Source organism: Pteropus medius, unplaced genomic scaffold (genome assembly GCF_902729225.1).
Source record: "Pteropus medius unplaced genomic scaffold, Ma_sr-lr_union100, whole genome shotgun sequence".
Taxonomy (NCBI): Eukaryota; Metazoa; Chordata; class Mammalia; order Chiroptera; family Pteropodidae; genus Pteropus; species Pteropus medius.
The window spans coordinates 7,611,217-7,754,741 of NW_024349803.1; the positions used below are offsets into that span (position 1 = coordinate 7,611,217).

At 43.5% G+C, this 143,525-nt stretch overlaps 3 protein-coding genes, 1 long non-coding RNA gene and 2 pseudogenes across 24 annotated transcripts; 4 read left to right on the forward strand and 2 right to left on the reverse strand.

Moving 5' to 3' along the window:
- Positions 1–3,658: 3,658 nt before the first annotated feature.
- Positions 3,659–10,618, reverse strand: ANAPC13 (anaphase promoting complex subunit 13). 4 transcript variants are annotated; one of them, XR_005647461.1, is made up of 4 exons: positions 10,306–10,392; positions 8,701–8,793; positions 7,746–7,871; positions 3,659–3,841 (listed from the first exon to the last, which is right to left on the reverse strand). XR_005647461.1 is itself a non-coding variant. In XM_039837210.1 (4 exons), the coding sequence occupies exons 3-4, from the start codon at positions 7,842–7,844 to the stop codon at positions 3,716–3,718; spliced, it is 225 nt and encodes a 74-aa protein (XP_039693144.1). In that variant the 5' UTR covers positions 7,845–7,871; positions 8,701–8,766; positions 10,480–10,616; the 3' UTR covers positions 3,659–3,715. The 4 variants fall into 4 exon arrangements, 3 of the variants coding, with proteins under 3 accessions (XP_039693144.1, XP_039693143.1, XP_039693142.1); XM_039837210.1 differs by lacking the exon at positions 10,306–10,392 and adding an exon at positions 10,480–10,616 and having other exon boundaries at positions 8,701–8,766; XM_039837209.1 differs by lacking the exons at positions 8,701–8,793; positions 10,306–10,392 and adding an exon at positions 10,480–10,618.
- CEP63 (centrosomal protein 63) lies at positions 10,289–52,831 on the forward strand. 17 transcript variants are annotated; one of them, XM_039837195.1, is made up of 15 exons: positions 10,289–10,400; positions 18,301–18,365; positions 19,307–19,484; positions 25,592–25,687; positions 26,506–26,628; positions 29,159–29,272; positions 38,383–38,616; positions 38,860–38,999; positions 39,823–39,960; positions 43,498–43,612; positions 44,515–44,712; positions 46,142–46,228; positions 49,328–49,533; positions 50,331–50,610; positions 52,443–52,831. In XM_039837195.1, the coding sequence occupies exons 1-15, from the start codon at positions 10,395–10,397 to the stop codon at positions 52,599–52,601; spliced, it is 2,139 nt and encodes a 712-aa protein (XP_039693129.1). In that variant the 5' UTR covers positions 10,289–10,394; the 3' UTR covers positions 52,602–52,831. The 17 variants fall into 17 exon arrangements, with proteins under 17 accessions (XP_039693129.1, XP_039693131.1, XP_039693127.1 ...); XM_039837197.1 differs by having other exon boundaries at positions 10,295–10,400; positions 18,301–18,369; XM_039837193.1 differs by having other exon boundaries at positions 10,361–10,430.
- On the forward strand, positions 19,901–20,019 carry LOC120582609 (uncharacterized; annotated as a pseudogene).
- Positions 29,292–32,093, forward strand: LOC120582106 (uncharacterized). The gene is made up of 2 exons (XR_005647462.1): positions 29,292–30,254; positions 30,285–32,093. It is a non-coding gene; the product is annotated as an uncharacterized LOC120582106 (long non-coding RNA).
- A 12,144-nt stretch (positions 52,832–64,975) lies between the features above and the next one.
- KY (kyphoscoliosis peptidase) lies at positions 64,976–111,726 on the reverse strand. Of its 2 annotated transcripts, XM_039837211.1 has the most exons (11): positions 111,132–111,726; positions 107,993–108,055; positions 104,133–104,195; positions 93,293–93,361; positions 91,472–91,534; positions 88,495–88,577; positions 84,597–84,705; positions 82,917–83,034; positions 74,720–74,908; positions 73,212–73,402; positions 64,976–69,334 (listed from the first exon to the last, which is right to left on the reverse strand). In XM_039837211.1, exons 1-11 carry the CDS (start codon positions 111,265–111,267, stop codon positions 68,439–68,441), a joined length of 1,980 nt encoding a protein of 659 aa, XP_039693145.1. In that variant the 5' UTR covers positions 111,268–111,726; the 3' UTR covers positions 64,976–68,438. The 2 variants fall into 2 exon arrangements, with proteins under 2 accessions (XP_039693145.1, XP_039693147.1); XM_039837213.1 differs by lacking the exon at positions 107,993–108,055 and having other exon boundaries at positions 64,977–69,334; positions 111,132–111,725.
- A 16,174-nt stretch (positions 111,727–127,900) lies between these two features.
- Positions 127,901–128,343, forward strand: LOC120581948 (60S ribosomal protein L27-like; annotated as a pseudogene).
- Positions 128,344–143,525: the final 15,182 nt, after the last annotated feature.

The following is a 143,525-nucleotide window of genomic DNA, read 5'->3' on the forward strand; positions in this document are numbered from 1 at the left end:
TCAAAGACCAAGGTTATCATCTGGAGCCAAGAGGGTCACAAGATATGAAGCCTCCTCAAAAGACCACCAATTTGCCCTTCCATGCCAGCCCATAACCCCCAACTACTTTTCACAGGTGCTTACTGATGGCCTACATGTGTCATGGCAAGGAACTGGACATGGAATGTGGCAAAGAATTTAACTGCGAGTAAAACAGGGCCAAATCAAGGAAGCAAGCTTTGGAAAACAGTCATTACAGGGTGATGCCTAAATTATCCAAATGATTAACACAAAAAGCTGGGGGAAATCTTCATGAAAGAGTCCCCAGGCCTAAGAGTATAAGCTGGGGTCACAGGTAGGCAAAGTTCTGAACCACCCTCACCTTTTGTGTGCCTTCACTTGGCCTTCTGCGAAGCACAAGTGAGGAGCTCACTAGGCGAGCTGCCCAGTCCAAGCATGGCTGGCCAGAATCCCAGGGATTCACATATGCAGAATAACTTTCAAGCAAAATAGCATTTATTCATTATCTTCAGTTTCAAGTTAGTAAAAGAGCTGCTTGTGATTTGGACTTTCTCAAAGGAATTGCGCGCCCTCTGCTGGGTACTAAGTAGCATTGCTACTAAGCGGTCCACTCTCAATGCACCAGAATCAGAAGATACAGGGCAGCGTGGCCCACAACCATTTGGCACCAGGGACCAGTGCTCCTATGAGAATCTAATGCCTGATGATTCGAGGTGGAGCTGAGGGGCGATGCTAGTGCTGAGGAGCGGCTGCAAATACAAATGAAGCTTCGCTTGCTCGCCTGCTTACCTTCTGCTCTGCGGCCCGGTTCCTAACAGGCCACAGACCCGTACCGGTTTGCGACCCAGGGTTTGGGGACCCCTGCTTTAGGGATTTAACCTTGTATAAAAACCAGTGACAACAATAACCTCTGCTGCTAAAGTTATGAATTATATGCGTTAAATATGGATTTGGTAATAGGTTTAATTTTTAAATGTTTCATGACTCTTGGGTTCCTAATAAAAATTATTCACTCAGTTCTTTATCTTAGAGAAGCAAGCTAAACATTGAAGTTCTGAGTGTTCCAATAGGATTTTTCTCCTCATTTAAGAATAAAATGGTCACAGAAACTTTTACAGTGAAGGGCACGTGGTCCAGGGAGAAGACAAGGGTTTGGAGATCAGACAACCTATATTGGAATCTGCTTACTATTTGAACAACTTGGAATAAGTCCTTTAACTTGGAACACATCATTTAATTTTAAGTCATCATCTCCTGATCAATGAGGACAATAATGTTCACCTTCAAAGTGGACATGAGGGCTAGAGATCATGTGTCTAAAGCATACAGAAGCACTCAGCTGTGACGGCTGTCGTTACTGTTACTATATTATTAAGAAGTGGATCTAAGTTGGGCTTCAAAAGATAGGCAGCTCCTGGAACCAGATTCTGTTTCCAGAGGACAGAGGCTACATCTGGAGTCCTGTGTCTAGTTCAGAGAATTCACCCCTGGGTCACAAAGGCAGTGTTCATGCTGGGCCCTCAAGTCTCTTTAGAACCAAACACCATCCGGGGTGCTGTCTTCATGAAGTATACCTCTTGCCAGGCACATCTGAACAATTCTACCTCTAAGAGATATTCCAAGTCCTATTTCCATCACCATCTTGCTACTCTTGTCACCGTTCTCTCTCATTTGAGCCAATGCAAAGCTCTTGTCTTTCCACTTCTATTCTTGCCTGATCAAACCCAGAGTGACTTATGCTTAAAAATACAAAATATAATCTGATCAGGCCAGTCCCCTCTCTTCTTACCTGCCTGCCCACCTTGTTTGTAATTTCAGTTCCACCTCCCAGCTCTATGTAATTTGCTCTCTCTACAATCAGTCTTCAACCCCCAATTCTTCCTCTGGCTACTCCTACCCATCCTTCAGGTGCTGGCTCACAAACTCAAGGAGGGTGTAAGAAATGTCATATTTTATTATTTTCTTCAAAGCAAGTTGAATGTTTTTGGCCTCACTGTGCTGGAGCGCACTACACACGCTTTGACCCGGAAAGCCGCAGGAATCAAGGCACTGTAGAGCCTCTCACCTCCCTCTGCAGACACTTTCCTCCTTGGGTGTTTTGATACGTTTGTAAACCACCCTACAACATCAACCTCAAATTTCTTGTGCTCACCGTCCTCAAGCCAGTCCTAGATGACCAGATTCGAGAGCCCCAGCTGATAATTTGGCCTAGGTTTGGTCACCTAGCTTCTGTTTCCATGAGCTATGGCTCTGGCACCATCTCACAGGTCACAAACTTGGACAGTTCTCAAATGAGGGTCACAAGCCAAGCAGATAAACCAACAGCTGTATGTCATACTGATTCAGTTAACAACTTTCATATTTTACTGGTCTACCAATATTCCTGGGAAAGGCTGGGCCTATAAGCAAGGCTGGATTAATATGAACATCTACTAAGCCCCTAGGTGTGTCTTAGATATTATATGCCACAAAGTTGTAGAAAAACCCTCATTTAATTAGAATATGGAAGAACATTATAGGTACTTTAATTTTTTGAAAAGCTTTGTTTTCTCTTGGTATAAAAATTTTTTCTAAACATAATTCTCTTTTCTATTGGGTTGTTTTTCTTTGGTTATTTGAGGGACTAGTGCCTTGGGATCTTTATTCTGAGATGACTTTGAGGCAGGACACTGAATCGCAGGAAAATTAGCCTGGATGCGTCTGGATTATAGGAGAGTTGCAACAACCATGTTTCTGATGAAAACCCTACAAGCAGCTCACTTGTGATATACTTTCTCCTAAAAGATGGGTACATAGAAAGATCCAGTAAAAAAGAGATGAGAAGTTTCAATTATTCAGTATTTTCAGTATTTCAATGAGTAGAGAAGTATAAGCCAGGGTCTCTTTCCACAGAATTTACAGTCTGGATAGAGAACAAGACAGACATCTCTTAATGGAGGCAAATAACTCCAGGAGATATATCTACGTGAACATAGTTTGCAAAATACAAATTCTCATAGAAATGTATAACTAAATATTGACTCCATGGTGTTTTGAGTTACATCTCAAAGGGTTTTAAGAAAATAAATCCCATTACTGGATAAAACTAGTGTCCATCTAGCCCAAGAGCCTTTCCCAAGGCACCTAAAGAAGTGGTAGGGAGAGCAGAGGGACATGCCAAATGTCCTTTTAATTTGTAAACGTGTCCAAAGTTTGAAAAGCCCTTGGAGAATCCTAGGAATCCCGCAGTCAGTGAATGGGTTTCTAAATATCCATTGCATCTGCAGGCATCATAGACATCCACTCAGACTGCTTCTCTGAGTGGGCGTATATGAGAAGTTAGTAATTCACCTTATGTCAGCTTCCTTTTTAGCCTTTTTCTCTCATAGCTTCAATATCCTGTCACAGGACAAATATAAGTAGTTGGGAAGTATTAAACTTTGATAGTAAAGTAAAATTAGAGTTAACGGCAAATGTTTAACCAAACATGTTTAAACACAAGCTAATGAATGAAGAACTTTAGGTTCAAAAAGCCAAATATTCTGCATTCCTGAGAAATCTCAATCTGTTTTTCATTCTGGTGAGTATTTCCACATTGAACTTTGCTGCCACAAACTAAGTGGGTGTACATTTCTGAGTGCTGATCTATCATTAAAAGATATGAATTAGGAGACTGAAAGAAACAATTTGTATCTATGTATTTAAAAAAATCCGTCCATGAAAAAGGAGCCAGGTGTCAGTTTCCTATGGGGGGAACGTTCTCATGGAGGTACTGTAAGGCCAAGTCGGTCCACTTCATTTCTTGTTCTTTAACAGATTCTGTGGTGCCACCGTTGTCCTGTTCAGGTTCAGGAAGCTCATTCTGAAAAGGTACAATGGACACTCAGAACGATGGAATACCGTATATCAACAAACCCTTTAAAACTCAAAGTGCACCGAGACTTAAAACCTGGGAGTACCCAGAAACAGGAAGCATAGTTGATAGAAATATATCCTAAAGAAAGAGCTAGAACAAAAAGACTCGAGGTCAAGTATTAGCAATATCACTCAGGGCCTCTCCAGCAAGGCATGATGTCCTTATGGCTCTAGCACTTGTGCAGGAGGCAGTGTGGCAGAAGGCTAAGGGCACAAGTTTCTGGAAGCCACGGGGATCCAAGCCCACGACTTCACTGCTGGGTTACTCAAGCAAGGTATTCGAATCCTTGGTGCCTTGGTTTCCTCTTTGAAAATGAGAGAAAAAAAAGAAGCCGCCGTTGATTACCTCAGAGGATCTCTGTGAGGCCTGAATGTGGTAATTTAGATCAAGTTTGTGGCACTGTGCAGGGCACCCGGTGCTCACAGTACACTTGCTATTATTTTAGTGGCTGGGAAAACTGAAAAGAGCCAATATTAAGTATTTTCTGGGGCAGGCTGCCTTAAAAAAATACCACGTTTGCTGGTATATTCCTTAAGCACAAGAAATGTATTCAAAAACTATGCTGCGCCCAACACGCCTATATGATAGTGGAGGTGAGTAGGAGCTCTGAAAATGTAACACGAGACCTCCCCCTAGTGGTGGAGCAAGGCATAAAACGTGGCCAAAGCCTACTTCATATCCTGCCAGCATTTCCTTTAAGTGATAAGCAAGGGGGTCACACTTAAGAGTAGAATCTGGGATAGTTTTGTTATATATTTTTTTCCCCAGATTTACTGAGATTTAATTTACATATAACACTGTGTAACTGTAAAGTGTACAACATGATTTGATATACGTATAAACTGGGAAATGATCACCACGATAAGGTTGGTTAACACATCACCTCACAGTTCCCATTGCGTGTATATTGTGAGAACTTTTAAAATTGCTTCCTTATACTTTAAATTTATTACTACCAGGTCTCTGCTTTGTATCAGAGTTCACTGATACCAATATATTTGTTTTTAATTATCTAAATTTATACTTTTTTTTTAGGCTTAGCAAAGTGTTACTCAATATCCAGACTTATGATTTCCCACTGGATTCCAATATGCGGCATAGAAATATAATGTTTTCCTCATTTAGAATTATATTCAATGTATATAAAATGATTTACTTATAATATGACAAGTATATATGAATCACATACATCTTGCTCTAAATATTAAGACTGCAATTCAAACACACTTATATGAATTGAAAAGAACTATCATTTATTGTAAAGCAATAAAATGTTCAAATTTAAAGAGAAAATTTGATTCCAATAATTACTCATAGTTGACAAAGCATAATAAACAAATCCTTGCTTAATTATTTAATTCAGAGGCAGGCAATTTTGCTCAATTTCATCCCATCTGTGGTATGCGTTCTAAAATAATGTCTTTCATTTGGTCACTATTATCTCCTGGCAGTGAATGCTAACAAACAAAATTGCATATGTGCTTAGAAAACAAACAGAATACCATAAATGCAATAATCTATTATGGTATATTGTAAAAATGGCTAAAATTCTTTGCAGCTACTCCTGTGAAAAGGCAGAGGCTATTTCCCTAGTCTTAGATTGGGACTGGCCAGGTGACTTCCTCTGGCCAATGTAAAGCAGCTGCAGTACCAGTGAGCCAGCTCTTGGCTTAAGTTCCATGAAGACTGCAGTTTCTTCTCGTGCTGCTCTTGGAACCCTGAGATGGCCATGTGAAGTCTGGGCTAGTCTGCTGGATAATGACAGACAGTGCCCTAGTCACCTCACCATCCCAGCTCACAGTATGCTTAACTAACTGCCAGACATGAGAAAGTGTCCTCAATTACTCAGCTTCCAACTAGCCTGCTGGCTCTCTGCAGAACACAGGCAAGTCCAGCAGGGATCAGCCAAGCTGGTGAAGACCAGAAGACCCTCTCAGCTGAGCTAAAAAATCATGAGATAAGTTGCTATTGTTTTAAGCCACTATGTTTTAGTGACTTGTTAGGCAGCACCAAAAGCTAACTGATACACACAATGCCTTAGAATCTCAAGACATGGGAAAAGACATGGATTAGCAACTGGGCTAGGCTACAACCTGGAAATTTCCCTCTCTTACCCCCTACCACACAAATGATCCTCAAATCCAAACATAAGCATATCCAGAATTTGGCAATCCCCCTCCATTTTCTTGCCATTGTTCAGGCCCTCTCCCCTTACCTAGACCAATGCAGTAGCTTCCTAACTGGTCTCTCTGCCCTGTCACTTCCCTCATTCTCTATGGCAGACATTCCTTGACAATGCTGCTGAACTGATTTTCCAAAACTTAAATTTGAGCATGGCAGACTTCTATTTTGAAGACCACTCATTCCTTGATATCCTCAGGATAAGGTCTAAGCATGGTATCAAACATCCCTCTCAAAATGTAGTCCAAGCCCAACTTCTCTGCCTACCTTATATGACAAACATATTTTCTGTCCACACTCTCTTTCAGACTCTTTCAAAGCTCTGAGTCTCTGCACATCTGCCTCCTCTGATGGAGTACCCTTGTCTACCCCTGCTAAACTTCTGATCCTCCCTTAAGAGCAGCTGAAACATTATATTCCCTCTGAGCCACTTCATACACTATAAGCTGTTATGACCCCTACTTAGAACCTATATAAGTATTTATTTATGTACGTTACACCTCTAGATTCCCAGGGGCAGAAACTAGCTTATGTTCACATAGTCTATGGCACAAAGAAGGCCTCAAAGAAATGCTTGTGGGATGAAAGAAACAAAAGTTTACAGGACAGAATCTAGAGCCTCACAGAGCTACGTGTGAAGTCCACCTTATCAGCTACCCCACCCTGGGTAAGTTCCCCTTTCTGATCCTATTTCCTTTCTGTAAAGGAAAAACACCCTTATAAGGTTGTTTTAAGGATTAGAGATAATGTATGTCAAATTTCAACCTTGGTCCATGGCATAAAACTGCTATTAAATAAGTGGCAGCTATAATTCTCATTATGCTCTTTTGACTATTTTTCTAAACTTGAACTAAGCTATGACTTATTATGTGATAATGTGTGTTATTCATTATCATCTCCTATTCTTAAATGAAAATGTGGGTGAGCTGAATTTTCTCTCTGTAAACAGCAGCTGTATTCTACTTATAAGCTGTATTTTATTGATGGCTCTTCTCAGGGTAGTCAGCATGCACTGAAGAAAAATAGTCCCCAGGCCCTGATCTTTATCCTTTGTTAGGCCTCTATGACATAAAAAGGATATTTAATAAGCATTTATACAAGCAAAACTTTTAGATCATTTATTATACAAGGTTTAACAAACTCCTTACAGAGCGGTTTCTCAGAGATCAGGAAAGAGTATTCTAGGAGCTTGATGGTCTAAATGCAAAACAAGAAAAGCCAGATGTCTTCTGAATATTTCCAGGGAACCTAGGATAGGCATGTGTTCCAAGAATGTGAATTTTTAAATATGTCAACAGACTGACAATCACAGGCTGAGAAGTAAGACATATTGTTAGTTTATATGCCACTGCTTCTTGTTCTTCCCCATCTTACACATTAGACTCTTAACTGGTTTATTGGCTTTTGTGTGGTCAATAGAAAATGGCTCAGAAGACCTGTGTTCCAGTCCTGGCGTGACTCCTAACTGCGCTGGTCACACCAGCTCTCTGAACCACACTTCCCTTCAAATAAAAAGTCTAGATGCTTTCCAGAAGCTTCTAGAATTAGAGGACTCTCAGCTTTGACTTCTTTGCCCTACTACTTTATTTTTCTGTTGACATTCTACCTCTACTAGAGCCCACCAGATCATATCTTTAACCTAACATTCTGAGCACAAAGTGGAGCCTACCAGTGGTATTGCAACATCCTCATAAGGCAGCTTATCTTCTCGCCAAGCATCGTCAATCAAATCCAAGATCCTTCCATCTCTCTGTACCTCACTGTCCATTCTCCTGAAGCTTTGATCTTGTCAAACCTGTAAGCCAAAGAGGTTATTTCTTAAACACGAAGACTGAGGAGCTGATGTAATCCAGCACTGGGATTCCCCGGGCTTTTTTTTTTTTAGTTTAGATGTGTCTTTTGGCATAATATCACCTTGAGAAAGATCCATCTTCTCATCTGAGTCAGGTGGCAACTTATTTATAAGATCACAGTCCCTTCCCTCTTCCCCCGCCCGCCTTCAACCTTGGCTGATGGATTCTTCATAGTGTACACTAAACAGATATCAGACATAGCCCAGTTGACAGCCCAGTGTCATAGTATGACAGGAAGGCAATATATTTGAAGGCCTCCTTTATGAGGCCACAGCACAGCAAGAATGTAGCTTTTCTCTCCTAACTTGCACCTTCACCTTTCCCTGCTCAGGATGCCTTTGGTGAATCCCTGACTCATAACCAAGTCTCTCTGGCCCCTCTAGCCTTTCCCGAACCATTTTTTACAAGTCTCCACCTGCCTTGGCTCTAATCTTGGCACTCTCAGGCACAAGAGCTAAATGAACATACCAAGATTAATCCTGAACTGGGTTATACAAAGTGACCAACCACAGACCTGAAAGAAATCCTCATCCGAACTTGTAAAGGAGATGGCCTTTCCCAAGAGGGCACCCAGGCTGAGCCCTGAAAGGAGCACCTCCAGGTGAACAGTAGTGGTAGGATCCCATGTTGCTTATTTCTTCTTCCTCTGATTCTTAATGCTGTACCCCCTTTAATGCCTGGCCCAAGTGGTCAAGATGCTTGCTTAGCTCCTTGACCATGACCAATTACCCAATTTTTTTTCTAAACAACTGTAGCCAGCTTAGAAGATACCTCTGGGTTCCTTTTTCCAAGTTTGGGCTCTGCTTCTTCATCACAGGTATCACTCTGTTGTGCTCCCTGCTACAAAGCAGCCATCCTGATGCCCTGGAAGTCAATGGCACCAAAGGTACTCTCAGTCACCTGAGACTGAAGACTCATACAAGAAACGATCTGGGGGTGGAATCCAACTCCTTCATTTAGGCCTGTGTTGTCCCCAAAAGTATTACAAGATAGCCCTAATACTTGGGTAATGATTATATAGGTTAGTATGGAGGATTTTTACCCCTATGATAAGGACCCAGGCCAAACTGACGCAAAAGGTACCCAGCTACTTCTGCCAACAGTGAAACAGATGAGGTCTTAATGTTCACACAAGAATTAATACAGTACTATCTAGTGAATGACTCAAGGGGTTCTTCCCCTCAGTTCCAGTTATATTTTTGGAGTTCCCTGTTCTACAAGAGCCCTCCTTTTTTTTCTGCTGCCGCTCCTTTGTCCTTGATGCTCTGGCCTCTGGGATAGCCTCCTCCCTTTTCTCTGCTGATTTTCCCAAGTCCGCACACTTTTTTCATAAAGTATTCTCACATCACTCTAGCTTCAGCAGGCAGCCTGCCCTGAATACCTTCTTGTCCTCACGATCCACTAAGTTAGGTCGCCTTTGTGACAGATTGCTCAGGTACTATCATTTCCAATTGTTATGTGTAAATTTTATTATCAGCGACAACACGTTCCCCCTATTTGGCCTCAATCTTTTTTCACCTGTCCCTCTTCCAAACATCTCTAACCCAATCGTACATTCCACTCTTTGCACTTAAAAGCAAGCCTCTTTCCCCGTTACTAACGCGTGCTCTTCCTTCCAAACTCAACGTGGGCATCACATCATCAGAGTCAACATCCTATTTCCGGAGTTAAACGCTAAAGTGTCTTCACTCTTAAGGGGCTGGAAGAGTGGAAAGCATTAAGAGAGGCAATTTCCAGGACACGGCCATTGTCCCAAACACCTGCTACATTTGACAGAATTAACTGCTACCAGTTTCCTGAATACATTTTTGTTATACGTGTAATACTCCCCATGCCTGGATGCTTTTCCCTCTTCCTTTTTTCTCGCAGCTAATCTGCCTTGAACTAAAAAACTTGGTTCCCAGGTCACTTCCTGCAGGTGGCTCCGCAGGTCCCTTAGTTCCCTGGGCATAGTGAATGATCTCGATTGGGAGCTTGTCACCTTGTCCGTTTCATGCTCTTCCCAGACACGTGGTGCGTGTGTTCCCTGGGGCAGGGGTACATTTTATCCATGCCTGCACTTTAGAGCTTTGTAAACACGTAAGTACATGATCAAAGCAGGAAGATCTTGTTCCTCGCTAAAAATGACCCTCACAGACCACCACCATTCATACAGGTGTGTGAGGCCGACCCACAGCCCCGACTTCCCGCCGGGGGCTGGATATGTCAAAAGTGGAAACGGGGGACGTCCAGGCCCGGCCAGCGGAGAGGAGAGTGATGAGGAGGGTGAAGTGAAGACATCAGCCTCGGCTGAAGGGAGTGGGGGAAGTGCGACGCTGAGGAACGAACGTAATCTCGCTCTCCGAAACCTAGGCGGAGGGCGCGGGAAACTCTTACCGGAAACAGAGCCAGCGAAGAAGCCGCGGCCGCCGGCGCCCACCCTCTGCCCCACGTGACACACTCGCCCTTTCCCGCCTGAGACCCGGATGTGGGTGAGCCCAATTCGCTTCCGCGGAGGGGAGGTCAGGAATTCTATTAAAAGTGAGGGGGCAGGGGGCGGAACGAACGTACCGACGACGGGGGCTGGACGTCAGGTTGGCGGTGACGCGCGCGCCCCCGGCAGGAGGTAACGGCGGGAAGGCTCGGGGGCGCGCGCGCGGCAGCCCCCTAACCGCATGTGCGCACGGAGGACGGGCGAGGGGCCGGCGTGCCCTAGTCCGGAGGCAGTCTTGGCTGCAGTGGCCGGGGCGCCGCCGTCCGCGCGGCCGAATGGCCCGGGGCTGGCTTCCGCAGCAGCCAGCAGGCCGCCAGGCCCGCCCCCGCTGGCCCAGATCCGCCCCGGCGCCCTGCCCTTCCGCCTCGCCGCGTACGCCCTGCGGGCCCGCGAAGGCCGCTATGGCGTTGGAGGGCGTGCGGTCCAGGCCAGCCAGGTGGTCAGCACGTCCCTGAGGTCGGGCCTGCAGGAGGGCGGCAGGGTGGGTGAACTTCTCCCGAGTCCTTAGCTCTCCCGGTGGAGCCAGCTGGGCCAGTCTCCTCTTCCGGGGAGGGAACCCACGGCACAACCCTTCCGCCTATCTTGTATCTAGTTAGCTTGCTAGCATTCTTGCGACGTAGGTCGTCCACAGCAGGTGATGCCAGTTCATTTATGATGGGAAGTTTAGCAATTTTTAAAAAGTGAGTTGGTTTAAAAACGTTGATGTTAGTACAGGAGATACAGAAATGTGGCAGAAATCATGAAGGACTGAAGTTAGGGAACCCTGAACTTATGGGTTGTTCCATACAAATCACGATGGCAACTAAATGATAGAGTGAGGGTTTAAAAGGTATGGTTCCTTAGGAATATTTTAATCATGAAGATATTTGAAGACACTATATATAGGCTCATGTGTTTTTTCTTATGTCCCTTTACAACATCAGAGTGCAGATGAGTCTGTTGTCAGTGACTAGTGTTCATTTATTGTTACAGTACTGTTATTTGTACAAAGTAATTTTCCTTGAGCCTTACATCTGATTTCTTAAATCTTAAAAAAGTTATTCTGTTAATAAAGCAGTATTGTAGGGTAGATACCCTGTAATTATACAGTTCCCCACATGCTTGATTTTTTTATAGATAAGAAATCGTAATAAAGAATATCAACATGTTACCTTCAAACATTTACATTTAGATTTATAATAGCTGTAGCTTAATGATAAAGTATTATTTGGAATGCAGTATCATCTTTAGATTGGTCATCTAAGTTTCCCTTTGACTATATCACTATCCGTGATCAATATAGTAAAAACGACAAAGTAAAATGTGTTAGAGATTTATAAACATTCAGTCACACTGCCCTTTAAAATTTGTGTAGATTCAGGTCTTAAAAATTATTTATAGTAATCGTGTTTATTAATTGTACTGATGCCATTTTCCTTCCATTAAAAGAAGACTTGATCCTTCTACCAAACTTTTTCCTGTTCTCATTTATGTGGTGCAGGTGGCCCGTGGTGACATCATTAGTAGTCCACTCTGTCATAGTTTTCTACTTAAAAAAAAAAGTTTGATTTGAAATTCACCTGAAGCCAACATTGATACAGGTTTTAGGAACTGAATTTTTTATTTTTATGTTATTTTTTTTTTCTTCAAGAGCTGAGTTCATTTTTTCAGCTTTACGAAACCACCTATGAAAAAGTAAAAATTTTATAATGTCAGTGTTTAGTCGGAGTTCAGATTTCTCAAACTGTCCCTTAATATCTTTTTACAAAGTTTGTTTGGATCAAAATCCTGTAGAGATCTGCATGTTGCATTTGGCTGATACACCTTTAAATATTAAATATAACAGCTCCCTTGCCTCCCCTCTCTCTCAACATTCTAGATTTAGCTGATTTTATCTGCATGGTATACTTTAACTTTAACATGTACCTCTATTTCCTTTAAACCAGTAGTTAGATCTGGAAGTGCACTGTCTACCATAGTAGCACCATGTGGCTATTTAAATGAATTAAAATGAAATAAAACTAAAAATTCAGTTTCCTGGTTGCATTAGCCATGTTTCAAGTGCTCATTAGTCACAGGTGCCTCATGGCTGCCGTTTTGACTAGTGTAGATATAAAATATTTCCATAATTGCAGAAAGTTCTGTTGAACAGTACTGATCTAGAAGCATGATCAGGTTCAACCTTGATTTTTTTTTTTTTTTTTTTTGGTAGAGGGGCAAAAATATTTGCTAGGTGGTGCAGTACACTTCCTTTTGCATTATTAGAGAGACATAATGTTTGAATTCTCTTTTTTTGTAATACTAAGATTGAGCAGCGTAGTGGGTTCAAGTGTCGTCAGCCCAATCTATCCATCCATCATGAAATTCCCCATGAACCTTTCACTTACTGGTGAAATCTTTTCATGGATTTGGATTGTCTATATCTGTTATTGCATTAGGAGTCTCATATGGTGATTTTCTAATTCTCCTATTTAGTATTTATTGGCTGGAAATCTTTCATGAAGAACTTTCTCTCGCCAGCTATTTGACTACCATCAGTTATTTGAAATGCAGTTTGTACAGGAGATAAATGCCTAATTCTTTCCCTCCATTTTTAGACTACAGTAATGAGTTGGTGGCCTAACAACCTCCAAAGGTAACCATGAGAGTTTTTGCCTTTTTTTAAAATCATCATGAATTTATAGACTCGAATATATTTAAATTATTTCAACTTATTGCAGTTCTTTTTTTTTTTCTTTTTTTAGATACTCAAATTGTCCTGTCTTTGGCCAGTGGCAGCCCCTTTAAGTTGATATGATCAGTGGTCTTTGATAATGTCCTCATGTTCCGTAAAATATGTCTCTTTATACAGTTCTGGCCACCAAGAACCTGGTTCCTTTGAGTGGGAGATGGTATTTAGAGACCACAGTCTAGGTACTGTGCTGTTGGTGCTAGATTTGTCATTAGATCTAGACTTTATAGTGGCCAGAGTTAGGAAATAACATTTTTTTCAGTCATTTATTATCATTATCAAGTATATATACTATAAGGAAATACATTTTTTAAGAGAAATATACAGAATTCACAATGGTATTTCCAATTTAATTTTAATTTTATAGTTTTTTGCCTATTTGATTTTATATTTGTTAATTTTTTCTCTTGCTGGAAATATTAGTACTTAATGTCGTTAACATAGTTAATTTTTTCTTATCTTGTATCATATATAATTGTTTCAAATTAACAATACTAATTTTATTATTAACAATATGATTCCTGAATAGTGTTTAGAATTTCTTTGTAGTTCTTTTTTATCACTATTATATACTCTATTTAGGATATATACAGTACCATTATTTTATTTTAAAGGCATATAAAACCATTATATGGTTGAGCTGCCAACTTGATGTCTAGTTGGTAGCTGGTTTATTTCATTTCGTTTCCAGTTTTTTAATACTGCTTTTTTTCTCATTTGGATTTGTATTATATGTAAAGAATTAGCATAGTTTCTACAAAACAAGTACCTGTGAAACAAAGTACATCCAGACAAGTTGAGCTTTCATCCCTGTTTTCTCTACCCTATTTCCTTTCTTATAGGTATCATATTTACTAGTTTTGGGTTCATTTTTCCATTAAAACATGCTATATATGTATGTATATGTGTGTGTGTGTGTATTCATCCCCACCCTTTCTTAGGTAGAAGGTGGTATTCGCACATAGTGTTTTGTATCTTGCTTTTTTCACTTAAAAATATATGCCCTGTAGATCCTTCTATAGAAGTATGTAGAGATCGTTATCCCTTTTTTGGCTTCATATTATTCCATTGGTGAATGAATATTCAGCTAGTCCTCTGTTGATAAGTTTTTTTTAACCCTGCTATTGCAAATAGTCTTGCAATGTATATCCTCGTGCATATGTGATTTTGTATTTTTGCCAGTGTATCTTTGGGAGAGTTTCCTAGAAGTGATATTTTTGGATCAAAGGGTAACAAATGCATATATATCAGTTGCTAGGTATTATCAAAATCTCCTCTATAGTAGTTGTACCATTTTGCATTCCGCCTGCAATGTATGTGAGTGCCTGTCTTCTCATGCCTTATCATTAAAATATATTGTCAAATTTTTAATTTTTGATTAATACAGAAAAGAGGGTAACTCTTAAATTTGGTGAGCAAGGTCGAGCATCTTTTCATATTTAAGGTCATTCGCATTTCTTTTTCTGTCAGCTAATTATTCATGTCTTCTGCCCATTCTATAGATTTCTTTTTCCCTTCAATTTTTAGGTTCTCTATATATTTGGATAATTAACCCTTTGTGATAAAACTTTCAAATACTGTTGTCATTTGTCTTTTAACTTTGCTTATGGCATTTTTCCCATATAAAAGTGTATTTTTTATCTACTCAGAGTTCTCAGTCTCCTTATTCTTTCTGGATTTTGAATCATAGTTTAGACAGTGTTTTAAAATTTTATTTTATTTTGGAAAATTTCTTTGATACTTTATCTGCTGATTTTTTTCCTCCTTAAGTTTAAGTAGGGACCTTTCTGAGCAATGGTAAAGTATATGGATTGTTTATTGGAGCAGCCATAGTATATCTGACACAGCCATAGATCTTTGTAATCATAGTAACACCTAAGCAGATGAGGGATAGTGCATCGTTATCCTCCTTCAAATGAGACTTGATGGAGGCATATCCCTTCTATTAGTATGCATTTATTCGTAATTCTATCCAGAGTTTTTACTTTCTTCCTGTGTCCTATTTTATGAGTAATTTGATCTTGGGCATGTAGTCCTGATCTGTAAAATGAAGAAGTTAATCTTCAGTTTCTTTCTAGCTCCTAATTTCCAGCATGTTAATGAATTTCAAAGATTTTCCCATTATCAAATATCCTGGATTCTTTTGTCCGTAAGATTTAAAGTGTGTTTTCCCTACTTCCTAGACTTGGTGAAAAAGCTTTCATTTCCTTTAATCATCCTGTTTCGGATTTCACTGATTTAAAACAGCTTTCATTCCAAAGGAGAGTTATAATCAATAACTTTTACTTGTCAATGTCTTGGTCTAACTGCAGAGGGAACTAAGATTGTCCTTTAACAGTTGTAGAGCTACACTTTCCATTTAATCACATTAGCATTCTATGTTAGCGATCGGGAGTAGCAGATTATCAAACAGTAATTACTAAAATTTGTATTTAATATTATGAACAAAGAATATCTAACTTTACATAGTTATCACATGGCACAGGCAAAGAAGAAAGCAAAGTGATATAGTGCATAGAGTTGAACGACGGTCAGGTTGATAAGGAAAGAGATTAATGATTGTAGCTATGGGGAACTCAGATGAGAAAAGTCCACAGAAAATCTGAGTCATAAGGAGTAAGAACTGATGGTGTTTGGCAGCTAGTCAAGCCAACGGTGAAGGCATTGTTAAAGAAATGCATTACATGTTAGTAAGATTATTTTACACAGAGAATGAAGCTGATCTCTCCCCACTCCTTACCCTCCACGCTCCATCCCCCTTTCAAAACAGATCTCTGTCTTAGACCATTATTTTGATTTCTGAAAAGGCAGTTTTCCCTTATTTGGAATATTTTCACTATTGTGCTATTCCTATTTTTTCCTGTATCCAGACTTTTTGACTTGGTTTGATTTTGCTTTTCTCCAAGAAGACACTATTAAACCAAAAGAAGATATTAAGGTATTTTAAGATCTGGAACTGTAAAACATAATGGTTGCCCCATTGGTTGAGACTCACACTGCCTGGCTTTGAATCCTAGGACTGTAATTTGTACTTTACCACAGTCAAATTATTTAATCTTCTAAGCCTCAGTTTCCTCAAAAGTAGTAGTGTCTATCTTTTGTGAATGTTGTGAAGAATGAATTAGACAATATATACAAGGCAGAACATTTGAGCATCCAATGACTTTTAGCTTCTACTGTAAATATTGCTAATTATTAAATGTCATTCAGAAAATATATCAATGCATTACATATTACTAATATATATTACTAAATATGTTCATGTTCATTTTAAATAATGACTTAAGTATAATTTTACTAGTGATAATTTTGAATAACTGTAGTAGCACCACTCTTAGAATAGCACTTTCCTACATATTAATAAACATGTATAGCTGTCAAGAGCAGGCTAGTTATGGTGGACGTTTAATAGGCTATTAGAATTATGCAAAAAATGAGAAAGAAATCTTAGAGATTATAGTTCATATACAGATGCAGATACTGAAGTCCAAGAACACAAAGCTGGTGGACACAAAGCTGGTTAGTTGCAGAGCAGGACTGTATCCTGGATCTCCATCTACATGGTACTGTGTGAACTTTGTACTGCCTCCCAGTTTCCTAGGTTGGACCAAAGCACAGAATCTAGGTTGTGTTATAATTGACCATATCGTGGTTTGAAAGAAAGTAGAGTAGAATATGAAAACCTTTTTCTTTAGATTTTTATTTTGTCTAATGTTGGTATAATATGAAGGATAAGCCAACAGGAAAAAAACCCTCTTGTCCATATCCGTGCACGAATAATCCTGTTTAATAATCTTGTTAGTAACTTTAGAAATAGATGCAAATAACACTCAGTGGTTGTATTTTCCAGTTTTCTCATTCTACTCTGTGTTTCCAGGAGAATGCCTTTGTCACTACATTTTTCACTTGGGAGAATATTTTTGGTTATTTTTTCTTTCTCATACTGGACTATTAATTCTTTGAAAATGGCCCTGTCTTTCATCATTGTGTACTGGTGGTTAATACAACACTGAATTCTTTGTTGAATGAAAGAATACCCTCACAGCAATGTAGTTTTTAGATGAGACATTAGGACAAAGGAGCAGAGCCTCCACACCACAGTATTTGGGAATTACCTAAAAGGCTAATTCAGGATTGAACCTTTGAAGGTTTAAGGAAAAAAACAAAAAAAACCCAGAAAAACAAAAACTGTTTCTCAGGAGTGGGAAGTGGTTTGACATTGATTAATGTTTTGAAGATTTGTGATAAATGGTGAGAAATCTACAGTAGATATGGATGGTCTTTCCTCACCTTCCTTTCTTTATGGTTTGTCTTTCCCTTTCTGTGCAGTCTCTTCTGTCTCCCTTCCTTTCTTTCTCTACTACACTCTTCTCTGTAGTTCTCCAGCTGTGACCAGTTTGCATAGGGGGATAGGTGAAAGGGAGGGGAATTGATATGAGTTCAGCCAAAAGCATCCAACACATGCCATGTTGAAATGCTACACTAAGCTCTGGAGCTGCGGGGATGAATAAAATTGGTTTTCTGCCCTTGAGGGTTGGATAGTAAGGAAAAAGGATGTGCAGAAAACATAGTCCACTGTGGTGTAACTCCTGTGAAACCTGTTAAGGACTAGGAACAATGAAGCATAGAGGAGGGAGGGCCCATGTAGCTGCCTTTCAGGGGAGGGAGGGTGTTCTAGGAAACATCACAGGCTTGTTATCTCAAGGATGAGTAGGAACTCCTGGTTGGACCAAGGAGTTCAAGCTCAGGGCATTTAACCTATTTGCGATATCTATTTTTTTTATTTTTATTTTTAAAGCACCACTTTTCCTCTGACATGTGACCCCTAATTTCTTCCTCTCATTTTGTAAGGGGTTTGTGTCAGTGTCTCTCTGCTTCTAGCACCCACCTCCATCCCTGCCCACCCCCCCCTTAGATTAGGAAGTTGGGATATAGCAATGAAATATTTGATTTCAGTCATCTGAAAGAGTGTCAACAGCAGTTCAGATCATTTTAAGTTATTTTAGTCTGAAATGTATTTGGTCCTAATATTTTTTGAAGTGATAATTCCTTGACTGCTCCTACAGTCATCTTAAAAAATGCTGCATTTTCTCATTTGTGTGCTTTCATTCACATTCTTAAGTTTGTCAGTTGGAACGTTAGACCTTAAAAATAAATTTTCTCCTTACTGATCTTTTTGCTTTCTCAGTTGCCAAAACAAAGGGGATTTGGCGATGGAGGCTTTGTTGGAAGGAATACAAAATCGGGGACATGGTGGGTAAGTTTGCTTTTGACCTTGAGCTTCTCACTTGACTTTATAAAACGTTTGAGCTATGCCTCTGACTCTCTTGTGCTCTGGGTACAGAAGCAAAAGTGTTCAGCAAAAGCTAAGCTGATTCATGTCATTTTTGGACAGTATCTCTCTCTGGGTTTTTGCCTTTTCTCAGCAGTATGAATCTGGATACTTGCTTTTATCCCTCTTTAAATTTTCTACTTGTAAAAAGCAAAAGAAGAAGTACAAAGGTTATGTGACACTAAGAACAAGTGCTTTTTAAAAAAAAGTGCTTAAGTGTTAGTAGTTACAGCTCTGTGACCATTCCTGGAAACCTCTTTGCATTTAGTACATCTGTGTCCACTTCTGTTCCCAACTCTGCATCTCCTGAAACTGTGAAGGACACCAGTAAGTTTACAATAATCACATAGGTTGAAATAAGTTTCTAATAATAAGGTGTGAAAAAATAATTGAAATAAATATGACTCAAGGATGAATTTGTTGAAATAGCTCTTAAAATTGTATTATCATTTTCCCAATAGCCTACTTGCTTCCAAGGCTTTTTATTTTGGCTAGCTGAGAATGTGACCTAAGTTGGCTTGGATTCTTCCTGAATGCTTTCCTAAAATATTACGTAAGTGCTAGTTGTTAGTTGTGGAAGTCTCACTCACAAGCAAGACTTAAAACATCAATCTTGCATTTGATCAAACGGCTTAGGCTTTAGGTTGGGTGTTAGAGGAAGACAGAATATTCTGTGGAATAAGTAATCACCTTAAATTGAACATTAAAAGGAAAAGCTCAGATATCCTATTCTTTGCTTCTGCTTATTTATTGACATGTTCCACTTCAGGTAGGTTTATGTCTGTTATATTTTTACATCTGAAAGATGAAAAGCCACTTTGACATATGTTCTATGTTCTTAAGGATCTTTTCTTATTTATAGGGGATTTTTGACATCTTGTGAAGCAGAATTACAGGAGCTCATGAAGCAGATTGACATAATGGTGGCTCATAAAAAATCTGAATGGGAAGGACAGACGCATGCTCTAGAAACCTGCTTGGACATCCGTGAACAAGAGCTTAAGACTCTTAGGAGCCAGTTGGATATGAAACATAAAGAGGTAAAACAGTTGATTCAGTCCTCTCTTTGATATTTTGACCGTTTAAATATGTTTCTTAAATATTTGTTGAAGAAAGTGTTTTTGTGACAAGTTAGTGTTTCTGTGTTGTCTTTTATTTCTGATGGTTTTTTTAGAAGAAAAATTTATTGTGAAAATGTTTAAGTATATTTCAGGGATCATGTTACCTTGGTCACATACAATAGATAAATAACTTCTTTATGAAAATGTAAAGGTTGTCACAGAATCCCTTCAACCTATTACATGTCTGTGTTAACATTCATTGAGTTTCGTGAACATCGTTTTTGGCCTATTTCTATGTCTAGTATAAAAAGTTAAGCCCAAAATTCAATAATTTGCCTATTTTGGTTAGATGTAAAAAAAAATTTAGAAAACCCTTTTTAAAAAATTTATATTTGGTCTATGGCCATGCCACCCTGAACGTGCCCAATCTCGTCTGATCTCTGAAGCTAAGCCGGGTCAGGCCTGGTTAGTACTTGAATGGGAGACCACTTAGGAATACCAGGTACTGTAAGCGTTTAAAAAAAAAAACATTATTTTGCCCTTGTTTGAAATTAGGGGAAAAGAAAGAAAAGCAAAAAGTAAAAATGACTTGCAATTCTACCACTCATGGTTATTGGTGATTTGAGGGGGAAAGCTTAATAATATTCGCTGATTGATTTCTCATAATTTAGCTGGTACAGTAAAAAGTACACTGAATATTTGAAGGGAAGCATAAAGCATTTAGAAGCACAAGAATTGCCTCTAAATTTCTGGCATGAACGTCAGTCTTTGAAGAATTGAAAGAGTTGTAGGGAAACACTGGGCTCAAGCCTCACTCTGATGGACTTTTCTGCCAGTAGGATCACCGCTCACTAGTGCTGTTATTCAACTTGTTCAGGTACACTTCTGTGAGTGGGGCACACTGAGATTGTGATTTTGTTGATGATACTTATTAAGAGTATTTTAGATGTAACAAGGAGAGAGTTAGACTTGATAAAAGTGTTTTTATGCTTGTCAAGAGACTCATTAGTTGGCCGTTTGCACTTTGGGTCAAAGTAGTACATAGTAACATTGGCTGTGTCAAATTCAGTTTTCTGTGAATGCCATTGGCTAAACTGGAATTCATTTTAAAATTTGGATAGAACTTTGAGAGTATATTTTAAAATTACACCTTATGCAAAAAAGTACATGGAATCATATTTGATTTTTTAAAAACTATAATTCGGGTAGGGTCAATGTACCTTGTCTGGTAAGCTGCTTTAGCTACCACTACTTCATTTCTCTGAGGGCAAAACAAAAGTAGTTCTGTTTGGTAAGTTAAAGCGATAGTGATGTCCTAGACACGAAAAACACTGTATGTAGATATCGGAGTCATTTATTTTGTTAGAAACCTGTTAAAGAAATTTCTGTGTGTGTGATTATGAGAATATTTAGTCATTCTGAGGCTGTTTGAACTTATTTTTGTAGCTTAATTTGGATGTCATAAGGCATTATTGCTATTACTTGATACCTTAAAGAGAAATTATAGATTCCATGTTACGGATTTAAAGATTACAGGTTTGGCCTGGGACATAAAAGAAATTTAGAATTGTAGCTGTCTGGTCAATTTGCTGCTTCATTGAATGGTCTGCTGAAATTTGATTCAGTTTCTAGAAATAAAGTGCTTTTACCAGACACTAGTAATGGGAATCATCTATTCTGTAGAGTTTGTCTGTGAAATTGTGTTGATAATACCACATTCATAATCTACTTTGAACAGTAAATGACATAAGAACAAGATTTTAGAGCTTTAAGTTTTTGTCATTCTTAAATAAGAATGGCAGCCTAGAAGCAGTTAGTCCTATGGCGTAAACCAGTGCTGCTCAAATGACAGGTCCACAGTGAGATAAAAAGCTTGTAAATCAGTATATTGCATCTTTCACTTCATAGAAAGTTTTGCTATATAAAAATGTCAGTTGCATTAACAGTGTGTTTCATGACAGTCGATTTACATTGTGCTTCAAGCACCCCGATATCGTGCTGGTTTGCTGTTGTGACCAGCTCCAGCTGACCTGCAGATCATACTTGAAGAAGTACTAGTATAAACAATTCATTTCGTAAGTGAATAAATACTTTATGTGTTTCTGATTACACTGTTGCGATTGGGTTGGTTTTAATGGATATTTCCGCTTCTGTTACCTTCTCACCCCCTACAGAGCAGGTAGACAATGAAATGAGTAAGGAATTTGGAGTCCTGGCTCTGCCTCTTTTCAGTTGAATGGCCTTAAATAATTTAACCTCTCTGAACCTGTTTCATCATGTGTAAAATTAGGATTAAAAACCCTATGTCCCAGTGTTGTAAAGATTGAGTTACTGTTTAAGAAAGCACTTTGAAAACTATAAATTGTATCTAAAATCAGTTAGTTCAGCCCTTCTGTCATTCCTACTGACGGTTTCAAGCCTTGGCTCCCATTTCTTTACCTAATGCAGTCCATCACCCTATTTTTCAACTTCTTTTTTTTCTCCTTTAAGAAATTTAAATATTTTCATTGCTCATTATGAACTAGACTCTGGTACATAAATAAAATTAAATAATCTACATTTAATATTTATGCTTGCCACATATAATAAATACAAAGAAAAATGTTTCTACAAGGCTCATAAGGAAGAACAGTAATTATATGCCCCATCCCTCTGAACCTAGGAAACCTGCTCCTCTGGAGCAGTCATTTCAAAGCCTTTAACTCTTTCTTTTGGTATTCTCCCCATGTTTTTAAGTAACATTTTATACTGACATATCCTAATTTTCAGTCTTAGCTATTTATCTGATGACTTGCAACCATGAAAATTAAGGGTTTTGCTCTCTTCATACAATTTCCATTTCATCATCCTGCCAGGATTACATATCTTAATTTTTGGTTAAATCATTACTCAGTATTTACGTCGTTAGGCTACAGGTCCAGGAAGGTGTCCCCAGGGTTTGGGGAAATTAATAGCTGAAATTAGAAAAGGCAGCTGAGAGGATAGAGATTGAATGAGGTTTTTGGTAATTCTAAGGCATTAAGACAGTAAAGGATTTGGTGTCCAAGGTGGCTCTGAACCCCGCTCACTTCGGGTTGGGACCCATAAAGGCAGCACCTAGAAGTAAGGATGGGCCAGATATACAACAGGCCCTCTTCACATTGCCATTCAGCTGCAGGCATTTAAATCTCCAAGGTAAGTTTAAGAAGATCCTAGAGTGCTGCTGTCCCCAGGCATCTTCAAAGTGCTAGGGCTTCCTGAAACTTGGAAAAAGCAAACCTGTATTTTCTCCCAAGGAAAAATAATACCATTCTGAGTCTTTAATTATTTCTTTAAATAATTTTTGCAAATATAATGCTTGATAACCATTGAGCAAGTAACCTCAGACACACACAAGAAGACAACAAAAATGAAAAAAAGCCGAGGCAATGGAAGATAGAAACAGACCCAAGGCAAATCTACATATTGGCACTATCATGCTCAGATTTTACAATAGCTTTGTTTACTGTGTTCAAAGAGATAAAAGATAAGATTGAGCACTTCAAGAAAGAATTGGAAACTATAAACAAACCTAAAGTGAGTAGAAATTAAAATATTGAAAAATACAATAATTGATATTAAGGCCTTAAAGATTGAGGTAATTAATAAACTGGAAGATAGCACAGAAGAAAATGTTTAGAATAAAGCATAGACAAAATAATAGCAAATATAGAAGAGAAGATAAGAGGAAGAGGATACAATGAGAGGGTCTAATGTGAGTGAAATCCCTGGAGGAGAAAAAAGAGTGAGAATGGGCAGAAGCAATATTTAAAGATAAATTGCCTGAGATTTTGCCAAAAGTGAGGAATGTCATATATTTAAAAAGTCCAAGAATCTCAAGCAAGATATATAAAAAGAAATATTTACTTAGATTGGAAACTAAAAACAAAGAGGAAATCTGAAAAGCAATCAAAGAAAATAAAAAACATTATTTACCAAGGTAAAAAGACATTATCTACAAACAGTTCCTAAAAGCTGACTTGTCAGCTAAACAGCGAAAACCAGAAGATAGTAGAATGATATCTACAAACAAAGAAATGACTTTTTTTCTTCTGCCAAACCAGGAATCTGTACCCACAATAAAGGTGAAACAAAGATGTTTTCATATCAACAAAAATTGAGAGAATTTGTCATTAATAGACCTGCACCAAAGAAATATTAAAAAATGTTCTTCAGGCAGAAAGAAAGCGATCCCAGGTGGAAGCTTAAGTGATTAAGGAAGAAATGAAAGGCAACAGTAAATATGTGGGTAAATTTAAATGAATATTGACTATATATAACAACAGTAGCCTTTTTAGTTTAATATATACAGGATTATGATGGCGTTTAAATCAGATTGGGGCAGATGGAATTAAAGTATTCCTATAGTCCTTGGGTTGCCTGGGAAGTGGTAAAACTACTAATTAACATTAGCTTGTTCAGTCACAGATCCATGTTTTAATCTTGACAGAACTATTAGAAGTATATATTAACATTAATAGAGTATATGTTTTCCAAGCTAACAGAAGAAAAATGAAATGGTAAATTATCAGTTCCAAAGAAGGCAAGAGAGAAAAAGGAACGTAGAGCTTATTAAATGTAAATGGCATTTAATAAGATGATAGATTTAAGTCCAGGTAGGTTCATTCAATGTAAATGCACTAAATGGCCCAGTTAAAACATAAAAATTGTCCAACAGGGTAAAAATAATTAAACTGAATTATTATGTAAAGATATGGCAAAGTTGAAAGTAAAGGTAAAATAAAAATATATACCATTTAAACACTTTGAAAAGAAATTTTGTATAAGTATATCCATATTAGAAAAAGTACACTTCAAGCACAAGCCGTGAACATTACTAAAGGTGAAGAGAAATACTATATCAAAGGATTTTTACTTTTTAGGTATCTTTTTCTAACTTGTTTCCCAATGTTCAGAGAACACACTATGGTATCAAGCCTTTGTATTATGTCAAGGTTTACTTTCTGGCCCTGCTTCCTGAGATCACCTCTAATTACCTGCCTTGAAGCCCATGTCTCAGGCTGTTCTTTTGTGAGAACGCAAACTAAGACAAAAAAAATCTAAATTCATAAGTATCTAAAAAAATAGTCTTAAATTTCTCTCTCGCTTGTCCTTATCTGTATGCAAGAACTACAAGGAGAAATAGATGAAGCCACAATTATAACTGGGAATTTTAACACACTTTTCTTAGTAACTAATGGAACAAGAGACAAACATCAGTAAGGCTTTAGAATTGCGCATCATGATCAACAAACTTTACCTAATTTATACGTATAGAACATTGCACAAAGAGCACTGCAGAGTACACATTAACATCTATCATCACACGTAGTTATAATTTTTTTGCCTAGTAATGAGCACTTTTAAGATCTGGGGTTTTTTTGTTTTGTTTTAAAGTTATCATTCTGTATTGTGATTGAAATTACTACCTTCTATTTCCCGTTATCCCTCTCCCTCCTAACTTGTTAATAGATGAAATTCTAACTGATTGTTGAGAGATGTAGAGAAATACTGGTGGAAATTTCTGGAGGTGATGGCTGAGCATGAACTGGTTGTGGCTGGTTTCAAATTATTGAAAAATGGGTTAGGATAACATCCTTACCCTGGTTGGTGGAATTGATTTCTCTAAAGTGAGATAAATAGTAAAGCAGGTACAAGTCTCCTACTGTCTTTCTATCTGACATTACTATTTTGCAGTTTGATTTATAGAACTTATTCTCGACGTCTCCTAGATTTTTGTTGAATAGTCTTAGTTTTCAAGGTTCTTACAACTTTATATCTCTTGTTTTTTCATGAGTTTTTTTTTTTTTTTGATAAAAAGGGTGAGAATAAATCAGAGCAAGTTTTCATTTAAACTAGAAATTCTAGAACAGTCATTTTCCATTTTTTGGCAGTGTTATGGACCATTAAATAATTAGATATTTCACTTACTGAGGAGTAGGGTATTACCATACACAGTTGAGAACTTATGTTTACAGATAAGTACAAAGATTGTTTCCTATTTTTATGTTTCATGGATATTGTTTCAATGCTAATAATGAAAAATACTATGACCTATATGCTTCTAGGTTGGAATGTTGCGTCAGCAAGTAGAAGAACATGAAAAAGTCAAGCAAGAGATGGCCATGGACTATAAGCAGGAGTTAAAGAAACTTCATGAAGAAGTGAGATTTTCTTTCTATTCTGTGTTGTCTAATTTTGTCTCTTTAACTCTTGAGACCTTTGTTAATGAGGTAGTCTTTACTTTTAAAATGGGAAGTATATATTTTATGGGAGGTAGAGAGGTGGAAATCTATTTCTGTGTTCTTAAATCCAGGCAAAGAATCTTGCCTAATTCTGTATTTAACACGACCTAGAACAGGGATGTTAAAATGTGTTTCTTGATTGAGTACCTGAAAGAAATAGAGCTATTTTTGTATAATACTGTAAAATATTGATACCAAAAACATATTAAATATTAATTTCAGAGTTAAATGACTAACTAGATTTTAAATAATGGAAGATCCAAAGGTTTCAGAAGCATTTTGGGTGAGAAAATTCTATTAACTCAGTCTTATTTTTCAGATTGGGAAATAACTGCTTTTATTTAACTCAATCTTCTCCTTACTCTGAATATCAGTTTTCCACAGGAGAATGGTTCAAGAACCATAGACCTAGAGAAAAGAAAGAATTTTAGTTTGCTGCTTTATTGGGGGTGAGGATGAGTTATGGAGCCCTTAAGTGAAGGCTATTGTAGTAAAAATTAAAGTTTTGTTTAAAAAATATTTTTCCCTTTATTTTTTCTTTGACAAGGTATTTATTTTCTAGTGTTTATTTTTATATGAGTTTGAGTTTTATATTTTAATTTACAAATCTAACATGCTCTTCATCTATTTTCAGTAGTACCTTTTAGCTCTGCTCTTGCTTTCGTAATACCAATTTGTTCCATCACCACTGTTTACAAATTCTTAAATTTTAAGTCTAGAAATAACTGTGTCTACAGTTAGACAGACTGAAAAGAAGCTATGAAAAACTACAGAAAAAGCAAATAAGAGACTTCAGAGGAAACGCCAAAAATCACAGGGAAGATCGGTCTGAAATTGAGAGGTTAACCGGAAAAATAGAGGTATGTTCATAGTAATATTTTCTTCATAGTGATTGTTAGCCCTCATGTAGGAAACTGCTGTTTCTAATAGTGCTAGTTCCTGAAATCAATTTTCTGCCATCTCTAGGACTGCCGCCAAGCTATCTCAAAGGTCGAAGGTGATCTTCTGTGTATCTAGTCATCTGGTTCCATGTGGTTGATTGGGTTACTGGCTATCAGTAATTCTCAATGGAGCAGTACCACCCTTTGAGGGCATTCGGAAATGTATGGAGACATTGTTTTGGTTGTCAAAATGAGAGTGAAAACTGATGTTTAGGAGACAAGAACACTAAACATACTGAGGAATGTTCTACACAGGAAGGATTATTGTACCCAAAATGCCAATATTGAGAAACAGTGGCCACCAGTTGCTAGCACTCCTCCATGGGCAGTGTTCTTATCTTATCACCTAATAGAATAGGGGCTTAGTAAATGTTGAAAGTACATGGCTTTTCTGTACAGAGTACTCTCCATGTCAGATTGTTTATCCTCAGTTCACATTAGATATGGTAAGCCATTTACTTCCCTCTTTGCTGACTTCGTTTTTATTAAGATTGGGTAACCCCATGATTATTGTATACTATATTGATTCTCTGGAGGACTTAAAGGAGGTGACGAGTTAACACTGCCAAGAGCGAATGAAGGAGCAGCACAGGGCTGTCACTCTTTTCCCCTTGGATCGGCCACTCCCCTCCTTTGTGTATGCTGTTGGTTCTCCAGTGCACCTAGGAATAGCCCAGGGCCCTCTTTAGGTTCTCAGAGATTCTGATCCAGTAGTATGGCATGAGACCTAGACATCTGCATTTTATCCAGCTCCCCTAGCTGATTGTAATTTGAGGAACATCTCAAATTATTTGTTCAACATCTTTTTATGATTACTTAAAATGTTTTTACTCAGAGAAACCTGTCACCCCCAAGTGCCAGTACATATTACTACCTAGAATTATAATTTCTGTGTTTAATATTTTTTTGCATCTCAATATTTTATACATTTGAAGAGCTTAGAATCAGAGGGCTGCACAGATACTGCTTCCTCTCCAGTTCTCTTCAGTAATAACTGGGTACCCCCACCCCAGACTTCTCATTACCACTTCTTGCTCCTCATTACCGCTTCATGACCATTCTCTTTCCTTTCTACCCGCTATCTTTGATTTTCTTGTCATCAGCCTATATCGCCAGCCAATGTACATACAACCAAGGTAGTCATCTTCTGATCCCTAGTTTACTCCCTTGGTTCAAAGATTTCAGCTCCCAGTTCACTGTCACTCCAACATTACTCTTATCATAATTCTTGAGGCTTTCAGTATCCACAGGGTTGATGTTTATAATACTCTGGTCTTTGAGTTCCTTGCTGTTCTTTTCCTCCATAGTTGTTTTTGATCTCCTTCCTATCTCCTTAATTCCCATTGCCATTCCTTAAGTGTTGTCCTTACTAATACTTAACGCTTCCTAGAATCACATATTCAGCATCTCATTCTCTGACTACCATCCCTGTCTTTTCAGCTCACTCCCTTTAATGCCTTGCTCTCAATAATCACTTGACCCCATCCTTTTAAAGTGATTGAATTCTGCTACCTTTTCATTGCTCCTCATGTCCTCACTTATCAATCCTTACCCAGCTTAATTCCATAGTTACGTTCCTTACACTCCCCTTCATTAGCTGTGCCCCTCTCTTGCTTCATATTTGCTTGGCAAAACCTTAAATCTGATTAAATCTAGCTTTCTGTTCACTCTCTACGTGCTATGTGTGGCAGAACCTGACTGGAGAAAAACATAATCATACTGACTGGTCTCAATTTAAATTTGTAGTCACTTGCCTCAATTGGGTACTAACGCTGCCCTGTTTTCATAAATATTGGGCCCGTTTTCTGATTATGCAACTTCAAGTTCCTATGGATCCATCATTAATTTTGAACTTTTTGGCTTTGGGTTACAAATATCTATTCAAATTGAGTGCAGATTTCCCTTGTTATTTAAGTCTTTGCAGTTCTTCTGTTAAGATAGTAAAATTTGTATACCAAAGGATATTGTGTCATCTGAATCTATTTGAATTTTAAATACTGAGAAGTAAGAATTGGGCCAAAAGACTTAGCTGAAAATTTATCTGAATCTGTTCAATTCCTGGGTTTGTATATCAAGAATTGGGTAGAGTGGGATACTCATAATTATATTCTGAAATTTTAGTTATCTTAGCATCAGTTTTCTGAAAAATCACTAAAAAATTATAACAACCCTTAGGTGGCAGCAAATCTATGAAAATCATCATGAACCCAGTGTTTCATACCCTTCACCATTAGGGTGTTAAATTTAGAAAGACAGATATCCAGAAGCACAGTATGTAAGAAATTTGGTATTACTCTACAGTTCTGTCAGCTAAGTGAGTAATGGGGCTCCTGCTGTGAGAAAGGTGCATGTGTACCCGGGGATGTGGGGAAAAATTAAAAGTGAATCTGGGAAGTAGTGACAGCAAGGGGAAGCACTTAGAACTTAAGTACCTTAATTGCCTCTTCAGGAATTTCGTCAGAAATCACTGGACTGGGAGAAGCAACGCTTGATTTATCAGCAACAGGTATCTTCTCTGGAGGCACAAAGGAAAGCTCTGGCTGAACAATCAGAGATAATTCAGGTAGGTTTAAGATATTTTAAAAGAATGAGAGACAGAGAGGTTTTGATTAAATTTGAACTAGCTTAATGCAATGATAAGTGTGTGCTTACTCATATCCACTCATATCCACATGCCTGGTTGTTCCTTTGCTCGCTTGCCTCCCTGGCTTCCTTACTCCCTCACTCAGGTGCTCTTTCTTGCTCTCTCGCTCTGTCAGTGTCTTACATCCTCTTGCCTGCTCTACACTCATTTCACGTTCACTCTCCTAAATTTGTTCTCTCTCCCTCTCTCCACTTCCCTCTCTTTCTAACTCTGTTCTCTCTCCATTGCCTTCGTTTCTTTGTGTTTCTGTTGTTGGATCTCTGGCTTACTCGTTTGGCTGTTTTTGGCTTTTGCCTTAGCTCTACTTCTGTCTGTGTCTTGCTCTGTCTCTGTGGTAGCTGGGTTACTCTGGCTGAGTTATCTCAGCCAGGGAGCTTCAGCTAGTCTGCCTGTCTGGACACAAATGCTGAGAGAGTCACACTGCATTGGCATGCGCACTAATTAAAAGCAGTGTCTTGGTGGCAATAGAAACACATTTAAAACACTAGTAGAAACTTTTTTTTTAAAATGAACTAATGGCTTAGGCAAAATCAAAAAATAGCCACTTATTTTAGGAATTTTTCTTTTTAGGACGCGTTTGCTTTTTCAGTGAAAAGCCAAGAATGTAAAGGGAAGTGAACGTAGAAGGAAATGAATATTTGTGACCATGTTTTATGTGCTAGACACTGTCTTGATGCTTCTGGATGCAGTTCTTTATATACAGTTATGTGTTATCTGTTTAATATGATCTGTTAAGGTTGATAGTTATCTCAGTTTTATGGAAGGAGGGAATGGACTGGATAGATAAGTTAAGAGAACTGGAGGGAATTTTTTTTAACAATCTGCATTATTTTCTGCTTTAAGTCTCAGTAACGTATTGGCTTTTGACCCCTGAAACATCAGCTGGCTGATAAACTGAATGGTTCTGCTGTGAGTCCACTCACAATGGCAGGGGGTACCCACAGCAACCACAATGAAGAAAATTATTTTCAAAGCTGCAGCAAACTATACAGTCAGAATGGACCAATTAAATCTTAGATTTCTAGACCTGAGCTTTTGACCTGAACTAAAGCACTAAACAAACATAAGTATCTATAAGATATTGTTGTATTCTAATTACAGCCTTCTGATAGGCAAAAAGAAAATTGAGTTTTAAATTTTAATTCTAATTATTCATCTATGAAGTTTACTTAGTATTGATTGCAGATCCTTTTTTTCAAATTACTATGTGATTATTCTGCATAATTAAAACTTTATTGTTAGTAAAAATGAGATTTTTATTTGCCATAATTCAGCTAGGACTAAAATAATAAGCCTTTAAAAAGCCAACATTTGTTTTCCCTTCTAAGAGTATTTGAATTATTCTTCTGACAGCTTTGTTTAAAATGGAACTGCTCTATTTGACACACAAAAAATGTTACTTACATTTCTTTCTCCCTTAGCAAACCAAACAAAATTAAATCTTTCTGTGATTCAGTATGTAGCAGTACTTATCATTCTCATTAAAAAAAAACAAAAAAAACAAAAAACTTTTAAATGAACTTTTGTATACCCATTACCAAGCATTAATAGTTATCATAATTTTGCCAGTTTGATTTTGCATGGTAAAAACATATTAAAATTTGCCGTCTTAACTTTTTTAAAGAGTGTAGTATAGTAATGTTAACTATATACAGATCATCAGATCTCTAGAACTTTTTCAACTTGCAAAACTAAGCCTCTATACCCATTGAAAAACAACTCATTTGCCAATCTTTTTTCATCCTTCCCTACTTTTTATTTTTGGATGGAATATTATAAAGCATGTAGCAGACATTGTCTTATTTCTCAACAATAAGGACTTAAACACAATTACAGTATACCAGTATCACATTAGCAGAATAAATAACTTCTTAATATAATTCAATATCCATTATGTTCACATTTCCCCATTTAGACATTGTCTAAAATAATGTCTTTTTACAGTTGAATGCTCAGATCAGAATCCAGTAAAGGTTGACACATTGAATTTTGTTTATATGTGGGTCATCATTGAACAATAAAGGTAGAAAATCTGGGAGATTAAATAAATGGATATCAACATCCATACTTCCCCTCAATTTTTAAAAATTCTTAATATAAACTTTTTTCTTATATATTTTTTAACTTCTAAAGTGAAGCTCAGAATAACTTCTCTCTCTTGGAGTTATGTATTTGCTTGAGTTTTTTTCTTTTAGTTAGCTATTGAAATTACATAATGCATATTCATTTTAGAAAAATAAGAAAATGTAGATGAAATGAGAATTAAATAACATCACCCATAATTCCATCCTTTAGAGAATTACCATTATTGACATTTTAGTGTAAATTTCTTTTGACCTTTCCTATGCTTATATGCAATGTACATTGCATTCATATACATTTATTTGGTAGAAAAACACTATATGTGTGTGTATATGAGAAGGGAGGGATAGTTGCAAACTTTAAAAATTACCAAAAATGGCAAAATGTTGATAATTGTTGAAGCTAGGTGATGAATATATAGGGGTTCATCACCGTTTCCTCTCTGTATTTGTGTATGTTTAAAATTTTCTATAAAACATAACTTTAAAATGTAGACTACTTACTCTGACAAGCTATATGCTAAGCATTTTATAATACAATATTTAATTATCATAAATTGAAATTTTTTTTAAATATGATAATGTCAACAGATTTGTAGTCATAATGATTGCATAGAAGTTCGATCTACCATTAAATGTACCACATTTTATGTAACTAATACCTTATTGTAGCACATTTAGTGTTTTTGCTTTTTCACCCTGTACATAGTACTTGGGAGGACATCCTTTTATAAACATTTAGGAGTATATGTTTATTTATTTTCTTAGGAAATGGCCCTAGAAGCGACATTGCTGCATCAGTGTAGTTGTACATTCTTAAAGACTTTAGTATATATTGTCAAAGTACTCTCCAAAGATGTATTGATACAGAGTTTCACCAGCAATATTTGAGAATGTTCAGCTCCTCACACTTCCCCATTATTGAGCATTATTATTTCTTTTAATTTTCCCTACTTTTATTTTTAGCCTTGTCTCTGCCAGTCTAATAGGTGGGAAAAAGCGGTAATTGTTTTATAAACAATTATTTACAATTGCTTAATTGTTTTTTTTTTTTCTTTAGGATTCTATCTTGGATGTCATACTATAAAGCCTTAACTAAGCCAAGATTTCTTCTAATGCTTTATAGTTTCTTTTTAAAATATTTGATCTGAAATTTATTTGGGGGTATTTGATAAGGTACTAAATTTGTTTTTTTCCCCAAATGGATATCCACACAATTTATTGACTGTTACATTTTGAGAACTTGAGAGAATGATCCAAAATTCATATGGAAGAATAAATGAGGGGTACTAGGCAACATTTTTTAAAAGAAAGAGTAAGGGGATGTTTGTTCTATTAAATATTAAAATGTATTATATTAAAAAGTACAGTTGTTAAATAATGTGACATTTTTAGATCCAACAACAGAATGATGGTTTTATAAGCATGAGAAAAGGATGTGTATAGTGTCTAAGACATCAAGTCATTTCTGTGTAGAAAATAAGGAATCACCTGAAAAGCTTTATTATAACCAATGAAGAAAAGATGATCCTAACTCAAATGTTAATACATTGTCTTGGTAGAATTATCACAGAGTTAACTGAATTGGCTCAGACCTACTGTCAAAAGGTTTATGATGACATAAATACAACAGTGATAAAATCTTATTCAGAGCCATTTTCTTAATGGGCTCTTCAAGCTGCTACCTAATGGAGAGGCTGCAAGGCTGTGGCCTGCACAGACACATTTGGAGTTGACACTGATGGGCAGCTTGATAGAGATTGATGCCTTCAGTGGCCATAGCTTCATACAGGGATCCTTTGGGAGATAAAAAACACTTGTTACTTTGTATTCCTTTGTTCTCAGTAATCTCACTATCTGGTAAAGTCATTTCCTTGAAGCACCAGGATTATATACCATAAAGCCAGAAGAAGATTTGACTTTACCCCAATCTCCAGCCCCTTCCCTTCTCTCACATTTTAATTGCTCACCCTTAGCTTTTGTTTCCATCTCCGTGATGTAAATTGCCTTCTTAATTATTTCTTTACTTTGAACCACCTCTGCTGTCATTTGTATTGTTGATACAATTCTACCTACTCCAATGGAGTAGTTAAGACTGCTACATGTTAGATTAATAAGAAGTTTCTGGTTCAAAAAATTAGTGACAGTGCTTAACGCAAAAAAGAGTATAAAAACATTAGCCTTAAAATATTTCTAACACCAGATATTTAAGGGAAAATAATCATTATTTTATTTTATAAGTTGTTTATATGATTATATCTGACTTTCTTAGTATTGGAAGAGGTGTTCTTGAGATATTCTAGTGCAGCTCTGTGTAATAGAAATAAAAGGTGAGTCATATATGTAATTTAACATTTTGTAGCCATCATGTTAAAAAAGTAAAAAGAAACAGGCGAAATTAGTATGTTTTATTTAACCCAGTATATGAAAAATATTATCATTACATTTACAATCTTTTTTTTTAACTGAGTCTTTGAAATCTAGTGTGTATTTTACACTTTGAGTACATCTCAGTTTGAACTAGCCACAGTTCAGATGCCCAGTAGTCACATGTGGTTAATGACTGCCATACTGAACAACAACAAGCCTAATGTATTAATCTTAGTTAATGAAAATTTAGAATTTGTACTTGGGATAATGTACTTCTTACTGTGCTTAAAAACACTATTTCTGTGTGACTAAAATAGTGAATCAATAAAAGTAGGCTATGTTCTTGATTCTTCAAAACTAAGAAGTAGGTTAGTTTTTAAGTATGAAATCTAGATTCAGTGGTTAAACTATGGCTTAAACTGTAACTTCAATATTGAGTTTACTTTAAGATTACAGATTTATACTGGCTAGTATCAAGTAGCTATTGCAGTATTAAAAAGACAATACTAGTGTTTTGCAATTATGTATTGTCTCTCATCCTGAATGTCCATTTGGGCAGTGGTTTTCTAGGTGTGTTTTGCCAAGCCCAGGGCTGCTGTACAGGTTAAGGTAGAGTTGGGGAGGTTTAGCAAGCTGAGCTCCAGCCATTTTCTTCTCACCTGCACCCAGTCTTTTCATTTATTCTGTACAGGATTCTGTATAAGATTTGGGGGAAAAAAAGTTTATATTGTATTTTCAAAATTTAGAGACAGTTGCATGCTTGGCAGTTATTCTTGTGGATCTAAACATATTTGATGTTCTTCTTTCATACTATTATAGCAATCTGGTTAAAAAAAATTTGCTTCTTTACACTGGAATCCTGACCTGTAATTTATACAAACACTATTTGTCTGTTTCTTTGCCTTTCTCCTCCCACCCTCTCTTTGGTTTATGGGCATTATAGAGCATCTACTTTATGTGCCCATGGTGTAGGATTTTGGCCCTGTTCTGTGTACAGTAAAAATTTTTAAACAGTAGATAGATTTTCCAGAGATATTTCCACTTATGTTTCTAAAATAAAATTGAGTACCTTTACCTTTTAAAAATATTTAGAATAAAGGAAGTTTTACTTACATAGATAATTTATATCTATCTTCAGTGTATAGATGAAGTACCTGACTGGATACTGGATTAAAACTTGTGAAAACTAGAAAGTTCAGAGCTAAAAACCAGTTTAGATGGGATACATAGCCTAAAAATTATCTAAGTCTGCAGGAACTATGTACTACAGGTCTCTATTTTAGTTGTGTGTACCTGAGTATATATATATCTTTGAAAGAAACTAATCTGAGATGCACTGTATTTGGTTAAATCTTCTAATTTAGGGAATGTCCAAAAACTGAGGACAGAACCAATCCCTCCTCCCCTCCAAGTACCTTTTTCTTTCTTTAATTATTTTTTTTAGAGAATTTTCAAGAGTTTATTTGCATCAAACTGATGACATATGCCAGGGAGTAAGATCTCACATGCTCCCCAAGACCCTTTTCTTTAAGGAACAAAATTCCACAGTTCTTCCCCGCCTTACCAATTTAAACATTTTGTGGTCTTTTCGAATCATCTGAATATGGTGTTTAGTCTACAGCCATACCACCCTGAATGCGCCTGATCTCGTCTGAATATGGTGTTTGTAACATATCTGAAAATCTGAAAACAGAATAATTAACTACATGCAACACGTTCTAGGGTGGGGAGAGAGGAAAATTTGACCTGCAAATTTAAGGTTAGTGATTCAAAAAAAATTAATTTCTGAATATCCATAAGAAATATAGCAACACATTACAGTTCCTATTTCCTATGTTTGAAGTAGGAGATAAATCTAGTTTTTCTATATGATGACTCATGGATGCAGTTAAACTTCTGCATAAGTAGGTAGAATAATGCAACTGTCTTTTTATTAGGTGGGCAGGATCTCTTCCAAGGAATCCCTTTACTTTATCAATTCTTTCTTACCCCTTCTTCTCAAGATATTATATCTCTGCTTTTAAAAATAAGACTTTAATTTTTTTTAGAGCAGTTTTATGTTTACAACAAAATTGAGAGGGAGTTACAGAGATTTCCTGTATATGCCCACACATGCATAGCCTCTTCATTATCAGTATCACTCACCCAGAGTGGTATCGTACATTTGTTACCAAGGATGAACCTGCATTGACACATCACTATCACCTAAAGTCCATAACTTACCTTAGGATTCACTCTTGGTGTTGTACAGTACGGTCTGTGGGTTTGGACAAATATATGTTACATACCTATCATTACAGCATCATACAGAGTGTTTTCCCTGCCCTAAAATTCCTCTGTATTCTGCCGATTCATCTCTCCCCTGCCCTCCTTATAATCACTGATCTTTTCATTTCTCTATAGTTTTGCCTTTTCTAGAGTGTCTTATAAATTGGAATCATATAGTATTTAGCCTTTTTAGATTGGCTTCTTTCACTTAATAATTGCATTTAAAGTTCCTTCATGTCTTCTTATGGCTTGATAGCTCATTTCTTTTTAGTACTGAATAATATTCCATTGTCCAAATGTACCACAGTTTATTTATATATTCACCTACTGAAGGACATCTTGGTTGCTTCCAAGTTTGGCAAATATGAATAAAACTACTATAAACATCCAGTGTGCAGGTTTTTGAAAACATATGTTTTCAACTCCTTTGGGTAAATACCGAGAAGACAATTGTTGTATCGTATGGTAAGAATATGTTAAGTTCTGTAAAAAACTAAAATGTCTTCCAAAATGGCTGTACCCTTTTGAATTCCCACCACCAATGAGTGAGAGGTGTCCTGTAGCTCCACATCCTCACTAGCATTTGATATTGCCAGTGCTTCAGATTTTCACGATTCTAGTAAGTATATAATTGTTTTAATTTGCATTTCCCAGATATAGATATTCTTTTCTTATGTTTATTTACCATCTGTATATCTTCTTTGATAAGATCCCTGTTCAGGTCTTTGGCTCATTTTTGAATGGGGTTGTTCATTTTCATGTAGTTGAGTTTTAAGAGTTATTTTTTACATTTTGTATAAGATCTTTATCAGATGTGTCTTTTGCAAATATTTTCTCAGTCTGAGGCTTGTCTCCTTCTTCTCTTGACATTGTCTTTGCAGAGCAGAAGTTTTAATTTTAATGAAGTTCAGTTTATCAATTATTTTGGGGGGGACTGTGTCTTTGGTGTATTTAGAAAGGCATCCCCATTCCCTGTCATCTAGGTTTTCTCTTATGTAATCTTCTAGGAGTTTTATAGTTTTGCATTTTACATTTAGGTTTACGAACCATTTTTAGTTAATTTTTGTGAAGAGTATAAAGTTTTCGTCTAGATTTATTTTTATGCATATAAATGTCCAGTCGTTTCAGCACCATTTTTTGAAGAAACTGTCTTCGCTTCATTGTATTGCCTTTGTTCTTTTATCAATAGAGTTTAGATGACTGTATTTATAGGGCTCTATTTCTTGGCTCTTTGTTCTGTCCCATTAATCTATTTGTTTACTCTTGGCTAGTGCCACACTATTTTGATTACTTTAGCTTTGTATTAAATCTTGAGGTCAGGCAGCTTCAGTCATCCATCTTTGTTCTCCTTCAGTATTACATTGGCAGTTCTGAGTCTTCTGCCTTTCCATATAAACTTTAGTATAAGTTTGTTGATATTCATAAAATAACTTGCTGGGATTTCGATTGGTATTGTATTGAATTTATAGTTCACATTGGGAAGAACTGACATATTGACAATATTGAGACTACCTATTCATGAATATGGACTGTCTCCCCATTTATTTGATTTCATTCATCAGAGTTTTGTAGACTGGTTAATGATCACAATGCATCGTAAAACCTTCAGAAGGAAAGAAGAATGTTTTGCGGACCATTTGGTTTTTTGTATGTTACCCTCATATAGATCTCATACATATTTTGTTAGATTTATACTTAAGTATTTAATTTTTTAGGTGTTAATGTAAATGGTATATTTTTAATTTAAATTTTACATGTTCATTGTTGGTATATAGGAAAGCGATTGACTTTTTTTGTATGTTAACCTTGTATCCTGCAACCTTACTATAACCGCTTATTAATTTCAGGAGCTCTTTTTGTTTGATTCTTTCATATTTTCTACATAGGTGGTCATGTTATCTGTGAATAAAGACAGTCTTCCTTCCCAATCTGCATGCCTTTTATTTCCTTTTCTTGCCTTATCGCATTAGCAAAGACACCCAGTGTGATGTTGAAAAGGAGTGGTGAGAGGGGACAATTTTTCCTTGTACCTGATCTTAGTGGGAAAGCTTCAAGTTTTTCACCATTAAGTATAATGTTAGTTAGCTGTACAGTTTTTGTAGGTAGTCTTTATCAAGTTTAGAAAGTTCTCTATTTCTATTTTTTATCATGAGTTTTTTTTTCTAACCATGAATGGGTTATTATATAATTTTTATGAGCTAATGCTTTATGTTTTTATGGAAGTAAAACTCAATTTCATTTTAGTTTTCCTCATTTACTAACTATTCTTTTATCATTTCGCTTTTACCTATTGGTAATCTGTATTTTTAGGCTCAGCTTGCCAATCGGAAACAGAAATTAGAATCCGTGGAACTGTCCAGCCAGTCAGAAATTCAGCACCTGAGCAGTAAGCTGGAGCGGGCCAATGACACCATCTGTGCCAATGAGTTGGAAATAGAGCGCCTCACCATGAGAGTCAATGACTTGGTTGGAACCAATATGACTGTTATGCAAGAGCAGCAGCAAAAAGATGAAAAATTGAGGGAATCCGAAAAACTGTTAGAGGTGTGTTTTAAAATTACTATGATTGGGGAAAGGTGTGTATGCATATTTCAAGAGAGAATAATTAACTTAGAACTAGGTTCCAAAATCTATGGTTTCTTTCCTACTGTGTAGCCAATGGATCATATATTGATAGCTTTATTAATGTGCCTGTTATATAACTTTAGTCTGATTCATTGGCTTCTTTTTCTCTTGAAATAGAATAATTGGAATAACATCGGACTTTTTTTTCTGAGTATTTTGCAGGTCCTGCAGGAAGAAAAGAAACAACTGAAGGCAACTCTTCATTCTCAAGAATATTTCATTCATGAGGCAAAAATGAGAAAGGAGAAGCTACAATCAAAATTAAAGGCAGTCAACAGTCAACATACAGTAGAGGCCCTGAGGTATATTTAACCTTAAATATTATTAATCTTAGCCACTTGGTGTTTTGACATTAAGTACCAGTTTTAATATTGCATATTTATAATTTTGTATTTGATCATATTATGGGTTTTTAACTAGTTTTAATTCCTGAGTTAAATGTTTTATAATGTTATAAAAATTTCTGTGGTTAGTTTTTTCTGCCCCCAGTTTAGGTCTCTAATCAAGAAACTGATGTTTTGAAAGTTATAAACCTCTCGGTCAGTCTATACCTTCAGTGAAATTCTGAATGTCAAACGAATTGTAGTCCACATCTCTGGAAGGCCCCCCTTCCTTGGTAGAATAGGTCATGGTTTTTAGCTGTTTATCATCATTATCAATAAGCCAGCTATTGAGATGGCCCTTTAAAAATGTTCCTAAAACTGATTTTAGTTCTGTGTACAGTTTACTGAGGTTTGTAAAGGAAAGAAATAGAAGGAGCTATGTTCCTTTTGCTTAATTTAAGTTTTGTGCACATTTCTATTCTTGGCAGAACGCTCCTATAATTTTCCAGTTTCTTTGACTCGAATCAAGTGTCAACAAAGTGATTTTTTGGTCATTTTTGTTTTTTCCCCTTGAAAAACAAGCCAAATTCCAGTTAGGGAAGGAGTAAACCACTGCTGACTTTTTTGAGAAGCATCATCTCTTGGCTCTTTATTCTCCTATTCTTTTTGTAAAGTAGGAGACAAACTGAAGAGTTCCAGAGAGTTTTGTTATCAAGAACAGTTGGTACATTTTAATAGGTTGCATGTCGTTTTTGTTTGCAAAGAGAAAAGCCTTTGATAGTCCTCTTGTATCCTTTCATAGGTCACTGGAGGAGTCTCAGACAGAAAGGAGGTACACCTCTCAAGAGCAGGGGGACTTAGACAATGTGCTGTCTCAACTGGATCTTACCCACAGTAGTGAAGAACTTCTGCAGGCAGAGGTGACTCGTCTGGAAGGCAGGTAGATAATTATATACACATTTTAAAAATGTTCAAGTTGTTAAAATTGATTTTTGATCATCATATTAATAAAATAAACTAATATAATAGTCTTAGTGAAAAAATAAGTTCTTTTCTTTAACATCCACAAATGGCCTAACTTCTTATTTCATTGAGAAAACAGAAGCAATTAAAGGAGAACTTCCTAATCTTTCTGCCATCAAATCTACCAGTCTGCGTGCATCTGTGCCCATGTTCTGTTACAGTGAATTAATTGAAGGATAACATGTGTGTGCTCCTAAAACTTTACTTGCGTTAACTGTTTCTGCAGTTTTTTCTTTTCTCTTATACATCATAAAGTTCTCGGTTAAATCATTCCACTGGTGTAAAATATGCTTTAATATTTCCCATCTTGGGGAAAAAAAATTTAAAACCCTTCTTTAATCCTATATCCTCATCAGGTTACTTCCAAATTTCTCTGCCTTTGAAAACCAAATTCTTCAGAAGAGTTGTTTGTACTGACTGTACTTCTCACCTGTGTAGAACCCTTTCAGTTTGCTTTCCTCTCTGCCAGCCACCTCATTGGAACTGCTCTTGACCAGATCACACTGGATACAAGGCGCAATGTCCTGTTTTGAAGTGCTGTTGGTATTTCCTTGGGTGGTAATTTAATCCTGACTTAAGCTATACTATGCCTAGCTCACTTGAATTATTGTCATACTTGTGAATTGTTTTGTTTGTCATACTTCTAAAATTAAAAAAAAAAACCAGATTTGCAAAAACTATTTGTTACACTATGCACAAACCTTTTATACTAAGTACATATCAAACTATATTTTTCCGAAAGATATTTCTGGTATTTCTTAGGCCTAAACTTTTCGACTGGGAAGAATTTGATATATTTTTTTAAATGTGAATCATGGTCACTTGTCCACTAACATTTTCTGTATCTAAAATAAAATATATAAACTATTAGCCTTTAGGCAAACAACCAAAAAATTGCTGTTTTACTCTTTTAAGTTTATCTTTAATACATTTTTTTGTATTTAATTTTATTTCTATTTTTGAAAACCACTAAGTATTTTCTTTACATACTAAATATACATGCCTACATGCACATGTACAGTTTTTGCTTGCTTTCTTTTTTGCCTTAGAATACTTAAGATAGTCCTGGTTATCATTGCTGAGGTATAGGTATGCACCTTAGATTGAATAAAATAAAGCTTATTATTCTTTCTTATGATGTAACTGATTTTACATTTTTATCATAGATTTTATGTAGATTGGCTTTTGAGTAATCTTTTACATGTACATATGTTTTACTATGCTCTCATCAGGCTTTGAAGACTTGTCTCTTGTTTCTGACTTGCAGTGTAACCTGGGACACCTAGTCTCTTTAGACTCCAATTTTCTCACCTGTAGGTAGGACAAGGTTATTTCTGATTTTTGTAACTCAGTGTTTGACACATTGTAACCACATGTTAAATACTAAATAAATGAACATTCTAGGATTTTTAGAAATAGATGAAATTGGAATAAATGGATATAGACACTAGTGTTCGGTACTAAAACAAGGGCTTAAATTTTTTTTTTTTTGTATTGAAAGGCAGCTAGAAAAAAACTTTTAGACAATTTATTTGTGTTTAGTTTGAACAAAACATTCTTTAAAACAGGAACTGGAGGAATTTAAGTAATTATTTTTGTGCTGTATTACAAAGGTGGTATTTTTGAAGGATGGCTTATCTGGTAAGTTGGCTATGTTGATGAAACAGTCTAGGTGATTATTAAGCATTTATCGAACAGTCCAGAACTAAATGATCCAGGGGCTGAGGTGATGGTGGGCAAAGCTGGAGGGAAATAAGAAGTAAAAGACATTATTTTAATCATAGAATTTGTAGTTCAGGAGACAAAGTATACATGTTAAAAGACCTGAGAGCAATTTAAAGTAGATTTAAGGTAGAAAATTATAGAAAATTTCTATAGCTATAGAAATTGAAAATAAACTATATTCCTTTATTTTATTTTATATTAGTTTTAGGTATACAGTACAATTGTTCGACATTTATATAATTTACAAAGTGATCCCCCCATTACATCTAATAACCACCTGGCACTATCTGTACATAGCCATTACAGTAATATTAGCTATATTCCCTATGCTGTATTCTACATTCCCATAACTATTTTGTAACAACTGATTTGTACTTATTCATCCCTTCACCTTTTTTCACCCAGCCTCCCCAACCCATCTCGCCATTGGCAATCACCAGTTTGTTCTTTGTATTCGTGAGTCTGTTTTTGTTTAGTTTGTTTGTTTCTTTTGTTCCTTAGATTCCACATATAAGTGAAATCATGTGGTATTCGTCTTTCTCTGTCTGACTTATTTCACTCAGCATAATACCCGCTAGGTCCATCCATGTAGTTGCAAATGGTAAGATTTCATTTTTTTATGGCTGAGTAATATTCTGTTGTATACATGTACCATAACTTCTTTATCCAATCATCTATTAATGGGCACTTATATTGCTTCCATATCTTGGCTATTGTGAATAACACTTCAGTGAACGTAGGGGTGCCTAGATTTTTACAAATTAGTGTTTTGGTTTTCTTTGGATAAATACCCAGAAGTGCAATTACTGGGTCAAAAGGTAGTTTCTGTTTTTAAGAAAATAAACTGTATTTCAATTGGTAGTTACAAAATAGTCACAGGGATATAAAGTACAGCATAGGGAATATTGTCAGTAATATCGAGTAGCTATGAATGGTGCCAAATGGATACTAGACTTATTGGAGGGATTATTTCACAAATTATGCAAATATCTAACCACTATACTGTATACCTGACACTAATAAAATATTGCATGTCAACTGAAATTGAAAACTAAAAAAGAAAAAAACTGAGTAAGGTGGTTAGGAGAATGAGGGTTGGGGTATCTCTATTATGTAAATGCTGATCTGATTCTTGAAAGACTGTTGACCATCTATTGCCAGGTGGGAGGGGAAGGTGCTTTGTGGTCAAGGGGCTGGTGTATGAAGAGACAAAAAGTCAGGCATAGCAAATAGCACATGGCAGACAGTAAAGCCTACTGATTTAGAAGGAGAAAGATTTTATTAGTAGAAATGAGCAGTGAGATAAGACAGGTATGGTGCCCCTGAGGTTCTTATCTGATTAAGGGGTTGATTTTTGGAAACTCTTTAAAGAAGATAATTCAGGCAGCTGTGTGTAGGATGGAATCGTAATTAGTATAGTGAAGGTTTAGATTATGATGGCAGCTCTCCTGTACAACTAAAGAGAAAAAATTAGCTAAATTGCTGTAATCTTTAGAGTTTTGTAAGTAGTTAAATTTTAAGCAGAAGGAAAGATTAAGGGAAACACAAAATGTATGGATTGGATTTAGCTGCTTCTGGCGATAAGGAAATTGGAAATGAGTTTTAACTTGAGATAGGAGGTGATGTGTAAGATCTGTCTTGGACATCAAAAAGGTAAGTTAGATAATTCAGTTCGTGGTTTTCAGGGTTTTTGTTGTTTTAAATATGTGATCTTATTTTTGTCATACAGCTTGGAATCTGTGAGTACAACATGTAAACAGCTGAGCCAAGAACTAATGCAAAAATATGAAGAATTGAAGAAGATGGAACTACATAACAATGAGTACAGGGCAGAGATTAAAAAGGTAAAAATCTGCATGCTTGGGGTTGCTAAGTTATTTGTATTTTTGGGCCAAGCTGTGGGTTGAAAGGTTATAGGGAATATTTTTAATGAGAGAAAAATATAGTCCCAAGGGCCACTTGATATTCAGGAGTAGATGAGCACCTGGAATATGCTTGGAAGCACCTGGAATGCACCTGGAAGATGTCTTTCTTTGTCATCTTCAGGGATGCCATACAGATATTTTCAAGATAATTGAAGCCTTCCCCCTTTGAACTCTAAAACTTTATTTTAAATATGTTTTTTTGAAAATATTTCTAAAATATATACACTTTCTTATTTGCAAAAAAGATATTATATAAGCTAGCATTTAATATTTTCTTATTGGCTAAAGAGGGTTATGGATGCGTGTTCTCTTCTGCACTGTGTGGCATAGTTAATGTTCTTATTGGCTACTGAGGTATGCAGATCTGTCTCCACATTAATGGGCCCTGTCCTGTTTGTTGATTCATATTTTTTATTACTTCTTTGAGATTACTTCCAGCTCCTTTCTTGTCTTTCTATTACCTTCTGCTGGCCAGGAAACCAAATAAGCAAAAATTTTTAGATTTGCAATTAAAAAAAGAATGAAGGTCCCAGGTGCTGTCCTCTAAATAATGTATGCATGGACTTTGATACTGGTTGTTCAGGATTTGAATAACTCATTTCCCTGTTTTGAGATCTAATAAATGATTGTGGGTATAACTAGCTGACCTTTAGTATAACTGTACAACTTGATAAATTGTTAATTTTGGGCAGATTTAATTTAGGAAATATTTATGTCTTGAGGTTAGGAAAAAATTGCCTTATTATTTTAACTATTAATGTATTTTTCTATGTACATGCTTTCTCTTAATTTTTCATGCTTTCCTTTCTGTTTCTTTGTAGTTGAAAGAACAGATTTTACAGGCTGAGCAAAGTTATGGTTCTGCACTAGAAGGAATGAAGATAGAAATCTCCCAGCTAACTCGGGAGTTACATCAGCGAGATATCACTATTGCTTCTGCCAAAAGTTCTTCTTCTAACATGGAAAAGCAACTCAAAGCAGAGATACAAAAGGCAGAAGAAAAAGCAGTAGAGCACAAGGTGATGCTTGAACAAAACCTCTTTTTATTTGAAGCTTGCTTTTGAAGATTGAATTTATTAAAGATATAACTTCCATAGTATTTAATCCAGTAAATTTTTATTAGACCCCTGCTTTGAGCTGACAGTATGCTGGGTAACAAGCATTCTAGTGAGGATTGGTGGAGAGGCAAGCGTAGACGCAGACAAGTAAAAAGATTATTTCTGTGGCATGTGGTGAGAGTGTGACATGTTCACTGTGACAAACTAGAGGACAAGTGGGGAAAGTGACAAGGGATGAGACTGCAAGGCAAGGACTAGCTCCTGAAGGGCCCTGTCAGCCATATTAAGGAGTTTGAGTGTTACCTTGAGTGCTGTCAGTAAGGAATGGCTGTTAGCAGGATAAAAGGTCTCTATGGTCATCATATAAGGAAGAAGCAAGGAGGCAAAGAGACCACTCAGATGCTGTCATAACAGTAAGGTGGTAGCCTGAGCAATGAGCCACAGAGGTAGAGGGAAATGGATGAATTCTGGAGATATTTGGCTGGTAAAATCGACAGGACTTTGTATTTGGTTGGACAGGGAGGGTGAGTTAGGCAGTTAAGGAAAGATGTCACTCTGTTCCAGTCGGGCAGCTGAGTGGAAAGCGATGCTCTTTAGTGAAGCAGAGAAAAGGTAGGAAGCAGGCTTTGGAAGGATAATGAATTTGTATGAAAGGTATACAAAATAGGGAAACTGGCAGAATGGACATTGGTGTGGCACGTTTGGCTTGAGATAAAGGCCAGACTTTCATATGGAAATATCTAATAGTCAATTCTAAAGAAAGGCTGGAGTTCAAGATTAAAATCAGGTAAGACATTTAGCTGTGGAATTCTTTGCATGAAGTTGGCATTTTAAACTCCCTGAGAGACTTGAGATTATAATGAGAAAGCATGGTGTATGAAGAGCAGAGGCTTGAATCAAACTTAGCATAATACTCATTTAGGGTGAAAAAAGGTGTTGGTGTGGAGCTAAAAAAAAAGTAGTAGCAACAAGGAAGGAAACCAGATAGTTTTCACTAAGGAGGCAGGAAGCCAAGGAAGGCAGGACTTTTTGCAAGTGGGAATGGTCAAGCAGAATGGCTATAGAGAAGGAGGACCGAAGATACTATTTCGTGAAAGGAGTGCAGTTCACATGACGTTGGAGGTAGAAGCCAAAGCGGAGGAGGCTAGCGCAGGAGAGTGGGTAGAGATTCGCCAGTGAACTAATTCATCTTCTTAGAATAATATTTTAATTACATGTATGTTAATTCATCTTGAAATACTTTAAAAAAATCTTTTTAGAAAAACATATATATATATATATAAATGAAGAATGTAACTTTGCCTAATGAAAATTACATATGGAAAAATTTTGTAAGATGTATTTGGTTTGTTATTTTCATTTATTTCTTTTTCTGCTTTTCCCTTCTCAGGAGATTTTGGACCAGCTGGAGTCACTCAAGTTAGAAAATCGTCATCTTTCTGAAATGGTGATGAAATTGGAATTGGGTTTACATGAGGTACATAAATAGAAACTTAAGTTTTTCTACTTTTCAAGCCTTTAAAGAAATCACTTTGTAAATATTGGTATTGTAAAGAGACAGTTAAGGTAAAACATGAAATGATCCTTCTGCAGAAACTTTTTCACATAAAAAGAACTCAAGATAGTGATGGAAGTGAGCAAAATATGACTCTCCACTCCAGCAATTTGGAAGATATTTTTTACATTATGTATGTGAGAAAATACATGTGCAGTCTGTGTTCTTAATAGGGAAAATGTATATAAAGGGCTTAGCATAGTGCCTGGCATTTAGTAAGTACACAATTAGTGTTAGATTATTATTGTAATTGTTTTGTTTACCATATCTTTCAGTATAAGGTATATCATCTTTTAAATAGTTTAATTATATTTCTACAAGACAAAATTAATCAAATATTTTAGAATCTTATGTTCAGAGCATTTTAGTAGATGACATAATGGACATAGAATGAATAAGGTTGGATTCTTGCCTTTAAGAGATTGAAAATAATTGAGTAGGGAGGATAAGAAATGTCTCCAAGCCCCTGTGAAACTAAAAGAAAATATGGGGGACTGTTTTTATAATCCTTAGGAAGGTTCTGATTCTCTTAGCATCATGAAACCATAAAGAATTTTACAAGATAAAGAATTTTACAACATAAAAATGTAAAATTTATGGATGGCTAAAGATCCCTTAAAAAAAGACTAATAGGCTGGAGGAAAACAATCTATAAACAGACAAAAGGTTAATATCAAATATTAATATATAAGGATTTCCTACAAAGATAGTAAAAGATAATCCAGTAGAAAAATGGTCAGGGGGCATAAATAGATAATTTATAGAAGTAATATAAAAAATCCAGTAAACAAGGAAAGCTGTTCAATGTACTTAATGATCAAAACAAAATAAATATTCTTTTGCTAATTAGATTGACAATGTTTTTAAAAACTAATAGAGCCATTGTTGGCAAAAATATAGAGAAATAGGCTCTCATGCTTTGTTAATGAGAAAGTGAATTCATAGAGTCTTTCTTGGGGACAATTTAGCAATATTCATCAAAGTTGTAAATATAGATAGCCATAAACTCCTGAGTCATGTGCATTTCTGATTTTGATAGTCATTGCTTAGTAATTCTCCAGAAAGGTCATATCAATTTGCATTCCCAAAGAACCCATTCTATAGGAGCAAATGTGCAGAAATGGTCATTTCAGTGTTGTTCATAATATCCAGAATTTTAAAATAAACTAAATGTTAATCTATAGAGGATGGTTAATTTGTGGCTTTCTATACTATGAAATATTATGCTGTTATTTAAGGCAGCTAATGAAAATACGCATCCAATCTTACTCCCTCCCCCAAGCCTTCTAAAACTACAATAAAAAGATTTTTTTTTTTAAGCACAAACCTATAAGAATGGAAAAATAGGAGAGGAGGCAATAGCTAAACATTTTGTAAAGGAGAAGATTGGATGGATGGGTGGACGGATGGATGGACGGATGGATGGATGGATGGATGAATGGAAAATGACTTTATCTGCCCTAATAAAGCCAATACTAAGCTAATAGTGGAGAAAGCCAAGAACTAACCTGGTTTACAACACAGAATCTTTAAAAGGCCCAGGATTTGGAAATACCTGATTGAAAGAATCTTCTCTTACGCAATGATTGCCTGTTCATATGAGTTGGGAACTCTCAGAGGCACTTAAGCCAGACTATGACCAGATATTGTGTTTAGCTTTATTCCTCCTCAAACCTTCAACTAACAGTGGTAGTACTGACCTTTCTTTACACGTCCAGGTGTGTATTTGCTACACAGTTTTTATATTACCTTTCACATTCATTTATCTGTAATCGTTGTTAATAAAATAATAAATTTGAGAAAATGTAAAGATGACAGCAAAGGCAAACATTATCTTTTTTAAAAAGTATATATAATGATGTCAGACATCAGAGTCTGACTAGTGAAAATCTTGTCAGCAGTTTAAACTTCTTCTGGTTTTGAAGTTACACACAGTGGAAACATGTACATATTGAGAATAGTTATAAGAATGTGTCTTTTTGCATTTTACTACCTTGGAAGGTGGAATTGCTTCTACAAATGAATGGGTTAAATAGCTATTTTAATAAATTATTTATCTTAATAATGGAAACAATAGCTCTGATAAATTATTTACCACTTAAAAATTGACAGTAGTTTGCAGTTTAACTTATATGTTCTGCAAAAAAACTTCTTTGAGATTTTAACTGGCATTGACAACTTATTGAAAGATTTTGTAACTTACTGTCACTACTGGTACAGAGACAGTTAAAAGATAGTATTTTAAAGTTTATGTTTTTCTTAGGTAAATTCTGTTTGTCAAACCACTGTTAACCAGCTTATTTTCAGAAAATTCTTTACTGAATAGACCGAGCTAAACATAGTATTAAACTTCAAAGAAGATTATCATAATTTTTCAGAATGCTAATGAAAATATTTCATCATTAGAAAAAATGACCCAGACTACTTTTTTTTTTTTCAGGTACTGTATTATCAGGGAACACCTAGAATTGAAGAGCAATAAAATTTATGATCACAGAACTCAGGCCAATCAGTAGTAATTCTCACATTATACTTAAATACTGCTTTATCATGTCCACATTTATTTCACAAGAATAGGTACCAATATTATATAAAAGTATTTCAGGCCAAAGAGTATTTATTTAAAAGCTGCCCCTTCCAGCCAGAATTCTTTTTCGGAACCTTCTGTTCAGTTTCTTTCTTTGAACTAAGTCTCTTGATTTTCTTCCACAGGTGTTCTGGGGCTATTCAACCTTCTCTTTCTTGAAGAATCCATAGCCACTATCTTTCTTTTTCTGTTTCTGATTCTTATAGCTTTCCTCCTTGCTAGTTCCAAGCCTTTCTCCTGCTCATTTACTATAAGAAACAGAACCCCTTGTCTCTCTGTCTTCGAGGGCCAAAAACAAATCTTCACTATTTCCATGGTAAAGCCATAGATGAACTAGTTAAAACTAAAAAAAAAATGTAATTTTCTATCAGCAGTATCACAGATGACAAGTATTCTTATACAAATTAAGTGACTGTAGTATTCTTTTTTATTAGGCAAAAGAGATTTCACTAGCAGACCTCCAGGAGAATTATATTGAGGCATTAAATAAATTAGTATCTGAAAATCAACAACTACAGAAAGATTTGATGGATACCAAATCTAAACTGGAGATTTCTACTCAGATGTGCAAAAAAAACTATGACAGGATCTTTAAACCAACACACAGCAGAGCACCTGAGTTCAAGAATACAGAGTTCAAGTAAAATTTCTTCACAGTTTATTTAAAATATATATCATTGTAATATAATTCTCATTTCTTTGAGAATAGTTTCTGACTTATAGATATTAAATCTCCATCAAAGTACTGTGTGTTTAATTCTCAAATACAATGTGTACAAGGAATGCTCAGGTTAAAAAATGGAAGGGGTTACATAACATTTTCATTCAAGCTTTTGTTTTAGACACTTTAGATGTAGGTATAAACAACATTCTTACTCCCCTGAGCCTTTTCATACTGCCTACCACCTCCCATACCCACTTGGCCCATAAGAGGTTGTCTTTTTATAAAAAGCTTCCTTTGTATTTTTGGTCAGTTAATTATAGGCTGTTCGCATAAAAAGTCAGCATTCAATGAAAAACCACCTGGCTTTTTAGCTCTCACTATATGGCTTGCATATTTTTCTACCAAAAGCCTTTTATTGACACATTCACCCACACTCTCACCTCCACCCCCAGATGAGGTTAGATGCCCTTCTTTTGAGCACAGTACTTCCCCTTATCTTAGTACTCACCACACTGTATTACTCTGGCAGCGTGTCTGTCTGACTTGCTATATTGTAAGTATGTGAGGGCAGAACCCTGGCAGTAGGGATTGGATACTTGGAACCCGAATGAATGAAAGAACACAGGTCTGAGTGGGCTGCTCATTTTGTAAATTACAGCCTTACTAGTCAGCCTTTTCATTTATTTTTAAGTGAACTTCCTATAACATTTCTGTTTTAAAAGAGAAAACTTGCTACAATTTTCATTTGTTTTGTTTCCTAATCTGCTATCCAGGCCAACCCATGGCCAGCACAGACATGAAGGAATAAAGACTGAACACTACAAAACAGGTCTTCATTCTTCAAGAGAACACACGTCGGATAGTATAGAGCCTGTGTCCAGTGTCCTCAGCCCCCCAAGTCCTCAAATCAGCCTTTGCAGCTCCACCACCTCTTCGCCTTCTAACTTTCTGTATAAAACTCACTCTTTGCCTTCAGTGCTAGATACAAATGAAACCATTTTTTCTGACACTGTCTCTGAGAGTATAAATGACCAAGAAGAGTTTATGTCTTCGGTACGGAAACTTTCTGATTTTACTATTTGTTAAGTTTTAGTTTATTTTATCCTTTATTTTAAGGGTAAGGCACATGATAAATTCTCATTTTATTTGATTTCTTGCTCGTTCTCTGTCTTAAGTGTGCTTTTTTATTCTCATGTATTTCTGTCATGGTTTTGCTTGTGAAGACACGTTCAGCCATGAGTACTTTTCAAAATATGTCTTAGTTCTAAATATCACATCAGTTACAGGTATTCATTTGTTTTTAACCCTTAATTGGAAATTCCCTTTCTTTTTTAGAGAGGGTCAATTTTGTATTGGAATGTTCAAGGATTATCTCTGGATGCCAAGATAGTTCTGAGGCATAGCCAGCGAAGAAGGAAAAGAGGAACTGATGGAAAGGGAGAAAGGTGGAGGTAGAGGAAGGAATTGCATCTGACATGTCCAGAACATGGATTCGGTGCCACACACTGGTGACCCTGATGACAGAGAGCTGCCTTTTGCCACCGTGCTGGCCCCCTGTTTCTACAGTTGTCGTGCAGACTCCACCATCTTTTTTGCCTTCAGTACTGAAGTGCTTGGTCGGGCCATTCATTCCTATCACCAGTTTCAAAATGAGTCCCCACTACACGTGTATGTAATTCTGAAATCCAAAAAAATCCTGAAATCCAACTTTCTTCCCAAGTTTGGCAGCAAAACTTATTTGGCACTAAAACCTGACCTGAACTGACGTGATAGTATGTGTAGACTTTATCTGCACCACTTAACATTTTACTAGCGATATCTGTTACCTCCGACTACTAGGGTAACACAGTCGATCCTCATTAGTCGTGGATCCTGTATTGTGAGTTCACCTACTTGCTAAACTGTTTGTAACCCCAGTCAGTACTTGCAGCACTGCCATGGTCAATTGTGCATGGCGCAGAGCTGCAGAACCTTTCAGTCACCAGTCTTACACATGCCCAGCTGAGGTCGGCCAAGAGGGCTCTACCCTCTTGTTCCAGCTCTCGTACGCAGATGGCCAGAGTCCAGAGCTAGTAGGGGCAGCGCAGAGTGCAAGAAGCTCGGATTCTGGGGCCCCTGGAACAGGATTTGAATATCAACTCTGGCAGCCCTTAGTGGGGCAGCCTCAGGCAAGTCTCTAACCACTTCTCAACCTCATTTTCTCTTTTGTAAAATAAAATCTCCTGAGATGAGTGTTTTTAGGATGATAATCTATATGAGATGTGTGTGCATTTCTCTTAGGAGCTGTGAATCCGTATTCATTAATTCAGTGTTTGAGGTGACTTGAGAGAAAATAAGTGCTGCAGATGAGGATGGACTATATTTGGCTTATGTCCTGTGTTACCTTTCTAAAGCCTGAACTCTGGAATACCACTACCTGAAAGGTTTCGGATCAGGGACCGCAGACTGAGATTTCGGAGGAGGGAAAATAATTGATTTTAACTGGTGTCTAATATGTTCTACGTAGAGTTTGTGTCCTTTGACGTGAAAGTAACACATTCAGATTTTAAAAGCAAGTTTGAATAACAGATATCAAGTATATTCTCATCTGGGGTATAGAAGGATGTACAAGTCTAAAATGAGATTTTCTTTAAATCAGTAATTAATATCTTACATTTATATGACACTTTACATTTATACAACTTGAGTCAGAAAGGGAGAGATCTATGTTAATTTTTACAGAACTTTTTAAAAAGTATTATTGTCATTAGGACAAAGCATCCCTTTTGAGGAAAAAAAATTTTAAAAATCATCTTTTAATATTGCTAGTTAGGAAATATAATGCATAATGTGTTTTAGAAACATACTATTTCACTTACATATGTCAAAATTTGTTTCTCTTCTAGTGTCCCATGCCTATGTCTCCCCTCGGTTCAATAGCTACAAGATTTTTGGAAGAGGAGGAAATGAGGTCTCATCATATTCTAGAGCGCCTGGATGCCCACATTGAAGAACTAAAGAGAGAGAGTGAAAAGACTGTAAAACAGTTCACAGCTCTAAAGTAGCCTCTTAGAAAAATCACAGACTTGGAAATAAAAACAAACATTGAAGAGTTACTGTCATCTGAATAGCAGCTCTTTAAAAACATGAACATATAAAAATTGTAAAGGTGAGGCATACTAAAGCTATGAAGAAATCTGAAAAACTGGTACTTCTCTAAGGCATTTTCACTGCACTAGTTTGTTTGAAGGACTTTTTCCAGCAATAACTTGTAAGAATAAACCACTTTGCTAGACTTCTTTCTCATTAGTATTTATTATAAACCGATTCTTTCTCTTGCTGTCTTAAATGTGAATAGCTATAGACTAAAATAAAGATTTTGTGGTACATGTTGAAAATAAAGTAACTACAGGCACTTTAAGGGAAGTGTTTAGAAGTATGGGTTCAGAGTCAAACGGATCTGGGTTGGCAACTAGTTTTGCTGTTTACTAGCCAGTTGGGCTGGTAATATGCAGTCAGGCTGGTAGTATATAAAGGGGCCAAAGAACTTTGACAGGAAACCTCCTTGCTCAAAGCCCAAATATGAGAGGGTTGTTGTTTTTTTTTTTAAACGGAACCTCAATTCCACATGCCTCTCTGTTGCTCCATGTATTTTGCTCCGCTTGACCCAGACGTTTCTGCGGTGACTGTTTACACTTCCTCACTTCCCACTCTTTGCTTAACTCTCTCTAGCCCCTTTCAGTCCCCACCATAAAACTGCTGTCTTGCTTTTGAGGTCACCAGTGACCCATTTAGTCCCTGAGCATCATTTTGCACTTCCTCTTTTGGCTTCTATGCTCTGACACTCCTGGCTTCCCTCCTACTTCGCTGGCCACTCCATCTCATTGTCCTTATATGGCTTTTCCTTTCCTACCCTCCCCAGGGCTTTGAAATGGGTTTCTCACTCAGTATACTCCCCTGGGATATTTTCATTTGATTCTGAAGCTTTCAATACTGTCTACAGGCCAACGACCCTTACATTCAAAACTAATCTTGGTCTCTTCCCAGAGCTACTGTCTTAGAAACCTAACCGCTTATGGAATATCTTCACAGCATCTTATGTTGAACATTTCCAAGAGAGAACTCAGTTCTCCCTCTTGCTAAGAGTCCATGTCAGGACAGCATCATGTTTGCCAATTGCTAGGAGCTGTCCTTTACTCCTTCCTTATCCACACCTCCAAATCCAAACCATTGGGAGGTCCTGCCCGTTCGGCCTCCAAAATCTCTCTCAGATCCAACCATCTCTCCTCCACTGCCATCCCCCTGGTCCAGACTAACCCAATGTCTCACTTAGACTCTGTCAGTAGCCTCCTAACTGGTATCACTCCTACTCCTGACCCCAGTAACTCATTCTCATTGGTGCCTTAAGTGTTATCTTTTAGGAATGTAAATGAACGGTGTCACCACTGCCTCTCTAAAAACCTTTCAAAGGCTTCTTATTGTGCTCACAATAAATCCGAGTTGCTTACCATCATCTCCAAGGCCCTCAGCAATCTCGGCCTGCCTCCATCGCCCACCTGTGCTGTCTTTCTTTTCACTGTGCTCCAGCCTCACTGGCCTCCCTTATTGTTTTGTGACAATAAAGCCAGCTTTAACCTGTTTATAGCATCTCTTTCTCTCCCTTCACCCGTGATTGGCGTTTCCTCCTCTCTCAGGTCTGCACTCCATCGTCTGCTCTTGAGAAAGCCTTCCCTGACCGCTGCATCCAAAACCCACGTCTCCCGGATTCTCTAGCTCACCGCCCTGTTATTTCCGTCATTGTACTTACCACTCGCTGAAATTACATTGTTACTTGGTTTATGTTTTTATTGTTTATTCCTTCCTTTAGAACTAAGCTCCTTGAGGGCAAGGGCTTTGCCTGTGTCGTACATGGTGGGGTCCTTATCAGCACAAGCCCAACACCTCAGAAGGGTGAATGTCCTTTCTCAGATGTGCCGCATTTTCCTGGCGTGCCTTCGTATATGCTGACCTTTGGGTCTGCTTCCTCTTCCCACACACTTTTATGTGCCCCTATTATCTTGCTTGGCAAAGCTTTCCCACATCCCCCGACCAGACTCAGGGAGTGTTCCTCCTGTGTGTGCCCCTCTCAAAACACTAACTATACTGTGCTGTTTATTTAAATTCCATCTCTCCACTAAATTGAAAACTTACAAGCAGGGCCCAAGTCCTGCCTAGATCCTCAGTCAGCCTGCTGCCTAACACAAGGCACTAAGTAAATACTGGATGGATGAAAATCACTACCATTCCGGGCTTCATTGTACTTACCTGTAAAATGGGGATAATACCTCATGGCAATGAGAGGATTTACTGAAAATATACTTCTGACAGGGCTTTGCAGACTCTGAAAATACCATACCCATGTGGATTGGTATGAGGGGATTTCTGAGTTTCAGACTGTCCCAAGCTTACTCTTAAAAGGAAGAACCCCTGCTTCTGAAATTGTCACAGGATGTTGACTAGGAGGAAAAATGACAGACTCTAGTCACTGGAAATACTTAAGGAATCATGAGGTACTATGTACTTCCTTAAATTTATACAGTGTTGTTTAAAGTTGAAATAGTCAACTAGTTAACTAATTCTCTAAATTTGTCAGAAAAATTCGATTTTAATTTAATCTCAGCTTCACTTTTCAAAAAGATGCCAAATATTGAAAAGTGTCAAAACAAAATTTGAGTTAGTATCTTAATACACATTTTACAAAACCTCTTAGTGATCAGGGTACCCAAATGAGTTGAAAATGAGGGTGCTGTAGTCTACTTTTGATGTTCACAGATGTTTTGTTGGGTGAGTTATTCTGCCTCGATTCCCAGTGAAGTTTTTTCTGTATTTCTATGCAGTCAAAGAGGACAAAGTTGAGTTCCTATTGTGGGTTGGACACTGCCTTTCCATGGAGCCTCATTTGATCTCAACAAGTCTGGGAGGCAGTGGATATCATTGTTCCGACAGGGAACAGGGAGTTGACAGGATTTCAGTGGCTTGCCCAGGGTCCCAACGCCCAGGCTCTTTCTAGCAGAGCCTAAGGGTGGGTAGTATGGACTGCAGGCAGGAGACCCTGTTCCTAATCCTAGCTCTGTCATTCATGAGCTGTGTGACCTTGGGGAAGTTAATTAACCTCTCTATGTCTCAATGTTATCATCTGTAAAGTGGGAGAAATAAAAATTGTATCTACCTCATAGGGTTTTCGCGCAGATTAAATTAAAGTGCAAAGCAATTAGATCAGTGCATGGCTCAGTAAGTGCTATGCAAGTATCCTGTTGAATAGAGAAAATACAACACTGTGTTCCTGTTATGTCTATTTAATTCCAAAAAATCCTGCCTTGCTCCTTATACACAGATATGTAACACCTGGTAAACTACGGGTGCTGGTTATCTGTTTGCAAAACCCCCTTGAGTCTAGTGCCTAAAAGTTACAGGTGAGAAAAATAACTCAAATAAGCTCCGTCATTGAGAATATACATTAAGCTAACAGTTGTCATGAGTTGCCTTCAAGTGCAGAATGACAAGGTTAGAAAGAGAAATCTGTTGACTTGTTCTAGAAGCAGTTTGAGATAGCAATACAAAAATGCATCGAAAAGGAACAAATGGTGGAATCAGGACAAAGGGGAAATGAGGGCTGTAAATGTTGATTCACAAACGACCATCTAGTCTAGTCCAGCTGCCAGAGGCAGGCAAAAAAATTACCTCTGAGCTTCTTAAGGGCAAAAGCAGAGAGGAAAACATTATGACTTAAAAGCTTTATGGTGCCCACAAGATGAAAACAGACCATGGGTTCAGGGGAAGCACATCTTTTTCTGAGTGTGTATAAGCGTTAGGAGAGGCCCTAAAACATTTTCGTAACTGATGATAATCAGAGAATTACAGCTTCCTTGTGGCGTGCTTCAATATGGGCTGATGGTAAAAGGCTGAAGTGCAATTTAGAGAACCCAGTTCTGAGAGGATCCCAAGCACGGTGCTGGGAAGGTCCTGTGGCCTGGCTTGATCAAAGGGGGAAATTTAGAAAAATGATGGACTGCAGGCCTTTAAAGCAATCTTCTATGAAAGCTATTTCTCTATAGTGCAATTTCGATAATTTAAATAACATAGTTCACTCTTTTTTTTCTCAGTGGGAATCTAGAATTTAGGAATTTTACGTTGTCCATTATGGCCACATTCAAATGATTTGATGACTCAATCAGAAGTAAGTTTATACTGCTCTTATGAAAAGGAAGAACGCAATCAAGGCAATGCTTGAATGGTGTTAGGTCCAGGAACTTCCTGATATTAAATGCAAAATGTATAAGTCTGCACACATACATCTTTCAGAGGGAGAGAGTCCACAGTTTGCATATGACTCTCCAAGATATCTGTGAGCCAAAGAGAGATTAAGACCCACAAGTTTGAGACTGGAACTCCCCCAGCATGGTGTTCTGTTTCCTGGGGGACATAGAAACTGGAGGAGCCCATCCAACTCCTGTTGGGCCTGAGCTTTACGGTGCAGTTGAATTCTCAAGAAAGGGCGAAGGCGGTGACAACCAAGGGTGCAGGGCTGCCTTCTGGGTGTACGAAAATGCCCCAGAATCGACTGTGGTGATGGTTGCACAACTCTGAATATAACACAACTAAAAACTATTCAATTGTACACTTTAAATGGGTAAATTGCATGGTAGATGAATTATATCTGCAAGCTGTTAGGAAAAAAAAAAGACTGATGGGTAGCAATGCCTAAAAAATTCAAGTTTATACTCAGAAAACATCACAACATACATAGCACACGCTCTTCTAAAATTTCACATTTTCCACTCTCAATTCACATTTAGGAGTAACAGTGGTGGCCTTCTTTAGAGAGCGGTGATCGAGCTCTGAATAACTGCTGTGGGTGGGGCAGTTCTGCGCCCTGGAATACTGTGGGCAGGGGCTTTGCCAAGGGCCCTCACGCTGCTGGGCTACGGCTCTCTCTCCAGTGGAGCGCGGTCTTGGGCTGCCTCCGAGGGGAGCAGTTTGCAAGATTACTGAGCGTTCTGGCAGCAAAGTCTGTAATAATCAGCCAGCAGAGCTTCTTGGCTAACTGTATTATACGTAAGGGCTGCAGGAATGCTCAGCACTAACCTTAGTGTTTAGAGGAGGAGTGTTTACAAAATGTTTTAGAGAGGGTTATAGACCACTGATGGGGAAATATGGGAATATGAGACTGTGCCCTAAGATGGCTTGGCAAGTCCCCCAATATCTCTACAAGCATGACTGGGCAAAACAGAGAAAGAGAAGCCAGGTATGTTACATAAGCCTGCTCACGTCTTCAGCTCTGGAAAACAGATCTGCTGAGACGAGTTTAACACTAGTTTGCCCAGGGCTTTTATGGAACAGTCACTCCCTTGAGAGGCTTCCAGTGTGGATGAGCTCATCCCCAGTTCCCAGAGCTGTCCTGATGCCCTTGGCATTGGCTTTGGAAAGCAATGAGGGCCTCTCGGCAGGCCGTCTCTTGACTTAGTCTTGCCTCTAATATATAGCATAAACTAAAACAACTCTCCAGTGCTTGGATCTTTCTGCATTCTAGGGCATGTATCTCAGATCCTCAGCCTAAAATTAAATGCCACAAACAATGCAAGAAATGTTTTCTACCAATTAGTCCCTTCGGCCATGATCGAGCACAGCCTTTGCTCCCAGCAGGAGCATGTCCTCCAAATGTGCAGGTCCCTGTGTAACCCGGTGGTGCGCGGTGGCTGGGGCAAGAGCCCAGGGGCTTCTCCAGTGACTCTCTCCTGGCTGACAGGCCCTTCAGCCCATTGTGGAACCCTAACAGCAGCCTGTTCATATATTAATAAGTACTAGACCATGAGCAAAGGATGGGAAAGTTCTAGATCGCTCATATGTTCAATCCGCTGCCTCTCATATGAGCGTTTATAGACTAAGAAGGCAAGGTTCCATCTCTTTATTTTGTTCTGAAAAGGTTTAACACTAACACATTTTTGAACAACACCAAGCAATTCTGGTATCTTCCCAGGCTAAGTCACTTCTTAAATCCACATTTCTCAAACTGTCTTCCAGAGATCCCCAATTTTTCAGTGTGTTAATAAAATGTCCCTTTCAAATATGCCAAAGCAGAATGGCGACGCCGCATAGGTCCAGGAATTGGGAGGCCTGCCTCTCTTCCTCCCACTAGCCAGACCCTCCCTTATTGCTTCCCAAATCACTGGGAGCTGGTAGCCTTAGGCACTTAGTGGTTCTTAACCTTTCATGTGCCAGAGACTTCTTTGGCAGAGTGGTGGAGCCTATGGACCCCTCGGAATAATGACTAAGTGCATAAAATAAAATGATGTTAGGAAGAAAACCAATTATATTGACATTCGGTTATCAAAAACCTAAGAAAAAAGAAATATGTGATATTATATGTGCCTCTTTATTAACTCATTAAATAACAAGTCCAAGTGGCAGTTCTATTGCCTACTATGCTTTTGAAGCAGTGATGCATGAAAGTAATATTTTGAGATGTCTGCAACACTGTAATGAAATATGAAAATATCTGTGATTTCCATGGGAAGAAAGCCCCCAAGTCCTGCTAGCACTGCTGTGGCTTATGGCCTACGTTCCTAATGGAATAAAAACTCAATGTCAGTGAGTGCTTACTGAGAATAATATCCAAGTTCATGGCATACTCAGTTCTATCCTCGGACCCCAAGGTAGGGAGTCTGTGGACTCCAGGTTAAGAACTTAGAGTCTTCGAGCTTACTTAAGCTTTACCTCGTATCTGGTCAGTCTGTTTCTCTGTGAGCATTCACTTGTGTAGAGGGGGCAGTATTTGTGCTTAGCATCACCTGTGACTCTAAGAACTTAGTCTTTAAATGCACGTGACCACAGACCAACTTACACACTTATTATGCATGGTGTATCTTTGGTCATCTTGGAGAACTAGTGTTGCACATTTAACAGGTCAGAACATTCCACCTGAGTTATCGGGGGATCCGGGGTCTTGGAAGCCCTTGCATTTGGGGCAGCTAGGTCCTAGAGCCCAGGATGATTAGAGCCTCTGGCCTGGGGCTCCCTGGAGGAGAGCCAGGTTTGGTTAAGCAGTCCACAGTCTCTATACAGTACAAGTCTAGTGAATGGCACGTGGCATCTTGGGCTTGCTGCATGTGACCAAGGAGAAGCTGGACCACTCGTACATCTCCTTTGACAGATCTGCAGAGGGTGTCACTGTCCACTGTGGACAAGGAACAGGGGTCCATGACATGCTGGAGGAGCTGGTACTCTGTGCCCCCAAGAAAACTTTCAGCCCCAAAATAGCCACCTGGGGACTGTGGGGCAAGAGACGGGTGGGCGTGAGTGGGTGTGGGGAGGCAGGTGGAGTTCCTGTGAGTGCAACTCTAGATGGCAGTCCAAACCTGTCTTCACAAAATATTCAATAGGCTGAATCTTTCTGGAATCTCAAGTCATGTATTTTGGATCCTTGACCTAAAATTAAATACTACAAACAAGGCAAAAGTATTATCCAGCAATGCTGGTATAACCTGCTGCCTCTCACCCCAAGCCAGCTACAGGGTGACTGATTGCTCCAACAAGAAACAGAAGTTGTCCAAATTAGTGTTTTGCGTTATTTAATATTAGGTCTGAAAATGTTTCATTGGATTCAAAATCTACTCATAATATTACTAGAAACTTCAACAATAAATTTGTCAATTAAAGAAGAGGATTTAAAATTTAAGTCTGAAGATACAATTTGTATTGTTGTAATTTTCAAATCAAGAAACGACTACCTGCGAAGTTTCTCATTAAAGCAAACCATGAATAATTTAAGACATTGTTAATTAAAAATATCCTGATCAAGGATTGTGTGTAACAATTTCAAGCATAGAATCCTGATATAAAAAGTTAAGGTCATGAAAGTGAGCTCAGCGTTTTCATAAAACTGGAATTTTCATGTAAATTCAAGGTCTTTCCTAATACTTGCATTTTACTTTTATCATCATAATTAAATATTTCAGTTTACCCCAGAGGGCGGCCCGAATATTGTCTCTGCTTTTCAGGGCAGTCCTCTCTTCAATATTCAGCCCTGAGATGAGAAGACCTCCATGGTGAGGGCCTGGCATGAGTTCTGGCACGTTATAGACCAGCCCTTCCTTCTCTTTATGCTCAGCTAAAACATTTCTGCAGCTAAAATCTATTCTGATTAATGGCTAAACATATGTGGGCTACTCAGATGACAGTTCATCCATTTATTAATTCATTCGTCAAACATTTAATCGAGCAAATCCCTGATCTTAGAAGACTGAGCTCCTGCTATTCCCTGAAGATACCACACAGACCCCAGCTCACTTTATGCTCCCAAAACCTCTGACAAGTATGCAAGGCCGCTTAGCAACACACCTGTGCCCTTAGCCATTTGCATCACCAATGCTTGAAGACTGTCTCAGCTCTCAGGGCAATGGGACCCAGTGAAATGAGTCTGAGATTGGAGAGAGAAAGGGTCCTCAAAGCCAGCTCTCTGCTCAGCAGCTGTATGCCCTTGGGCAGTTTCTTCATATGCAGAATGTGGACTCTGATTCTCCCTGAGCAAGACGGCCACCAGACCTGGAAAGAGAATCGAAGAGCTGTAGATGGAGCTTCGCAGGTAATTTCAGTCATAGAAGAGGGTGGCTGGAAGAAAGCAAGCTCAGGGGCAGGCGGCTGACCTGGCCTGGGAGACAGGGTCTGGGAGACAATCAGAGGGGCAGACACAAGGTTGCCCTGTTCGGCCATCCCATCCAAAGGGAACACTGCAGCTTAGCAACTGACTTATTTGTCCTGAGGGTGGGATGATCACAAAGGAAGTGGGAGGCAGGGGGTGGGGGGGAGAGGGGACAGCCTCCAAAGGCCCCCGGCATCCTGGCTACACTTAATTTTTTATAATATAATAAAACATTAATTTTTAGATACCCTTGTTATTTACATACATACAAATACATATACAGGTCAGCAAAGTGTTCATTGGGAAATTTGAATCCTGCTCATTTTTTGTATTAAATAAATGTTCCCGCATTTTTCCTTATCACCGTTCTTTGTCCATATGGGAGCTGCCAGGGGCTCCTCACTCATAACATCTGTACTACATTAATCATGCAGCCCAATTGTTCTTGGTCATTCGTGGTGTGACCGCCCCTCTGCCTTCATGCCACAAGCCTCTCCACAGTCCTCCCTGCCACCCTGGAGCAGGGCGGCACTGTCTTGGTCCCTGCACAGCCAGGGTGGAATGATGGCTGATTTCTTGTGTCAGGGAGGCAGTCAGCCGTCCCCTTGATGGAAACAAACCAATCTCGGCACAAGCCGAAGGCGGCGGGTCTCCGAGAGGAAGGGCACTCCTGCCATCGATCAGCTGCCCTGATTGCTTCGTGGTGGCAAACATCACGAGCACTCCCAGCCAGGTGGCCATTTTTCTCTTCCTGTAAATACACATTTCCCACAGGGCCAAAGGAGCTCACTGCCTGGCATACGGTATTTCAGTTAGTCGGGATAAAGAAGGAAATGACTATTTGGAGGTCGTAACTCAACAATCTTTTTGGTCAACAGCCACATAAATAAATCCAGTGATCTATTAATTCATTTTTGAAATGACAAAATGTTCACTTTAAAAATTTACTGATCGCTCATTTTAAGGTATTGTTTGATCGTGGAGACGAAACAGCAAAAAAGGCTGGGTCAGGCTCCTTCTTCCTGGAGCGAAACGTCTGGACTCCAGGCGGGAGGTTGGGTGGCATCCTCCTGGAGCCCCGAGGTGGTCGGGAGGCCTCTGGTGCACCCTCAGAAAGATGGTTTGGTGGCTGACGGGTTGTCAGTGGACTAGGTTGGTGGAAAGCCAGTGCTTACCCACTGGTCTGAATACTCCCCTTTGTTATTTTGGTGTTAGCCTGATTTAGCTGCCTTTATGTCAGGATTGGCAAATGCATTGTATACCTCACCCTTCAATACGGTGTCCATAGATCACTAGCTAATGACGATACTCTTTCCTGTGGAGCTGGATATAATCTCAGAATCCTTCTTAATCAATGCTTCAGGCGACAATGACCAAACGTCTGGAGAGCTGGTTTGCCATAAGACATGAAACCATTCCACACGGCCTATCCAGGTTTCCTTCTCATCCTCACACCCTCAGGAGACAACCTTGAGGCTCTTTGTCTCCTACCCCGCATCCTGCAGGCATCCTGCAGGTGCTTCGCTTTAGAGGATTGGCCTCCAGGACAACCCTGCTCAAAGAAACCCTGAGCTTTGCCTGTTCACTTGAGCATCGTTTTCTAAAATATCAACTTTCCTGAAGACAGTCCCGCATACTCAGGCTTTGTTAGTAGAAAATATTTATGCTTTCTGATCTTAAATAACCAAAGAGCTGTCATTTCACAGTTCTTTCCTAAGATAACAGGTTCTCCTGGGGGTTGGGAGCTTTCCTGCAGAAAGGTTTACTTGTCAGGCTCTGTTTGGGTAGGTGTGGGTGGGACCAGCCGCTGTCTTTAGCTCTGTGTGCTCCTCCACAGAAACACCGAGCTTAGGTTGTAGGGTCTCTTTCAAACAGGGTCCTGGGGGGAAAATCTGGGGTAGGAAACACAATTAGATAAAAGAAAGGCAATTTCATAAAACTCCATTGCCAAAGAGTCCCTAGCCATCCTCTGCCGCTGACCTTCGTTGGCGGGGTGGCCAGTCCCCTGTGGGTAATCTGACTAACGAGATGTAGCTATCAGGGCTCTGCCACCGCCCACCGCATGGTCTCAGGTCCCCCTCTGGCTGCGGCCCTATGAGCCCTTGTACACACTGTCACCTAGGAGTGAAGACCTCAGCACCTAGCCTCTTCAGAGTCCAGAAAAAAGAGGGGATTTGGAGATTTTTCCTGCCTCCCTATTAAAGCCAGTTTGTGTTTGAAGACCTACCTTTTCCACAGAGCACCTGACAAAAATTATGCCTTCTTCAGAGATGGGGAACTTCTTCTGAAAGGCTTTCGTGGAAACCTTGTCTTAACACAACCCAACAGTCTTGGTGTTCATATACGAGGAAACATGGAGAGTTGTGGGGCAGGTGGGGCTTCATGTCATCACAGGAAGGAATCACAATGCTGTAGCTGAGAGACGAGGAGGGCCTGAACCATGGCAAAGGCCATGCGGTAGAGTGGACGTGTAGTTGGGGGAGTAGGTCGGACACGAGACACACGCAGAACAGACCACATTTCATCACTGAGGGGTACAAAGGAGTCACTAGTGGCTGCCATGATCTAACTCGGGTACCTGGGGGACGGGGATGCATTTACTGCATTGGAGGCCCAGGAGGGATTGGAGGTAATCTGGGGGAGAAGAGTGTCTTTGGTTCAGTATCTTTTGGTTCAGAGATGCCTGTAGGTCATCCAAGAGAGGACATTCCACTTGCTGCCTGACTTTTAGTTTTCTTTAGTTCTGCTTACAAAATCAGAGAGAATCAACATTCTGTCAAGGATTGTTACTTCCCCTTTGGGCCCTCGGCTGGGTTCTCTCCAGCCCCTTGCCCTCAGGCAAGAGAGAAGCAAGCAGCACAGTCTGTTGGGGGCTGCAGGGCAGGCTCTTAACACAGCAGGGCCCTTCAGATGTTCAGTAACTGACAATCCCAGGTCTACCGCCTGCCAGCTTCTGTTCACAGAGACACAGCATCACAGACTCTCCGGACTGGAAGGGACGTTAGAGGTCATCCGTTTCAGCCTCGGGGTTGGCATTTTCAGACTGTTCTAATAATTCAAGAGTTCCTGCTTCTATTATGTGGGAGACTGTTTCTTCTGACTTCCCTCAACATGCTGTTAAAGACATGGTCCACCTGTGGGCTTCCTTCCTAAGGGTAAGTGAGCTGGGGCTCATGTTCATGGATCCAGCAGTGAAGGACACAACAGGGCTTGGTTTGGGAACACAAGTCTTTTCCTCCTTCACACTATAGCTACGAGAATGGTCTCCATGGTTACAGCAGCTTCCCAGAGGTATCTAGATTTTCATGTTCCATATTTCCCTAAATATCTAATTTATGAATAATCTGTTTAGGTAACCTGCTGGAAAGTTTCTGCATGTATATGAATATTTCTATGTGTTCAAAACAGCAAAAAAGTACAATGATAGGCATTTGGGGTACATTTTTTTTCACACTCAAAACAGAAATTAGGATTGACTTTAAAAATTTCAAGTTAAACAAGATTCAATGAAAGAAACACTGCCTTCATGTTCTTCAAAGGCATGTGAGCGAGAGAGGGGCTGGAGCTAACCTAATTATGTTTTCTTTAATGTGAAATAGTGATTTGCCTGACATCTCATTTGCATCTCACCATCACATTCAAATGGCTGGGACATTGATTTTTTTCCTCCCCCGCGGGGCTTCCTTTGAACATGAAAGTGTTTTTCCCTGTGTTTTCCCCCTCTTGTGAGAGCAGTGATAAGAATGGATCGATAATTACATTGTTGGATAAAAATGAATATAAATTTTATTGAAAAACAACACCAGCAACAATGTGGGTAAAGCATACTCAACAGCCACCGGCCCACACAACTCAATGCACGCGTTATGAAAAGTAATCACTTCTTAAATTGCCCAACTACCTATTCCAAATGAAAACAAATGATAGACCTCAGGTAAACTGACGTGGGGCACAGGTATAGAGACTGGGCGGTCAAGTGTATTTCAAGATTAACTGGTTTGGAGAGGCCCTAATCCTTCCAGTTAGAGTGGCATCTAAATTCCCCAGACCACTGGGAAAACTCTTCTACTTTTCAGGTCCTTTAAGAAGAGGATTTCGCAAACTTTCTTGGCGACTTGCCCCTCTCGCTTAACAACCGGAAACAGTTCTGTATGTCTAGCTTCAATCTTTCATGCTTCAGTTAATCTATTTCCCTTTAATCTCAGCAGGCTGTATGTGTGGCGTTTGTGCTGCTGGGACAAAATAACATATGGGGAACTGATGGTGATCACAATCAGGCTGAAAACGGAGTCCAGATGCGCTGGTGGCAATTCCGAAACAAGCTGAAAAGAAGTTAATTGTGGCTGTGGTTGTACCGCATTTGCCCCCTGCACTGTCCCATCCTCTCAGACCCTCAGCACCCTTCTGCCTGTGGCCTGGGGGCTGCCATCCTGAGACTTGCCAGCAAAAGCTCTCTGAGTTTGAACAGCTTCAGACCTTCGCTGGCATAGCAATGAATGTGGCGAAAACTGTCCCATCCAGCCCTATGTCCAGTGTTTTTGTTTCAAGATGGGATTTCCGGGCAAAGCACTCCCCAATCCTATTCCATTCATGTCTTCTCGCCGGCCAGTCCCCTAGGCTCGCTTCACAACTGTGTGTGGCAAAACGCGCTCCTGGTATACACGAGGAAGCGCTGAGAAGCCACGAGAGAGCACCAAGTGAACTAACATAAACATCGCAGCAGCATTTTTCAAATTCTGCGTAAAAAACCCTGGTGACAGGTTCAGCCTCGCGGAGGTGTGCAGCGCTGGCAGCTCCGCATTATGGGCACCAGGGGGCGCGAGTGCCATTCCATCGGCTGCTGGGACTCGCCGACCAGGGAACAAAGATGGGGGTTTGAATAAAAGACTTCTAAATGCAACCCCGAATCCTACCCTGAGCAGCATGCATGTTAAAATTCATGAAGATGGGATTTCATTTCATGTATTTTTACTTCAGTGGAAAGAAATGCAGGTGGTTTTCTGGCTGTGTCTACAGCTGTCTGTACAGAAGGAGTACCTGATTAAATGAGGGAGGGGCAGGCGGTATGCTCTGCAGGCACTTTGAGTGGCTGGCTGGGCCTCTGTCTCTGGTTCTGGCGACAGCTCCTGTTTTGCTGGGTGGCATCCTCTGCATGTTCAAGAATATATTGATTAATCATATTGTTTTTTAAAAGATGCACGTCTTCAGCAGGCAGCTCTGGGTCCAATGAATGGCATGAGTCATAGGAGGCACTTATTATTTTGATGAAACAGCACATTTCTTTCAGCCCATAAAAATCAAAGGAGTGAGAAAAGGCTGTTTTCAGGATGTAAAAGTTCTGTCCTTTCCCAGTCGTAGTGCACAAAGGTTCCTTCCCTGGGGTCTTTGTGCATTTTCCAGGCCTGCGTGACATGGTGCTAAATGCCTGGGGGGAAGAGCCTCCGCCAGAAGGTGCTGGACACAGGCCAGGGCAGCTCGGCCCCTCCCTGGGGGTCCTCCCAGCGTGTTCCAGAGCCCCCAGCCTGGTGGAGGATGGCACTGCTATAACTTTGCTCTGGGCCAGTGCCATACAAAGTGGCAGTTGGGGACCTTTTAGGGAGGGAGCCTAGGGGGGCGATGGACTGAAAGGGTTGGAAGCCTGGAACTCCAGACACACCTGTGTGAGGGAGGCTGAGTCCCACAGCCTGAGCTCTGGGATGTTCCCTCTGTAGCTCCAGCATGTAGCACTGTGCCTGGTGCTTATTAAGTGCCCCACAAACATGGGTTGAATACACAAATGAGAGAATGAAGGCAGAGGAAGCTGTGGGGATCCCTAGCTGGTCCTAGCTGTAGCTGAGCCTGGGGGCAGCTGGAGCAGCAACGAGGGGAGAGTGCTGGGAAGTCTGGCTTTCTGGGGCCAAGGCACTGAGATAGGAACGGGCTGTAGAGCTGAAGAAGCCAGGAGGTCAGCAGGGGCCACCGTGAGCGTCTCCGTGTGCCAGGATGGTGTTGCGATGTCCATGCAGGGCCTCTCCATTCTTTCCTCTTCACTGCCCTCGCTGGAGCCAGCCTTTCTGCTGTTGCCATGGCAACACCTGCCAGAGGTGCTGCTGAGGGCCAGCTGGGTAGTCAAGACTTCTTGGGCCTGAGCAAAAAAGGGGCTCTGAACTGTCCCCACAGAAGATGGGACCTCAGGGGTCTCTCTTCTCAGGGAAAGGGAGGAAAGGAGATGGGATAGGGACAAGCACAAAAACTGCTGCCAGGGCATGTCGAGGTTCCCCCCGGCTTTGCTGGCAGGGACTCTTGGGGGATGGCAGAGCCCAATTATCATGGGAGTCACCCTGGCATTGCAGCGTTTGCCCTGCTCCCTCACCTGGCTTCCCTGCCGGGTCTATCTTGAGGGTTATCGACAAGACTCCCCAGTGGCTGGCCGGCCTCTTGAGGCTCCCTGTGAAGGGTGCAGGCTCAGAGAGGGCCCGAACCAACTGTCTTGCAGGCTCCACTGAGAGCACAGTCGGACGCCCTAGGTTGCAGGGCCGCCATGGTGGTCCCCGCCCAGGACCCCCGAGAGTGGGCACTGGCTGCTCTCCACTCTGGAGTCTCCTCGTAACTCTTCTGTTGCCACATTCCCAGCATACACAGGGATTGTGGGGAACACCAGCCTCCAGCCAGTTGGGGGCACTAGCTTCCTCTCCACATTTTTTTCCCCAGGGCTTTTGAAGAGCAAGAAGCACCTAATGAAGAAGCAGCAGGAATGCAGAAGATGGTCAGCTCTGGGGAAAAAAACGACAGCCCAACCTTCCCTGGGGTCCGGGAGTGGGTGAGAAACACTGTAGCTACTTAAAAGGGGGTTCTGTGATTCAAGGTGACTCAGCCTTGCAAGTCATGTCCCTCTGGGGCCCGGAGGAGAATTTTCTCACCATCCCCTGAAAAGCTCTCAGCCTGGGCAACAGCCCTGCTTTCCCACATCGACCTTTTAACAACAGCGGCATTAACACGAGAAAGGGCATCTGGGCAGTGGCATACAGTTTACAATACTTTGGATTTACATAGCACCTTTTTCTTCTAAAGGGCCTTTGCCTCTGTCCCCTTGTGAAGCCATCAGAACACAAACATCACAGCTCCTGCGGCACGGCAGGGAGACTGAGGCAGAGGCCTAGAAGTGATTCCATGCAGACTCGGTGGTGTCCAGGGCTCTCTGCACTTCCCTTGGGCCCTCCCTGGAGGGGTGACCGGGCACCGGCCCTCACTGGCCGTTCACTTTATATTTCAGGATGTAGGAGTAGAAGCTGTGGTTGGCGTTCTCCAGCACCATGACGTAGACTTCTTGGCAGCCAGCCGTGTTGCAGCTGCCCTCCCAGTAGCCCTCGCCATTCAGGGTCAGGGGCCACGTGTCCTGCCCCTTCACCAGGGCTTTGGCGACGCCGTGCAGCTTCAATTTGAACGGGACGTTCCGGTTGGCGGGAAGCACGCCCGACAGAGGCTCCAGCAGCTCGTTGTCCTGCCCCCAGTTACCAAAGCTCTCGGGGAACATGGGCCAGTTCACCTTGGTGTTGGTGCAGCACAGGAGATAATTGAAGACAAAGACATAGTTGCCCGGTTCCTGCCTCTTCTTGACAAAGATCTTGAGGGCAAACTTGCCGGCACTGGGCAGCTGGACTTTCAGCTCTGTCCGCTTCTCTCGGTGCAGCTGGAAGATGTAGCGCCGCTGCGTCTCCTCGGTGATGGGGCCATCGTCCCCATGCAGGGAAGCCAGGACACTGATGCCCTCCTCCACGCCGAAGCTGACGGAGCAGCGCCCATCACTGGTGTGGATGATGGGGTCAGGGTGGGAGGGCTTCAGGATGCCCATCTGCTCCGAGAACCAGCTGGGGCCCACGGGCTGGTGCAGCTCGGCTGGCAGCTGGACCCCCAAGTCCACGTAGTTACACTTGAGCGTGTACTCCAGCACTGCGCTGTAGACGTCGGAGTTGCCCTTGGCAAAGATCTGCAGCTTGTGGGTGCCCGTGGTTGGAGGGTAGACCTCCAGCTTCATCCCGTTCTTCCGGAGGCTCAGCAGCCCGTGCTCCTGCTTGCCATTGAGCATAAACATGAACAGGGTTGGGGCACCGCTCTCCATGGTGACCGTGGCCTTCCCGTTCACTGTGGAGAGAAAGCCAAGGTCAGGTGAGATGGGTCCAGCAAGTGCTGATGTGCTGGTACATGTGTAACGACTGGCTCTCTGGGGGAAAAACCCTGATCTGCAGCATTTGCCCATTTCCGTGATGTAAATACTTTCGCCGTGATTGATTTTAAGCAGCCAGCGTGATGTCACTGAACACAACATAAGCCAGCTGCAGCACACCACTGGACGGGTCTGCTTACCCACTTTAGGTGGTTGTCTTTGATGGAGTCGAAAGCTGGGGTCTTAAGTAAAGATCTGTCCCCAGCTGTATGTGCTCACCTCACTCATTTGATTCACATTAGACGAAGTAGCATGGAGGCTCAGCCTGATTCTCAAGCAGGCAAGGCGGCCAAGGGGGCAAGGAGGGCCAGGGGGCCTGGTTGGAGAGCCAAACTTTGACCTCCTCCTCCAAGTCTTGAGTCTTCCTTTCAAACTGCTCCCTCTAGCATCTGTTTGTACAGTGTCAACAACTGTCATGTCAACACATCACCTTAAGAATGGTTAGGAACGGCTTCACTCCTGGGGACTGTGCTCAAGGCACGAAGCGATTTCCTTGCTCCCTTTTCCCCCACCCCATGCTTCCTGCATGGGCACCGCTTAGCCATATTTCTGGAATGAAGAGTCAGCGAGTGTATGGGAGGCTCTTTGGCATCCACCCTCCCTCTGCCTCTCCTCTTGCTCTACAGTTTCGCCTTCCTCCTTCCTAGTGATTTTTGGGGGGGACAGGTGGTCAGTTCTCTGGTCTTTGCAGCTGGTAAGCACTCTCCTACCTGGTCCTTGTACCAGCAACCTCCCTGCCCTGTTCTTGGATGAGCACACAGGAGGGAGACAAGTGTCCCATCCTTGCTCACTGTAAGCTTTCCTCGGTCTGGGGTGCAATGCTCCTGCTAGGAGACAGAAAGCGATGCCAGGGCTCTAGGACAAGCATCCTTGAGACTTCCTATCTAATCTGCCCCACACACCTGCCCCCCTGCCCCAGGCTGCTCAGCTACTGCATTCAGTGCCAACTCCCACCTTGGGAATGAGAATCCCCACACAGGCGGCAGGCCAAGGATGGGAGGTCGATCAGCCCCTCCCCTCTGCTTTTTCACTGGCTCCTTTATCTGGAAAACTTTTCCTGCCTTCTTAGGCACTGCCAACTCCTCATGACCTTATACTCCCAAACCCCACCCCACTACACTTCCCTTCCACTCACTGGATCTCTGAAATCTGGCCACTGTTTCCACTCTCCAGAGACTTCAGTGACTTTCTTGGAGAATCTTGGCTGCCCACCATGCCCTTTGGGAGGTCCTCTCCCGCCCTCGTGTCCTCCACCCTCTCCAGCCTGGCCCTCTTCCCACTCCTCTGACTGTTGGTTGATTTCTGCTGTCATTCCTTCCCTTTCCATTCCAGTAATTGCGGGGTTCTTTGTGCTTTTGTGCTATTTTCTTTGTCTACACTTTTTCTCCACTGCCTTCAGCCACCTGTGGGATATCTGTCCCATGGAAACTTCCAAAGGCAAGTGACCAAGAACAATAGACTTGTTACCCTCTCTTGGTTGAAACCTTCCTCTCCCCTCACCCTCTCTTCTAAGCCAGCTCAGGGAGCAGAGCTGTCTCAGTCCTCAACTGCTCACGGCCCCTGTCCTGTTCCATCTGACACTGAGTTGCTTGTGAGGTGCCTGTGCGAGTCACTTTTGGTGTGTAGAGCGCTGCCCAGCACCTGCACACAGCAGACCGAAGGCTCCTGTGAAAATATCCACCTGGGCTCACTTCTGTGGGTCGCCATCAAACTGGAGACCAGTGGACAGGCCAGTGTCCTCCTGTCCGACCAGCTCCAGAGCCCTCCTTCCCGGAGCCACGGGGCATTCTCTCACACCCTCCCGACCACAAAGAAGCCTTTCCAGATTCCTCAAATGAGGCCGAGCACCCCGCAAGCCTCTCTCGAGCCCCGAGTCTCCTTCAGGGAACTCAGCACCACTGTGATGAATTAATGTCCATCCTCTCTTCTGGGTGTGGGGAAGGTGCCTACCTACCTCCTTTCCTGTCTTATCCCAGTGCCCGGCCCCGAGGGTTCTTGGCAAAGCTGAGTGGGATGGCGAGAAGACTTGGAATAAAAGGTTAGCAACCCCTGGGGGCTGTAGGAGCCTGTAACCTCCTCTGCACACTTCCTCCTCCTCTTCCCCTCACCCCTCCTTAGCTCTCTCCTGCTCCTGGTGGCTTTCAACCACCACCACTCTATGTCCTCTCTCTTGCCTGCCTTTGTGCATCTCAATTTTCCTCTCTGCTTCCTTCCACCCCCACTCTTAACATAACTAGCTCCAACCAAGAAATAGTCTTTAAATATGCATCATGAGTATGGAATCAAATTTTACATTACTATATATTAAGAAACTCAGTGTTTACACTTCTATGCCTCTTGAAAAGGCACACTCAGTGCAGTGGCATTAGCTGGATGTCGGTGTGGCCTGGTGCACTCTTCCCTGTGGCTCCGTGGCCCACCACAGACAGAACAGGCTGCATCTGTTAAAACCTGAGGCAGCCATGGCCATCCTGGCTCAGAAGCGCAGGAAATGCATCCTCCCAAGAGAGCCACCTCAGGCTGTTGTTTTCGCTGCAGGAGCTGTAAAAAGAATGCCAGAGCTCAGCCCGGTTAAGGGAATCATTGTGAGGTGGAAGGGACAGCGGCTGGAACTAATGTGGAGGCACCTGTGCTCCTTGATGCTCCAGTCACCCCAGCAGTGTGGAGAAGGGCTCCCACCACTCTGGGCCCACCCACAGGCCTCTCGGTGTTAGAGCTCAGGCCTTTCCCCCTGGGAGCACACAGGCTCTCCTGGTAGCAGAGATGGAGCAGCCAGGCATGCGATCCTTTGTTAAGTGGGGGTGGGGGATACACTGACCCGGCTGTGCTAAGCCTAGCAGTGTGTCTAGACTATGTGCCCCGCCTCAGACCAGGGCCTCAGAGATGCATAAGACCAGGTTTCTGGAGACAGTCCTGTGAGGCTCATGACCACAGTTCTGGACCCCTGGGGCTGGTCTCCCCCATACCCAATGGTACACAAACACACTCAGGTGGCTGCCTGTGTGGCCTCTGTGGGAGGTGGGGAGCAAATGTCCGTCCAGCCCAGCCATGAGGACAGCTCGGCTTGGGGAAGCTACCTGGAAAAGGCTGGATCCTGCCACCAGGAGGAAGGGAGAAGGAGCAGAGGCCGGCAGAACCAACAGGCACCCAGGTCACTGAGGAGGTCCAGCGGTACTTGAGCTCAGAGGTTCCTATGACATGTTTGTTCCCATCTACTGCAATGCCTGCTCTACGCCAGCTCTCAAGACCCAGCTCAGTGGCCACCTCCCCCGCCTTCTGTGTTAAGACACCCCCTGCTGCTGCACCCTGAATATCTGGTTAGACCACTGACATAAAATATTGGCTCTGCTGGGCCAACACATGCTCTCTGCCAGGCGTTTGGGAAGAGAACACAGCACCTGAGCTGGGAGGCGGGTGCAGCCAGGGCAGCCCTTTCCTGCTGGGTCAGCGGACAGAGGCTCAGCCCACCTGGGGTCCCTGGCGCTGACTCCCCAACAGGCTGGGCTGTGAGTATAGCTCCTGGGGGAAGGGAAACCTGCAGACTTCCTCCTTCTTGATTCACGCTGGCGCGAGCGGGCTTCTATCCCTGTGAGTGTGACTTGCGGCCGCATGATGCCCTGATGGCTCGACAGCCGTGGCTGCCTCAGTCGCCTGCCTCACGTTCCCACATACTGAACTGGCACTGAGCTCACGGGCCCTGGCTGGGGCTCTGGCAGGGCAGTCTCATGTGGGCCCAGGTGCCCAGATGCACAGAACAGGCCGCCCTGTCCCTGCAGGCCGCAGGCCCAGGGTTACCTGTTCGGACCACAGGAGTCTCTGGGTAGGCACTCAGCATCCCCTTGTTGTAGAATTCACTCTTGTGATACATGTTGTTCTCAAACTGCCTCAGGGACTGAGGAGGTTTCAGCAGTTGCCAGTTCTTGTTGTCTGGGAAATGGTCCTCGATGAACAGCGCGGGGTGGGTGAGGAAGTAGAATTCATTGTAGCTGGAGAGAAGGAAAAGCTGGTCAGTAGCCATGCAGGGTGAGCAGGCCCCAGCCCTGTGAAGTGGGCAGCAGGGCCTCACAGGGGCACCTTTGGGGCTTTCTTCTGGCTAATGCACACACAGGGGGGATCCCACTGATGCCCTGAATGAAAGGCACCATCTCCAATCCTAACACGGACCCTGAAACCCTCGGTGTCTCCTTCCAGAAATAGGAGCCACAGCAGGATCTGAGGTGCTTTCCAAGAGAAAGCTTTCCCGCTTTCAAAGCCAAACGAAGATTTGAAGAAAGCAAAAGGCGTGACCTGCAGACCAGGTGCCAGCCAGTAAGGCGGAGGGAAGGCGGGGAGGGAAAATGCTCTAGTGGGCCAGCTTCATCACCCCAGCTCATCACCATGCCTGAGCAGCTGTGTGGGTGGAGGCCCTTCCGTGCTCTGTGGGGCCGACCAGATGTAGCTCTCTGGAGGTCAGTGATGGGGATCAAAGGGAGATGGTGAGATTTGTCTGAGCAGGGAGGCTCTCCTTGGCTCAAGGTGAGTAGGGCCAGAGCTGACAGAGGTCGAGGAGGTATGTGAGTGCACAGGCCCTGCATGTGGAGGTGTATGCACGCTCTTGTAATCTGTCCTGTGTGCATGACTGTCAAGATTTAAATTGCAAAAATCGGAGACAAGGCCCTTTTTCTTGATATCTGATGGACATCATGATCCATGACCAATGTCATAGACTTAGCCGAAGGTGAGGGTTGGCCAGAGCCTTGGAGGACATTCATGCTCCAGCCCCCTGCATTTCAGGTACCCTGCCCCACTGTGGCTGACAGATAGCACCCCTTCCCAAAAAACATTATCCCCGAGATGTGATATGGCTGCACGCAGGCCAGAGGTGAGGAGAGGAACCCGGGCGTCTGGAGGAAGCACTAAGAGAGAATTCTGGCATCTGTGCATCGTGATACAGTCAATGGGTCAAAGGCTTACAGGGAACCTACACACAATTAAATAAGGTTCACAGCTCTGCCTTTGCTCATATGTGGCCCGTGGGCAAACACGGTAAGTTTTTAGCGCTTGGGTGGAGGGAACGATAGGGAGCCAGAGGAGGGACTTGGTCAGCGGAGAGTGAGGTGACACAAAGGCCTGGGCCTTTATAAGTGGCCTGGGGCTAGCTTACTTTGGAGCCTGAGGAAGGGTGGGAGTGGCCAGCAACAGGCCGAGACCACCCTGGCTCTCCTTCCCTCCCACCTGGCCTCTTCCACCTGCTGCCACCTTCAGCCTCAGCCTCCTTTACTTGCAGCGACCAGACGCTCAACAGAACTGAGACTTGTACTCACAGGAAGGTGAATTTGGAAGTGGTGGTGTCTACCAGGCCACTGCCCCAGGTACTGTCCACCAGGTGCCATCTCCCCTCCAGGTACACGGCATTCCAGGCATGGTCAAACTCCCCGGAGAAGCTCTGCCCCGTCTGGTAGCCAAAGCCCTTGGAGTAGCCGGGCACGGACATGCACTGCACTCCAGCGATCCTGGGGGTGGGATGGGGGGGTCTGAGAGGTGGCTCCTGCTGGCCCCTCCCCCCACCCACAAGTTTGTCAGTCTGTGGCCCCCGGCCTCAGGTGCGTCTGCTGTCCACAGGTCCCTCTATGTCTCTCCATTTCCTTGCCTCTCTCATAGTCACATGTATACAGTCTGAGGGCTTTTATTTCCAGGGCCATGGGCCAGGGGGACAAAGGACTGGCTGGTCCTGCTGATGAAGACTGGCTGCAGTCCTGAGACTCCCTTGAGACCGTACAAATCACTTCTGAATCCTCTCTTCTCAGAGCCCGCCCAAGTGCTCACCGGCAGCTCTTCGTGAGGCCAGGGGGTGTCTACAAGGATCACCTCAAGAACACGGAAACCAGGGACACGGCAATGTTCTTGAAGAACCAGAGCGGCTCCAAACATATGTATGACTGAGGAGTTGGGTCTAGGTGACATGGTGGGGTGTCAGGGAGGGGTGCTGGATGTGAGGGTGCAGGAGAGAGCTGAGCCCTACTGCCCCTGCTACGTCCTGCCCCAGGACATCCACGTGGGGACCCCTGGTGCAGGCCAGCCGATGTCTCCAGCCCTGACCCGGGAGGGCGGGTCCACTGCCAGCATCATTTAGGTCTGACTGCCAGGGCCACAAAGGTGCATTAAGGTCATTTGCTGACTGACTGCCCTGGGCATAGCTTTGGAGGCCCTCATAGCTGTCCCTACGGATGTGAAAATGCTGACCAGTCTTTTCTGAACTTTTGGGTCCCCTTGACAGTGTATAACCCTGCTGCTCACAACCCAGCTGGCAACACTTTTGGGGCTGGATGGTGGGGGCTGGGCGCTAGGCACCTGTGGGAACCACAGGCACCACTGGGAAGCTATACTCTGGGCATTTGTACGTGAAACCTGAGGCTGGCCCTGGGCAGTGGGCACCACCCCAGGGCCATGCAAGAGCCCTGAGAGCTCTGCCAAGCTCCGCTGGCCTTCCTCTCAGTGTCCCTGCCTCCAAAATGACAGCCGAGGGGGCAGACTGCTAGTCTCACTGATGAGACACCCTGTACTGGCCCTTTTGAGGCCTTCGTTAGAATTAGAAAAAGTTACTCCTTCTTCAAGACACTTGATTTCACTTGTGGAAGACTGGTATAATAAATACACAGATCTGTGACATCCAGTGTGCGTGATGGCCCCTTAGATGGTGGTCCTTGGAGCACCACGTGGCCGCCCTGCCAGCCCTCTGCAGCGCTGACCTCACACTCCACTCAAATGCACCGATTCTTCACTCCGGGGGTGGCAGGCCTGGTTCAGGGCGGTGGCCTCTGGTGGCCGGGATCCTGCTATGGACCAGGTCTGCAGCCTCAGTAGCTCTAAAGAAGAGCACCACGGAGCCTCTCAGGCAATGGGGTGAAATTACCGTGCATTCACTATATGAAATTCCCCTATAAAAATGATCAATGATTAATAGAATATTGGATTAAATATTACTTATCTATATCTACATGTCATTTGTTGAGAGAATCAACGAGGTGAGATGTGGAGCCTCCAGGTTACCAGATCCCCCCTGTGTGGGGGCTGCTTCACGGGCACAGAGGAGCCCTGTTCCCACTCCAGGGGTTGGCAGGCCTGGTTCAGGGAGGTGGCCTGGACTTCCCTCCCCTGCAGGGTGCAGGCCTCTCTGCTGAGGCTCCTGAGGGGCTTGGCAGTCCCACAGCCCCACCTTCTGCCTGCAGCTTCACAAAAAGAGGTCCAGGTCTCGCATGCTAAGAGAACAGGCCATCTGGGCCCTGTGGGAAGGATTTTAGGAGCACATGGGGGTTGGGGTCAGAAAGCAAGAGAAACTGGGTCCTGATGGAGGAGTTTCTGCTGGTAAAGATCAAAACTGAAAACCAGAGCAGAATGGGTGGCCCAGAGGCCGGAGGCCCAGGAGGCGGGGCAGAGGAACCCACAGGAGGAGAGAAAGTGCAGCATGAACACCTGGAGAGCCTCTGCCTCATTTAGCTTCCAGGAGAGGGGTGAGGGGATGCAGGGCAGAGGGGCTTGTTCTCAGGATGAGGACAGCTGACTATGTTTATAATCTTAGAGAAAACGGCAGAGAGGGGAGGGTTGAAAGCAAGGCCAGAGGGGTGAGGTGGAGTTTGGGGTGTGGGGTGGGCCTAAACAGGAGGCTCCATATACTCAAAGAGTAGGTGAGAAGAAATGTTCAGTGAGGTAAGAAATTCTCCTGAGGCAATACTAATTGACAAACGCTTATAAACCCCCGCCCTCAGCACATGCCCATATGTGTGTGTGTGTGTGCATGTGTGTGTGTGTGTGTGTGTGTGTGTGTGTGTGTGTGCACGCATTCAAGAAGGATGAGATGGAGGTGGGCAGGGTAGGACATGGAGAGAACAGCACAAAAGTCACCTGGTCTCTTGGTAATAAAATTTTGGGTGATTTTAATTTTCTTCTTTAAACTTCTCTATACTTTCTAAGTTTTCAATAATGATCATGTGTTACTTTTAGAATTGGAAAAAAATTCATAAATATTACTTGAAATTACATTCCTCAGTGACTTATTTTCCTTTCTTGCCCAGAATGTCTGTGCATATCAATTTCTAGTATAATGTGTGTGGGGGGGGCTGGGGGAGGGTGGGGAGTCTTGGGAACAGTGGTGTTTAGAGACCGGGCGGTTTTGCAGTAAGATGAACTGGATTGAGCTCAGCCATACACATCTGGACATGCTGCCCACTGATGTCCTCTGCTCAGAGCCACCTGGAGTCAGGGGAGGAAGGAAAAGCAAGCTCCAGTGAAATGTAGCAGGCGCTGAGGTGGACATCAGCTCAAACTTGGCCTGAGTGGGTGGTCACTGGGCCGAGGCAGGAGATCACAGCTCTCTTCCCAGCTCTAATGGTCACCTCCAGTGTGACCTTGCCAGGCTCATCATGAGCAAAAGGGAAAGATGGCATTAAGGGGTGACTCTAGGGGTTGACTCTCCTCTGACAGACTGAGGAGAAGCTGGGAGGGCCATGGGGAATGCCTGGGGCAGAATAAAGATGAAAAAATAAACTTGGCTATAAGCTTATGCCATACTTGACTATGCTATGAGGATATATTTTTTTTACCTGGCAGCAATGTGCAAGATGAATTGGACAAGCTTATAGTAAAGCATTATTATTAATAATCCATAATTCTCATGCAAAAGTGTGGAACTAGTAATTCCAGCTGCTGGTTGCTAGTCAGGATGACTCTTGGCCATTTCATGCCATCAAAAGATCACTGACCACATACACTATGTGCAAAGCACTGTACCAGGCACCAGGGAATCATATTACCATGTCATGTCATGTTATAGCATATATCATATCATAATAAATACTATAACAATAAATATTATATTCCAGAAATAAAGCTCACCGGCTGGCCTAAATGTGCTCATAGTTGGAAGGGGGATGGATATGTGCATTGTCACTAAAATGCTAGTGATAAGCAAAGCCCTGTGAACCCCAAAGGAGGAGGAATTTTCTGGAAAGAGCTGGGAGAGCATTGAAGAAAGGACAGAGGATGGCAAACATTTCCATCTCCTAAAGAGCTCTGCCAGCCATCCCAGAGCTCAAACTACCACCCCACAACATCTATCTAATAACCTCAGGCTGCAGAATCTTGGTTTTTATCTTAGACAGTTTTGACAAGCCCAACGCCACTGGTATTCGTTAAGGACGTAGATCCAGACTGTGACTATCATTTTGTCCAGTGGTGGTCCAGGCTCCGCCAGAGGAACTGTGTCATAAGGCTTTAGTCCTGCACGGACAGGCCCTGCCACAGGGTGCACCTGTCAGGCTGACCACAGAGGACTTCCCCAGCTCTGAGCACCCCTCCCGGCCTGAGCCATGCAGGAGAAAGGGAGGGACTGATGGTAGTTGCAGGAGGGTAATGAAACCTGTTCTTTTTTTTTTTGGTATCTTGTTGAAAATATTGTAATTTCTAATAGTGAAATTAGGGAATATGGTTTCATTAACTTGAAGCCCAATGTTCACTTTCACTGAGCAAGCATATGGGATTTAGAATTCTTGGGGCCTCGCTGTTCCCGAAATGCTGGTCTTCAAGGTTGATATTATTGTGATAAAGGTAAACTGGCCAAAAAATATCGTGATTTTTATTCTGCAACAGGACAAGCATAACCATGACTTACGTTTCACAATTTATGTAGCTGATTTCTTGGAATTTGAAAGCGTCTTTATATTTCTGTTATTTGCTTCCCTTTCTCTTTTCTTATACCTCCCTAACGGGGAGGTCAGTAAGTGTGATCACGGTAATAATTCTCTTGAAGGCCTTGTTTAAAGCCTCTTGAGGTGTGACCTCAGGGGCCTCCTCTGCAACAGGTAAGGAGTCAGACTTTCAGGGAGGGAGGCTGACTTGCCTGAGGACACACAGCCAGCCAGTGGCCAAAGCAGCACCAGGACTCAGTTGTCTGGATGCCCAGTTTGGAAGGCTTTGCCTTGCAGCAGCCCTTTTGTACACCAAGATTTGTTTTAATCTATGAATTTCTGGATGGTATACAGAGCAACATTAAAGGATGGTTGGCTGTAGTGATGTAATTCACATTTGTGAGTGCTATCCTTTGATGCATCTATAAGAGGGAAGGAGTTTAGATGTCTCTTTTGGAAGCTGTATATGACGAAGTCAGATTTGGGGATAATTTAAGATTATCCAATGTATCTGCCTCTCCCAGGAGGCTGAGACGGTCATTCCTCCGTCTTCGAGGACTTGGAAACAAGCGATGTTTTGAGATTGCCTGGACATCATGCTAGGCAGAAGCATACCACTGTTCTTGCTCTCTTTGACAGCTGAAGGATGGATAGAAAACTGACTGACATTTGATTGGTGACAACGAGTCCCCTCGGCATCAAAGTCTCAAACAGGTACTAAGCTCCTGGCTCGATCAAAAGTATCTGGAAAATCTGCTTGCTGGTGCTGCTAGAGCTGTGATAACAAGGAGAGAGAATGTACTAGAAGCTGACTCAGTGGCAGGAATCTGGGGGATTAAGCTTGGTCCCGCAAGGAAATTAAGCAGAATTCATTAAGGCTGTGACAATTGAGGCAACAAGAGAGACATTAATGCCGGATGATAGAAAGTCAGAAAGAAACTGGACCAGCAGCTACGAGCAATAGCATCAACAATATACCTCACATCAGTTACTTGGGAAAGACGATGAGGAAATAAATGATGTTGTGAAAATATCTGAATTCCCCACCAAATTGCTTTATTAAATCAGTCTTTAATGAGGCCATTGCAGGGAGTCAGGATGGACTGGCAGCAGTAATGATGGCCATGTGGGTACAACTCTTGCTAAGAGGACATCCTGACAACTAAGCAGGGATACATCAGCAAGTGTAGATTACATGTCTTCGGTAATTAAGGAATCAGCTAATGAATTTACCAAACCTTTGGCAGTTATTTTAAAGGTAAGGGGAATTCGGTAAGTGATGTATAGATGAGGTTACCAATCTTTAAAGCAAAGTTAAAGGAATTCGGGGAACTGTGAGTTATCCTTAAACATCCCGGGCAATGTGATGGGTCTTGCACATGGTAACTGCCAGGTTGAAACCTAACTTTAAATGATGCAATATGTTGAAACGAGTTTTAATGATGAGCTGCAGGCCAGAATGTGGCCATCATTAAGCATCTGGACTGGGCCAAAAAGCTGACAGTTTCACTCAAGTTAAGTGTCAATTTTCCAAGTCTCTGGGAGTCTATGTGGGTCTGTAGGAAAGTTCCACAGGGCAAAAGCTCTTCCGTACTCAAGAAAGACAAGGAAGGTTAGAAAAACAACAGTCCCAAAGTCAGGTTAGCAAACCACAAACTGCACGTTCTCATTTAGTCCTATAGTCCTGACAGTAGGCAGCATAGTCCCAGTACACAAATGAGGAAAAGGGGGCTCAGGTTTTGTGCCTTCCAAAAGGAACAAAACTAGTACGTGGTAACTTAAGGTCTGGTAAACTGAGCACCAGGAAATCTTTCTGGCTTTAAATCTGGCACACTTTCTATACCGTGCCAGAAAGCTTTACTGCTAGAGAAGGATATATTCTGTGATCTAAAAATCCTGAGTGTTTTCGAATTTGCAGATTCAGATGAAAATAGTTATGGTCTGAAAGATGCTAGGCACAAAGAGTTGACAGATTGATGGTTATTCCATATTTTAAAAGAGAATAAGGTCCATTTCATACAAGTCTGCTGGACTATCCTGTCATTTCCTGTCCTTGAGGGCCTACTGTGTGTAGGATTCTGAGATGGGTGGTCACAGAGGACACAGAAAGAGAGAGGAGCTAAGGACAGATAGACATATGAGAGGAAATGAGCACAGGTAACACCTCTATGATAGAGTGAAGTCCAGAAAGGACTATGACACAATGTTAAGTGTTATCTCTAGGTGGTAGGATTCAGAGTAACTTAATTTTCTTCTTTTTGCTTCTGTGCATTTCATAAATCACCTACAATTAACACTTTTTTTTTTTAATTTAGAAAAGTTATTAAATAAAAGCATAAGGCAAACCATGAGCTCGTGGATAAGTTGTGCTGATGACATCAAGGGAGGGGAAGGTGGTAGGGCCGGGCCGTCCTGGAGTGGGGCCTGCAAGGAGCATCACGGAGCGGGGAGCAGGACAAGCTTGAGGAGATGGAAGTGCGGCCGGTATCAAAGGTGCATGTCTGGAAGGGTGGCTGAGGTCAGATGCCGAAGGACTTTATGGGACAGTGTGAGCCTTTAGTCTTGTTCAGGAATCTAGGGCCTAGAGAGCCTGGGTGGGGGGCTGATGATGATTGAGGTCCCTGGAGGCCAAAGACATGTGGGGGCACCCCTAAGTCTGGGGGAGGGGTGGCAGGAATTGCAGGTGGAGGCGACCGGGCCTGGCTGAGGGAATGGGGAGTGGAGAGGCTGGTACCCTGACCTGCCCTGGTTGTCTCTGGGGCTGTGGTTTCAGGGGTAGGTCTTGGAGCTGGGGGAAGGGAAGAGCAGACAGGGTTGGAGCAACACTGAGCCCAGGCAGTAGTGATGGATGGTGGGAGGCAAACAGCTAGGGGCCAGGCCAGGAACTGGTTGCATGAATATCTAACGCAGTAGGACATCTTACAGCTGCCTGTACAACACTGATACGTGACAACTCCTCCTCTGTGGACTTTGTTGCTACAGTTGGTTTGATGACTAGCTATCTGCGGTCTTGGTGGGCTGACGTCTGGGTGCTTGAGAATACCCATTCTCAGGAGCCTACAGAGAAAATGGGCAGGGGTCCACCCACCCACGGGGTTTTCAGTGGCCCTTAGGCCTGGCTGATTGTTTCCTGGGGAATCCAGCAGACCTCAGAGAGTGGGCACAGGAAGCTATGGGGGTCAGTAGGGCTTCCCCAGCCTTGAGTCTGTCTTGAGATCACCCAGAACAAGCAATGATGACTCCAAATACAAATGGCTTCCTTACCAGCCACTTTCCTGCTGTCATCCAGCCCCTGGGCAATCTGGTCAGGTGCTCACTCCCAGAACAATGAAAATAGAGCCCAAAGGCTCCAAGAGAGACACTGCTTCCTACTCGTTCAACTTTTCCAACGGACAAATCTTTTCAGGTAGGAGATCTGTTGTTTACCCTGAGAGAGGGCCCCTGTGCCAGCCCCGAGGACAAGCCTTTCACAGTCCCCTTGGCGTCGGCAGCCACTGTCCTCCTGTTCCCAGATCTGCCATTCTTCTAACCTTCAGTTGCACAGAGATGGAAGAAGGTGGAAAAAGGGCCTTTTATAACCAAATTATCTTTGTGCATTCATCTGCCATTATGTTAATGCATCGTGAAGCCCGGCAGATGGTACAAAGTCAATTATGCTGGTGCTAAAACAGGAGAAATTGACCTTTTCAGGACTCACTTGGATTCCAGAGCAGAGTTTGCAAACTCAGGTTTCAGGGCTGGCATGTGGGCGAAGGCACACAGAACTTTGGAAGGAGAAAGGGATGGGCCAGGTGGTCAGTCCCAGGGCTGCCTGCCTTTTGCCGGATGCCACGTGTACCTGCACATTTTCTCAAAGAGCCCGGCATAGCCATCGCAGTTGGTCTTCTGGGTCCGCAGGATGTCAGTGGGCTTGAAGGCCTGGCGGTTCTTCTCTTGGGCGGCCTCAACATCGTACTCTGAAGGGCAGAGGAAGAGGCCATGAGAAATCAGGTCCTGGGATGCCACCAAAGCTGATGCAGAGGGGAGAGGGGTCCACTGCCTGTGGCATCGCCCTTACCCTTAGCTGTGCTTTCAGCAGCATTTTGGCTGGCTTCCCTCAGGCCTGGGAAAAAACACTGTGGGTGGATGGAACCAGGGGCTCAGCCCCGGGGAGATCTGGGAAAAGTCACCTCTTTGTGCAGGTGGTGAGAGAAAGACCAAGACCCTGGCAGAGAGGCTGCCTGGCTCCTTAGGCCTCTGAGGAAGGGCCGAGACCAAGACCACACTCAGGGGTGGGGGGCTCTGCCCACTTGTCCCCACCCTCACGTAGCTCTGCAGGCCATTCCAGTGAAGCTGCTCTCTGTCCCTGGTGCGGCCCCACAAGGCCAAGGCCTCACACTGACCCACACGGGGTGCTCTGAGCTACCGCTAAAGCTTGCCCCACATAGAGAAGACTGCTCTCCCACAGCCTGTCACTTCACTAACAATAGAGCCTGAAGCCTGGGCTGAGGATCTGAGACAGGAATCACTGTGGCCACTGAGGACACAAAGGGACTGTGTACGTGTGTATGTGTGTGTGTATGAGAGAGAGAGAGAGCGCGCGCGCGAGCAGTAAACAAATTCCTACCAAATGTTCTGTTTCTGATCCTGCCCACTTAAGGCTGAGGCTGAGCTGCTGGGCTTGGGGTGGGAGCAGGTGGCCCCTCAGGCCCTATGATCAGATACCCTATCGGTACCAGGTGAGTTTATCTTTTAAGCTGCATCTCTAACTGCTGCTTTGGGAAGACAAAGGAAAAGCCTGGTGGTAGCAGGCCAGGAGAGACCCCTTGGTCATTATGTAACAGGAAAAACACTGGAAGTTCACCCATCATCTGGTTCCTCCATAAACTGCTAAGGGCAGCATCCATTATTCCCTTAGCAACCACCTGTGGGGCTTGACCTAGTCAGACACCTGAGGCTGTCCTTTGAAGACGTGTGGGCAGCTGCACAGGCCCAGGTCCCCTGAGGTGGCTCTGAGAACCTGGAGACTGGGCTGAGAGCGGTGAGCGAGGTTGCCAGTGGAAACAAGGAGCAGGAAGAGGAGAGCCTACCCTTCCTGCCGTTGGTACTTTAAGCAACCTCTGGTGTTGAAATAACTTTTCAAACCGCTATAACTCCTCCCCAACTGCTGTTTTTTGTTTGTTTGTTTGTTTATTTGTTTTCAAGATGATCTCCTGTCCTGGGTTCTCATCTCTCTGGAGCAGGTTTACCAGGAAGCCAGGACTGTGGGAAGGTGGCCACTGGCTGTGGGCAGAGGGCCACATGGGACCCCCGCCCACTGACCCTTCCTGAAGACTGTTAGCACATGATGAGTTTTACCCTCCTTGGTTAGTCTTAGGTTATTCAATCCAGCCATCTGGAAGCACCTTTCCTCCACCTTCCATCTTGTTCCACACACCTTGGTGATTGAGTGAGTCTCAGAGATGCTCCCTGGGAACAGAGGACTTCAGGGAGTGGCATCAAAAGCTCCTAGAGCCAGTGGCAGCACGGGTGGTCCTACCTATGTGGTGGCATATCCAGATCCAGATCGCACGGACCCTCTCCAGATCACTGTGGGCCTCCTGGAGCAGGTCATTCACCAGCTCGTCCAGGCCACTCTTGACCGTCACCTGGGGAGTGAGAGGGGTATACTGTGTCAGGGCCTGGACGAGGGCTGTGGGACACTCAGCACTCTGCCACCTGCAGCCAGTGTTGCCTTTCCTCCAGGCAGAGGAGGAGGGGAGAGGCCCAGAGGGACAAAGGCTGGGCTGAGGGCAACCTTTGATGGGGGCTTCGATATGGTGGGTAGGGCTGACCAGCTGAATCACTGGCCCTAGGGCCACCATACCTTTTCTTTGTAGATCCTGGGGCCAGCCAAGTGGGTATCTAAGCAGCTGTAGCAGCCCCTAGTCATGGCTCAACTACCCACAGCAATCTACAGATTTAACACAATCCCTATGAAATTACAATAGCTTTTTTTTTTTTTTTTGGTAGAAATGGAAAAGCCAATCCTCAAATTTATATGGAATTGCAAAGGGGCTGGAATAGCCAAAATAATTTTGAAAAAAGAGCAAAATTAGAGGACTCACATTTCCCAATTTCATAACTTACAAGAAAGCTGTAGTAATTGAAATAGTGTGGTACTGGAATAAGGATCGTATAGACCAATGGAATAAAATTGAGAGTCCAGAAATAAATTCATAATACATCTATGGCTAACTGACTTTTGACAAGAGTGCCAAGTTCATTCAATGGGAGAATGATAGTCTATTTAACAAATGGCACTGAACAACTGGATATCCAGATGCAAAAGAATGAAGTTGGATCCCTACCTCATATCATATGTGAAATAACTCGAAAAGGACCAATAATTAAACACAAGAACTTGAACTATAAAACTCTTAGAAGAAAACAGAGGGATCAATCATCATGACTTTGAATCTGGCAATGGATTCTTAGATATGACACCAAAAGCATAAGGTACAAAAGAAAAAAAAAATAGATTAATCGGGCTTCATAATAATAATGAACTTCTATGCATGAAAAGACATTATTAAAAAAGTGAAAAGTTAACTTACGGAATGGGAGAAAATATTTGCAAATCATATATCTGATGAGGTTAATATCCAGAATATATAAAGAACTCCTACAACTCAACAACAAAAAGACAACCCAATTTTAAAATGGGCAAAAGACTTGAACATACATTTTCCCAAAGATATATAAATGGCTAATAAGCACATGAAAAGATGTTCAACAGAGAAATGCAAATCATAACCACAACGAGATATCACTTCATACTCACAAGGATGGCTATGGTTAAAAAGATAGACAAGATATGTAGGCAAGAACGTGGAGAAATTAGAACTTTGTACATTGCTGGTAGGAATATAAAATGGTGCAGCTGCTGTGGAACACAGTTTGGTGGTTCCTCTAAAAGTTAAACATAGAATTACCACACGATCCAATAATTCCACTCCTAGGTATAGATACAAAAGAACTGAAGACAGGTACTCAGATACTTGTTCACAAATGTTCATTGCAACATTATTCACAATAGCCAAAAGGTAAAAAGTACCCAACTGTTATCACAGGTGAATGAATAAACAAAATGTCATATAGCCACACAATGAAATATTATTCATCCATGAAAAGAAATGAAGTTCTGATTCATGTTACAACATGATGAACCTCGAAAACATGATGCTAAGGGAAATAAGCTAGACCAAAAAAGAAAACATATTGTATGAATCCACTTATGTGAAATATCTAGAATAAGCAAATTCAGAAAGACAGTAAGTGAATTAGAGGTTACCAGGGGCTGGAGGAAGGGAGGCCGGGGAGTTATTGCTGAATGGGTATAGAGCTTCCGATTTTGGAAATAGATGGTAGTGGTTGTACAACATTATTCATGTAATAATGTCACTGAGTTGTACAATTAAAAATGATTAAAATGGCAAATTTCATGTTATATATATATATATATTTTAAAAGGGAACAAATTAGGTTTTCTTGCAGGGACCCTCAGGAGGAAATTGAGTTGGAGCTGCAACAAAGGCAGCCTTGATTGTATTCAGTCTTTCTAGAGCAGTGGGGGCAACTGGGTGCTCGGTTCTAGGGTATGCCCTGACCTGTTCTCTCCCGGAACCATTCCGCCCCTCACCCTGGAACCCCGGAAGCTACTCTGACTCCTCTTCTGTCTCCCACTTACCCTGCAGTTTCCTGCCTCTTTTTCTTCCATGTTCAGCTCCAACTCCACAGTCCTTGCCTTTGTCCCCCTCCTGAGGCCTAGAACAGCGCCCATCACATTGCAGGCCCACACTATGGCCTGACTGACCCCTGATGTAACTACGAACTTCAGCCAGCTGGGCCGGGCTGGCTCCAGCTATCCACTGCTCTGTGGTATCTCTCTGGCCTCAGCTGGGCTCCTGGCACCGGCTCTCTGAGCCTGGTCAGTAGCCTGTCCCATCCCCTCTGTTGGTCATTACCACATACCGCACCCTCCGCAGACTGTGGATACCCCCCATCCACTTCCCTTCCCTCATCTCGCAGATGACCTGGCCTGGGACTCAGCGAGGCCCCGGCAGGACTTCCTTTCCGATGAGCCCTCCTTCCTGCTCTCGTCCTTTCACGCTCCTTCCTGCTCAGTCAGCCTCTCTGTCGGCCTTGGGTCCAGGCCTCCTGCCTTTGCAGAGCCTGCGTTCCTCGGCAGTGCCCTCGCTCACCTGTGTCCTCGCCTCCTCCCTTCGTGTCCTTGCTGTCCCATCCCCTCCTTTCTGCTGTGTCTCAACAAAATGCTCCCAAGTCTCTTTCTCAGGACTGCCCTCATCCAACCTCCCCTTCTTTGCCAGGCTCCTGTGGGATCTTCTCTCCACTCTTTCCTCCAGCCTGAGGTGGCTCCAGGCCCGTCTGACGCTCCACCTTGCCCTCCCCAAGACGACACCCACACTATGGCTTCAGCTCTCAGCTTAATCTGTTGGCTCCCGAGTCAGTGTTTCTGGCCCAGGCCTCTCCAGGCTGGATACCTCCAGGTTTGGCTATCCAGCTGCCCAGTGGTCATCTCCACTGGATGTGCCACAGGTACTACAGCCCATTGCCCCCCGAACAAACTCGTCACCCCAGAGACTTTCTCCTTTTCCCTTGCTCTTCGAGGTGAGAAGCTGCCCACACCTGAGAGCTCCTTTCCCCACCTTCCACCTCACTCCACACACTGGAGGTCGTGTCCTTCCCCTCTGCCACCAGCTCAGTGTTGGCTTCTGCTCCTCTCTGTTCTCAGCGTCCCCTGCTTAATCCAGGTCAAGCCTGCTCCTGCTGGGATAGCTGGGTGTCCCCCTACTGACATTCCTGCCTCAAATCTGACTTTCTTGGTCCATGCTCCTCTCCATCCACACACCACAAGGCTCCTGCCTGGCTCCCATGACCCCAGCGTGCCCCTAATGCCTTAGCTCTTGTCTCTGTCCCTCCCCACTCCCACCCCAGATGTGCCCAAGCCCAGAGGTGTGAGACCTTGGCAGCCCATGTGCTTCAGGAATGAGCATGGCTGTAGCTGTGGTGCTGGCCATCTGCATCCCTTCCTTTCTGGGTTGGCGCTGGCATGGATCAGCAGTAGCAAGGCCCAGATGGTCAGAGGGAGGTGGGATAGGGCTGGCCAGAGAGGCCTGCCAATGGGGTGGCTGCAGAGTGTGCAGCCTGGGGCATGAGCGTCAGCATTGTGCATCAGGGGTGGGGGGATGGAACGGCCTCCGTCCTCGGCAGGGCCTGCTGCCCTGGGCCTCTGTTCCCCACCCATTCTCTGTGAAAAGGAACTCTGGGCCACCCATTCAAGGGACTCCTTCCTGAGGAGAGGCTGTGCTATCCTGGCTTGGGAAACTCCAAGCTACCTTGTGGGGCCTCCTAGGCAGAGAGGCCGGCTCTCCTACCTGTGAGGCATAGGTGTCCAGTTTCTCAAACTGTTGCAGGTCCAGGGGCATGGATTTCAGGCTGGACCGATCCCAGGGATAGGCTGGAAACACAGGGAGGGGAGGCTAGGTCAGCTGCTGTGACCTGCTGACGTGGGCTGCCTGGCTCAGGCCTCCCTGTCTTTTTGAGGAGCTGTGACTGCCTGACCTTCAACATGATTCCCAGAGCCTGAAACTCTGCTCCCAAGAGCTATATCTCTTGGCAGGGTTCTCTGGTCGAATTGGTTTGGGGACCACGGCAACTCGTCTAGTCCTCTTAGAGACTCACAGGGAACATAAACTTATTTGCAGACCCCGTGAAACTGGCAGTAAAGAAACTGGTTTCACCTCAATTAACTCAGCAGTCCCCAGACAGATCGATGATGAAATCCCCTTCTCCCCGCCATTTAGTTTTCTGCAGATTCGCAGCTAACTTGTCCAGGATGAGTGCTCTGTGGAAAGCGTCCAGGTGATGCTGCTAACCCCTGATGGACTAAAGGAGGGAGGCTCGGCGCCAAGGTCGTGGTGCCGGGGCTGGAGGTGCTGCAGAGCATTCTGGGTGTAGAAAGAGGGAGTGGTGGAGCTGGGCCACTTGGGCCTCTGCAGGGGAGGTGGGTTTGGCACCCAGATAGGCTTTCTCCCTTGCCCCTAGTCAGCTGGAGATTAGAGCACCCCAAGAAAACCAAGTGTTCTGAGGGGAGGCTGCTGAGGGAGGCTGCCTCCCAGAATCACTGATCTATGTCCAGCCATTCTCATAGAAAACCTGGACACAGGACAGGCTCAATCAGCTGCTAAAGGGCTAATTGACCAGTGGTCAGACCTACCGACGGATGAGCAGCAAAGCCCTGTCCTAACCCAGAAAAGAGCCTGGGCTCTGGCAGTGTCCTTGTTATCCAAGGCCCTCTGAGCCAAGCTGACCCAAATCAGGCAAGGTGGGTGGGAGGACAGGGAGGGCTGAGAGGGGGATGGGGCCCATGGGCATTGATCCCCTGACTCATGTGGACTCATTCCCCTTTCAGCTTGTCATTTCCGGAGCCTCTGAGTGGTGGGTGAGTGAGGGGTGCTAGTGGGGCCCCAGGGTGCAGCAACAAGCCTGGGAAGAGTAGAGCGATGTGGGAAAATGCCTAGTGGGGCTGCACAAGTCCCGGGTTCTAGTTGCGGCCCAACCGCCACCTCACTAGGGGTGCTGGACTTGCCGCTGGGCCTCAGGCGCATGTGTATGTGGCACCTGGAGAGAGTGAATGAGATGGTGGATCATGCTGTAAGGTTGGTGTGACTCTGCCCCCTGGAGGGTACAGAATAGAAGTCTTCTGCAGGCAAGTGCAGGAGTAGGGGTATGGAGCCTCTGTGCTCGGTGCATTTGCCCACACGTCCCGCAAGGGCTGTGAAAGTCCCATACCTTGGTGCTAGAGACCCAAGACATGGACCCTCTCTGGGCCAGGAGGGGACGAGGCACAGTGCCAGCTGGTTAGGGGCTAGTCAGGTATAGCCATCAGAAGCAGGCCACACGGGTCCTTCTGCATTTCCTCACTGCCCCAAGGTCCATTCCTGGTGGGAACCAGGCCTCTTCCTTCTCAGCCCCAGGCTAGATTTGGCACCTTCCCCAAGGCCACCTCACCCAGTCCCTTGTTCCCTGCCGCCACACTGCAGCAGCCCCTGGGGGGTTTAGTCCCTTTGGTAGGAAGCTTCTGATTGGGTTTTTGCCATGTCATGTGCTCTGACACATCCAGAATCTGTCCCCTTCTAAGAGGGGACAGGGAATGTGGGGGACTGGCAGTCTATGCAAACTCTACCATGAAGCGTTTCGTTTCTTCATTTTTCTGCTCCTTCTACAATGGCTAAGACATCTCCTGAAGGACACCCACCCCACAATTCTTCTGTCCTGCACGATCTTACATTAGAGCTCCCTTGAAGCCCAGCACCATTGTGGCCACCCCTTGGGTGCTGAAGTTGGGACTTCTTGTCTCCTATTACTTAGGTCACTATCAGTCCCTACCCTGTGTGGCCCGAGTACAGCCCTGGCCGAGCCAGTCCCTCAGAAGGGCATGGGGACACAGCAGCAGGCCCTGCTGAGCTTCCGTACTCCTCAGTGCCCTCTCCCTCATGGAATCTGGCACCTGCCATTCTCTGACAAGGGCCATCAGAGCGAGCTAAGTGGGTATGAAGGGGACTTACACATCAAACAATTTCTTCTCAGTACAGCTCTGCAAATGAGGCTTCCCTGCCCCCATTGAGAAGAAAGATGACGTTTCTAAAATGGGGCTGAAAGCTCTGTTACTAGTTTTACTCTTTCTTGGTTCCATTTTACAATATCTGATCATTAAAAATACTCATAATGATTTATGTCTCATTAAATTTACCTTCTGAGTAGATTATATAAGATCCCAATATAATTTTTCACAAATACATTTAAAATATCAGTCAGTGACTTTAACTAAATTATTCTAATTATAAAGCAAAACAATGAGAAGTGCCAAGCTGTAGCAAACCTTAGATGCCATCTGGTCTACTAAGGGAGAAACTGAGGCCTGGGGAAGGAGAGTGAGGGAAAAAAGCAGGATTTGAACCCAGGTCATCTATCGCCCCTTTCAGGGTTTCTTCCCCTGCCCTACTCTGCTTATTCACATGTCTCCTACCTTATATCTGTACTTCATTTAAAGTTAACACAATTCTGGATTCTAATTCTAGTTTCCCATATAATGGGCAACCTTGTTATTGGCGGGGTTTCAGCTTTAGCTTTGGGATTACATCTGGCATGTGAGCTTTTCATTTCTCCCTCTGTGTCCATGGCAGATATTGCTAATCAATCACGAGACTCCTCTCCCCTAAGCCCAGAGGTAGCCTCGTATTCTTAGCACAGTGCCCCAGGGAGCCATTTCCAATTGACTAGAGATTCCCCATGAGGCTAAACCAATTCCCCATCTCACAGAACAGCTCCTGAGAAGTCCCTGCAACTTACCATGGGCATCTTTTCCTCCAGGCTGCCGGGGTCTTGGGTTTCCATTTTTATCACCGTGTAAACCTACGATATTCCAAAGGTCAGAGTAGAGACACTTCAGAAGCAATAAAAATGCAAGCACAGATGATTGTCGGTGTGGTGGTCCTTGCCTCTACCCCACTCTCCTTCTCACAGCCTTCTCGCTCCCATCCCCTGGAGTTCTTGCTGCTGGAATTGCCCTGGACTTCCTGGTAGGGCAGAGGGAAGACTGGGAACCAGGGACGAATAACAAGAAAGACATGTGCAGTCTGTGAGCAGAAGTAGTGTCTCCTCTGACAGCAACACTTGGGATTATTCAGTGGGTCCATCTGGAGCCTTCTGTCTGGCCCTCCTCTACCTTCTCCTGTCATCTTGGAACATAGCTGGGGATGCTGAGGACACCAGTGAATTCACACCAGATAACAGGACAAGAACTCTCCATGGACAGACATGAAAGTGGAGTGAGGGGAAGGTGGTTTATATATAGGAGCTGAAACCCAGAAAGGTCAAGTAATTATTAAATTATTCCCGGGGAAGTTTTGCGGGTAACCAAATCTTATAAATCCAAGATGGTTAAGGCAAAATGGTTGCCAGTAGTTATTAGACTCCATGGGCAATGGGAGAGAAACCCCTCCTGTTGATCTGAAACCAGGTCAGGAAGATGTGGGTGCCTGATGGAACCAGGAAGAGCTGGGGCGTGGGGTGCCAAGGCAGGCTGTTTCATGCCCTTGAAGCCCATGGTAGACTGTAAATATAACAACGGAAGGTTGCAAATGTATGTAGGCCATGAGGAGAAACTGTTGGCCTTTTCTTTCTTGCACCTACATTTTGTTTTTATCTACATTTTTTGGTAGGGTAATGGGGGTTCAAAATAGTAGCTAGTATTTATTGTGTACTCACTACGCCTGGCTTATGCTTTATATTGACTCTCTCATTTAACTTCACATCGATCCTATGAGGGACATTGAATTATTTCCCTCCCTTCATAGATGAAAAAAATAAATCCAAAGGAGAACTTAAGCCACTTGTCTGAGATCACAGGGCTGAGATCTGAATCTGGCCAGTTGACTCCTGGGGCCTGTCTTCTCCTGCCCTCTTGAGACCTTAATTGCTGAGGGCTGCAGGGCCAGGCAGCCATTGAGGACCTGCCTTGGCCTATTGAGTGGACACAGAGAGAATCTGAGCCTTGGCTGTTTGCAGCCTCTGTTCCTTGGCTTGTATTGGCCCAGGCCTTTGTTTAGCCACGAGATGGAGAGATACAGGGAGAGGACCCAGAAGGGAGTGGAAGAAACATCACAGGCCTGGGCCTGGGCCTGTGTGCCTTGCACTGAAGGCAGCCAAGTAGGGTAAGAGCACAAGCCTCAGTAAGACCTGGGTTCTGACCTTCTTCCTAGCTGGTCGCGTAGGCAGTTATTTCACCTTTCTGAGTCTTACTTTGCTGACTTGAAAGTGTGAATAATCCTGGTATATGTCAAAGGGTTAAAAAGTTAATGAACGTAAAGAATTTAGCACTGTGCATGCTATTTTTTAGGCAGTCAACAAATGGCATCTAAAAACAACAACGCTCTTGTGATGAAATTCATCTTTAGCTAAATGCCTTGTGTTACCCACACCTAATTGCAGAATGAAAAGAAAGAGAATCCCCAGCATGAAGCTGTCATGCCTTGTCTCTTACCAGTGTGTAAGTCCAGGTCACTCCTCTCCTTACCCCTAGAAGATGCCTAGGCTGGGCTCTGGACTATTATGTTGCCTACAATCCTCCCTGCCAGCCCTCCATACATGAGCATTCCTGTATGTACATACATTTAGAGAACTTCTTGAGCAGCTGGGGCATGGCGTCTCGAGGATGGACCTCCACAGTTAGCTGTGTCCCTGTAAAGGAATAGGAGGTGACATTCTCAGTCTGATGTTACTAGGAAAGAATGCAATGTCTCATGACAAATGTTTGAATAACAAAACACAATTAGTTTTAGAGCTTTCTTTTGAATATACAAGTAATTTTTGTTTAAAAGAAGAAAAAAAACCCAGCAGTTTCCAGATTCGGGCAAGACTGATAAGCCCACTGAATGCAACTATAAAACTTGGGAAAAAATGCATGGAATAACTATTTGAGGACCCTGTAAAGTAAATGATGGAAAGCAAAATGAGGAAGAAGATTAGAATTTAAAGCATCACCAAATTGGCAGCGAGTTTATCATTCCCCTCCCGCTTTGGTATTACCTGGCTGGACTCAAAGGCAGCCCCAAACCCAGAAGTGCATAATTAACGCAGAGAAAAAATGCTCTAAGAGAACCTCTTCCTTACAGCCTGTGGAGTGAGAAAAAGAACCTCTAAGAGTCAGAGACAGTGCAGGAAATCTCTGATGTTTTTTCATTTCTTTTTTCTGTTATCTGCCCGCTCAGCCCCCAAGAAATTTTGTCAGTAGCAGTGCAGAGTGATGTTGGACAGGCAGGCACCTGTCTTTGAGAGAAGGCACCAGAAAAGCCATGATCCCAAAGAGCGTGGGGGCAAATTCTCATTGTTTTTCTCTGTTCTCCATTGATTGGCTCCAGAAGCAGACACAGTTGTGAGAAGTGCCTGGTAGAGTGGGGGAAACTAAAGCCCCAGGTTTTGGCCAGAGGATTGGGTTGTGAAGAGCCAAGAGCTCAAGAAAACAAATCCGTAAAGTTATGAATAAACTCCTGTGGTTACTTCTGCATAGATGGATCTCATCTATGTCATGCATGCATGGATCTCATCCTAAATATCACACTACAGTCTTTGAGAACTAAACTATGGGGTAGACCAATGCCTAGACTGGCTACTGGGTGGTGCGTGTGCAGGACAGATCTGATTAGCATTACAAAGGGTACAATCCAAAATTACTCAGCATAGGAAGACCCAGGAAAATCTCAATTTGAAAAGGAAAAGATAATCAATGGATACTAACCTCATGATGACACAGATTTTGGAATTATCAGAAAAAGACTTTAAAACAACTATGATAACCATGCTTTAAAAAGTGAGGGCAAACAGCTTGAGATAAATGAAATGATACAAAGTATCAACAAAAAATATTAGAAAATATAAGAAAAAAACATGGAAATTTTAGAACTGAAAAATATAGTAGTTTAAAATATTCTCTGGATATGCTTGATAGCAGAATGGAGATGACAGATGAAGGATTCCGTAAACTTGAAGGTAGATTAGTAGAAATTATCCAATATAAACAACAGAGAGAAAAAGTGAACAGAGTCTCACTGAGCTGTGAGACAATACCTAAAAGTATAACATTCATGTCATTGAAATCTGGAAAGGAGAGGAGAAATAGTGTGGTACAGAAAAAATATTTAAAGAAATAATGAGAGAATAATCAATGAAACCAAAGCTGGTTATTTGAAAAAAATCAATAAGATTGATAAACCTCTAACCAGATTGACCAAAAAAAAAAAAAAAAAAAAAGAGGTATGACACAAATCAGAAATCAAGACACCAATATCAGGAATGTAATGGGTAATATTAGTTCTACAATTTAGATGGAATAGACTAATTTTTTGAAAGCTATAATTAAAACTCACTAAAGTAGTAGATAACCTGAATGTTCCTATATCTGTTTTTAAAATTAAATTTTTAGTTCAAAATCTTCCAAAAATAAACAAACAAATGCCTGACAAACATTTAAAAAGAAATAACACCAATTGTCTATAACCTCCTTCAGAAAACAGAAGAGTAGTGAATACTTCATATCCATTTTATGAGGCCAGAATTAATCTAACACCAAAACCAGACAAAGACTGATAAGAAAAGAACACTTACAGACCAACATTCTTTATAAACACAAAAATCCTCAATAAAATATTAGAAAATTAAATACAGCAATATAGTAAAAGAATAATACAACACAATTGAGTATGGTTTATTTTAGGAATGCAAGGCTGGTTCAATATTCGACAACCAATTAATGTAATTCACCATATTAACAGGCCAAAGAAGAAAATCGCATGATAATATCAATTGATGCAACAAAGGCATTTGACAGAATTGAACATTTATTCATAATAAAATCTTGTAACAAACTAGAAATAGAAGAAAAATTCCTTAATCTGAAAAAGGAAATCTACCCAAATTCTACGGCCGATAGCATATTTAATGATGAAAATTGAATTCTTTCCCTCTGAGACTGGGAACAAGGCATGGATCTCCACTCTTATTGCTCCTAATAAACATTGTACTGGAAATACTACCCCGTGCAATTAAACAAGGAAAATAAATAAAAGTCAAATAGAATAGAAAGGAAGAAATAATATCCTCATTCACAGATAACATGGTTGTCTACACAGAAAATCCCAAGGAATCTACAATAAAATTCCTAGAACTAATAAGTAAGTTTAATATGGTCACAGGATACAAGATCAGCAAATTAATTATATTTACATTGCAATAAATGATTGAAAGTGGAATTTAAAAATTGCTATTTCCCATAGCTCACAAAATTGAAATATTTAAATATAAATCTAAAAAAAGTACAGAAACTGTATCCTGAAAACTACAAAATATGATCAAACTAATTTTAAAAAGACTTAAATAAGTAGGGGAGACATACCATGTTCAAAATTGGAAGATTCAATATTACTGAGTTGCCAATCTCCCTAAATTGATCTATAGATTTAATGCAATTTCAAACTCCTTGGAGGAATTTTATAGATTGTAAAAAAGGCAAGGTGATTCTAAAATTTAGATGAAAAGATACAGCAACTAGAGTAGCCAAACCAATTTTGAAAACAAAAATTTGGAGGACTCCAACTATCTGATTTTAAGATGTGCTACCATAAAGCTACAGTAATCACAATAATGTGATATTGGTAAGGGAGTAGATACATAGATCAACAGAATATAATAAAGAGTTAAGAAATAGACCCACACAAATTTGGCAACTTAATTTTTTACAAAAGTGTAAAGACAATCCAACTATAAAGTAGGTAAAAGAACGGATGTTTCACCAAAAGAAAGATGGCAAATAGCACATGAAAAGATGTTCAACATGATTAGCCATTAGAATGAAAAATAAGCCACAACGGGATATCATACTTATTAGAAGAACAATAATAAAAACTAGTGATAATACTATATGCTGACAAGGTTGTGGAGAAACTGGATTTTTTTGTACATTGCTGCTAGTATTATAAAATGGTACAGCCACTCTGGAAAATACTTAGGCAGTTTCTTATAAAACAAAACATATAGTTAATGTATGACCCAACTATTACACTCTTGGACTCTTATCCCAGAGAGATGAAAATTTATGTTCGCACAAAAACCTATACACAAATGTTTACAGAAGCTATATTCATAATTACCCCAAATTGGAAACAACCTCAATGTACTTCAGTGGGTGAATGGATAAATACCCCGTAGTGCATCCATATCAAGAAATATTTTTCATCAACACAAAGAAACTCTTAGGAGTAATGAGAGGCTGTGACTACAAAGAGTCTGCACAAGAGAATTTTGGGGGTAAGAGAACTGCTCTGTATTCTGATTGTGATGATGGTTACATAAATCTATGCATGTATTAAAACTCATAGAACTCTACACCAGAAAATTCTATTTTACTGTAAGTTAATTTAAAATAAAATAAAAAAATTTAAAAAACCCATCAGAATAAAAAAGCCCAAGCAGAATTAAAACAAAAACTTGGATGATACAGAAAAATATAAAATAGAAATTGAAAATCCAAAATAGGATTACAGTAAACATGCTTTTGTAACCTATTTTCATCATTTAACACATCAGTGAAAGTAGCCACATGTCATCATTTTACACGGTTACATAGTACTCTATTCTATAGGTGGTTTATAATCCATATAAGTAATCCTTTTTTGGTTGGATAATTAACTTTTCCTGAATGTTTTGCTATTATAAGCAGTAATGCAGTAAACATTCTGATACACACCTCTTTACATACTTTTCAAATCAGTCTCTTTGAATAAATTCTTAAATATAGATCAAAGGGTATGGAGATTTTTGAGGCTTTTGTTCAATATTGGAAAAATTTCCTCATGAATAATTTTAGCAGTATATGATTATACCTACAGTGCAAGAGAATGCCCACTTTGCTCATTCTTACTGTGTCTGATTGCAAAATTGGCCACAGTACTTCGTACTTCCTCCCAATGAGAAGCATTTTGTTCTGTCCATTGAATTTGGGCTGGCCTTATGACTTGATTTGGCCAGTGAGCATGTGGTAGGAGTGATGTCGTGCAAGCTCTGAGCCTAGGCTTCAAGAGTCTTTGCAGCTTCCAGTTTCATTCTTGGGATTCCAGCCACAACCACCATGTGAATGAGTCCAGGCTAGCTTTCTGGAGGATGAGAGACCAAATGGAGCAAAACAGAGCCATCTCAGGTGAAGCCACCCTAGATCAGCTGGTCTCCAGCCAACTCTCTAGCTGACCGCAACACATGAGCAAGTCCAGCCAAGGCCCATGATCAGCTGGGGGTGGCTCAGGAAAGAACACCCGGCCAATCTGCTGACTTGTGAGCCGAGAAATGCTTATTGTTTTAAGTCACTGAGTTTTCGAGTGGTTTGTAATGTAAAAATAGATCACTAATACCCTCACTGACATTTGATTTTTATCAATTCTTTAAACTTTTGTCAATGAATATGCCACCTTGTTTTTGCATATTTTAGTGTAGTGTTATTAATATATTTATTTGCCATTTTTAAATTCTTATATTTTATGACTTGTCTATTTTCCTACTGATGTAATATTTTTTTCCTTATTGATTTTGTAAGAGCTCTTTTTATTAACCCTTTGCCTACTAAACATGTCACAATTATTTTTCAAAGAATAACAATACGGACTTTCTTGTGCAGCTCATAAACTTGCTCTGCAAGCCAAAGAGAATAATTCCCAATTTAAAAAGATACAGTGGGGTTTCTGAACCATTACTTTGAATGGGTTAACATTCGTGTTGAGTGTAATTTCTAGCACATTCACTGTCAAATAAAATCTGCCTGTGGCTTTCTAACTAAGACATTAAGCATTTCAAAGAGTTCAAAGCATGATTCAGCTCTGGTCTTAGGATAGGATCTGGCGCCATCACCATCAGCAGCAAAGACTTCCTGTGTGTCTTCCCATGATGCATGAGGCCTGGGCCTATTCTCCTTTGTCTCCCCACTTTCCACCTGAAATACCCTCAGGAGTTTTTCAAAGGAGGTGCCAAGCTGTACCTTGTGAAAAAAGGAATTGAGAAATATGCCCACTCTCTCCTATTTTGTAAGGCACAATACACAATGATCTGACAAGACCTGAAGCAAAGAAGTCTATCTGACCCAGTACTATATTGTCAAACACAATTTGGAAAATGCTTGGCTGGAACAGTCTCCAGAAACTTAGAGATGCTGCAAAACTGAACGACTTGTTGGTTTATGGTTCAACAACCAACAACCTCTTCCCCAAACTTCTAACGTCCAGGTACTTCCAACTACTCTCAATTCATCCACGTCTCTTTGTCAAAAATGAGGGAGCTGAGAAATAAAATACTGTTAAAGCCTTTCCAAGGGTGGATGTTGAGGTAGTCTCACATGCTGAATGGAGCCCTGGCGTGGAACCCCACCCATCAATGTTTCTAATCTCTTTTCTCCTTCCTGCACCCCCTCTTCTCTTTCTCCTCTTGGAGCTGACAGGGTCCGATGTCCAACCTCCTCCTGAGTCCCACTTCCTGGTTCTCTATCAAAGGGCTGCTGCTGACTGGCACTCCCCTGAGAAAAACTGCAAAGCTCCTGGCCTCCCTGATCTGTGTGGGAGTGTGAGCCCCACTCTCATTCACAGGGTTTTAGTAAGGGTACTTCTGGGAGGCTTCTCTGCTCCCGGAACTGGGTCTGGGCCTGGCCTGCCATCTGCAGGTGAGCAGCACTCACAGTACAGCCCCATGCTTTCTTAACATGTAAAGTGGTAAGAGTTTGCCGACTATAGCATTCCTGTATCAAAGAAAACTCTTAATTTAAGGGAAAAAAATTAATCTGACCAATCTCCAGTGATAATAGAATGGAACATCATTTGGAGCAAAATTTAAAATAAGATCTAAATCCTAAGTGCAGTCAGATACCGTTACACTAATCTTAACCAAATCAAAGGAAGCCCTTCTTGGGAGTTTAGGTCACCCGCTGTTTCTCTGAGAGCACCAGTACCTCGTTCTACCAGTCGTCACCCAAATAATATTTCTGAAGCTGCAGTTTTGACTGTCTTAGTGAAAGTGTATTAGTGATTATTCTCTGCTACCCCTAAGAAGTGACTCTAAGGCCATTTTCCCAGACGCCATTGGCTCTGCTTCCTTTTCCCTATCCTCTCAGAAGTGAGATGCAGCAGGCAAGTCCAACACGTCCGTGTACTGCCTCTTACCCAGTCCGGAGAGTTCTCCCACCTGACAGCCTCTCTCCAGGTCTCTCAGGTTTGAATTAGGATCTGTCTAAAAGCCTAATGTGCTCAGAATACCTAGTACAGAGATGGCAAACAGATTTTGTGTTGTTCATTAACTCTGACTGATTGGAAGTGGCTTCTTAGAGCACTGATCAATTAGCAAAGACTGTCATGCATGTGTATGTATAAATGTATTGTGTGTGTGTGTGTGTGTGTGTGTGTGTGTGTGTGTGTAGGGAATGAGAGATTCATGTCAGGTACCTGCCATCATTGACTCTAGGTGTTCATTAACTCTTTCCATTACTGGCTGTCACATTTACATCCTAGATTCTTCACCTTGGAATATTTTCCTGTGGTAGCCGAGCACCAGGAAACCTTAGCTAAAGCATTTGTAAATTTAAAAACACTCTTAGACTCTGTCTAGGTTTTTGCTCAGGGTGCGGTAGTCAGCTTTAATGTAGGGCATGATGAGCTCTGACATCCCACTAAAGCATGTTAGATGGCGACGGGACAGTCCAGCTCTGGACAACGCTCACTGGGTACTGCCAGACATGGTATGAAAGCCTCGTTCAGCAGCCCTAGATATGAGATGACAACTGAAGGTGCCAGAGCTCAGGGCTGAGACCCTTGGGACACCGGCCGTGGTGTGTGGTGAAGGCCATCTCTTGTGGCCCTAACTGACCCAGCTTTCACTGGGCTCTTGAAAACACAGGGTCATTCATAATTCCTTCTGCAGAGTGGAGCTCCACAGAAATGTGGCAATTTGACCTAGTGCACGTGTGATCAGAGAAGGCACAGAGTATCTGCATGGGGATGAGGATGGAAGACGTGGAAGGATGGAAACCTCAACAGAAAACTGACTTCTCAAGTATAACTTTCGAGGCCTGAAGCCGAGGGAACACTCTCCTCTTATTCAACCTACACACCCATTACAGATGCTTTTGAAGCCCCCTTCCTTGTGAAGATCCAAGATTCCAATGATCTTTTGTCACCTATTGTATCAAATCTACCACTGGATGACAAGATAAGGAGGGAAAAAAGCTGAACCATTCTGAGTGACAGTTCTGATGGAAATCTTGGATTTCTTGTCTGGCGGGGAGGTATGAGGGCTGTTACACCCAACAGCCCTTGATGGAAGGTGAGAGAGGTGCGGTGTATGGTGGAGTAGTTAAGCCCACTGGCTTTAGAAGTGCAGACATGGGCTTAACTTCCAGACCTGGTGTGTGCCAGCTGTGTAACTTCAGGCAAATTACTAAAACCTCTCTGGCCCCAGTTTCTCCATCCGTAAAATGGGAGGATAACCTACACAGAAGGTGGTTGTGGGATTAAATGAGGTAAGCCGCAAAAGAGGCTTAGGTCCCAGAATGGCCCATACCAAGTGTTCCCTCTGGGGCACTGCCGTTATTGATATAAAGCTGCTCTAGAGCTGGTGTGGGTCACAGAACTGAACTCATGAGTTTTGCAGCTCCCTGGATGAGTAGGAAGGTGGTACACAAAACAATGATTTCCTTGGTCACTATTAGCACGTACGTGTTTGCTTGGCACTGGCACCAACCTCAACAAGGCCGAATCCAAATGTTTCACCTTCCTTCCCCAAAATGCTCCTCCTACATGTCCCCCATCTCCGTCCTCAATCTTAAACCTTGGTTTCCCTCTTTTACACCCCAAACGCACACCATGGGAAAACCTCTCTGCCTGGTTTACCACACTGCCAACTAAGGGGTCTTCTTGCATCCACACTTGCCCACTTGTTTACTCTCATATTTAAAACCATCTAATAGTTTCCAATCACACTCAGGTTAGAAGCCAGCATGATCTTCAAGATCTGCCCTGTGTCATCTCTGACTCATCTCGCTACCCCTACCTTGACTACGCCCCTCCAGTCACAGTGACCTGCTTACAGCTCCCTCAACTTGCCAGGCAAGCTCCTGCCTCAGGCCCTCAGGCCCTGTGCTCCCTCTGCTGGAAGCTCTTTCCCAGATGCCCATATGGCTTGTTCCTTTACCTCCTCCCTTACTCAAATGTCACTTTCTCAGGGAGGCCTTTCTCAACTATTCTATTTTAAATTGTCCCCTGTGGTAGGCTGCATAATGGCCCTTAAAGATATCCGTGTCCTAATTCCAGGAACCTGTGAATGTTATTTAATATACCAGAGGGGATTTTGCAGATGTGATTAAGTTAAGGATCTGGAGATAGGAAGATTAGCCCGGATTATCTGGGCGGAAACAGAGGCAGAGGGAGATTTAACTGCTTATGTGGGGAGAAGGCAATGTGACAATGGAAGCAGAGATCGGATTGATGCAGCTACAAGTCAAGGAATATCAGTAGCCTCTAGAAACTAGAAGAGGCATGGAACAGATTTTCCCCATGAGCTTCCGAAAGGAACCTGCCTTGCTGACATTTTGACTTTAGCCCAGTGAGACTGATTTGAAAGTTGGGGTCTCTGGAACTATCTAAGAGAGTAAACTTGGGTTAAGTCACCGAGTTTGTGATAGTTTGTTATAGCAGCCATAGGAAACTAATACACACCCATATGCATACATACCCACTCCCTATTCTCCTTCCTGCCTTATTTTCTCCTCCAGATGTAGCTGACATCCTATAATTTACTTGTTAGGTTCATCTATCTCCCTACGTAGGGTGTCGGTACCATAGGAACAGGAGGCCTTGTCTGTTTTGTTCTCTAATGGATCCCCACTGCTGGCATCAGGAACTGCTTTATGTGGAATGAATGGGCCAATATTAGTGTGAACTCTGCCCCAAAGAGGGGCGGCCCCATCTGTTGCTGTGGCCCAGGTTCTTTCAGGACATCGCCGGGCCAGCCCATCCCAATCTACACAGGAGTCCCTCCTTCTGCCAAGGCTTCCCTCCTTCCTGTCTCTCTAGAAGCCTGGAACGCTGGGCGGTGGTGAGTGGCACACATGAATGGTGCATGTGAGCTGGGGTGTGGCGTGCAGCTCTGGTGACTGGCAGGCCCATCTGCCTGCAACACAGGGGAGGCAGTGCAGTGTGGAGGTCTGGCCCGAGCACCCTGCTCGGGGACTGTCGCATCCCCAGTCTCAGCTTTCTCATGTGTTAACTGGAATAACGCCATGACCCCATCAAAAGGTATGGCCAAAGCTAAGTGAAATAAGTGGTCAATAATCCTCTCTCATTTTAGCGAGATTGTGCTTATTCTTATTTGGTGGCCAGCTGTGTACTGCTTCCATTTCAGAGAAGCAGAGGGGCCTGGGCTTGTCCTTGTGGTGCTCAGGATAGGTGGCAGGTTGCATGCAGCCCATTGAGTGGCTCTGGGGCCTGTCTTGGATCTACTGTCCCAGGAATTCTGGCCTAAAGGGATACTGACCCAGAACTCCAGGAGAGCCGGCTGCCTTGTGCTGGTAACCATGCCGACAGGCTTTTCCTAAACCTGTTTCAGAGAGCAGTTCCCCAAGGTTCCAAAACCTCTAGGGCCTCCAGAAGACTTTTGCTTCCAGGGAGCCACCCCTGTCCCCTGGATGCCATCAGATAATCTTCTTACAGGTTAAGACAACAATGCTGAGAGCATTGGTGGTGAAATCTTTAGGCCTAACTTTTGGGAGCTCTCAGACACCAGGCCCTGGGTCTTCAATGTGGAGCAGAAAACCGAGCAGGGGTGGAGGGATCTCTACCCTGGCCCAGTCCCCAGCCAGAGCAGGGGAGCTCTACTGCTCCACATGAGCCACAGGGGGAGGCTGGTTTCCAGGGGGCTGTGGAAGCAGCGCTGTGTGAAGGTTAACAGCTGAGGCCTTGTGGTGGTTGTGGGGAGGTCAACTGCCCAGCTCTGAATCTTGCCGGTCATTCGATCATGGACACATGACAACCTTTCCAAGCCTCAGTTTACTCGTCTGTAAAATGAGGATTCTAGGAGTACCAATCAAACAGGATTGTTGTGAAGTTTAATTTACATGAGAATAATCATGTAAATGGCTTGGTAGAATGCCTGGCACATGGTTAGTGCTCAATAAATGTTATATATATTGTGATGGCAATGAGGGGGAGGATGATGACACCAGTGGGTTCTGTTGCCCAAAGACTTTATTTCTCACCCCACGATACCATGCAGCCTCTCACTGCTTCCTGTGGGATGTGAGAAGAGGGAAAAGAGGCTCCAACACCCATGGGGCAGAGAGGACCCTGCTCCCCATAAGTCTGTGCTCTGCAGTCGGCTGTCTCTGGCAAACAGGAGCCAGAATACAGGTCATGGCTAGTTGCGAATCCCTTACCTTGGTTGTCATAGGAAGTGATGACCTGGGTCTGCTGAGGGTGCTGCTTCTCCGCCAGGTGTCCTATTTAAGAAAGACAGAGAGACCTGCAGTGACCACTGGGATCACAGTGGAATTTCCCCCGGCAGAGCTGGGAGCTGTGTACGTCTGCAAGAAAGGCAGGCTGATGGGCGCCAAGCTCATCCCAGGCCTGGCTTTAACATATGCACACTCGTGTGCACAACCCACAGCATGCACACACAGGAATTAGCATAGTGATACTTGAGCGCAGAGGCCAATGACTGGGAGCGCTCTGCACGCACCCTCATGCCTCTCAGCAGGTGTCAGCACAGGCTGGGTTTCTTCACGAGAAGCCAGGGACACCTCCATGTTTAAGTAACCACAACTCCGGACTTTGGTGTCACCAGGCACAATCCCGAAAGTGCATGGGTATGCCTGACATTCCTACCTTTGTGTGGAGTGGCCTGAGGGGTTCCTGTCCTGATTTTACAGCTGGGAGGCCCACAGCTTGGACTGGTAACTTTTTGCCAGATCCTGCGGTCAGGAAGGGTCAGACCTAGGACTTGAACTCCTAGTCTCCTGACTCCTAGTTCTGCCTCTTGTCTCCGTCTGAGAAGAATGGGAGCAGCTTGCCTCCTGCTTCTAGCCTAGGACTTGGGGTAACTTGCAGTTTGGTTCAGTTTTACATTTGCAGGGCACCCACTATATGAAAGCTTTCTCCACCAATTAGAGTTATTTACGTCCCTGGGACACAGAGCTTCCCCGAGCCTGGTGGGGTCAGGCTGCTGTGTAGAGATGCCCCATTCCTACTGTAGGCCATGAATGGGAGCCACAGGCTTAGCTGCCCCTCCTACCAGAAATATCACCTTTCCTACATCTCTCCCTTTATAGCTGCTGCAATGAGCTGGTCTCGCTGAGGTTACCTTGAATCTTTGCTTCAGAGGGGTGGGAGGGTGGGGCTGAGAAGGGCTAGGGCTGTGGCAGGTGGAGGTTTCCTTTCTGCTACCATCCTGGCCAGCCATCTTCTCCCGTGGCCTTCAATTGGTCTGCAGAAAGGCTGTCAGGCCTTTCACTGTAAGTGCTCACTGGGACCAGTGCCTGGGCCTGGAAACAAGCAAGCCTCTAGGGCACGGGACTGACCAGGTTCCATTTGGATGACATCTCTTGTGTACCCTACCAGATCTGCTATTCAGTGCTTCCCATGCCTGGGGCCACGTCATGGTGGGTGAGTGGGACACTGAGCTGGGCTGGGCTTTCTATCCATCTGGCAGGGTCTTGCCCTGGAGAAATCTGCCTGCTCCAGCCTTCTCCTATGAGCAGGCCAACCAGGACCCTTAAACCCTGGTCTGTGATAAGTTGTTTGGCTGAAGTTCCAGGTCCACAGGAGCTCTACCCAGGGTGATGCGGTACCCTGAGTTGGAGTTCCAGGCCAGACTCAGCTAGGACAGGGAGGCCACCTCCTGTGGGCATAGCTGGCTGCATTTCTGCTCTGCTGGCTGAGGGAAGAAATAGGATATGGGAAGGGAATCCTCAAGGAGGGCGATTAGCTGGCATAGCTGTTGTGGGGTATTTATAGTCAGGGCTGCACAATTGGTTTCCCTGTAGCTGTGGGGCGTCAGTCCCTGTGCTGCTAGGCAGACTTCAACCAGGAACAAGGAAAGCAGCCAATCACAGCAGGGGAAACCCGTTGCTGGACAAGCTGGGGGCAGGGTGGCTCAGCCCAAACACCAGCTGTTTGGAAAAGTTTGGAGCACTCCAGGCTCCCCCACCATCCCGCCCCCTGTACACCCCCAGCCAAAGGAGTGCACAGGGCAGCAAGAGGGGGCACATGTGCCCTTTTGGATCAACCCCATGTTCAGCCACATTTGTGCACACTCCACCAGCACAAGCCTTCAGCTGCTTCCTTCTCAGATGAACATGCCATCCAGTTTCCAGGGCTGAGCGGCCTGCTGGTTACCAGGGCCGGTGTCCTGAGCACTAGCAAGGCAAGTATGTACCCACAATCTCGCCATCAGAAAACGCAGACAGAAGCTATAATTTTAATTTCTGCATGTATATAAGTGTGCCATTTGAAAAAGAAATAAAATTTTACTTTAAATTACATATATTGGTAGAGTGGTGGAACCGTCATCTTTTCCAAGTTCAAGGCCTCTGTGGAGCCTCTCTCCACCCCTGCATTTACCTGAAACTCTCAGTTTTTGCAAAAACTATTTTAATCATCCCCTTTGATGGCTGACGCATTATACTAAGACCCACTTCATGCCTTTTAGAAGAGTCTTGTAATAGTTACTGGGTCCCTTTGTGTTTTGTTGTATTTTTCCATTAAACTTCCTCCAAACCAGGAACCCTGCAGATGGTGAAAAGAGGATGCATTCAGTATATTTCAATCCTCTGCTGATGGAACAGCATGCCCGAGAAGACATAGATGGATTTCAGACAACTCAGGCAAGGTAAGGGACAGCAACAAATGAGGATGGTACATCTCTTCCCTGTCACTGCAGCCCAGTTGTCCGCTTACTCACTCACACAACTGGCCTGGCCGGGAACATATGCCTGCATGGGCTGCTCTGCGTTTCTGTGACTGACATGTCTCTGGAGATATGATTCTTATCTTAATTTTGATGAGCCTGAAGCATAGTTTCACTAATTTTGGTGTCTGCTTCAGGAGAGCTAGAGCATGTGCATAGCAAGGTTAAGGAAGCTATCTCACCCATGCACGTCCGTCGGTTGGGACTCAGAGGGGTGGTCCCTGGGACAGCGTATCTTGAGGATAACTCATCCCCAGGCACAGGGTAGAGAACACGAGCAAGCTCTTCGCTTCCAGGATGTTGAGACGCAACTTCAGTGAATGGTATTATGATTACAATAATTTTAATGTCGCCCTATGAGGGCAGGGGTTCTTGACTGTACTGGCCACTGTTTCATCCCTAACAATTAGAACCTTGCCTGGCACAAGGTAAGCACTGTAGACCTTTACTGAGGTAATGGATGAATGAATTTCCTTTTAGAACTCCATCCTTCCCTTTTGTTACTATCAGAAGAATGGCAGAGCGTAGCTGTTCAGTCTTGCTTAATTGTGGTCCTGTTTCCCTATTTGTGGAGGGTCATGGAAGGTGGTTCCTTCACACTGACATCTGATGAATCAGCCATCTGATCTGGAGTCTGACTGAGCCCCCCATTGGGGCTCTATGAGTGCCCCAATTCCTTATTAGAATTCTCACATGCCCACAGTGCAGTTACGCTGATGTTTATTCCTGGAGGCTGGTCTAATGGATCCCTGAAGGGCACAGAATAAGGCCCAGTATAGCTGGTCCTTGCATAGAATTCTCAGATCTTGAGCCTGCAGGGGACAGGCACCTGGCACCATAGAAGAGGTTTTGGAAGGTGACTTCTCTCAGATTTTATTGTGTTCTGGGTTCCAGGCCAGTAGGGTGCCACTGGCATCTCCCAGGCTTCAAGTAATACTGGTCCAAGGCAAGCTGTTGTCCTCTCTATTCAGAAAAATCTTCAAAAGACGGATGACCTGCATGACAGTACAGCCCCACTTCTGTGGGAACACACCCAAACCTCACTTTGCCAAATGATGCAAGTCTTCCCTGAAGCTCACCGAGAGAACAAGTGAGTGCTCAAGCTTATGGCACTGCCCTTTCTCCAGCCTCCAGGAAATCGGGGTACCTGATGCCAGGGAAAACTTTCCATGCGCACAGTGGCCCCGGAGGCCTGGCTGAGCCATGAGCAGCCACTCTCAGAGTGGTTAGATGTCTAGAGCCAGTATTCAACAAGTGAAACCCAATGCTTCCAGTCATTTCTCAATGTGATGAATTCCAGAGATTAGAAAATAAAATGAAAAGAGAATTTACCATACAGGTCATTTCCTTCTAATTTCTGCCATTTCTGGATTCCGTTTCCAACGGCTTGGAGTCCTGTGAAATAACAAGGACCGGCGTGAGGCTCTCTGCGGTGGAGAGACCCAGGCCCAGCGAGTGATGTGCCAGTTGCAAACGTATCTGGATTAACGTGAGTGGCGTAACTTGGTTCTCCAGGGAGCTGAGGGAGGCTGCCCATGAATGAGATGCCCTTGGGAGCATGAATGCAACCCTCACCATTGAAAAACATTTTAAAAACCCCACTAAAACAGTAGTTTTCAAGAAGGGTGGGGTTGGCTATCAGGATCATCCACGGAGAATTTTCACAATACAGATACTCATTTTTCACTACCACATCTCCACCGCATAAATATGGAAGCATTATTGCAGAAAACGTTTGCCATTCATCTTGCCTGCCTATTTCTGGGTGTGCCACTTGATGGGTGTAGGGTGGGGTGGGCAAAGACTGCCTATCCTTGTGTTAATTGAAAGTGATAGCTGCCTGCTCTCTTAGCCTCCCTTGCAGCTACGGCGTGGACATGTGTGGGCCGGGCATGGCTAGTCAGTGGCACCTGTGTCCATTTCCATCTTAGGAGCTGGTGAGGCAACAGGAAAAAGAAGGGACGTGCTCTCTCTCTCTTTCTTTCTGGTGCTGGCTGGAAGTGGTGGCTGCGAGGTCGAGATCCTGGCAGAGAACTGGTGTACGTTCTGACAGTTGGAGCAACTGCAATAGAATCAAGTTCCTGGTGTGAAAGGAGCACCTAGTGCTCCTTGGCGGCAGCGGAGGTTTCCTCACCAAACCGGCTTGCTGAGCAGCTTATGGTGCTGTTCGTGACAGCTCAGCCTTGATCCTGCTTCTCCAGCCCTTTCAACCACTCCAGGGCCCCCAGTCCCTTTTTCTGCAGAGCCCTCTACAGTCTGGGACTTACCACATGGAGTCCTCAATGACTCACTTGTAGAGTGGAATGAGCATATCACATTGACTTTGGGGATAAACCCAAGACTTCAAAACTCTTTCAGACTTGGTGCAGGAAGCTTTATGCTGCCTCCTCCTCGGCCAAGGGAATACCTGAGACGTGCTGAGAGCCTCCAGGAATATTTTTGAGAAGCACTGTTCCAAGGGAATGAATGGGAAAATACTAGGGCCCTGGAGAAAGGGGAGAAAGCACCTGTTGGCCTTGCAGCCCAAATCCCCTGGTGCACACGCTCCTTGCCTCCTGTCCCTCTGACTCTTTTCTGCCACAAGGACACAGCAGAAAGCCACCTGGTCACATCTTCACTCTGTCCTCTGCATGGTGACAGTTACTGAGCTCAGGCTCTCTTTTGCAGAGCTGAGGACCTGGAGTGGGAAGGAGACAGGAGGAGACGCCTAGCAGTGGGCATGGACACGTTTTGGATCTTGTGCACCAACAAGAGGCCTTGGAACAAGCTTGTCTTGCTCAGCATTTCCCCTCCTTGGGCTGTGTGGGCCTGTAAGCTGGCTCTTAGCAGGTCTCTCCCTTTTCTCTTTCTTGAGAAAATATTTGGAGAAAAATATCAGCCGAAAAGCCTTAGCAAGCAGCGTCTTCTTTCCCTAAGTCATGGTCATGCGTGTGGAGTACGTTGGTCTGGAGTCATATAGGGTCTGTGGCAGGTGTCGGACACCTCCCAGAGCAGTGCTGATCCCTGACATTTCGGGGCTTCTTCGTGTTCTTCGCCTTCTCTAGTGACAGAGCCTTTAGAAGAGATGTGATCAGAGCAGCGGAAGGAGGTGCGACTTATGGGCTGACCCAGAGCTGTGCCTCTGGGGGGCCTTCTGGCCATGCCACACACTGGGGAAGGCCTTCTGGATTGCAGTGTGTGAAGTAGTGCTGTCTCATTTCTATCCAGGAGCTAATGGCCTCTGCCCATTTCCTCATTACAAATACCCTGGAGCAGGCATCTCCCCTTCTTCCAGGAACAGCTCTGAGAACTCGGAAACTAACCAACCCAAACAACTGCTGGTCCCCAAATTCCTCCCGAGACCGAAGTACCTGTCAACATTCTCAGCTCTTCAGAATCTATTTCTTTCCTCTGCCTGCTTCCCCAAGGGGTCACCAGGAATTGTAGGGCAGCTCCAGCCTGTTTGGCTGGTGGAGGCAAGGCTGTCCATGGCACCATGACTTGAGTGAGGCAGGTGGAAAGTGAATGTTCAATGTGCACAGAGGCTCTGGGGACAGAAGAGCTGGGGCAGACTCCGAGGAGCTCCGAGGCTGGAGTGGAGGCGGGAGGCAGAAGTAATTTTACTGCGTAGGCTGTGGAGCGTTACTCCCAAGGCATGGGCGCAGTCAGCCTAGTGCACACAGAGACCACTCCGCCAGGGCTCCTGAGGGCTTTCTCCTAGACCCCAAAACAGGAGGTTCCCAGACTTCTGAGGGGCTTTTTAATCTCCATTATTATCCATCTGTACCCTCTTCGCGTCGTGTCCTCTCCTCTGAAGAATACAGAGGCCTAAGACCTGCTTTCCACATCACGCTATAAACAGTTACTTTATCTTTCCAGTCTACCCTTCCTCAAAAAGTCCGTAGGAAAGGAAAATTAATAGATAAGTTAAGGTGGGGAGAGCAGATTTCAAACCTCATCCAATCTATGCCTATGTGCCCTTTACATCTTTTATGCCTTCTGCAGGAGGGGTGGAGAGGGCTCAAGAAAGGGAAACTGAGGACACGACTTGCGCAAGGACACCAAGGGAGATCCCCATCATCAAATCTGACTCAGCACACAGATTCCCCTGGGTCCCCTGCACTCTGCATGTGCCATGTAGGGAGCAGGCTTCGGCCACCCAGGGGTCAGGCCTGAGGCTCTGGTCCCCTCCTTTCAGGGCATCTTCCAACCCTGATCTGCACCTTTCAGATAGTGGCTGCAGGAAACTGGCTGCCGGGAGTGACAGAAGCACCCACAGGCCTGCGCAGGGAGTCAACCCGGGGCAATCACGGGGCTGCGCGTTGCCAAGGGACGCCAGAGCCACAGCGTGGAGGCGCAGGCAGCCAGGGGGAGAGGGTCGGTGTCGCTGACCTCGTTCGGGGGCGCGTGGGGCGTCCCCCGGCAGGCTAGTACTTAGGTGAGGAGGCCAAGGTGCCAGGGGCCGCCGGGGGTCGGGCCGGGCGCGCTTTACCTCCTCTGCGCTGCGGCAGCGCGCCCGGGTCCGCCTGCAGGTCCGAGTGCGTGCCCTGCGCAGCGCGCCGCTTCTCCGAGTGCACGATCAGCAGCATGTCGATCGACACGGCGTTGTTATCCTTCTTCAGCTCCATGGTGTCACCTCACTCCCCGCCGGCGCGCCGCGGCCGCTTCCGAGGCTGCCTGCGCTGCAAATGGCCCCGTGCGCGCCGCTGGTCGGCGCGGGAGACGGCGAGGGCGCGGGAGAGGGCGCTCCCCCGCCGCCGAGCCGCTGCGCGCCGCGTTTCGCTGACTCTGCCAAACACGCCATTAGGGCCCGCCCGGGAGTGCGCTCCCCTAATGAAGTGGCTCTAAGTCACCTTTGAAAGGAAATCCCCGGCTGAGCCCAGACCTGCACCGAGGCCACTGCAGGCAGAGGCCACCAGCCCCAGAGCCTCCTGTCCCGCGTCCCTGCTTATCGCCCCCAGCGCTGAAAACGCGGGTCCGGGGCTCCAGGACTGCCGGCTCGGCGCGCCTCAACCCCACCGTCTCGGGGATGAGGGGTGGTTCCCCAAGAGGGCCCGAAGCAGACCTCTGAAAGCCACGGCAAATACAGAATCACGCAGAGCTGCCAACAAGTGAGTCAGATCAGGAAAAGGAAAAAAAAAAAAAAAAAAAACCAAACAGCAAGCGGGATCTAGATTAAATTGTCAAGTGTGGAGAAATTGGCCGAGTTTTGGCCTTAGCTACACTCCTTCCCTGGGTGGGTTTTGGAGATTTACAACTTCCAAAACCTCTGAGGGAGGTAGATGAGGTGTTGGGGTCAGACCCTCTCCCCACATTATGGCCCCACCAGAACTTGGAACATGCCTACTGGGCATCAACTTAACAGTTCTCTCTGGCCTGAAGTGAAAGTCTTAGCATCTCTTTTCCTTCTAGAAGCCTGGCTCCTGCCGGGTGAGGAAAGGGGGAGGGGAACAGGGGATGGCTGGGGCGTGCGGGGCGCAGGGCGCAGCCTGCCTGCTGTGGTCAGGGAGCTGGACCTGAGAGCCCATCTATTTTTAGCGGGGCCTGGCCTGCCCAGCCAACAGCAGCAGGGCCTTTGGCTCTAGGTCTCAAGAGTGTTTACAGCAGCATCTGCCTGGTAGCCCTTGGCACGGTGGGCCTACCCTGCCTGAGCCAGTCCTCCAATTTGAGTTTCCACCATTAATAAATGCTGAGCACATGGAGGCCTTTGCTCTAAAACCCTCCCGACTTTGGAGTGTCATGACCCCACCTTGCAGCATGGTGCCTGAGAGCTCCTTCCTCCCTCTTGGAGGCAGACGGTATTGTATAGGCCTGGGTTCCTGTCTCAGCTCCACCACTTGCTGCCCATGTGACCTTGGACAAGCCAACTCCCTGCCATGTTCTCACACATGTCATGAGCATAATACAAATTCTCACAGGGTATTGTGAGAATGACGCGCACAGGAGGTGCGTGGTGCATAGTAAGCAGTCTCCAAATGGTAGCTGTCATTCTTACCTCATTTTCAGGGTGAGGAAAGGGACAGGTAAAGTGACGAGTCAGTGATAGAGCTGGGGGTCACACAGCTGTACTCTCAGGCTCTGAAGATCTTTCCCTGCTGACTGTGGCTCACAGTCTGGCTGCCTGTGAAGGCGGCTTCCTCACTGCATCACCAACGACCCCTTGCCCACTGGGCATCTGATGAAAGGAGAGGTCACTGGCTTCTGAAAGTATTGAACTGCAGTCCTTAGAGAGTTGAGCCGAGGGACTAGTGTAGGTGGGTGACTCAGATTTCCTCATGCGGTGAGTCCTATCCGCTCCTGTCCTCTGTGTGTGTGTGTGTGTGTGTGTGTGTGTGTGTACACACACACACACAACTGGGAGGCTAGCTAAGCCTGACTGCTCTCTAGATGGCTGTGGAAGTAGGAACTATGGACTATTCAAAGCTTCTGGGGTCTTGGAAATTGCTCAGGCAGCTCTCTGGTCCCAGCATATACCCATCTGACCTAGGACAGTGTGGCTTACCTCCTTCCAGGGTGAAAATCTCAACAGAAGCTCCTGTGTAGCACTGTTTCTTACTAGATGGGACTGAGTTGGGGGAAGGCTGAAGCTCCTTTACCTGAAATTTGTGTTTCCATTTCTCCACCTTTACTCTCCTGCTTCAGAGTGTCTCTCTTAGGAGCCTCCTCGCCATGGTGCCCCGTCCCAGCGCTGATCCTGGAGGAGATGATGACCCAGGGGTGTGCCAACCAGAGGATGCCTAGAAGCAGATCCTTTAGAGCAGGGCTTTTCATCTGTGGCACTGTGGACAGTTGGGGCCAGAGCACTCTTTGTTTAGGGGGATGTCCTGTGCATTGTAGGATATTTAGCAACATCCCTGGGATCTATGCACTAGATACCAGTAGCCCCCACTTCCCGGTCGTGTCCAGATGTTGACCTACATTTCTGGGGGACAAAAATACAATGAGAACACCATTTTGGAGGAAACCTATAAAATAGGGGTGGAGTTGCTGCACCGGCTCTAGTAGAGGCTGCTGTTCCTGGATCCCAGTGCTTCCCAGAACCTGGACCCACTCCCCAAGGCTCCCCCCTCACCAGGCTCTCAGTCCAGCAGCAGGCTTCTTGGGCTGAGCTGCTTCTTGCATGGGCAGAAAGATGAGGTGCTCATCTCACTCCCTACCTGTCCCCAACCCTGGCCTCTGCTGACCCATCCCTTCATCCATATGACCTGAGAGGGAAACACCACAGGGAAGGTGATGTGGAAAGGGGAGAGGGAGCAGGAGAGAAGACTGAGGCCATGAGCTGTCATTCAGAGGGTTTATCCTTTCTGCTCAAAACCCCCCTCCAGTTGTTCCCACAACCAGTGGGACAAAGAACAGATCCTCAGCCTGTGATTCTGGTCCAGCCTGCTTCTACAGAAACATCTGTTCTTCTTTCCCTAATAACCTACACATGCTGCAGCCACAGCCATGTCCGCTATTCCCCAAACACATCTGGCCTTTCTACTTCTAGGCTTTACTCAGCATAGTAGCCCCTCCATCCTGCCACCATCTTGAACAACATGGAGTTCGAGAACCTCTGTATTTTGACCTAATTAATCCACATCCTCGTCTTAGTATCTGACAAACCAGGGGATATCCTCATCCTAGGGCAGAATCTTAATTATTCTAATCAAAAGGAGTTGGAAATTTCAGGACCCCAACAGACAGCAGTCAAAAGGGCTGTACTGTCGCCTTTATCCTCCATCGCACAGGATGCTCAGTCATGTCCAGCTGTCACCCACACTAGCTCCATGACTTTGCTTGCAGGTGGGATTTGTCAGTTGTCTGACCAGTTCTGAGCCCTGAGTTTGCAGACTCTGTATCTTGGAGATGGGCGGTGGGTAACAGGGGGAGGCTTACTCCTGGAAGATGAGTCCCTGGCCAGAGAGAGGTATGTTCTGACTCTCCTAAGTGTTTTTTTTCTCAGAAACAGGAGTTCTTCAGGGACCACCTAAACTCTTTTACCTCTCTAGAAGTCCCAAGAGGCAAGTTTCTCTCTGCTCCATAGAGACATAATAGGTAAGCCAAGATGTGAAAGGCTTTTAGTAGGCGATCTGTAGACAGGACATGCTTTTCTCCATTGGCGAAGTCGAAGGAGCACACCAAGAATGGGACCAAGTCCCCGTCTCTGAAGGCTCTCTCTTCCCTTGAAATGGATAAACCGTTACATGAGGGACTGCCACCTTTCCCAGAAACCTTTGCGACAGCTGGCGTAGACTTCTCATGGTGTCTTGAACAGCCTGGCTTGGCTCATTTCCACTTCTGAGCCTTTGTTATTGCTGTCACCAATTCCTAGAAAGCCTCGTTGGACCTCCTTGGCAAGTATAGTCTAGCTATCCTTTGAGGCCCGACACTGCCCGCACCTCTGCCCTAAAGCCTTCCTGGCCACCAGGTTCTTGGAGCTTCTAGAGAATGCCAGCTCTCTGTTATTTAGCATTTCCTTCTGCTATTCTATAGAGTTACTACAACATGTAAAACAAATGCGTGCTTGTGTATATATATGTGTGCGCATATATATATATATATGTATATACATGTATATATATATATGTATATATATATATATGTATATATATATATACATATATATATATACTATTTTAAGGCTTGAAATATCCTGTCAAATTACTTTCTAGAACGATTGTGCCTATATATAATCTCATTAGCTCTGTATGTCAACCTTCCCATATACTGTCACAATCATTGACTATTATTGTTACCTAAACCTTTGCCACAATATAATTGATACATGGTAACTCTTTCAAATTCTCATTTTTTATTACCACTGAGATTGAACAATATTTTTTACATAAATTTATCTGTGTGTGTGTGTGTGTGTGTGTGTGTGTGTGGTGATTTATTTTGCATTTGTATCCTTTTCCCTACTAGAATGGCACAAACACTTAAACGTTAGTTTAAGAAAAAAGGTTAATCTTCCAAGCTACCTTGGACCCTGTTAAGCTCTTTGAGGCCCAGGTAGTGGTCTCCCTCATTCCTGAGGCCCTCCTCCTTCCGCCCGCACACTGTGCCTCCTATGTGTGTTGCACACAGGGGGTGCTCAATAAATGGTTGAATTAAATTGGACGGAATGAATGCTCCCAGCCAGCCAAGACTTCTCTCTTTCGCCTGGAGGTATAACAGCCTTCCACAGATTTGTGGCGTTTGCTTTTCTCTGCCTTTCTCTCAGGCTTCAGGGAATGGAGGAGTAGGAGGTTAAATGAGGACAAGCTGCTCTAAAGGCACCTTCCCCCGCTGCCGACAGAACCATCTGGAGCACGAATTTGGGGAGAGCTTAGTTTTGACAGCGCTGCTCAGTTCCATGAAGTCGGCCCCCCACCGCACCCCAGTCAGGAGCCCTAAACTGTGATTTTTCTGTTAAATACAATTTCTGTTCTCAACCTTTCTGGTATGTCTCTCCCTGCTTGCCCATCAGCTATTCCCTGTTTTAGTGTTTCTGTCTGTGACACCTTCATTGAATTTTCTTATTTTTCTGTCCATAGCTTATTTCAGTCCCCCTCTTCTTGCATATAAGGATGTGCACATATGGGAAGCACTATGTTCCAAATTCCAGGTAGTTTGAATTTTGGAGTCTTTATGCTCTATGGCATTCTTGACCTTTTCCTGTGGATGGAGATGATGAAAATCAATTTATCTCTCACCACCACTTCCAGAATATGTCAGGCCACGCCAAGAGAAGTATCCAGTGGCACATGAAAGCCCATGGAGAGATTACCTCTTCAGCTTCGCCAAGTGTTTATGGCAGCTATCGAAGCACCCCTTGCATATTCCTCGATCCGCTTCTCTGATGCACACAAGGAGTCTTCACACCCGCTGCCATGCTTCACGGTCCATTCACTGGCAGTCACCACTTCCGTACAGAATTCTGCATTTTTACTTCCAGGAACTCATGTAGTCCTCAAGATAGCCCAAGGCTGGGCTGTTGCCTTTATGCCCATTTTATTGACGAAGATGCAGAGGACCAAGAAATCTGTTCACACCGTTCCCAGTGAGTCAACACTGGCTCTGTCCTGGCAGTAAGCCTGACACACTTGCCATGCTGCATGTTTTAGTGAAAAGGGGCACAGATATGTTTTCCAGGAGCAGGCTGAGATTTGGGCGGGCCACTTGCAGTGCCCAGGGCAGTGCTCTGAGTGATGCATGTGCCCTTGGAGAGATCCCTCACACCTGGATCTTAGGAGGTTTTCGAATGAGGTGTTGAGGAGAGCCACAGAAAATGGCTTTGGAATGTCTGAGCCAAAATACAAATGAAGTCAGAACTGCCTTTTGATCATGACTGTAAGACCCCTAGTGTCTGTCAGGAGGGCGTTGGCTTTCATCTGCACCAAGCAGGACAGGCCCAGTGGCCAGGATCCCGGGTGGCACAAGGGAGCCAGTTTTTAGTGTCAGTGCAGACTTGCCTGCTCCTGGGGCAGAGCCTCTAATAGGAGCCATGGATATTTTTAGTCTCACGTGTGCAGGCACAGGACACGAAGAACTAGATGGGAACAGCTAATAAGCCATGGTCCTTACAAAGTTGGGAAGGGTGAGATGAGGAGGAGGGCACTGGAACTTTTGCACATGCATCGTTTTCAGAGAACTCTTGTTCCATAATTCACAGAGAAAGATTGAGGTCAGAATGATCAGCACAGCCCCAGTTAGAGAAACTGAAAGTGGAGCATCCTCACCTCCTGTGGCCTGCCGGTCCTCCCTGCACAGGCCCCGCTCTGTCCTTCAGGTGGAGATGTTTGGCTTTGGGGCTTGGCTATCAAGGTTCCCAGGGTGTGGGTGGGTGGTCTTTCCTCAGAAAGACCAAGTTTAAAGCCTGTTTGTGATGTGATCCTCACAGCCTCAGGAGATAGTTGAGTGGTATCAACTATTATCCCAGTTACATAGATGAGGAAATAGAGGTTCAAAGGGGTGCAAGCACTTGTGCCAGGTCACACAGTTGGGAAGTGGCGGAGCTGGAGTTCAAACTGTGTCCCAGATCATGGTGGACCATTGATTTCCAAGACATTTCGCTTTCTCCCAAATGATGTTCAGTTGTGTCCAAGACTCATTTTCCATTTTATTCAACCACAAGCATTTTTCCTATGCCAACTCTGGAATGAGGCAGTGAGGATGGCACACCTGCTGTTCTCAAGAGCTCTGGACTTAGTGAGGGCAGCACAGAAGCGACTCAGCTGAACCTCGGCATGGCCAGCGTGCAAGCTTGTCCTTTAGGACAGGCAGACTGGGAAGTGAAATTGGCAGGTTTCCAGCCTTTGGTGTTGAGCATGAGGACAATCAAAGCTCTGCTAACATGTCAGATGCTGTCTTCTGGATAGCATCTTCCAAGGGCGGGAATGGGCGAAATGGCCAGGGAGGCTCAAGTGCGCCCTCAGTGCTTTCTCCAATCCTGCTGTTCTGAGCATTGTGATGCTTGGAGCCTGGAACAGTGCTCACTAAGTGAGGGCTTGGCAAAGCTGGAATGAAGATGGTACCCAGTCGTTGCTGTTTTCAATTGCTCCTTTCTTCCCCTGCGACATCTTTATAGTTTGAGAGAAGGACACAGAGTAAAAACACTGGTTTGAGACAAAAGCATTGAAGTGAGTTCCTTGTACCTCCTTGCCTCAGTCCAAAGCCAACCATGGCATGTGCCTTTGTCCATCTGTTCTTCTATCCAGCAATCCACCCTCTCACATACTCTTTCGTATCAATTTATTCACTCAATCTATCCACACTGTCATCCATCCATCTCACTTAGCCATTTGTTCACCCATCCCTCTATCCCTACCTGGACATCACTCTTCAATTCATCTGCCAACCATATCCATCTATCCATTCATTCATCTATCCATCCACTTGTCCCCCATCTCCATTCAATTACCAATTCCTTCATTCCATCCGGAACCAGACAGTGTTCCAGGCCTTGTATTTGGTGTTGTGGGGACATAGACATGAATGAGTCTCTCTCGTCGTCAACCTAGAAACTGCAGATTCACTTAGGAAGGAAACAGTAGAATCGAAGAGTCTTGATAGGAGCAAGAGGAAGATTATGGCTGAAGGTGAGGGGGTCGAAGGAGGGTCAGCTAAGATACTTAGACTCTGTTTTGGGGAAATACAATAAAGGGAAAGAAGGAAGGAAGGAAGGCAGGAAGGAAGGCAGGAAGGAAGGAAGGAAGAGGAAGGAAGGAAGGAAGGAAGGAAGGAAAAGGAGGGAAGGAAGAAGGAAGGAAGGAAGGAAGGAAGGAAGGAAGGAAAAAAACCCAATATATTGTTTACCCACTCCATGCCAGACCCTGTGTTAGGTTCTTTCACTAGTCTTAATTATCTCAACAACCTTTTGAGGAGGTTGCTTGCATTCTAGAGATGAGGAACTGGGGCTCAGATAGGGCACCTGTTCAACATGAGTAAATATGAGGAGCAGGGCTATGTTCAACATGCCTGCTAATATGAAGCATCAGAACGAGAGCTTGAAGTTAACAGGTCCTGGACAATTGAAAAGTGTGCTATTGGATAGCTAACTCCTAGACCGTGTTGCCTGAAGATGTATGTGGATAGGAACCAGAAAGTCGATTGGCTCCTAGAGTGCCCAGTGCAAATGAGGTTGTCGGGGTAATGCACAGCTGTTGGAGTTTGATGCCAGGTCATCTCTGATTGACATGGAATTGGAGCATCCTTTGGTGGCCTCAGCAGATCCAGGGTCCTCCTGGAAGATTCTTGGCCCCGGACTCTCTCTGCAAGGATGCAGCAAGCACCCTCAGGCCAGATCTACAGACATTCACACAGCGAGTTCAATGTCCAGCTTTGCTTTGCTTTTCTGGTCCAAGATGTCTTCCTGGAGTGGGAGGTGGACTTGGGAAGATCCAGCAGAGCCCCAAGGAGGACCTCAGCTTTACCTCCCACCCGTTAGGGCTTCAACCGGGGCTCCATGAGGCCCAACCCCAGGCTCCTCTGGCACCAATGATGTGTGGTTTTCTGAAGACACATCATTCTTGGCACTTCCTGGTTGCACACCCAGTTCTTGTTGTTTGATGTCACCAAAATGTTCCCTGATTGTTCCGAATGTCTAAAGATCAATGATTGACAATTTCCATCCCAAGTATTCCCAAATGGTTAGCTAGGTGGCCCAAACAACCAAAGGCTCTAGTGAAGTAGAGCCTGCAGTTTGCCCGACAGATGCCCTCTAACAGCTGCAGAACGTGTGGGAGGAGTGATATGATGGAGGCTGGGCGAGGGTGGCAGCACTCACTGGAGATCCTAGAATTAAATAGTTCTCATTCGCCGGAGTCCCACAGCTTCCTATAAACGTGTGGGTCTTCCATTCTTTGCAGTCAGTCAATTTCTGTTGAGAAACTATTTGGCTTTGCCTTTGCCTACCCTGGAGAGCAGAGTTTGGGAGAACCAGAATATAGATGCCCAGGTATTGGTGCTGGGTCCAGCGGTTAAGCCACGGGCACACAGGGCCCCAGAGTGGCTGGGAAGGGAGGGATGTGTGAAGAGAATTGCTGCTCTAGCCCTTTGTTACCTCAGCCGTCCTTCCTCCCAAGCTTTCTCAGTGTGGCCAGGCCACCCACCTGCCAGCTCAGCTGTCCTACTTGCTCACTGTGTAATCCCTGCCAGGAAAAGAGGGGGGAAACATGAGCCGGGCCTTCTCCCACTGCATCCTGCCATCCTGTCCTCCCTCCTACCAGGAGGGACAAAGGGAGGAAGCTGGGGACAGGGAGAACTCCTAGGCTCAGGAGGCCTTCTGGGTTCATGAAAACCGCAAAGCAAAGGCCTTCCCTTTGGAGCCCGTGCACATGCATGCAGGGACTGTTCTGGTCTACTCGGTGTCTGGGCACCCACCAGGCCCCTTCAGTCCAGCGGAGCCTCTCCTGCCTTCCCTGGGCTGTGCTTACCTCTTCATGTTCCTGGGTCTGGGGAAGAGGGCCCTGATGGGCGTTTTTATCTTCATCCTAAAAAGGCCACCTAAGAATTAGTAAAATCGAGTCCCAGCATTGCCAGGCACATCAGAGCCTCAGTCTCCTCATGGGTAACCCAGTGGCAATCACACCCACTGCCCTGAACCTGGGACACAACCACAGATCTCATTGTCAAGGGCATCTCTGGTACACTGCACAGGAGGAGCAAGGATAGAAACAGCCCCGTGCACCTCACTGTGGATCTCAGGACCACTGGGGTCATGGCGCGTGTACCTGTGTTTGTGTGTGGGATCTCTGCTGCTGAGACTGTGCCATTCATCTGTGTTTCCTAGAGCAGCCTGCTTCCTGTGCATGACGGGTGCTTCGTTAAGGCAATTCTGTGTGTGTGCGCATGTGTAACGAGGCCACTGTGGGTTTCTATTGGTGCTAGGTGACCTTAGGGGAGTCATGTCACTTCTCTGGGCCTTGGTTTTCTCATCTGAACAATGGGAGTATTAATTCCTGCTCAATGCAGCTGTTCTGGATTCAGCAGCTGGCTCCCTGCACGACACACAGTAAACGAGGGTCCTGTGACATCCACCTTCTCTCCCCCAACCAGTGCAGAGGTTTTTCTTGGGTTGCCTTTGGGTCTGCTCCAGGGAAGAAGGGAGGAAAACGGTACGGACACAGGATGGGCAATAGATGGGCAAGGGTCCCTGGCTTCTCACTAGACACTGATGCTCTCTGCAGACTGAGGTAAGGCACGACTGGCCACAGGTCAGCAGTACAGGCCACTTCCGGCCCCACCTGCAGGTCTGGGAGAAATCAGGCGAGGGCTTTAGGGTACTCCAACCAGCATGACTTCTTGTCTCCCTTCCCTGATATGGGAGCGGGGCAAGGTGGAGGCCTACTGCTACCCTTAGGTGTAAGCTTCCTCCTACCCACTACCTTGAGGCAGGGAATGGCTGGAGTGGCTATTGTGCAAATGAAGCAGGAGCTGGTCTCTCAGGGTTACCTGAGGCAGGCTGGGCCCAGGGCTGAGCCATGTCCTGGATCACAGGAGTGACAGCAGTCTGTTTGTGGCAGGACAGTTTATATTCTCCAGGTGGTCGCTGAAAGGCCACTACTGAGGGAAAAGCCTCTGTGATGACATGGGCCTCTGGCCAAAGCCTGACAGCCATCTGTTCCAGGCCTCCATCTTGGAGGCCTCCAGGGAGGGAGAAGACAGGGAAAAAAAAAAACAGAGAAAGAAACAGGGAACAGAGAGACAGACAAAAACACTGAGAAAGATGCCGAGAGACCGGGAGGCAAAGAGAGACAAAGAGACACCCAGACAGAGAGAAACAGAGACAGAGAGAGAGAGAAAGAGCCATAGAAAGGTAGAAAGAGAGATATGTAAGACGAAAGACAGAGAGAAAGAAGCAGTCAGAGAGTAAGAAATAGGGGGACAGAGAGGCAGAAAGACAGAGATATGGGGAGAAAAATAGGACAGACAGGAAGAGAGAGACAAAGAGAGACAGAAAGAGAGAACAATAGGAACAGAGGAGCAAAGAGCAATTAAAGGACAGAGAGAGATGTGAGAGAGAGAGGGAGTGGGGACAGACAGAGACAGTGAGACACGGGAGAGGAACAGAATCAGAGAGACAAGGGAAGATGGGCAGGGAGAGAGACAGAGACAGAGACACACAGAGATATTCCTGAAGACAAATAAAGAGAATAAAGAGTGGGGGGTGCATGTTGGGACAGCTGGGGTTGGAGCTGGGGGAGATAGACAAAGATGCTTCTGGTCAGGCTCTTGGTAGAAGGAGAAGCCTCATGAGCCAAGGTCCTTTCAGCCTCAGCACATTCAGAAGGAATAAGTCACTCTTGGGTCCAGGGTCTGACAATGGTTCTCGGATGTTAGTAGGCAGCAGAATCACTGGGAAGCACATTCAAGTTCAAGTGCCAGGCCCATTCCCAGAGTCTGATATGCTGGTTGGTCAAGGGGAGGCCAGGGATCTGCGTTTCCAGCAGGCTCCCCAGGAGATTCGATTGTGGGGTCACACGAGTCACAGCCGAAAATGCTGCACCAGGAGAAGCCAGGATAGATCCCTCCTCTCCCCACTCTGTGGGCCCTGGGCGGGCAGAGGCCAGGGCTGGGAGGGCTCTGAGGGAACTTTCTTCATATGGGGGCTTCCCGTATCTTTTATTTCATCAACCAGTGATTCTCAGGAAGAGCTGGGAGCCCTCTGCATATCTCCATATAGACAGACTGGGAGGCACCTTAAGGGTTACGATTCAGTCCTAGTCACTCTGTGAAGGTGAGGAAACTCAGCGGCTGGGCCAAGGCAATAAAAGCAACATGACACATTAATTTATGAAGTTCCTGCCCTGGCCCAGGCTCTGTGCTGGGTATTCTTTTAATAGGGGTGAGGAAATGAGGTCCAGAGATGACAAGCAGCATGCCCAAGGTCACAATTCATCTCTCTGCTCCTTCTGATCTGTTACCCCTTGCTGGTGATAGTTCACCCTAAAAGGCATTAACTTTCCTGCACTGCCAGATTGTTACCTGGCTCCTCCTGTGGGAGCGGTGGTAACTGCTACCTTGGTGGGCAGAGAAGGCTGGCAGTGTTAGGAGATGAAGTGAAGGTGCCAGGGGCTGGGCTCTTCTCTGATCAAATGTAGAATAGATTAGACAACGAACTGCATATACATCAGTATGGTTAGATTGTATTCAGAAATAGGCAGACACGGGTCTAGGATCACTCACTGTTTTCTTACTCTCAAACTATGACCACACCTACAGCACTTCTGACACCAGATGTGTGGGGTTTCGCACCAAGCAACTCTGACATTAACTGCCTGGAGTTAGTGCAGGCCCCACAGGCGAGGGGCTCAGTCCCATGAGATTGGCCCCCACTTCAGGCACCAATTAGAAATAGTAGGTCCCCAGGTTACCCACCACTTCTGTCTGACTTGACTACAAATTGGAGATTCCCATGACTCCCTACTCAGGTTTAATAATTTGCTAGAGTGGCTCGCAGAACACGAAAATGGTTTACTTACCATTGCTGATTTATTACAAAGAGTATTTTGAAGAGTACAGATGAACAGCCAGATGCAGGGATGTACAAGGTAAGGTCTGGAAGCATCCCACGTGTGGGAGCTGCTATTTCTGCGGAGTTGGGATGCACCGCCCTCCTGCACGTAGATGTGTCCAGCAACCTGGATGCTCTCCAAACCCCATGTTTTGGATTTTTATGGAGGTTTGATCACATAGTCATGATTCATTATTAATTCATTTTCCAGCTCCTCTTCCCTCTCTGGAGGATAGTGAGTGGGGATGAAAGTTCTAAGCTTCTAAATCATGCTTGGTCTTTCTGGTGACCAGCCTCCATCTAGAAGCCCAGCAATAGTCACCTCATTAGAACACCTGTCCTCCTACCGTCCAGGAAATTACAAGGGTTTTAGGAGCTCTATGTTTGCAACTAGACCAAATAATAGCAGGCACTGGGGGCAGAGACTCATATATATATATCATTCCCAACTTGACAATGTGAAAAACCCAGTGGAATACCCATGGGTCTGCTTCACAGACATCTGCCTAGTGGCCCATCCTGAAAGGGGACTCCCTGGCTCTGAATGTGGTGGCCGGCAAACTTTGTGCTTCAGCCACTGAGGAGGGCCTTGCAAGGAGCTGCCCACATCAGAGCTCTGCCTAGACCCTCCCGATGGAGGTGCCAGGAACTCTGGGGGTGCTCTGACCTGCTGCTTCTCGTGACCCTGGCTGGGTCATGGGTGGGGGGAAGCCACGAGGGCCACAACCATGGTCTCTCTGCCTGCCCAGCTGTCCGCCTCAGCGTATGGAGGAAGTCAAGGATTGAGAAAAGTTGTCCCAGGGTGAGCCGGCCAGGAGGGGAGATGCCAGGCGGCCCTTGGCCCTCAGGAGCTGGGTCGGCCCAGAGCAGGAAACAGAACGAGGAGGTGGCATTAGGAGTTCACTGTCTTCTTGACCTTCAAGACAAGCCAAGAACATATCCCAGAGCTGCTTTTAGCAAAGATGGCTTTCCACACCTTCTGAATGGCTTTTTATCTGAGTGGTGTCCAGTTAGCTCTCATGATAAAATCATTTCTTTTTTTAACTGAACATAACAGCTCTTCAGGTAGACTGCCACTCGCATCTTGTAGATTTCCACACAGGTGAATGCACGCTCTACTTTTTCCTTGGACTAGTTCCTTATTAAACAAACACATCTTTATTTTTTAAATTTTAATTTATATTTTTTATCAAAGTGTAGTCCACATACAATGTTATATTCGTTTCAAGTATACAACATAGTGATTCGACATTTATATACCTTATGACGGGAAGCCACGATAAGTAATAAAGCACATCTTATTGCCCCTTTTCTATAAAGAGGTCACCGCCTTCATTCCATTTTCACCTCTACCTCCACCACCATCTCCATTCCACCTCCACCTCTACCAACTCCATCCCTTCCGCCATCACTATTTCCACCACCTCCACCTCCTTCACCTACACCTCACCAAAAAGGGAATTTGTCCTACATCTCAGGAACACTCAGTCTTCAAAGTAGCAGGTAACGAAAAGGAGGCAGCCTGTGCAGAGGTACACAGACCATGGATTCAGAGCAGTAGTCCTTTCCCTCCTCTTTGTGAGCCTGTTCTTGGGGTTCCAGTCAGACACTGTGCTGGGGAGATATCCTGGCTTCCCCCTCTACCCAATCCTCCAGCACTGATGCTTATGGCCCATGTAACACAAGGGTCTGGCAGTGCAGTAGTGATGGGAGCCCACCTTGCTCTTCAGCTGGTTGGCATGGTATGGATGCTATCTGATCTGAGTGATCAGCTCCTGTGTGGTGTGTATCATAAGTATTGTGCATAACACCAGTTCTGACCCAAGTTAACTGTGACTCACTCCATATTACTTATTAATGGGTCTGACGGCATTTCAGTCATGATAAAGCTTTTGAGTCATTGTTCCATGGTTTCTGGAGGACTAAAATAACTGGGTAATTGGATCAAAGTTCTTAACTAAAAATAGTGAGTACATGTTAAAAGGATGGAATTTGGGGACCGGCAAATGATATCCAAGCACAAGAAAAGATTTTCAACGATTACCAACTAGATAACTGAAATCAAATTTGATCTTTGAGGTTCTCTGAGCTATTTTCATACACAGTCTTGTACGTTGTTTGCCTCCAATATGAATATGCTCCTTTCCAAACCACACACACTCCCTCTGCATATGAAATTACACTTGGGTAAAAAAAGTCAGTTGCTAACCAAGGGATATCTGATTTGATAAGACCACTTGGAGAAATGCTCTGGAGGATCTTAGATGGCCAGTCTGAGCCTGTAGGATGAGGACCAACAAAGAAAATAAGGTCGTGTTTCGTCACTGTGAGGAAGTTCCTTAAAGAGTCTGCTTTGGAAAGAGGTGGTGCTTCTGAGAACAACTATTAATTCCCACTGTTCACATTAGAGCATAGTGAAGTCTGCAACGCCATGATTTGCTGTGGGCAAATAGCCTGCTAATAGCTGTCTGGTGGGAATATAAACTGTTATAATACATTTAGAGAGCAATTTGGTAACATCTAATAGAGATGAAATGTGCATGCCCCAAAACCCAACTCATATCATGTCAAGGTTGTTTATTACAGAAAAGTTTGTAAAACTTACAAACTGGGAAGTGTTCATGGCAGGGATGGTTATAGAAATTGTAGTGTCTTCCCACACTGGAATTCTGTATTGCAGTTACCATGGATGAACTAGATCATGGGTCCATATGGAAAAACACTTCTAATACAAAACTGAATGAATAAAGGAGGGTTGGAAGGATATTATAGTATGACATCACTTAGATGCAGTTTTAAAACATCCAAGACAATGAGATGTATTGTTTACAGACATATATATATATATATATATATATATATACACACACACACACACACATACATATACGTGTGTGTGTGTGTGTGTGTGTGTGTGTGTGTGACAAAAACTTAAAAGATGACTAGATTGCGCCACTTTGTGAGGATGGTGATTCCTTTGTGGAGACAAAGAACTGCCAGCGGATTCATGTAGATCATTAATGCCTCTGTAATCATTTACTTTCTTTAAAAAAATGATCTGAAACAAACAGAAAATTGTTAACCTTTGTTCATTCTCAGCGGCGGGCACATGGGTATTTGTTATATTACCAACAGTACTTTTCCGTGTGTTTGAGATCTTTCATAATAAAAATAATAGATGTAAAAGGGAAAAGGACGGCATGGAGTCCGGCACGTGTGGAAGTGTTTAAACGGAGGCCGTGTGAGCATCCCCTGGGGGCCGTGAACCAATGCTTTCTGCACAACAGTTGTTGAGGAGTTGCCCCAATGTCCTGGAACTTAGACAAAAAAATTGAGCCTTTGCCTTGACTCTCACGACTTGTGGGATATTGCGAGTGGAGTTGTCCCTATCTCTCTGAGCCATTGTTTCCTCATCTATGAAATAGAGTGCTATGAGCTGAGGGAAGCCGTGTGCGTGGATGCAGCTGGGGAGCATGGAGTCATGCACAGTGAGCATTATGACCTGGGCTGGCCAGAGGCATCCCTTGGGGATCTTCAGTGGTAGGCAGGTTGTCAAATTGAGTAATCCTTAAACAAGTGTGTAGGGTAGAGTGTTTAAATAACTTTTAAAAATGATGTTCCTATCTCTTCAAGGATTGCAAAATCTCCTCTGTATAAAAAAAAAAAGTGTGCCCTAATTTCATCACTCAGAGTTCAGAAATAAATTCGACAAGGGTTTTAAGACAATTAAATGGAGAAGAATAATCTTTTCAACAATCGGTGCTGGGACAACTGGATATCTACATGCAAAAAAAAAAAAAATGAAGTTAGATACCTGCCTCACACATAAATAAAAATTAATGTGTCAGAGACATACCTGTAAGAGCTAAAACTATAAAACTCTTGGAAGAAAAGATAGGTTTAAATCTTTATGATATTGGGTTTAGTTTCTCAGATATGACACATAAAGTATGAGCAATCAAAGAAAAGGTAGATAAATTGGACTTCCTCAAAATTTGTGTTGCCGAGGACACTATAAAGAAAGTAAAAAGACAATTCACAGATATTTTTAAATTGAATACTGTATAAGGAAATTTAATCTAGAATATATAAAGAATTCTTACAATTCCATAATAAGAAGATAACCCAACTAAATAATAGGCAAAAGATTTGAATATATATTTCTTCAAAGAAGAGACACAATCATCAATAAACATGTGAAAAGATGATCAACATCATATGTCATTAAGGAAATGTAAATCGAACTATCCTTTCTGCTGTAGGCCCAAGTGGCTGCTGTCGAAATGGGCAAGTTTATGAAACCCAGGAAGGTGGTGTCAGTCCTGGCCAGACGCTACTCCGGACACAAAGCAGTCATCGTGAAGAACATTGATGACGGCACCTCAGACTGCCCCTACTGCCATGCTCCGGTGGCTGGAATTGAATCCCCGCAAGGTGATGGCTGCCATGGGCAAGAAGAAAATTGCCAAGAGGTCAAAGATCGAGTCTTTCGTGAAAGTTTATAACTACAATCACCTCATGCCTACAAGGTACTCTGTGGATATCCTCTTGGACAAAACTGTTGTTAACAAGGATGTCTTCAGAGACCCTGCTCTGAAACGCAAGGCCCGACGGGAAGCCAAGGTCAAGTTTGAGGAGAGGTTCAAGACTGGCAAGAACAAATGGTTCTTCCAGAAGCTGCAATTTTAGATCTTTTTTGTTTCAGTCATTAAAAGTCCAAAAAAATAAAAAAATAAATTAAAAAATAAAAAGAAAATGGAAATCGAAACTACAGTGAGGGACCACTTATACCCACTAGGATGGCTTTAATCAAAAACATAGAGAATAATAAGTGTTGGTAAGGATGTGGAGAAATTGGAGCCCTCAGACATTGCTGGTGGGGATTTAAAATGATGCAGTTTCTTCAGAAAACAGTTCGGCAGTTCCTTAAAAAGTAAATTATGTAGAGTTGCCATATGATTCAGCAATTCCATTCCTAAGTATAATCCCAAGCGAATTGAAAACATATGTTCACACAAAAACTTATACATGGATGTTCATAGCAACACTATTCATAACAGTCAGAACATTGGAACAAGTCAAGTAGATATTAGTTGATGAATGGATAAATAAGCTGTGGTAGATCCATACAAAGGAATATTATTTAGTCATAAAAAAGAATAAAGTACAGATACATACTACAACATGGGTAAAAAAATTCTGGTAAGTGAAAGAAGCCACACACAAAAGACCACATATTTTACGATTTCTTTTATAGTCAATGACCAGAATGGGCAATGTAAAGAGGGAGAGTAAATTAGTGGTTGCCAGGGGCTGTGAGGGGAAATGGGGAGTGACTGCTAATGGTTATAGGTTTTTGGTGAGGGGTGATGGAAATGTTCCAGAATTAGATAGTGGTGATAGTTGCACAACCTTGTAAATATAGTTAAAATAATTATAAAGTGCGGTTGTGCACTCTAAAAAGGTAAATTTTATGGTAAGTGAATTATATGTCGATTTTTAAAAAGAAGAATAAAAACAAGCAAATCTGCTTGAGAATGGGGTTGACAGAGAGGAATCAAGGATGGAAGAGGGAGGGAGAGAAGCCAGATTCTGCGATACTGCTCAGGCCCTGCATCCAGTTGTGCCAGAAGCGAGACTACCTTGGAATGTTTCAGTTACGCGAGTCAAAAAATTCTGTGCTTCCTAGGTCAGGGTGAATCAGGTTTTCTGTTCTTACCCCCAAAGGAACCCCAGTTGGCACACATGCCCTCTGACCTTCTGGGGGCCAGTCCCCTCAGGCAGCACCTTCTACCCCCCTTTCTCTACCTCTGCCTCTACCTCTATTGGCTTCTGGTTCCTGCCTCTTTCACTTAAAAAAGGATTCTCTTCTGACTCCACTTCATACCTTTTTCTCTTCCTTTTTTTCACTCTAATCTCCCGAAGAAGAGTGGTCCACGCTCGCTGTTCTAATTCCTCGTTATTTCTTTCCCTCCTAACCTTCTACTCCCGGGTCCCGTTCCTACACTCTCTGGGCACTCTACTGCCCTCCTGTGGCCAACCCTGAGCACATCCTGGCCATCAAGGTCCTGGTCCTCCCTTCCTCCCCCTGCGAGGACTCTGAGCTTCCTGGTAGCCCTCTGACCTCAGCCCCTCAGCTTTTTGGTGGTCCCTGCTTTATCTCCTCATCCCTGGACAGTTGTGCCACCCCAGACCTTGGGCCGGGCCATTGCTCGGATTCTGCCTCCTTTCCCTGGGCTGCTGCCTCCATGTTCCGCTCCTCACAACTGGACCCCTTCCTGTGCGTCAGACTCGTCCTCCTCTGACGCTCCTTCTCCCCGTGTAGTCACTTAGTTATGTCATGCCATGCCCCCTCTTAAGGACCCCTGGTGTCCTCGCTCTCTCTGCATCCTATCACTATTGCCTCCTAGGCCAGTCAGCTCACAGGCCACTTTGCCTCTAGTGCTTTCCTTTCCAGTTCTATCCCTTGCTGTGCTCAGGTTTAAAACACAAATCTGGGTGTGTCACTTCCTGCTCAAACCCACATGGGATCAAGTCTAATCCTTTGTTCTGGCAGAGAACTTGGGCCACCGGGCACTAGCTCCTACCTGCTTCTCGGATGCTTTTCTTGTCATCTGCTTACGCTTAAGCTCCTCTAATCCAGAAGTGTAGGTTAGTTGCCACAAGGATCACACTGTCCCATGTCTCCCTGCACGTGGTGCCCTCCTACCCCCGAGCCCCGTCCCATGACATTTCTACCCTTCCTTTAAGATTAGGCCAGGTGCCACCTTCTCAGGGATGCTTTTCTGGACACTCCGTTCCATGTCTACCCTTCTCCCACCCCTGCTTAGGCCAGATCACGAGCTCACTCTGGTTTCCATAGCTCGTTGGGCTGCTCTCTGTGAGACTATTTATAAAGCCGTTTAAATGTTTTTCACATCTGTGCATGCTGTGTGCTTCAGGGGAGCAAGGCTGTGTGTTCTTGGGGGCCTAACATAGTGCCTGGCACATACTAGTGGCTCGATCAATGTTTAATGAAAGTAAAGGGTGAATCATAATGGCTAATCTTTCCTGTCCATTCACTATGTGCCGAGCACCCTATAAGACCTCTTTGTATAATGTCATTTAAATTCCATAACAACCTTATGAAGTGGGTACGATTGTCCTCATTTTACAGATGAGGATACTGAGGCACAATGTGGCCAAGTAATTTGACCAAGGTTGTGGAGTTGGATGCAAGCCCAGCTCTCAGGGCTGGCCCATGCCCAGCACACCACACTGCTACTAAAGCTCTGCCCACACTCACCGCTAACTTCCCTCCATTTGGATTGCCGGCGCCTGGTCACCTCCTCCACACAGCTCAGAAATGGCCCAGATCAGGCCTACGTCCCCTCCACTTCTGCACTAGCTGTGCTCAACCCACTGGGAGCTCCCTGGCACAGCAGTGAATGAGTGCTTCGCATGTGTCATTCATCGGGACAAAGCACATCACCCCCAGAGCTCATGCAGTTCTCAGCACAAGTTGTCTGGTAACCTCACAACGAAAGCTGGTGACATATGGGCCCATTGGACGTGAGCCATTGAGAAACACCACCATTGATAGTCATGCCTTTGGACTTCTTTTTTTGTGGAGATTTGACAGTTTACTCTAAAGGAAAATAAAACATAAGTTTTAATAACTTTCACTTATTTGGTATAATTACAGTTCATATAATGCCGCTGTTTATTTACTTCACTTTATTTGATCTTCTCTACTTTCCTGTGAAGTGTTCAGGACAGGGTAGCCCCATTTTCTGGAAGAGACAATGGAATGGTTCTAAGCCTGCATTCTTTACTTGCTTGATGTAAGCATCTAAACACTATCTGGCCACCAAGCTGACTCACAGCAGAGCATCACTCACCTGGCAGGTGGCAGAAGAAGCATTTTACTTAATGGCTCGGCACAGTCTGGGGTCCTATCCCCATGCTGTGCAGCTGAGCAGCCCTGACCTCCCATGAGGGCTTCCTACTGTGCTCTTATATCATCCAGGTAATGTAATATATTACATTTTCTCTTTTAAGAACATACATATTGTTACGGGCTGAATTGTGTCCTCCTCCCATTCATTTATTGAAGTTCTAACTCCTAATACCTCAGAATATAACTATGCTTGGAAATAGAGTCTTTAAAGAGATGAAGGTAAAATGAGGCATAAGGTGGAACCCTATTCCAATAGGACTGGTGTCCTTATAAGAAGAGTGAGAGATACTAGGGTTGCACGTCCATGGAGGGAAGACCATGTAAAGACACAGCAAGTAGGTGGCCATCTGGAGAGAGGCCTTAAGGGGGAACCAACTCTGCTGACACCTAGATCTCAGACTTCAAGCCTTCAGAATGGTGATGAAATAAATTTCTGTTGTTAAGCCACAGTCTGTGGTATTTTGTTATGGTGGCCCTGGCAAATTAATACACACATACATTTTAAGCTTAATTCTGTGACCATTTGGTTATGTCCACTTTTTCAATAGCTCTAATCTTGTCAACAATGTTACGTTTCCCGAAACAGTGGCCATTGAGGAATGGGCTCCATAATGCTCATTGAAATAACCCTTTGAGGAGGCTGTGCACCGCACAGCACACCAAGGAGACGGGAAGTCTGGACCGCCATGAGCATGTCTAGCTTGACCACTCACTCCTCGAGGAGTCTGAAGAAACAATCAGACTTTACTGTCTCAGTTTCTTCATCCATAAGATGAGCATGTTGAGATGTATGACTGAAGTTCCCTTCCTGATGAGAGAGGGTGGAAAACTTCCAGCTTCATGATGTGATGAGATCTCGTTTCAGGCGGGGAGGGTCCAAAGCCCCACCAGTCTTTTTCTACTGAAAGGATTAAATACAAAGGACCCTTTGGTTCCTTCGCAGGAATGGAGCTGGTGGCTCAACAAAGAGACGGCTCAAAGAGATCTAAAAGAGCATGGAACTGCCGGCTGACAGAAGAGGTGGCAGGAGTTTTACAAGGACTTCAGCGAGTACCTTTGAAACTTTCCGCTATTCAAGTCTGTTTAGAGCTTGCTTCTGAAGCCTGACATCTTTCAACTCTGGTATCTTAATTCTTCCCTCCTGCCTTGGCAGCTGAGCCCCGAGAAGCTTTGCAGGACAGCGGTACTTGTTAGTGAAGCCACAGGACAGGTGGCTCTTGGGACAGGAGCCTAGGAACATGCAGGGGTGGGGCTTGGACTGTTATGAGGTTCAAGAATGAGGAGAGCCAGAGGGAGTGGGGAGACGTGGACCCTCTGCAGACCTAGTTCCTGCAAGGGCCCTTCGATTTGGAGGAGAGAGCCAGGAAAGCACATGTTTGAGGCAAACACTGTGAAGAGAGACTGAAGGAGGGATGGAATTAGCCTTCTGTGGGTGTTTGAGTGAGAACATGTCACTTTGTTCTGTGGCACTTTGTAAACTGTGAAGTAAGAGACTGTTACCCTGCACCTTTCAGGGATGACTTGTGAACTCGTGGCCAGCAGGAGCAGTAGCCAAGCACAGATAGGAAGGCCAGAAGCTGCTAAGGTCGATTAAGGCAGGGATCTTTGTCTCGAGGTACATGTGGCCCTAGAAGGCCTATAGAGAGGCTCAATGGAGTCTATGAGCCTGTGAAAATCACATGCAAATGTGTAGTCATTTTTACAGGGAGAAGGGCCAGAGCTTTCATCAGATTCTTAAATATGTCAGAGCCTGAGAATGTTAAGAAGCTCTGATATGGGATAAAACGTGGTGAATATTAAACTAAAAACTGCTGGAGTGTTTTTCAGTGGGAGGCCCACCATGGCGTCATGGCAGGAGATGGTGGAATCTGGGAAAGGGGGATCGGCATGAAAACTGTTTGGAGTTTACCCATCATTGTGGAGAGAGTGGGTGCACCTGGGGACTGATGGCGACTCCTGGCACAGAAGTATTTCCCCAGAGGAGGAAGAACATTACAACGACGGGGATGTACCATGTGTTGATGTGGCAGGCATTCTACATGTCTGGTCTTAGTTCTTATAGCAACTCCATGGGGCGAGTTTCATGGCTCTAGTTTACATATGAAGAAACCAAGGCTCAGAGAAGTTATAAACTTGCTCAGAGTCACTCGGCTAGCAAACCAATCTTGCTAGAGTAGCAACCCAGCCCTGCTAAACCCCTGGCTCACTCTCATTATGCTCTCCCAGCCATTTGGAGTATTTATGCCTCCTGGTCAGTTGGACAACTTTGTTCTTGTCCTGTGTCCAGTGAGCAGCCTTTTGGTGCTCAGAGGGTGAGTCTTCTTGTGGGGGAGGTCTCTGGCGGCTGCCAGGGACTGAGCTCAAGTTTATTCTATCTCCTAATACACTCGGTAAATGGTCTTTTGAGTCATCAATTAGTTTCAATTAAGAGCAGGTTAGAAGAATTCATTCTTGTATGCTCTCACTTCTGAGTACCCCAGAGAATTGAGTTCTGGGGTCAGCTGGTCACTCTGGGTATCTTTTAGCTAAAAGAGACGTAATTCAGAAATGAATCTACAGTTGTATTGGCAGCAGTTCATGTTAGATACTAAGGAGCAAATTTACACTAAGAGTTGAAAATCATCACTAAGTGGAAATCCTGGGCCTTACAAGCCAATTGTAAAAGCTCCAAAAAGAACGGCTCACGAGTGAGCAGGAAGGGGAGCAGACTGTATGATTTGTCTCTTCTGAATTGCTACTTTTATATCTCTAGAACACCATTGTTAATAAACATTCGCTGATAAGCTACAGGATGTGAAATATTTTTGAGTACTTCATGAATACTGTTTATTCTTGCACCTATCCAAGGAACTACCCATGCAACACTGAGAAGTCCAATCAGAATAATGATGATGATGATGAGAGCAAACATTTACACCATGCTTATTACATGTGGGACACTGTTATGAGGACTTTACTCATTCACTACCTGCAAACAACACTTGGAGAAAGGTACTATTATTATCCCCACTTCATACAGGAAGAAACTGAGGCACAGAGAGGTTAAATAATGCATCTAGGATGCTCAAAGAGGCAGGAGTAGGAGAAGAGATGGGAGCTTGTTGGGCAGGTGTCAAACTTGGCACCTGGGTGACACAGAGTCAGTAAGGGGCTTTGAGTATAGACCCTAGATTTTATGACTGAAGCAACTAAAATTTTATTTTTAAACCTTTCTGAATATTAACCGTTATGTCTTCTCTACCTCTGAAAGCCTTTAAAAAGGGTAAATGAGATAGACTGGCTACAGCTACAACTAGGCATTCATTATTAGAAGGGGCACGGGGAGTGGAAGTTTTCAGGCACCGGAAATTAGCAGATGATACATCCGTACCATGAATGCGGTTCCATGTTTTGCTAAAGCAAAGAGGCCTTGCGTGGTTTTCATCATCTGACATTTGATTAAGCTTTTTAAAAGTTTTATTTTAATGTTTTGAATCCACACTCTTGAACAAAATAGTTTCGTATCTAATTCTGAGTGTGGAGGTTGCTAAGAGACTATTCACAGAAGTATACAATTTCAGAGCTGGAAGGAGCCTGGGACATCAGGTCCAACGCCCTCATTTTAGTGATGAGAACGCATGGATATGACTTGTTCAAGGTCAGACAGCAAGAATTTGATGTATATTCGGAATAACCTAGGTCTTTTATGTAAGACCAACAAGTAAATAATAAAAGAAGGAAAGTTATTTTTTTCTGATGTTGAGATTTGTTATCAACCCAAACTCCATCAGTTATAAGTGATAGAACAATCGACTTAAGTGATTATGCAAAAATAGAGAATACAGCATTTGCTCACGTAAATGAAAAGTCCAGGACACTAGCTTTAGACGTGGGGCTCAAATGATGTAATTATGGCCCAATCTGTCTCTCTGCTTTCTTTCCATGTTTGCTTCATTTTCAGTCAGGTTCTTCTCATAAACCACCAAAATGCCCCCAGCAGCTGCAAGATAGCTTACATATTTATAGGCTTAGCAGATAATGAAGCCCCTCCCCCATTTCCCACCACCAAGAATTCCATCTCATTTGCTTAGATTGGCTGGGTTGGAGTCACCTGTCCACCCTTGAATTACTGTCATCAGGGAGATACAGTGCTCTCATTGGCTAGATCTGAGCCACATGCTCATCCTTGGATCTGGGATGGGATCAAATCCACTGCAAGCCACATTGCTTCAGACAGAATGGGGTGCTTTTAACAGACCCAGAATAAACGGATGCAAGGTAAGCAAAACAGCAGATGTACACTAGATATTTTTCATTCTCTTTTCACTTTTGCCACGGAAGGCAATGTAGAGTTGACTGAGGCCATGAAAAGAATCAAGAACATCTTTTGGATTGAGAGAAAAGTGAAAAGAGCTGTCTTGTGTATATCAGGGGCTGGAAGGAAACCCCTGGCAGGTGACACAAGCTGCCTCTCTGACTTTAGGTTTGAAGATGCTCAGAGGCCCTAGAAATGTGCCCACATCCTGGGAATGCTCATGATTCACAAACTGGCTCATGACCACGGGCAGCTGACTGCATGTCCCCTCAGTGCCCTTTCCCACATGGGCTCCCTATCTCTCCACTGCTCCTACTTTTCTTCCTCAAACAATGGGGGGTGGGTGGCAAGCTGTTCTGGACTGATTGTATGGTTCTAGCTATACAGAAATCTCTCTCCACTTTAACCTCCCTTTTTCCTTGGGGGGCTGGGGCCCAAGACAAGTCCTCTTTTTCATCTTTTCCCATAATTCTCCTGTCAAATAATTCGATACGGGCAAATATCTTTATTGCTTAAGCACGAGCTCCTTCATTGATCCTTTATCTTCTTCTATGATCTCAGGGGAATCCTTTTCTTTTCATTCATCTCTAGACATACCTCCTCCAGCATAAGAATGCTTTCCTGCTGCAAATAATAGAAAACTCCTGCTAATTCAACCACACAGGAAGTCCAGAGGTAAGGCTGATGTGATATGTCACATGAAGCCCGGGCTCGGTTTCCCCAGGATCTCTGGCCATGCATCCCTCTGTTGCTGCTTTGTTTTCAGCAGACCTCATTCGTGCTGGCAAGATGGCCCCAACAGCACCTGGGGCAATGTGCTGTGTGTTTATGTTCCGTAAGAGAGCAAGGAAACCTCTTTTCCACCCAAAGAATGAAAGAATGTTCCTTCAGTTCAACTGGACTAACTCAGGTCTCACACCCCTCCCTGGATCAATGACAGTCGCTGGAGGGATCAGGTGCTGATTGGATTCCTGACTATAACACTTGCAGGAAATTTACTTATAGTCCAGGGGCCTTGGTGGCGGGGTCAGGGTAGAGGGGTCACATGGCTTGAATGGAGGAAGGAAGAAGAATTGGATTCTGGGTAGACATTGTATTGTGTTTAACTGTGTTTAATATGTCCATGTTTAATGTATTTTAACCTAAAAGTTTTTTTTTTCATAAAAAGAAATAATATTGTTGACATATTATGGTTTAAACAGACCTTTATGGATTTAAACTTATAACCTAAACATCATGTATAAAATTGTTTATATGGGGAAAATACATAACCTCATGCTAAGCCTCTTATTTATAAGTGCTTTTATACCAATTTAAACTATGTTGAGATGAAACAATGATCAAAACACTTAGGACTTTGGGGAACTGTGGTCATTCTGCCCCTGGAAGAGCTGTGGGTGCACTCTGGCCACAGCACCCATGAGTGTGCACAGACACAGACACACCGAGGTGCGCTCTCTGGGACATGCATCGCATCCCTTGCATGAAGATTCCCATTTGCTCCTAGTCTCTGCCTTTTGTCCCAGAGTCTGGCCATAGACATGTGGTCTGTGGCTCTCTGTGTATTGACTGGAGTCTTTGTTTGGAACAAGGTAACTTGAGGTTTTATCTCTGGGTGCCCGTCTTTAGCCCCTTCTGAAGAATGTTCTGGTTTTGGAAACAGAGGAGCCTTGGTGATAAGAAGCCACAGATGATGCCACCCTCTGTCTTAGCTGGTGCTTTCCACCTCCTTCTGGCTGGAATCCTGAATCCAGGGGTTTGCTTCCTTCTAGTCTGTCCACCAGCAGAGTTACCAGGGCCTGGGGGGAAAATCTGGGGGGCGAGCTAGTGAAGAGCACGGGCTCATCAGACCCACTTCGGATCTGGCCAAATGAGCTTCACTGTCCTCATACTTACAGTGGGGATGCTGCTCAGATAATATATTTGGCTGTCACATATTAAGGGCTTCTTTTGTGCCAGGCTCTGGGCTACCACTGTTTCCCTGTATTATCTCATCTAACTCCCCAAAGCCATCTGAAGTCGATACTATTGTCTGTATTTTACAGATGAGAAAACTGAGGCTCTAAGAGGTCAATTGACTTGTTCAAGGTCAAACGATCAGCCTGTGGCAGATCCTGAGTTTCAAGCCCTGGTCCGATGCCAGTGTCTCTGCTCTTATCAGTCACTTCCCCCACAGGACGGTAGAGAGGAAGAAATGGGAAAAGCATGGCAAACCTGGCACAGTGCTGGCACCCAATGGGTGTTCAGTAAACGGTGCTGGTAGCTGCCGCTGCCTCTGCTGCTGCTGTTATGAAAGCAAAGGTCCTGGACAGTCCCCGGACTAACAGCCGGCCCTGCACAACCCTGAGCTGGCCATGATCTCCCTGAAAACTTGTTTATTGGCCATGTGGTAGTCTGAAGAAAGAGTTGTCTGTCCTCTCTCAATTTCTCAGGCCCTCAGAAGGTAGGCTCGAGTTACTGAGCACATACACCTGTTGTCCTGGCCCGGAGGGGCGGGAGAGCTCAGGCGACCAAGCACACGTCTGACCTGGGGTGGGGTCAGCAGTGTCCTTGGCAGGCTGAGGAGCTGGCTGGCCAAAAGCCTTCCAGCAGGGGCAGCAGAGGGCTCCCATAGCCAGAGTCCTTATGGGGACAGTAGGGACTTCTCTGGGCCCTTAAGCCTTCCCTCATTCCATCATGGCCCTCCGCTGTCCACCCCAGACATAGCACAGGCTCTTCCCCAAGATAACTCCACAATAAGTCAGGGTGAGAGCAGCTCCCAAACCAGGGAAAGGTCAGAGAAATGCAGGGAGCAGCAGCTACAAAAACAGTGAATGCTGGTGAATGCTGCTCAGGTCTCAGGAACCAGGCTCAATGCTCTCTGTTCACTGTCTCATGTGAGCCTCACAATGCACTGAGTGAGTGAAACACTACCATGGATGTCAGCTTAAATTTAGGATGGAAAAACTGAGGCTAAGTGAAATGGGGTAACTTGCCTGACTGCACAGAACAGGCGCAGTATGACTTGCAATAGATACATCCAGCATGGAAATTCATTTTCTTAACCATGATGCTTAAATGCTTCCCCCCCAAATAAAAGATTGGGGCATGGTCATTTTATTTCATTTCCCTTCAGTAAACTTAGGCACAATGACAATTCTGGGAAAAGTGCCAACCATGTGCCAGCATCATGCAGGTGCTCTCCTCATCACCGAGCTTCGCAACAGTCCTGTACACTGCAGCTCAGAGAGGTCAGATGACTCACACCAGGTCACACGGCTCTCTATGCTTTCACTGAATCGACTTTGGTCACCAGGAAAAATGTACCTGGGGACGTTCTCAGAATGCACCTTCTTCATCGAATTTCTCAAAAGCTACTGCCTCTTCTCACCACTTTATGTGATTCTCTGGAGAAACTCTAACTTTAACTCAGCTGAGCCTGTAGCAGGTCTAGAGATGAACTACAGCCTGAATGAATGTGCTGCATATCACCTCGGGTGCCTGAAGAGCTGAGAGATGGCACCATCTCCCTTATTGTGGAAGGGATTTTTCCAGGGTTTGTCTATATTAAGAACAAATCCTGACCCCGTGATGCCTGCTGGGCTTATCCCAACAGGCAAATCTTGGGCCCGTCAGCTCCAGCTGGGGTCAGAAATGGGGGGCTGTGGGAAGTCTGTAATTCAAAAGGGTGCTGTTGTAAACGAAAGAACCCCACTCAATCTAACTTAAATTTAAAATAAAATTTATTTTAAGGACGTGAGGGTACTATACAGACCCCAAAGAGAGTAGAATAATCAGGCCTCAAGAAAGACAGAAATCCAGGCTGCCTGGGGCAAACTTTTGGTCAGATAGTGTGGTCTCACAGCACTAGGAAGGCTTATTCCTAGAAGTCTCAGTATCGACTTTGTTTTGTTGACCATTGGAGATGGGGCAATACTGTAACCATGGGATCTGAGTTGAGGCAGAATTTTCCCCCAAACAAAAGGGCAGGTAAGTAGGAGGCAGTCAGGTCTTATGGCTTTCATCGAGAAAAACACTCTGGATCATTTCTATCCTGTGAACTATTATCCGAGTTTTGCTTTCTGTCTCATTTTTCTGTATTTGGCATCTAGTCTAACATTTACATAAACTGTGAAAAGAGTATTACAGTTCTCTTGTACATGTTCAGTAATCATAAACAGATGGACTATATAGAAAAACCCAAAGAACAAGTATCACTATTATGATGATTAAGATTATTAGCAGACAGGTAAAGACGATCAAATAAAATGGATTCTGAGTTCAATGTCAATCCACAGATATAAAAGACTTGTTGGTGTCTTGGGATATCTGTCTAACTACTGTCATGGCTTCCCAGGACCACATTATTTTTTAATGATTTAATAATCATTTTAAATAGTCTTATTTAATCACTAATGAGAAAACCAGTGAGATTTTACAAGAAGTTCAAAGGAGAATCCAAAGAACAGGCAAAGTTATAAATTAAGAATAGTGAGATGAGTGAGAAAATGGAGGCCAGACTGAACTTTGCTGTGGTGAGGGAAGCCAGTTGCATGGCAGAAGCTTTGCATGTCCACAGGCAGCAATTATTCTGCATTGCTATTAGTTATCTACAATATATAGAATTGTAAAATAGTTCAACAAAAGGCTAGAATCAGTTAAGCAAGAAGAGTGTACTCTCAACAATGCACTGTTTTCACTCGAAGCACAAAATTTTCTATGTAATACTTTGTCCCCTCTTTTGCTTGGATAACCAGTATTTATTTTTTAAGATTCATCTCAGGCATGAAAGGACCTTATTTAAGAAATTTTCAATACATCCTAGAAAACTTTTGTAAAGTACAGTGAAAATGAATTACTAGAAAGATAAAATGAAAGAAAGGAGACATATAAAACACAAACCCAACTCTTCGTATTATTAGTTTCAGTAGATATAAAGTTACTCCATCAAGGGGCTATGGGAAGTTTTACAAGCTTTCTTGAATTCTGTACTTAACAGTGACTAGTAGTAAAAAGTTCGCAAGTTTGACGTCAATCCGTGGGGCACATTTTGAGCTGTACAGCACAAAAACATACATTCATATCCACTGCTGCTGAAGGACCTGGAGCTGCTGCCTTCTGATGCCAGCGTCCATGAGGTCCAGGCTTCCTCCTGTCCCTATTCTTTAATTCTCAGAAGATTCTACACCCTAACTGTCCACTTTCATGCCCTTATTAGTCTAGGACAGCAGAGCTTCAGCTCTTCGGTCTCAGGACCACTTTACACTTTTAAAAATTGTTAAGGATGCCATAAGTTTTTTTTTTAAAATGTAGGTTATAACTATCAATATGTATCATATTAGAAATTAAGGTGAAATTTTAAAAATAATTTATTTTAAACCATATTATCATAACCATAATAAATCATCACATGTTAACATAAGATATTTTTAATAAAAATGACTTTTTCAGAACAAAAGTAAACAGTGAGAAGAACGACATTTTTTTACATTAAAAAAAATCTCTTTGCTGTCTGGTGTCTCTATTTCCTTTCTCTTACAGAATAGAAGGCAGATGAAGTCTCATCTACTTTTGCACCCAATCTGTTGCATTATCATAAGTCATATAACCTCTGAAAAACTCCTTTGTAAACCTGTGAGAGAAAAGAGAGTGAAATAGGCAAAAACATTTTAAATTTATTAGAACACATTCTGACCCCGTTGATCCCCTAAAAGAGTCTTGAGGGCCTTTAGGGGTCCCTGCTTCTTGCTCTCAGTACCTTGAGAAGCATGGTTTAGGATATCTTGTCTAATAACATCACCTTCATGCACATAAGCAGACACACATTTAGGGTGACCAGCTGTTGCTATTTGCCTTGGACCATCCTGGTTTTAACACTGAAAGTCCTGTGTCCCTGGCAAACTATGACTATTGAGCACCCTAACACATAGGCATACACACTTCCATTCAAGATAGCTTGGGGATCCTGGCTCCAGTCTCTGATTACAGATTCGGCTTCTCTCCTTTCTTTTCTCTCACTTTCTCATCCTCTTCCTCTCTCTATTTTCCAAACACTTTGATTAACTGGTTGAGACAAGAGCTGTTACACAGGTGTGTGGTGGCGACTGCCAGTTCTCACGCCATATCTTTTCTTTCCTTTTTTCCTTATTAACAGAAACTACATTTTGTTAGAACAGCAACATGCCCAGAAAAAAATCCCAGCTTCCCATGCAGCCAGAATGGTCATGTGATACATAGTTCTGGCTAATAAGATGTTCAAGGAAATTGTTGTGGGGGGCTTCGAGAAAAATACATTTAAAACAGAGTGGATTCATAACACACATGGTTTGCCCTTTGCCTTTTTTCATTTTCCTGTCCGAAACTCAGCTGAAATGGCTGGAGCTCCAGAGGTAGATTGCAGAGGAGAGGACCAGGGCCCTACCTGGAGGATAGAGGGGCTGAGGGCCAGAAGGAGACTGGGCCCTTCAATGGCTTCATGGAGCTATCAAAAAAGCCTTGGTTTGATTATTTCCAGATTTCTTCTGTGAGAATAAATAAATAAACAAACGAACAAACAAACAAAACTCCAATTGTGTTTAAGTCATCATTCTTCAGATTTCTGTTGCCAAACAGAATTTTAAACAATGCAAGGTGTTATTTGTTTTCTTTATTGGATAGAAAAATTCTTTATATAAAACAGCAGGGAGCAGGAAAAAAATGAACGAGTTTATGGCTTGTTTATAGCTGCACTTGGTGCTCAGACATTCCCAGGAGTCAGGAGCCTTTGGAGAGAAATGATTCTTCACCTCTGGGTTGGATTCGTTAGGTACCAATCTCAGCCCACAGTCACCAGAACTTTTGAAGCCTCACTACTAAGGAGCTGAGAGAACTTGAGTGAAGAGGACCAGCTACTCTCCCAAGGGGCTCCTGCCTCACTGGCACAGACATTGACTGGTCCGACTTCCAGGGTGTCTGGCAGTGAGTTCTCAGTTCTTGACCTCCTAGGAGTGGGACAGAAACATCCCCCACTTTTTGCCACTAGCTGTACATATCCTGGAGATGGATGCTCAGGGCTCAGGGCTCTGGGAGGGAGGCAATGGCATCCTGCAGAAGCGCTGGCAGCCATACTATGGGCATGTGGGCAGTGCCCCTCACGTAGGCCCAGATGATAACTTTTCATTGGCCCACTGGCCTCTGGTCCCCATTCTAGGAAACAAATCCTCTGGCTCTTGAGCATAGTTGTTGCTTACTGCGAAGGGTAGTGGGCTCTTGATGTCTTTCCAGTGTTACTGGGTTTGGGGGTGGGCTCTATCTCTATGCTGATGACAGGCAGGTACAGTCACACCATGCACCATGTTGCATCTGTATGCCGGCCCTCCTGGTCCAGGAGCAGGCCTGTGAACACTGTATTGGCACCCTCTCCTCCCAGACCTCAGACCAGGCTCCTCATCTGGCTGCAGAGGACCTGGCTTCTTTGAGTTTACATCCTGCTCAGCAAACATACTGTTGCTCTCCAAACCCTGCCCCAAGTTAAGTAAAAAAGCACCCAGAGTCTCTGCAGGAGCTAGCTACCTTGTTCCTTTGGTTTCTTCCTAAGTTCCACCATCAACAAACATTACCTGGGTGCTAGTCTGTACCTGAAACTGTTGCAGGTGTGAGGAGCACACAGGTGTATGGCTGTCCCTCAGGGCTGCTCCTAGGCTGGGACAGGAGGTAG

Bases quoted from the DNA above. Each gene is read 5' to 3' on its own strand.
- ANAPC13 (XM_039837209.1), bottom strand. From the start codon at position 7,844: ATGGACAGTGAGGTACAGAGAGATGGAAGGATCTTGGATTTGATTGAC. The intron at 3,842-7,745 runs GTAGGCTCCACT...GTACCTTTTCAG, and splicing joins AGGATGTTGCAATACCACTG to AATGAGCTTCCTGAACCTGA.
- CEP63 (XM_039837189.1), top strand. From the start codon at position 10,584: ATGTGCGCACGGAGGACGGGCGAGGGGCCGGCGTGCCCTAGTCCGGAG. The intron at 19,485-25,591 runs GTAAAACAGTTG...ATATGCTTCTAG, and splicing joins TGGATATGAAACATAAAGAG to GTTGGAATGTTGCGTCAGCA. The intron at 29,273-38,382 runs GTAGGTTTAAGA...CTGTATTTTTAG, and splicing joins AACAATCAGAGATAATTCAG to GCTCAGCTTGCCAATCGGAA.
- KY (XM_039837211.1), bottom strand. From the start codon at position 111,267: ATGGAGCTGAAGAAGGATAACAACGCCGTGTCGATCGACATGCTGCTG. The intron at 93,362-104,132 runs GTAAGGGATTCG...ATTCCTTTACAG, and splicing joins CACTTCCTATGACAACCAAG to GGACACAGCTAACTGTGGAG. The intron at 74,909-82,916 runs GTACACGTGGCA...TCCCACCCCCAG, and splicing joins CTCTTTGAGAAAATGTGCAG to GATCGCTGGAGTGCAGTGCA.